The following is a 144,179-nucleotide window of genomic DNA, read 5'->3' as shown; positions in this document are numbered from 1 at the left end:
TGCCTGGGTGGCTCAGTCATTAAACATCTGCTTTCCACTCAGATCATGATCCTGGGGCCCTGGGATGGAGCCCCACATCAAACTCCTTTCTCAGTAGGAAGCCTGATGTTCCCTCTCCCACTCTCCCTCCTTGTGTTCCCTCTCTCGCTGTATCTCCCTCTGTCAAATAAATAAATAAAAAATTTTTAAAAACTCAATACACATCTTACTCTTCAGTAAAAACATATTGCAAAGTATAATTTAAAAAATTATATTCCATTCCCAATAACAACAGAAGTTTAAGGAACCCAGAAATAATTCTATCAAACAAGGTCCATGATTGGATTCAAAAATTACAATACTTTACTGAACAACAAAATACTTTAAAAATGTGGAAATAAACAGTGTTAATGGAGACTCACTGTTGTCATATTGTCAAGAGTGCTGGAACAGCTGTCTCTCCATACATAAAAGTATCATGAAAAATGCCTTAGAAAACAATATGTTTATGATATCAGGGTAGGAACTGATTTCTTAATCCAGGCACAAAATATACAATATATCAGAGAAAACATATAAGAAGGACAAAAGACAAGCCATGGACTGGAAGAGGTATATGCTGAACACACATCAATAAGGGATTAGTGCTCAGAACACAGACTAGTCCTACACACCACAAAGAAAAAGAGCAAAACCCCAGTAGGAAGTAATGGGAGAGAAAGCTTGAATCAGCAAATCATAGAAGGAGGAACTGGAATGGACAATAACCAAAATAAAAGATGTTCAACCAAATTAAAACAAAACTGAAATTTGCATTCTTCTTCATCTTGGAGCCAGTATAAATTCTGACAATCCCAAGTATTAGGGAAGAAATGGAAAAATCTGTATTATCATTTGGAGAATGGTTATCCCATATGTAGGAAATTCTTACACCTCTGGTTGATTTAGCAATTTCAATTCTTGACTAGACTCTAGAAAAACTCTAACACTTGTGTTCAAGAAGACATTCAGAGAATGTGTATTGTCATAGAAAAGCTTGCAAATGGATGTTATTTGTGCCATTTTCTTATTAATAAATTCTGTACAGCAGTTTTGAATGTATTTATGTAGAATGCTTTAAAAAACTAACATAACACAATAAAAAAAAAACCATAGTGTGATGTAAAAGGCAAGTTATTGGAAGACATGTGACATATTAACACAATGTATGTAAGTGTTTGTGTGTGTGTGTGTATGTAAATTTTATTGCATAAAATAATATACATGTATGTAGTAAAAGCATACATCCTGAACTGGAGTAAACTATCCATTCTAGAATAACAGCCTCTCTGGGGAAGAGTGGAACAGTTAAGATCTTGGATGGGAGCAAAGAGAGTTTTGAGTCTGTATTATTTATTTCTTTAAGAAATTTGGAGCAGGGCACCTGGGTGGCTCAGTGGGTTAAGCCACTGCCTTCGGCTCAGGTCATGATCTCAGGGTCCTGGGATCGAGTCCCGCATTGGGCTCTCTGCTCAGTGGGGAGCCTGCTTCCTCCTCTCTCTCTGCCTGCCTCTCTGCCTACTTGTGATCTTTCTCTGTCAAATAAAGAAATAAAATCGAAAAAAATTTGGAGCAGATATGACATAATGTTTATATTTGTTCATAATTTTGTTACGTCCATGTGATAAGTTTTTGTTATGTTATTCTCTTTGTCTTTTGATTTTTAACAACATTGTAATAAAAATTTAAACTTAACATACGGATTTCACAGGCTTGGTGATTACTGGGTCCAGAGTATGGCCATTGACTTTGGTACCCAAGTCCAATTTCACTGAAGGTGGAAGATTGAGAAAGTGTTGTATGTGAAGAAATTGAGAAAAAGTGAAAGTTTATTTATGATGGGAAGAGGGACCTTTGGGACAGTATATCATGCTGAGAGAGAAGATGCAATGGAAAAGAAGATTCAGATTAGAGAAAGCAAAGTACTAAGTGGAAGCAAGTAAGTTTTTGTTTTTTACACATTTGGCCTGTGTTATTTAATCATCCAGTACTACTCCTTCCATCTCATTTCTTTTGTGTACACCTGTTCTTTGACCCAATGGAGATCTCAAGCCCTTTGACCTCTATATTGCATCTCAGGTAGCCAGCTTTGCTCTGGCACTTTAATCCCTTCCCAACCCACGCCCCATGGTCATGCAAAAACAAAAAACAAAAACAAAACCTTCCCCCTAAGGCGATCTGTTCATCTGTTCACTTCCTTCTTCCTGGATGGTTGAGGCGTCTTGGACAAATCGTACAACATGGGGCTAGAATTTATAGTGCTCAATTCCATTTGGATCCTCAACAAGCTTTCCTCTCATTATTCATAGCAGTCCATCCAAACCTTTGACACTTCCCCAATTCACCATGCACCCAACATCAGCACTCTCCCAGATCTATATGTCACATCTTACTTCAATGAGAAACTTGAACCCATATGGGTACATTCCCTCACATTAACTCTTTGTGATAATAGGCTTGTGCATCTTTTGTTTAATGTAAATATATTATATTATATATTTGTTATATATATTATATTATATATTATAAATATTATATATTTTATATATTATATATTTGTTTATTTATATGTCCAAATACATCATATTTGGACATATAAATAAAGTGACTGGTCAATAGGGCAACATTTTGGAGTGACAATCTGGTACACAGAGACAACCACAGGGAGATAAAATTAGAAAGTGAAAGAATGTAAGAAAAACAGCACCAAAAAGGGTGAAATTAGTATAATCACTTCAGGAACTAAAGAAACAAGGAACCAAGGAGAGGGGTATTGAGCAGTCAGGGACTGAGGATGTAGAAGCACCAAGCAAGATGTTGGAGGTGATCATGAGGAGAGATGATTCTTGCAAAATCCCAGGAGGAAGAGGTGACAGTATCTTCTCCTCCCCAGAAGAGAAGCAGGACATGCAGCAACATGAATCCTAAAGGCAGTGACAGCCTTGAGTTTCCTGGAAAGACACCAGGTTTCTAGGCAATGCTGACCACTAATGACTCTTCCTAGAAGGGTTTGTGCTCTGAGAATTCCAGCCTATGATGGTGCTGAGGACAGTCTTTCAGGATACACAGGACAGAATGCCTCCCCTCTCTGGCATCAGTGGTAGCAGACAAAGCCAACAAAAGTCCTCTAAGTGCTTTGAGTATCCCTGATAGTTCAGGCCATCAGTGCTTTGACTGTGAAGTAACACAATTTTCTGAAGGGGCCTCTTTGCCAACACCTTTGAGTGTGGGAGTACAAGGTGGCTCTGTAGCTCTTCTAGGAGATGATGGACTCCTGCAAGTCCACACACACGCAAACACACACCCAGACACACACACTTTCAGGAGTCAGAAAAGGCTCAGACCTGGCAAAACCAACAGAAACTCTTCTTCCTGATCCTATTTTCATAGACAAAAGCCCGTAGGTAACCCTTGTCAGAGGGCAGGAATTCTTGCCTACCCTCCCCAACTTTCTCCCTTTTGTCTACCAAATCTTGAGAGTCTAATTCCAGAGCCAAAGTGTGAGTCCTACCTATCTGTGTGACTCTGGATAATTCAATTCACCATTTTTTCATCTGATAAAATGACAAAATAATTCTCCTTACCTCTGAGGGTTTTGTGAGTGTCAAAGGAGCTAAGACACACAGGTAGTGCAGTTGTTGGCTCTGTATCCTTTGATGTCACTGTCATAGACTCTTCAACATTTACAGGAGTTGGGTTCTTCACTGTGGAGACAGCTCAGATGCTGTCAGAAAGGGTCTTGAGCTAGTGGCCTTCACTCCTCTTCTTCTAGTCAGCATCTAGTGTTTGTTAGCCTTCATTTTGGGGCTGGTATGTTGGATTGTGAATCTTCTCTTCCTGGGGTGGAGAAGGGCTGGGGTGTCTTGTAAAGGGAAGCCCCTAGCTTCCCATGTATGGGCAAAAATGAAGCAGGAGCTGTTCTGGATGGAGCCTGAAGATGAGGACTCCAATTTCTTCTTCAAGGAAGAAGGATATATTATATCATCAAGAAAATTATGAATATTCACCAGGTTATAATGTTTTAAAAACTGACTCCCCAAGGTGTTCATTCAGGCCTAAATCCAAATAATCATTGAGACCTGTTGACACACTTTTATACTTGACTCCTGAGGGGACACAGTGCTCTCAAGGGTAATCTTTCTCATAGTTCTCTTCTAGAGAAAAGATAGGTAAGGTGGTATCAGGCAGAATGTGTCTCTATGACCCAAGACCTGGGCTGACTTATTCTAGCCCCTTTGTTGAAATATGGGCCCCTCTACTGCTCAACACAAACTTGAAACCACCCCTTGGGATACAAGGACTGTGCTACAGCTGGTCATTCTTGCAGACTACTCTGAAAACTTTGTGGTGTTAAGTGTGCGGGAAGAAAGAATTCTATTTCATCTTTCCTCTAGGATTTGACTTGAGGAGAATTAGTGTAGGTGCTATACCTTCTTTATCTAGCATGCTGATACATTTGTAGAGATGGATGGGACTTAGATGTTTATCTGGTCAGCTTCATGTATGTGTTACTTTTATAAAAGGTCTGCTTAATGGTAATTGTTCTATAACTTAGCACCCTCTGTGGCAGAGAGGTCACTTCCTTTCTTAGAAGGTTGTGGTGAAGACTGAGCTCTGGCCAGATATCTCTCTCTTACTGGCTGTAACTGACCCTGGACAGTTATTAAAAATAGTTTCTCACCTTTAAAATAAGAGCACCAATACTGTTAATACTACCCTACAATACTACTAATATGCTCATAAAGTTTCTGTGAGGATCAAATGAATTAATATCTTAAGTGTCTTTAGGAGAATCTAGCAGATAGAACTTAGGTAAGAGGCCCAATCAGTGTTAACTGTTATTTTATGAAGTCCTGATCTACTCCTGTAGTTGTTAGATGCCTCTCTAAAATCTTCCATCAGACTGTGCATATCTACTACAGATGTTAGTACAACACTGTTTCACCACACTTTGCTCTAGACATGTTTCAAGTCCTGCTATTCAGTGATCTGTTGTTACTGTCTTATGTTAAGATCATGCTCCAGTGTCCAAGACTTGGGTTTCCCAGACTCAGATACTATGACATGTCATGATATTTCTTCCTTGTAATCACCATTTTGATGTTGACTTGCTTTCCAGATTCTCTTGCTACTTCTACCTTTTTTTTTTTTTAAACTGGGAATCCACTAGAGGCAAGGGATTATGCAATGGTATTGGAGAGAACTATGAAGAAAATGATATTTAATACAAAATACTTGCAAATATTAACTGTGGACAGTGACTTTCATTAATTTACAAAAGAATCTGACTGTCTCCTCCCCACAAAGAGAAAAACCTCTGGATGGTGAGAGAAGGTAAATTGAGGTGTCTGTTGGCAAATCCAGGCTTGAGAAAATCTCTTCTCATTTAAACACTTTGTTTTAAAGGAATGATTTATGAAATGTATTTGCAGAGCAGGATAGAGAGCAACATCTTACATACCATAAAACACACACACACACACACTTATACCTGCAAACAGTGTAAGAAAGGAAACAAAATTTTTATGAATTAATTTTTTTCATGTTAACACATGAAAACATATAGTATAAGTCAGAAATAAATTTAGATGAAAATGAAACTGATATAGAAACAACAAACAGTAATGATTAAGAACAAAAGAAAATAAGATTTTAATTGACTTTATGTGGAATTGACATCAGACAAACATTAGTAATGTGGCGAACAGACTTCAGAAGTCTTTCCAGAAGATTAAAAAAAGGAGTTTAAAATAATAATGTAAATTAGCTGGAATTAAAATAAACACTTGAAATGAAAAAAAATGAGTTTAAAACAATAAAAAAGAGAAATATTGGGTGTTGAAAAGAATGTGGAATTCTGATTTAAGAACAATAGTTGTTCCAGAGGGAGGAAAACCCAACAAATAGGACCCAAGCAACAGTTAAAAGTTGCACCAAAATGTAATATTGTAGAGAACCAGAACCCAAAGTGAAATTCTAACCATACTCTGGAGAATATTAATGTAAATATCCCTAGGTGTATCCTAGTGATATATTTTTTTTTTGACAGGAGAAAAAAAATTTTTTTGAATGAAAATTTCAGTGCCAGGGAGTAACAGATTTCTTAAAAAGAAATAGAAATTCAAACCTGCTTCAGACTTCTCCCTACAACATACTGATGGCATAAATACTGAAGTATTATCAGAGTTTTAGGATAAATATTTCATAACTCAAAATTCTATACCCAGTTAGGTTATTCCTATTGTAAATATGTTTATGAGACTAAATGAATATATTGAAAATACTTTTTAAAAAATTACATTTTGTCAGCACAAATTTAATTATTGTGGGTAACCAGCATTTTAAATCTGCATAATTTTGCAAGACCATGAATTTGAATGCTGGGAATGAATAGAGGAAGCAAAACACATTCTGATTCTTGTGTTAAGTCATTGTTTTGTTCTTGACTTTATAAACAGAAAAATGAAGGTATAGGTATATACTACTTAAAGAGATATCTCCTAGCAGAATAAAAAAAAAGTAGAAGTCACTGTGTCAACTCAAATCAGCTGTGGTCTATATGATATTATAGAAAAAGATTCAGATTTTCATATTTTCAGTTTAAAAGAAGAAATCTCCCAGAGTTAGATACCTATTCTAACTTTATTTTTAATTACTTTATTTTTAAATTATATTCAGTTAGCCAACATATAGTACATCATTAATTTAGGTGTAGTGTTCAACAATTCATTAGTTGTATATAACACCCAGTGGTCATCCCAACACGTGCCCTTCTCAATATCCACTACCCAGTTACCTCACTCCCTAACACTCTCCCTTCTGTAACTCTCAGTTTGTTTCCTGGAGTAGAGTCTCTCATAGTTTGCCTCCCTCTCTGATTTCATCCCATTCAGTTTTCCCTCACTTCCCCTGTGGTCCTCTGCACTAATCCTTATGTTCCACATATGAGTGAAACCATATGGTAATTGTCTTTCTCTGCTTGACTTATTTCACTTAGCAACATGCCCTCCAGTTCCATCCATGTTGATGCAAATGATGGGTATTCATTCTTTCTGATGGCTGAGTAATATTTGTATATATGGACCACATCTTCTTTATCCATTCTTCTGTTGGAGGACATCTTGTCTCCTTCCACAGTTTGACTACTGTGGACATTTCCACTATGAACATTGAGATGCAGCTGTCCCCTCTTTTCACTACATCTGTGTCTTTGGGATAAATACATAAATACCTAGTAGTGCAATTGCTGGGTCCTAGGGTAGCCCTATTTTTAATGTCTTGAGGAATGTCCATACTGTTTTCCAGAGTGGTTACACTAGCTTGCATTTCTACCAACAGTGTAAGAGGGCTCCCCTTTTTCCACATCCTCTCCAATATTTGTTGTTTCCTGTCTTGTTAATTTTTGCCATTATAACTGGTGTAAGGTGGTATTTCATTGTGGTTTTGATTTGTATGTCCCTGATGGCTAGTGACATTGAGAACTTTTCCATGTGTCTGTTATAGCCATTTGTATGTCTTTTGGGGGGAAGTGTCTGTTCATGTCTTTTGCCCATTTCTTGACTGGGTTATTTGTTTTTTTAGGTGTTGAATTTGAGAAGATCTTTATAGATTCTGGATACCAGTCCTTTATCTGTAATGTCATTTAAAAATATCCTCTCCCATTCCATGGGTTGCCTCTTAATTTTGTTGACTGTTTCCTTTGCTGTGCAGAGGCTTTTTATCTTGATGAAGTCCCAAGAGTTTATTTTTGCTTTTCTCTCCCTTGCCTTTAGAGACATGTCTTGAAAGAAGTTACTGTGGCCAATGTTGAAGAGGTTACTGCCTATGTTCTCCTCTAGGATTTTGATGAATTCCTGTCTCACATTGAGGTCTGTCAACCATTTTGAGTTTGTGTATGGTGTAAGAGAATGGTCCAGTTTCATTCTTCTGCATGTGGCTTCCAATTTTCCCAGCACCATTTGTTGAAGAGACTGTCTTTTATCCCATTGGATGTTCTTTCCTGCTTTGTCTAAGATTAGTTGACCAGAGAGTTGAGGATCCATTTCTGGAGTCTCTATTCTGTTCTTTTGATCTATGTGTCTGTTTTTGTGCCAATACCATGCTGTCTTGATGATCACAGTTTTGTAGTATAGCTTGAAGTCAGGGATTTTGATGCCACCAGCTTTGGTTTTCTTTTTCAACTTTCCCCTGGTGACTCAGGGTCTTTCCAGGTTCCATATAAATTTTAGGATTGTTTATTCCAGCTCTGTGAAAAATGTCAGTGTATTTTGGTAGAGATTGCTTTGAAAGTATAGATTGCTCTGGGCAGCATAGACGTTTTAACAAAGTTTATTCTTCCAATCCATGAGCATGGAATGTTTTTCCACCTGTGTCTTCTTACATTTCTTTTGTAAGTATTCTGTACTTTCAAGAGTATAGATCCTTTAACCCTTTTGTTAACTTTATTCCTAGGTGTCTCATTTTTTTGGGGGGGGTGCTATTGTAAATGGGATTGACTTCTTTATTTCTCTTTCATCAGTTACATTGTTAGTGTATAGAAATGCAGCTGATTTCTCTTCATTGATTTTATATCTTGCCATGTTACTGAATTGCTGTATGAGTGCTAGTAACTTGGAGGAGGAGTCTTTTGAGTTTTCCACATAATGTATCATGTCGTCTGCAAAGAGAGAGAGTTTGACTTCTTTTTTGCGAATTTGAATGTTGTTATTTATTTCTTTTTGCTGTCTGATTGCTGAAGCAAGAACTTCTAGTACTATTTTGAGCAATAATGGTGAGAGTGGGTATCTCTGTCGTGTTCCTGACTCTTAGGAAAAAGCTCTCAGTTTTTCCCCATTGAGATTGATACTCACTGTGGACTTTTCATAGATGGCTTGATATTGAGGTATATTCCCTCTATCCCTACAACTTGGAGAGTTTTAATCAGGAAAGGATGTTGTATTTTGTCAAATGCTTTTTTCTGTAACAATTATGAGGATCTTATGGTTCTTGTCTCTTCTTTTATTAATATGCTCTATCATGTTGATTGATTTGTGAATGTTGAACTACCTTTGTATCCCAGGAATAAATCCCAGCTGGTCATGTGAATAATCCTTTTAATGTGCTGTTGGATCCTATTGGACAGGATCTTGTTGAGTATTTTGGTATTCATGTTCCTCATGGATATAGATCTGTAATTCTCCTTTTTGATGGGGTCTTCATCTGGTTTTGGGATCAGGGTAATGCTCACCTCATAGAACAAGTTGGGAAGTTTCCCTTCCATTTCTATTTTTTGAAATAGCTTCAGAAGAATAGGTATTATTTCATCTTTAAATGTTTGGTAGAATTCCCCTGGGAAGCCATCTGGCTGTGAACTCTTGTTTTGGGGGGAGGTTTTTGTTTTTGTTTTTTTTTTTTTTTTTTTTTAAATTACTGCTTCAATTTCCTTGCTGGTTATTGGTCTGTTCAGATTGTCTATTTCTTCCTGTTTCAGTTTTGGTAGTTTCCAGGAGTGCATCCATTTCTTCTAGATTGCTTAATTTATTGACATGTAGTTGCTGGTAATAATTTCTAATAATTGTTTCTATTTCGTTAGTGTTAGTTGTGACCTCTCCTCTTTCACTCATGATTTTATTAATTTGGGTCCTTTATCTTTTCTTTTGGATAGTCTGGCCAGTGGTTTATTGATCTTATTAATTCTTTCACAGGACAAGATTTTAGTTTCAGTGATCTGTTTTAATGTTCTTCTAGTTTCTGTTTCATTGATTTCTGCTCTAATCTTCAGTATTTCTCTTCCCCTGCTTGGTTTAGCCTGTATTTGATGTTCTTCCTCCAGGTCTTTTAGGTGTAAGGTTAGTTAGTGCATTTGGAATTTTTCTAATTTTTTGAGAAAGGCTTGGATGGCTATGTATTTCCTTTTTAGGACCAGGTTTGCAGTATCCCACAGGTTTTGCACTGATGTGTTTTCATTCTCATTAGTTTCAATGAGTTGTTTAAGTTCTTCTTTAATTTTCTGGTTGACCCAATCATTCTTTCACCGGATGCTCTTTAACGTCCAAGTGTTTGAGTTCCTTCCAAATTTCTTCTTGTAGTTGAGTTCCAGTTTCACAGTATTGTGATCTGAAAATATGAAGGAGAGGAGATAATCTCATTCTTTTGGTATTGGTTGAGACCTGATTTGTGACCCAGTGTGTGGTCTATTCTGGAGAAAGTTCCATATGAGCTTGAGAAGAATGAGTGTTCTGTTGTTTTAGGATGGAATGTTCTGTGTATATCTACGAAACCCATCTGGGCCAATGTGTCATTCAAAGCTCTTGTTTCTTCATTGATATTCTGCTTAGATGATCTGTCCATTGCTATGAGTGGAGTGTTGAGGTCTCCTACTATTAATGTATTACTACAAATATGTTTCTTTATTTTGAAACATACAAATATGTTTCTTTATTTCATTATTAATGGGTTTATATAATTGGCTGTTCCCAAGTTGGGGTCGTAGATAATCACAATTGTTAGTTCTTCTTGTTTGATAGACCATTTAAGTATGGTATAGTGTCCCTCTACATCTCTTTGGGTTAAAATCTAATTTGTCTGATAAAGGATTGCTACCCTAGCTTTCTTCTGAGGTCCATTATCATGATAAAATGTTCTCCATCCCCTCACTTTCAATCTGGTGGTATCTTTAGGTTCAAAATGAGTCTCTCGTAGACAGCATATGGACGGGTCCTGCTTTTTTATCCAATCTGAAACTCTTTCATGGGAGCATTCAGTCCATTTACATTCAGAGTAACTATTGAAAGATATGAATTTAATGCCATTGTATTGCCTGTAAAGTCCCTGTTTCTGTAAACTGTCTCTGTTACTTTCTGGTCTATATTACTTTTGGGGTCTCCCTTCAGTTACAGAATCCCCCTTCATATTTCTTTCAGGGCTGGCTTTGTGGTCACATATTCTTCCAGTTTCTGCCTGTCCTGAAATCTCTTTATCTCTCCCTCTGTTCAGAATGACAGCCTTGTTGGACAAAGTATTCTTGGCTGCATGTTCTTCTCATTTAGTACCCTGAATGTATCTTACCAGCCCTTTCGGGCTTGCCAGGTTTTTGTGGATAAGTCTGATGTTATTCTGATATTCCTCTCTTCATTTGTAAGAAGTCTCTTCCCCCTAGCTGCTCTCAGGATTGCTTTCTTGGCTGTAAGATTTACAAGCTTCACTGTCATATGTTGGGGCATTGATCTATTTTTATTAATTTTGGGAGGGGTCCTCTCTGCCTCTTGGACACGAATGCTTGTTTCCTTCCCCAGATTAAGGAAGTTCTCAGGTATGATTTGCTCAAATATACCTTCTGTCTTCTTTTTCTCTCCACCCCTTTGGGGATCCCAATAATTATGACATTGGAATGTTTCATGGCATCATTGATCTCTCTAAATCTATTTTCATAGGCTACTAACTGCCTATCCTTATTTTCTTCATCTTCCTTCATTTCTATCAGCTTATTTTCTAGATCACTTATTCTCTCTGCTGCCTCACTTATCCTGGCTGTTAGAGTATCCAGTTTGGACTGCATCTAATTCATAGCATTTTTAAGTTTGGCCTGATCAGATCTCATGTCTGCCCTTACAGATTCTTTATTGTCATTAAAGCTTTTCTCAAGCCTAGTTATTGACTTCATGATTGCTATCCCAAATACTATCTCTGACATCTTGTTTTTCATATCCATAAGTCTGTGGCAAAGGACATTCTCTCTGGTTCTTTTCTTTGTTGAGGCTTCCTTCTCCTAGTCATTCTGCCAAGAGGTGAACAGAGTCCAAAATATTAACCACAATCTAGGCTAGATGCACCCATGAAAGATGATAGAATTAATACAATAATACACTAATTTTTCTTTCCACCTTGCCTTCTCTCCTTTTTCCTTTCATTTTACATAATTTCAGATTGCAAGTTATTATAAAGCATATAACCCAGAAATAGTCAGATGGAAGAGATGTACAAGGCAAAGGAAGGGGACAGGGCATGGAGGATCCACACCCTCTCTAGGCACACCACTCTCCCCAAAACCTCCATCTCCGTATTTTCACCAACTGGGAAAGAAGTTTTCCCTATTTTAACTTTAAATGGAAAGGGAAAATGAGTTTTATTCCAAGGTTCTTATAACTGTCAAAGGAAGCATGTATTACATAGAGTTCCAGATATTAGGTGCAAGCTTGAAAAAAATGTAATTCAGGTAATTCTATAACTAATAATTGAAGCCATTGGTTTAACATGCATGATAGACCCTTGTGTGTTGAAGATTTCATTCTATAGGATATAAAAATCATCCTTGAACCCAAGTATCTTGAAAAAATTTCTTTTCAAGGACATTTTAATATTTAAGTGATAATGGAATAAGATACAGCTGAAAAATTTCACATAAGCTTTTATGTTAGAAAAGAGAATAAGATAGATATTTTGTGCATTTTCTCAGCTTAACATCTTATCATAGTTAAGTGAACCACACCTTTAACTAGATGTACAGCTCATAATTTTATCTGCCTTCAGCAGCTACAAAGAGCAACTATCTCTTTTTTTTAAAAGATTTTATTTATTTATTTGATAGACAGAAATCGCAAGTAGGCAGAGAGGCAGGCAGAGAGAGAGAGGAAGAGAAGCAGGCTTTCCGATGAGCAGAGAGCCCAATGCGGGCCTTGATCCCAGGACCCTGATCATGACCTGAGCAGAAGGCAGAGGCTTTAACCCACTGAGCCACCCAGGCACCCCAGCAACTATGTCTTATTTTTATTTCCTATATCATTTTTGTTAACAGGGAGGACTACATCTTTAATACTAAATCCAGGGTTTCATTAGATAACATTGGGTGGTATGTTGGATGGACAGTTTCCTTTGCTTCTCCAGATTATTCTCTTTTCTCCACCCTGCTCTGGGAATTGATCAGTATGAACTCACCAATGGGCTGCCTTATCTTCTGTCTTCTGGTTGGGTTTAGCCAGTAGAGAGATGCGGCAGAGATTAGAGGCAGGGAAAAGTGAGGTTGGAGAATTTATTCCTAAAAATACTGACTGGTAGCTGCTGCATCCTTATAAAAAAGTCACAGCTCCTCCAAGCAGCCATCTTTGCATGTCTTTGCACACCTCTGTCTCCATCTCTCTATCTCTCTGTGCTTTAATAACTACTTCCTCCCCTTCTCACTTCAGACCTGAGGTGTAAAGTCCTTCCTGATATCTCAAAACTGATTTCTGGATGATAAGTGTGTTTGTTGCCATTGAGCTGTCATTGCTTCTAGGTAGACAGAGCTAAGAAATGCATAACACATAATACATATGTGCATAACACATATACACACACCTCTCTAACTATCTGTAGTGTATCCATATCTATCTATCATCTATCATATATCTATCTACCATCCATCTATCATGTATCTTCTACCTATCATCTATCTAATATACCTATCATCTATCTTCCTATGTACCCATCATCTCAGAATCACAAGTTTACAAGCATACCTCCAGTCCTAGTTCAGCACACAGGGGTCATTCTAGCCCTTCCTCTTTCCATATTTGAAATTCCCTCCTGCAACAGTAAGAAACCTGGCTCTTATTATCCACAATTGTAGAATATACATAAAGTAGTTTCAGAATTGATAACTCATTCCACTGTAGAAAACATGAACAAGAAAAAAATATAACCTTTGCAGTTAAATGTAAAATCTGAGGGCACAAAGTCAAATACTATGTTGAAGACCTACTTGGCTTAGTTTTTCTCCTGCTTTTGATATGGTTTTAATATTCATTTGAAATGGGTTTATTTGTTTCTGCTTTCTTTCTGTTTGGGTTGGTTTTATCCTATTTTTTATTTCATATCTATACCTATAACTGTACTATATTTATATCTACTTCTATTTATATATACTTCTATGGGGTGTTTTATAATCTGGTAAAATTATTTGCACCCCACTCTGACTGTATTTGAAATAATTAACATAACTACACTGAAAGAGGACAGAAAAAGTAGTCTAAGTAATTCTTGGACACAGTATTTTGACTAAATATCCTCATACTAAATTAAAAAAGAGACTGTAAACACATATACTCTAGATATTTATTTAGTTTCCTTAGTGTCATGGGTTAGCATTTCTAAGGCAATTTCATGCATGTTCTAAGATTGAGCTTTTCTGTTTAGTGTTTCCCAGGGGGAGGGCAAGGAAAGCACTGGCTACAGGGATGCTGGTGGGGTGGGGCTGTGCTGGCTCTAGGCTCTGATCACATGTATACTCAGAGGACCAGCGCTGGACCCTCTCTGGGGGAGGGCAACTGCTGGTGATCCAGGAGGTGATGGTCATCAGGGATCTATGGTGGAGCAGTGAGAAGGTCCAGAGCTGAGTTTTCTGGAACCCACTGCTCCTGATAGCACTTAGTCCTCAGGGTCTTCTACTGTGTTCCAATATTTGTTCCTCTCTCATCCCTCCTCCAAGCTTATAGTGACCTTCTCATAAAAATTGAGGAAAAAAATCTGATAATGACCATGACTTCATACATTTTCTTCTGTCTCAAGGGATGATTTCCTCCATATAATGTATCCTAATTTTAGCAGAGGCCTTTTGTGAATTGATTAAAGTGTCTTTATTTATTTATTTATTTATTTATTTTGATAGATGTTGTGTCTCTCTAGTTCAGCCCAAGAGACAGGCAGTTAATAACTTTTCTTGGAGGAAATCCCAACACTGCTGGACCACATCTTTCCCCTTCCCAGAAACTGCTCCTGAGGGCATATAAAGGGTGTGGGACAATTACTGAGTTTCAACCTCCCTTGAGACCCCTGAAGCACTCATACTGAGGCTATCTAAGAAAGAAAGAAATAGCACAAGTCCCCTTATGACCCAGAGCTGAGAACCCTAGAATTACACCAGTGGTCCTGATATTATGACCAAACACACTCCTGTGTGCAGCCCTACTACAGCTGGGATGTAGGAAAGACTGGCTGCAGCACAGGCAGGCAACCTGGACATGAGCCTGTTTTTATGTTCTCTGCTCCACACAGTGACGGCCTCTGAGTTTTCATGTTAATTTCCAATGATGTAGAGGATGGAAGAAGAGGCAGTGGGTCATTGCTGATGGAGGCTGAGATGGACACAGGCAGGGAGGTAAGCTTCAGAGCTGGAATGGAACAAGCCCCAATGTATGTTTGAACAATGACAAACAGACCAAGTATGTCCTAGGTACAGTGAGAAGTGTGAGGATAAATAAAGCAGGCTCACCATCTCTAAAGGGTCGGAGTCAGGTAGGGAAGAATAGACCTAAATGTTTGATAATGAAAGCATAAGAAAATCTTGACACTTGCATTATTTGAGAGGAAGGATGACATTAAGTCTTTTCCACCAGAAGACAAGAGATTCCCAAGGAAGTTTATGAAAGTCACCAAATGAGGTGACAGAAAATAGGTGATGGGGGAGAGCAGACAACAGAGGATCCCTGCAGGCTAGTGCATTCACAAACAAGAACAGCAGGAGGGTTTAGGGCCAGCACTCCTGGGCAGGGAAGAGGGACTGGCAGGAGAAGTGTTTCCTTTCATGCACAAGAAAACTCCAGGGTGAATCTTTTAGGATGGTTGTGGATTTCAAACGCTAGCCCCCTTGGGGAGACTCAGAAAGTTGGGTATCATCAAAGAGAGAGTCTGTGTTCTGACTGAGAATTCCTTCCTATGGGACTGATCCTTGGCAGTAAATGGTCCCAGGTTGGGGTAGGAATAGAGAATTTCTACTCCTTTCCTCCTCTATATCAAGACAAGCCTATAGCTGATCATTGCTCCCAGTTGCAGACAATACAATGTTCTGGACTTTTAAAATATAGGTCAGTGGATAGAACCCCTCCCTCCACCTACACACGAATTCAGGGAAACTACCTTTTTGTTTCTCCTGACAATGTGGGCCTCAGTCTTCTGGAGGTAAAATGGAGGAACAGAATTACACATCTTCCAGTGAGTGCATTCACCCAGGCATTGTATATTTATGAACATCTCTTTAGTGCCAGGCATTATCTTAGGTGCTAGGGAATCAGAGAAAGAGAGTACACAGTGGCCCTGACTTCTTGATGCTTTCATTTTGGTGGGGAGGCTGGATTTAATGAGGTAAGGGTTGAAGTTATAGTGGTGTTAAAATGTGAGGAGTGGAGGTTAATACTGGAACATCCAGCAAGTGTTTCCCATCTCTTGCCAGCCAGTCTCTGCCACTTCCCATGCATTGAGAATACCATGCTTTCTCTTGCCGCAACTCAGATGTCTTCCTCTAGGAAGCCCTCCCTTACCAACAATGGTGAATTAAATATACCTTTGTCATGCTGTGTGGCATCCTACATGACCCTCTGTTACAACAGGTTGCAAGTGCATATTGAATTTCTAGCCTGCATCCATCCCTTTTTTGAGGCAATGAAGATACAGTTATGAATAAGGCAGACAAGGAAATTTCATGGAGGGGAAAAAAAGACCATGAAACAGTGAGCATATGAACAATATAATCTTAGCATGTAGAGTGTACTGTGAAATTACCGAGCATAACATGATGGAGAATACACAATGGAGTGTGAGAGTGGCTTTTTAAAATAAAGATGTCAAGAAAGGACTCCCTGGGGAAAAGAAATTTATGTGGAGAGGTAAAAGTTAAAAAGACTCAGTAATTAAATTGGAATTGTATTATATTTGTATTTCAATTTGGGAAGGATTAGAATTTTGAATGTTATTAAATTCTTCCCAGCTAAGAACATGGTATGTCTTTCCATTTTTGGTATCTTGATTGATTTTCTTTGATCCAAGTTTATAGTATTCTTCCTTATTTGTGGCACTTAGGCCTAAGTATCTCATGGATTTGTTGTTGTGCCTGTGAATTTTTTCTTATTTCTACTTCTGTCCTGTCTTTGCCAGAATGGAGAAAATCTATTGTATATATCTTCTTCTATCCTGCCTTCTTCATATCATCTTTTCTGAATCCTCAGGTGCTTATATCACCCTGGCTCTTACTTCACACTCAGTATTATTTGTGGACTGAATGAGTGCCTTATGGCAGAGCTCCTCTTTGAAGGGGGAGGAAGAAGCTTTGAGCTTACCTAAGAGATGAGAGGGAGCAACTTGGTGTGGTCAAAGGTAAGAACTGACATTTTAGATTTTGAGGGATTTGGGCTTGAGTCTTTTCTGCCACTTAAAAACTACCTGAACTAGACAACTTACTGATACTTAATTTTTCTGAACACCTATCTCCTTATCTGTAAATGGTGTTAACAGTTTCTACTTTGTAATGTGATGCGAAGGTTAAATAAGATAATAGGAAACTTTGGAACGTGCTCGACAGGGTAAGCTCTCAGTATGTGTTGATTACTATTTAAAATTATTTGATAAATGTTTATCTTTGAAGTTTAAACATTCCAGTATATGACAATTTATGGGTCATTTATCCTTCAATAATTATGTGGAGAATTTAGAGAGCCATTTAGATTTTCAAATTCAGGACTCTTTTCAATTTAATACAATTTGCATCAGACTCACATGTTTTATTTTGGGGGGAGGTTCTCACATTCTTGGATTGGATCTTGGTTCTCTGTTTCCTCTAACTATATTTCCTTTCTCATTATTTTTATCTCTGTCCCTTTCATTTTAATTTATTAAGAAAATCTCATTTGTATTTTCAAAACAAATGATCTTTTCTGCAGTTTCCTCATTAGTATTATTTGCAAGCCATGTAGATTATAAATTCACATATAAAAATTCACATTTTTCTGCTGAAGTATTTTAAATTATAGATATCATATTATATTCCTAAATAGTCACCATATATCTCTAAAAACCATTTCCCACATGACTTAAATAACATTTTCAGCCCAATTAACAGTCATTCCTTATTATTATCCATTCCTAGTTTATATGTAAATTTCTCCACTTATCCCCAAAAGTGTTCTTTCAGTTGGTTTGTCAAAATAAGAATTTGATTGTGGGCCATGCATTGTATCTGGTTGTTATGAATCTTGTTATAGATTTTTTGTCTTTAACAATTCATTTTTTTTCACAGGGTGATTGACTGAAGAGATTGCCCCAGTCTCCTCTTTCTCAAAGTCAAGTTCACTGACAGGGGCAGCAACATCACTTGGAGCTTGTTAGAAATGCAGGCCCTATGCCAAACCCACTAAAATGCAAATCTGCATTGACTTGCGTGTCCCTGGTGACTCATATGCACATACAAACTTAGGAAACATTCCTGTGGTGTTCCACCTTTAGGACTTAATGTGATTGTTTCCTCTAGGACTAGCTTGATCCTTGGGATCCGGTATTTCCATAACTGACAGTTATTGCTAGCAGTTTGATAACATTTAAGTTAAACATTTTTGGCTAAAACACATCACGTTATAGCTTATGCCGTATTTGACCAATGGTAAAATTCACCCCTGGATTTCTGAAATAATAACCTGGTTCCTCCATTGTAAAGTCTCTGTGTCCCACTTGTAACCAGGAAGGAGTCTATGTGGTGTTAATTTGGCATCATACAAATATTCAGCTCCCCATCAACCATTTCCTGAATGGCTTATCCTCTTTATCCTTACCTGAATCAATGCTTTACTCAGGGTTTTCAAGCACTCCTCAGATAAATCTAAACACTTCTTTTTAAGTGTTTTTCCCCCAGGTATTTTGTCTTTTTTTTGGTTGCTATTGTAAATGGGTTCTTCTCTTTCATGACATCTAACTGAATGTTGTTTTTATATGCAAATATGACTGATTTGTCTATGTTGATTCTACAACATGTTACTATTCTCAATAGTCTTGTGGTTTCTTTGTGGATTTTCTTGTGTTCTTCAGAAATCTCTTTTGGTACAATACTTGTCAGGTTTTAAAATCAGCATTATACCTTCTTTAGAAAAAGATTTTGGAAGTTTGACTTCTCTTTCTATATCCTGACTAGAAAAAGAGATTATCTACCATTTAAAGTTTTGATGGAATCTCTTATTAAACTAGATGATTTTGGCACTTCTTTAGGGAGCAGGTCTTTGACAGATATGCTAAATTGTGTTTTTGTTGTCAGTTGCTTTCCACCATCCCTGCAGGAGGATTACAGTTGACCCTTGAACAATGGGCTAGAGGAGCAGATCCCCCCCACACAAATGAGAAAAATCCATATATAACTTTTGACTCTCCCAAAAGTGTTGACCAGAAGCCTGACTCATAACATAAACACTCAATTAACACATATTTTGTATGTTATATGTATTATATGTTGTATTCTTACAATAAAATAAGCTAGAGAAAAGAAAATGTTATTAAGAATATCATAACGGGGGGCACCTGGATGGCTCAGTTGGTTGAGTGTCTGGCTCTTGATTTAGGCTCAGGTCATGGTCTCAGGGTGGTGAGATCGAGTCCTGCATGGGGCTCTGCATACAACGGAGATTAAGATTAAGATTCTCTCCCTCTTCTCCTCCCCCTGCTCTCTCTCTCTCTCTTTCAAAATAAATAAATAAATCTTAAACAAAAGAAGAAAAGAAAATCATAAGGAATACACATTTACAGTACTGTGCTATATAAAAAAAAATCTGTGTATTATTGGATTTGTGCAGTTCAAACCTGGGTTGTTCAAAGGTCAACTGTATACCTGCCCTGCTCCACTATTTGCCATGACACTTGCAACCACCTCCCTGTGGAAGGTTATAGTTATGTGTCCCCCTGATGTCTGGTTGGCCATGATACTTGTTTTAACAGTGAAGTTGAGTGGACATGATGTGTACCCATTCCAAGCAACAGCTGTAAATTTACCATTGCGCATTTTTATAATCTCTTGCTCTTTTCTCTTTTCTCTTAAGAATGGCATGTCACAAATAAAGGCTGTTTCTTCAGACTGGATCCCAGAATAAAGAAGATGCATGAGTCCATGCTAAGCAGAACTACGTACACCTTGCTGTTGACATGTAATGTAAGTGAGGAAATAAACCTTTGTTTTTTGTAAGCCATTGTGATTTGAGGATCGTTTCTACCACAGTACTACCAAGAGAAAAATGATTAGCACAACATTTATTTTTCTTTGTGGATGTGGCTTATCCTTTATCCATCTCTACCAGTGTTATTCTTGGTACCTTGTATTGTCCAAAGATTATTCATTTCACCTAGAACTACACATTTCTTTCCATTGACTCTAGCTAAGTAGTCTTTTGATTTTAGATAACTTTTTTTTTCAATTTATGTCCCTCTCATCATTTCTTTTTTTTTTTTTATTTTATTTATTTATTTGAGAGAGAATGAGTGAGAGAGAGCATGAGAGAGAAGATCAGAGGGAGAAGCAGACTCCCCAAAGAACTGGGAGCCCAATACGGGACTCGATCCCGGAAGTCCGGGATCATGACCTGAGCTGAAGGCAGTCGCTCAACCAACTGAGCCACCCAGGCGCCCCCTCTTGTCATTTCTTATTCTGTTTATTTGTGTTTCTCTCTTTGCTCCCACCTTTATTTTTGCTTGATTAGATTAGCAAATGATTTATCCATTACATTGGTTTTTTTTCAGTATATACAATTCATATACCATACAATACATCCAAAGTGTATGGTTCAATGGCTTTTATTATTTTCTATATTCACTGAATTTTGTTACAACCACCATAATAAGTTTGCAACATTTTAACTTAATTTAATTTATTTATATGACAGAGAGAGACACAGCGAGAGAGGGAACACAAACAGGGGGAGTGGGAGAGGGAGAAGTAGGCTTCCTGCTGAGCAGGGAGCCCTATGCAGAGCTCAATCCCAGAACCCTGGGATCATGACCCGAGCCGAAGGCAGATGCCCAACCATCTGAACCGCCCAGGTGTCCCAGTTTACAACATTTTTATCACCCCAAAAGGAACCCTATAATCATTAGCTATCACCCTCACTCATCTATCCCTCCAAGCCTTAGGCAGCCACTAATCTACTTTCTCTCTATATAGATTTACCTATTTGGGAAATTTCATATAAACTGAATTATATAATATGTTGTTCTCTATGTCTGGCTTCTTTCACTTAACATAATGTTTTCAAGGTCTGCTTATATGTATAATCATGTATATGTACTTTGTTTCTTTTTATTTCCAAATATTATTTCATTTTATGGATATGCTATATTTTATTTATCCATTCACAGGTTGATGAACATGTGGATTATTTTTAGTTTTTGTCTGCATGAATAATACTGCTATGAACATTTGTATACAAGTTTTTGTGTGGATATATGTTTTCATTTCTCTTAAGTATACCTAGGAGTGGAATTGCTGGATTATTCATATGGGTAATTCTATGTTTAGCCTTTTGAGAAACTGTCAGAATGTTTTCCAAAGACACAGAAACATTTTACATCCCCACTAGCAGCGTGTAAGGGTTCCAATTTCTCCCCATCCTCAATGGGGATGAGAAGTACTGTTTGAGTGTGCTTTGGTGTCAGTCATATCTCAGAAACTCTTGCCTAATCTAAAGTCATGAATATTTATGCGTATATTTTCTTCTAAGATTGCTATAGTTTTAACTCTTATAGTTAGGTCTTTGATCCATTTTGAGTTAATTTTGTATGATCTAAGGTAAGAATCCCATTCATTCTTTTGTAGATGGAGAGCCCATTGTCCCAGCACCATTTGCTGAAAAAGACCAAAGAATTGTTTCATTTTTACTTTATTTGTTTTCTGATTTTCAACTCTACTTTTGCTTTAATTTTTTCCAGTTCAGTTTATTTTTGTTACTCATTTTGTGTCAGATGCTTAACTCATCTATTATTTACTATTATTCATTTAGGTATTTAAGGCAATGAATTTTCCTTTAATTACTATGTTAGCAATATTCTGTAGACTCTGGTACATAAAATTACTATTATTATTTTCTGAATATCCTGAAATTTAGATTTTTATTTCTCCTTTGGACCTGAGAGTTACTTAATAGAGATATTTGAAACATTTCTTTCCAGATTGAAAGGCTATTTTTGTTTTTTGGCTTTGTTATTAATGTCTACTTCTACTGTAATTTGGTCAGAGATCATTAGTCGAATTATTACTGCTTTTGGGGATTTTTAAAAATTGTCTCTGTGGCCCTATGTATTTTTTTTGGTAATGTGCTCTACAGGAACTTGAAAGTAAGTATTTATTACTATTACTGGAACACAGTAATATATATTATACATACATATGTATGTATACATACATATGTATATATTCATACATATATTTATACACATATATTCACATACATATCTTATTATTTTTGTTTCATATTATCTATTCTTACTTTTTAAAGTGTTTTTAAAGATTTTTTTTTTTAAGTAAACTAACTCTACCTCCAACGTGTGGCTTGAACTCATAACCCTGAGATACTCACATGCTCTACTGACTGAGCCAGCCAGGCACCCCTATTCTTGTTCACTTTTAATCACTTGATCTGCCTTGGATGACAGAAGTTTATTTAAGCTGATTGTCTTTCTTACCAGACTAATAGCCCTGACCCTCTGTTCTCCTTATACCTGGAGGGACTTCTCTGATTGCTCAATTTTGGCCCTCAGCTTCTCTGTGCTCATCAGGAATCTGATCAGTTTCAGGAAAAACTTTGTTCAGTTCTTCCACATTATATGTTTTATGAAGGCAGGCTGTTCCCCTCTGGAGAGGCCCATGTTGTCCCACTGAGCCTGTGAAAGGGAAAATAGATTTAATTTTGGAGGAGTATTACAAAGCTCATTTAATGAATACAGCTAATATAAATTCTCCAACCTAGTCTTTTTCAGTAACAAAGGTGATTCTTTTTCTCCATCTGACTGACTGACTCTGTGACTAACCCTCAGTTGGCTCCACACATGGGAAATGAGCAGAATTTTCTTGTACTATTGAGCCTACTCAAGCTCTGATACCTCTTCCTGCTCAAATAGCTTTTGTGGTCCTTATAACATACAGAATAAAGTTTCAGTTTCTTTACTTTCCATGCCAAACACTCCCAAATTTAACTTTTAGTTCTCTTTCTGGCATTAACTCAGCCTACAATCCCTCCTCCACCTCACACTCAAAGCCCCTGTTCCCCATCTCTGAGCTCGTCTAGGGCTTTCTACTGCCTAGCTTTTATTCAAGAGTTTGCCTCAATGTGCTGCGCACATCCATCTGGCAAGATCCTGAACTATATTCCTTTGCTGCCACAGTCTACTTTGTCTCAGAAATGTGTGTGTGTGTGTGTATGTGTGCGTGTACATCCAACCAATTTTGGAGATTTTGGAGATTAGAGATGATGATTCCTTCTTTGTTGTTACAGATAACTGAAGAAGAGTTATCTGGACATATCTTTATTCAATAACTGATTGTTCAATTGATTTCTTGAGGAATGGATAATATGAAACGATCTTCAGAATACTGACTTTTGGTGGGGCACCTGGGTGGCTCAGTGGGTTAAAGCCTCTGCCTTCGGCTCAGGTCATGATCCCAGGGTCCTGGAATTGAGCCCTGCATTGGGCTCTCTGCTCAGCAGGGAGCCTGTTTCCCTTCCTCTCTCTCTCTGCCTGCCTGTCTGCCTACTTGTGTTCTCTGTCAAATAAATAAAATCTTAAAAAAAAAAAAAAGAATACTGACTTTTGGGCATGATGGGGTGGAACAGGTAGTCTGGGGTCTGAGAGAGTTTTGTTGTCAGCTGAATGCGTAGAGAACCATGAATCAAAATACCATGGGATTTTAACGTAGGTAGTTATGTCTGTCCCATTAGATTGAAAATTCTCAGGAGGTAAGGATTATCAGTGTCCTATCTATGTGGTACTCCACCAGGTCCAGAGCTCGTGCTTAGTCTCTGTTGAATGAATGAATGAATGAATGAGTAAATGAATGAATGAAAACTTCTTGACACCCCTGAGAATACAGCTGAAGAAATAGCAATTACAGCTAAAGAAATCTGGGATGGAAAAGAGTGTAGAGAAATAAACCAAGAAAGAAATCTTTAATTCTCTTGAATTGTATCTCTCACACTTCGTAGCCCATTAGTAAGTTTTAATAAAAATATACAGTGACATAGTATGTGATCAGTACAAGTACATTAAGGTTATTCTTTTTTCTCTAGAGTTCAGAGAATGGTACATTCATCAACCATCCAGAGTAAAGTATGTTTAGAGAGTTTTAATGGGTCTCACTGGAGGTGTCTTTCTCAGACTTCCGGGATCATGGCAGGAGGGAACCAGACCAGAATCTTTGAGTTCTTCCTCTGGGGACTCTCAGAGCGGCCAGAGCAGCAGCGCTTCCTCTTCCTGCTGTTCCTGTGGATGTATGTGGTCACTGTGGTTGGGAACCTGCTCATTGTCCTGACCATTAGTACTGATGCACGTCTCCACACACCTATGTACTTCTTCCTTGCCAGCCTGTCCTGTGCAGACATCCTCTTCACTTCCCAAGTGTGAAGCTCACTGTGCCCAAGGCCTTGGTGAACATCCAGACTCAGAGCAGGTCCATCTCCTACACAGGATGCCTGGTTCAGCTCTACTTCTTTTTGACTTTTGGGGACATGGACATCTTTCTCCTGGCCACAATGGCCTATGACTGCTATGTGACCATCTGCCACCCTCTCCACTACAAGATGGTCATGAGCCACCGGTGTTGCACCTTCCTGGTTACTGCCTGCTGGATCCTGACTAGTCTTGTTGCCATGACCCACACTTTCCTCATCTTCTGACTTTCTTTTTGTTCTAAGAAGATCATTCCTGACTTCTGTGATCTGGGACCCCTGATGAAGGTGTCTTGCTCTGACACTCAGGTCAATGAGTTTGTACTCCTCTTCTTGGGAGGAGCAGTCATTTTAATCCCCTTTGTGCTCATCCTGGTCTCTTATATCTACATTGTTTCAGCCATCCTCAGAGTCCCCTCTGCCCAGGGAAGGCGCAAGGCCTTCTCTACCTGTGGGTCACACCTTGCAGTTGTTGCCCTGTTCTTTGGGACAGTGATCAGGGCTTATCTGTGCCCCTCATCATCTTCCTCCAACTCCATAGAAGAGGACACAGCAGCTGCTGTCATGTACACAGTGGTAACTCCCCTGCTGAACCCCTTCATGTACAGCCTGTGGAACAAGGACATGAAATGTGCCCTGGTGAGATTTCTCAGGGGCAAATTCTTCTTTTCATGGGGTCAGTGACTTCTGTAGTGATACTGCAGGTGTCCTCCATCCCCTCCACAGAGGAGCTTCACAGAAATTTCTACCTCAGGTTTTTCACTTCTGACTCCCACATATGCCTTATCATCACTTCCTTCCCTGAATCCCCTCATGACTTTGATATTGTTGAGGAACATCAAGATTTTACATCATGTTTTAAAGTTAATATGTTAAGAGTTGCTTATTTACTTATTTATTTTACCTATGACTTTCCACAAGGAAAAATGCCTTTTGCAATGTTTTTAATTCTTGAAGTCTGTATAGGCTTTTATGCTAGTTCACCAACATTCAATTAGTGAGGTCATGGGGAGTAGGTTATTGATCAAAATATTAGCAAGTAAAGTCAATATTGGACAGCAAAGAGCTTACAACTTCGAGTATATGTGTGTGTGTGTGTGTGTGTGTGTACAGACACTTTATTTTTTCTTACAAAAATAAGTAATTATATATACATGTATGTATGTATATATATGTTTATATATATAAACACTTATTACTTCAAGGTTGTGAGTCAAAAATCTTTGTAACTGTTAAAGCTCTCAGCATTGTCAGTGAGCAGAATTTTGAACAGTTTATAATGAGAAGACAAAATAAATAAATTTAAATTAAATATTATGGCAACGCTTATGTAGCTGTTCTCTGAAATTCTTCCTTGTCTGCTTAAGTCTTGGCTGATTGTGAATGCTGCTTTTCATATCAGCAGTAAAGGAATCTTGTGTGTTCTAAAGGTTCTTTATGTTAAAACTTGTGGCCTCTAGACTCAACGAAGACCAAATCAAAGATAACCAAAGCTTATGATTTTTATTTCTGCTATGAAAAGTCAGAATTACATACCAAGACAGAGTGAACACAAAATCATTGCCCAAAGTTGAAGCTACAGAACAAATTCACTGCAGAGCTTTGTGAGGAAAGGGCTCTAGATTGGCGCCCAGGAGTCCCAGATCTTAAACTCAGTGCTTCTACTTATTTTGTCTGAGTCTAGTCTGATATTTTTCCTGCCTACCTAACTGGAACTTTGTGGGGGAAATGCCTATGGTTTGGCTATTATAATATAGAAACTCCAAATGATTATAGATTTTAAAAGCTGGACATTTATTTCTTCCTCATATACATGTAAGATGTTGGCTACAAAATCATCAAGGATTCAGGCTAATTCTCTCTTGGTTTTCTGCAACCCTCAAAGAATGATTCCATAGCCATTAAACTTCTGCCTTGGTCTTCATTTCAACCAATAGGAAGGGAGAAAGGGTCAACTGGAGGATCCAATGATTCCCACTGAGGAAAAAACCTGGAGAAGTGGCACTCACCTCTTCCATTTATATCCTATTGGCCAGAACTTGGTCGCTTGGCCTCAGCCAGCTGCAACTGGGCCTGGGAAATGTATTCTTTATACTTGGTGGCCATAATCTAATATTATATTAGCATGGACAAAGTACAAACCTTATATTAGGGGAAAACCAGACATCTCTGCTATAGTCAGGTGCCATGATGGCAATTAAAAGCCCTGCTAGCATGAAGAGCTCATGAAAACAGGAGAGTGTGTGGGCACTCAGTCACTCTCCAAATCTTCGAGGCTATTGGAATACAAGCTAAGGAGGTGTCTTCCTCCTAGTGACCACAGATATTGTCAGTGGAGTGGCAACAGCAGGAATGGCTGATAATAATTATGTGGAATCTGAGACATTCTTCTTTAGGATCACCCTGTCCCCTTCTCCTCCTCTAGGTGAGTACCTAGAGGACCAAGCTAGGGCCTGACCTTTGGATCTTCTGAAAACCTATTACCAAACAGGGTAATGATGTTCCTGGTGAACATAAGTTCACATGTGAAACTAACCTGACATCTGCAAGTACAAATAGAATAAATATAAATGAACAACATATACCACATGAATCTAAATTATTGGAAAAAACCTGATGAATATACTCAAGGATATTAGGGAGGATATTAAGAATATGAAACATAAAAAGAACAAATTGGAAGTATTAGTTAAGAAACATAATAGCTGAAGTTAATAATTCAACAGATGAGATAAATAGCAAATGGATACACGTAAAGAATGGATTAGTGAATCAGAATTAGAATACCAGGTTGTGTAACTCTCTTAAAGGCAGCAAGCAGTGAAGAATAGAAATATGGAAAAATAAGGGGGGTGGGGAGTTAGAGAGATAGAGAATATAAATAGAAGTGCCAACATTTAGAAAATAGGAGTCCTATAAAAAGAAAAAGTGGATGGAAGGAAATATTTCAAGGACTTCGTTTCATTCTTCTGAATGAAAGAGCCCATGAAGTTCCAAGCAAAGATAATTAAAAGTATCTCTAAATTCATTGTAGTGGAATTAAAGAACACCACAAAGAGAACATTTTTTTTTAAAGATTTTATTTATTTATTTGACAGAGAGAGAGATCACAAGTAGGCAGAGGGAGGCAGAGAGAGAGAGGGAAGCAGAGAGCCCAATGCAGGGCTCAATCCCAGGACCCTAAGATCATGGCCTGAGCCTAAGGCAGACGCTTAACCACCAAGTCATCCAGGCACCCCCAAGGAGAATATCTTAAGTTTCTAAAGAGAGAGAGAGGATTACAAAGGAACAATAAGAAGATTAAATTCAGGTGTGTCAATCACATACTGGATATAGGAAGATGAATAAAATTTGTAAAGTATTAAAGAAAATAAATATAAAAATTAATATCCATCCAAATATTTGCTTACATGTTTAAAAAACATCTGAAATAAAATTCTAAAATGCTAAACAGTGTCAACTCTCTGTAGTAGATGCTAGTAGGGGAATATAAGGACAGGAGAGCATGATAAATAACTTGTCTCTCTCGGGCAAAATAGAGAAGTATTTAAGAGATCCATGGATATAAATTAAAATCATGTTTTTTAAGTTAAGGGAAAACATCTTAGCTTTTAAAATAGATGTGTAACTTTCAAACCAATCTCAGGGAAAAAAAAAAAAGGCCTCTTAAATGGGAAACAGTGAGAAAAAATATCAGAAGAAAATACAGCAAATGGAAATGATTTAAGTTTGAGTTTCTTATTCATATTATATCAGCACCTAACAGGGAATTCCCATCTTTTTAATAAAAAATAAAGTATCAGTATATATGATGCTATGAAGGAAGTCTTAGTAAGGTGTTTTTTTTTTTAATTAAGATTTTATTGGGGCACCTGGGTGGCTCAGTGGGTTAAGCCTCTGCCTTCAGCCCAGGTCATGATCTCAGGGTCCTGGGATCGGGCTCTCTGCTCAGCTGGGAGCCTGCTTCTGTCTCTCTCTGCCTGATTCTCTGCCTTCTTGTGATCTCTCTCTCTCTGTGTCAAATAAATAAACAAAATCTTAATTTTTTAAAAGATTTTGTTTTTTTATTTGACAGGGAGACACAGTGAGAAAGGGAACACAAGCAGGGGGAGTGGGAGAGGGAGAAGCAGGCTTCCTGCCAAGTAGGGAGCCTGATGCAGGGCTTGATCCCAGGACTTTGGGATCACAACCTGAGCTGAAAACAGATGCTTAATTGACTGAACCCCCAGGCACTCCAATTCTCAGTAAGTTCTAAAAAAGAAATATGTGTGTGTTTTCCACATATGAACTATGATGCATGTAAATATGTTCTCTAATTGTAATGCTCTAAGGTTAGAAATTAATAATTAAAGAAAAGCTTTAAAATTACCAAATATCTAGAAATTTAAGAAGGTGTTACTAAATATGAAGCGAAGTATACTAAGTAAACTTTGGGTTCAAAAGAAAATTGTGAGAGAAATTATGGAATAATTGGAAACAATAAAGAAACAAAAAGAGAAACAAACTATAAATCAAAAGCAGTGATAAAAAATAGCTTTAGTTTTAAATAAACTTAACAGGAAAGAACTGCAGTTGGAACAAAGGATCTGAGTATTCAAATTAATAAAGTGGGAGACAGAGCAACAAGAGTAATCTTAAAGGAACAAAGAAAGGGAAGAAAGATAATGGCAGAAAACAGTAAAATAAAGAATTGCAAAGCAGCAGACATCCTCAGCAAAGTATTATCAAATAGAACTTAGCAAATTGAAAGTTTATATAAAAAGAATAATACATCATGACCAAGTAGTGTTTATTCTGAGAATGTAAGGCACATTCGACGTTTAAAATTCAAGAATTTCAGGGGCATGTGGGTGGCTCAGTTGGTTAGGTGTCTGCCTTCGGCTCAGGTCATGATCTCAAGGTCCTAGGATCGAGTCCCACCTCAGGCTCCTCGTTCAGCAGGGAGCCTCCTTCTTCCTCTGCCACTCCCCCTGCTTGTGCCCCCCTGACAAATAAATAAAAAATAAAATCTTTTAAAAATGTAATATAAAATTCATGAATTTAGTTCCCTGTATTATCACTGAAGAAGTGCACCAGGTTTGTATGTAAGATAATCCATGCGTTTTCACTCAGATCCGTAAGCTTCCCATTTCATTCATCTCCCATTCTATAATTTGGGGACTCCAGTTGTTGTTAAAATGCACTGAGCCTCACTTATTCCCAAGTAGGGTAGGTATACAACTCAATATCCTTCAAGGTGTTGGCCAGTATTAGCTGGAAAGTTTTAAGCAAAAGAGTAGTGAAACAAGATACAGTCCCCATTTACTGTAGATTGTCTTAAGGTTATAAATAAAGTTTGTCATCTCTACTCTCCGATACTCTTTCTAGATTCCTCTCACCTTTGCTACCAGTTTGGCAGGTCTGGGTTGATGCCTGGTAGAATATATGAGGCCTTCATGCCTGAAGGGTTTGAGCTCTTCCTTACTCTCCTCTTTTTGTGGTGGGTGACTGAAATTGCTCATTAGCATTCATTACTGTTCATAGAAGCACTAAGAAATACCCGAGTGAGACTCTAGGTTTAAGACATATTATTTCCTGCCCCCACGTGGAATAGCAAGCATAAGTCTTCATGCTAATCCTTGTCAATCATCCTAATTAGAAAAGTGACACCCATCTTTCCCTGTGTCCCTGCTGCACAAAATGTCAGAAGGCAATCACAGATTTTATTTAGTGGATCCTTCAAGGGAGTAAGGGTTTTATACTTTGTTCAAACTGGTAAAAGGACAAAGGACTAGTATCTAGAATGTATAAAGATTTCTCAAAAACTCAACAGTTAAAAAATTACAATTAGGGAATGAGCAAAAGATATAAACAGGTTTTTACTGAAGAGAATACACAGATGGCAAATAAGCACCTGAAAAGGTGTTCAACACAAGACACCATTAGGGAAAGGCCCATTGAACCACATTTGTCAGAATAGCTAAAATAAAGTGACAACACCAAATTCTGGTGAGGATGTTGGGAAACTGGATGACTCATACTTTGCTGGTGAGAATGTAAAATGTTACAGTCAGTCTGAAAAGTAGTTTGGCAGTTTCTTATAAAACTAAACACACAAGTACTCTACAACCCAGCAGTTGCATTCCTGGACATTTATACTAGAGAGATGAGAACTTATGTTTACTCAAAAACCTGGACACAAATGTTCATAGAAACTTTATTTTAGAACCAATAAAAGATTAATATCTAGCCAGTAAGAAGCTTCTTCCAAAGAAAGGTAGAAAGGAAGTCTAGAACAAAGGTGGGTGAAGTCTATGAGACGGAAATTTCATAAGGAGAAGCCCAAATTGTTAGCAAGATATAAAAAAATGTTAAACCTTACTGGTAAATCAGAGAAGTGATGAGATGATCTTTACATCAATCAAATTGCCAAACTATACCTGATGATGCCAAGTTCTGGTGAGAATATGAGAAAGGGAGAAGCATCATGTACTGTGATGAGAATATAAACTTGAAGAGATAATCAGAACAGTCTATCAGGACATGACAAATATTAAAATTAACTCTATATAGAAAAATTAAAATTAAATATATAGAGATATATTTTTTATATTTGGATATAGATACACTTTTTAAAAATTAAAATGAGCTATATATAGCAAAATTAAAATTAAATATATTTATATATTTAGATATATGTATATGTATGTGTAAAATTCTGCTAAGTACCAATAGATTGCTCTCTTGATTCCCTGGTTGTATTTATAAACATATATGTATATATACACACACATATCCATCTGTCCATCTGCCCATCCAACCACCCATTCATCTATGCATCTATCTATCATCTATCACCTATCATCTATCTATGTAGATCTTAGATAGATCATCTCTCCTATTACCTAGCAATCTCATTCCTGGGCATATTAGAGAATGTCTTTTTTTTTTTTAATGATTTTATTTATTTATTTGAGGGGAGGAGTGGGAGGGGGGAGGGCCAGAGGGAGAAGCAGACTCCCTGTTGAGTAGGGAGTCTCACCTGGGGCTCGATCCCAGGATCCTGAAATCATGACCTGAGCTAAAGGCAGACACTTAACTCACTGAGCCACCCAGCCCCTAGAGAATATATCTTTTTTAAAAAATTTTAATTTTATTTTTTCACTATTCCAAGATTCATTGTTTATGTACCACACCCAGTGCTCCATGCAATACATGCCCTCCATAATAGCCACCATCAGGCTCACCCAACCCCCCACACCCCTCCCCTCCAAAACCCTCAGTTTGTTTCTCAGAGAATATATCTTAAGTTCTATAGAGAAACATACACAAGGCTATTCATTACAGTGTTGTTTGTAGCAGTATGGAGTTAAGTGTTCATCACTTGGGCAAATGGATAAATAAAATCTGGCAGATACCTACAGTGGACTACTGTGTAAAAGAAGTATCACTCTAGCTATACATAGAGCCACATGAATAGATGTTCTCTGTCATTTTTACAAGTGTGATTACAAATACAAGGACTGGCACATGGAATAAAAATAATTTTGTATCTACTAAGTTTTATTAAATCTTAAAACGTTATCCTTGTATATGTGTGTGTATTTAAATAAAACATTACAGTTACAGCTGAGAGAACTCTTGAATTCCTAATTCCATTCCAGTTTCTCCTTCCCCAGAGGTAACACTATCATTAACTTTGGGTTTGTCATCCTTATGCATGTTTTTATAATTTTACTTGAAAGTTGTGTAACCACAAAAGGATTTAGCATGTTTTTTTTTAAAGATTTAATTTTTGACAAGGAGAGAGAGAGAGAGAGATCACAAGTAGGCAGAGAGGTAGGCAGAGAGAGAGGGGGAAGCAGGCTCCCCACTGAGCAGAGAGCCTGATGTGAGGCTACATCCCAGGACCCTGAGACCATGACCTGAGCCCAAGGCAGAGGCCCAACCCACTGAGCCACCCAGGTGCCCCTAGCATGTTTTTCATATTTCAAAATTTTATTTCAATGGTACCATCCAGTGTGTATTCTTAAACTTACTTTTTTCACTCAGATTATGTTCTTGAGATTTGACCATGTTGATACGCGTGCATACTCAATGTCATTATTTTTACCACTGTAATAGGTATATGCTACTATTTGTCTATTCTCCTGTTGAACATTTAGGTAATTTCTAGTTCTTCACCATTGTAAACAAAGTTGAAATAAACTTTCTTGTACATTTCTCTGTGGGTACATGAATGAAAGTTCTCTAGAATATGCTGATAAGAATGAATTGCTGGAAGGCAGGCCAGGTGCACTTTAAGTCTTACTAGTGTATGCTGTTGGTGCTTTTCACTGGTTAGGTCTTTACTACCCCCCAGCTGCTGTGAATGTTGGCTGTTAATGGCTTATGACTGCTCTTTCTCTAGCTGGAGAAGTTAGGCACTCTCTCTTTACTGCCCTGGGAAGTGGAGGGGCAGCCAGTGTCCAAGGGCTAACACTTGGTAGACAAAGATGGCTCCTTACCCTTGGATAGAATTGATTTGATGGATGCAATTCATGTTCTTGAGCTCCTTTCGAGACCAGGTTGAAGTTAAGATGCTGAGTCCCTACTTACCTCCATCTTCTTCTGAGGGTATGGTTTCAATAAACTGCTCTCATACTTCCCATGAGCCATTCTGCCTCCAGGGAACCTGACCCAAGATAACAATAATGTATTGCTAAAGACTCTCTAAAATGGTTGTATTGATTTATACAGTTAAGCTAAAGCTCAAAGGCTGAGAAAGAGAAAGCTATTCAAAGAGTTGAGGGAAGAGTGTCCAGGCAGAGGGAAAACAAAGGCAAAAACCCTGAGATGAAATAGCTGTGTGAATTCAAAGAACTGAGAGAAAACCAACATGGCTGAAGTTCTGGGAACATTAGGAAGAGAATTATAGTGGTTGGGGTTGCAGATATATGTAGGAGTGAGACTAGGTAGGGACTTATATTTTTATATCTATATCTATATCTATATATATATACATATGTATAATATATATTATATTACTTACTTTTTTCTTTTTTCTTAAAAATTTTATTTATGGGGCACCTGGGTGGCTCAGTGGGTTAAAGCCTTTGCCTTCGGCTCAGGTCATGATCCCAGGGTCCTGGGATCGAGCCCCACATCAGGCTTTCTGCTCAACAGGGAGCCTGCTTCCCCCTCCCTCTCTGCCTGCCTCTCTGCCTACTTGTGATCTCTGTCAAATAAATAAATAAAATCTTTAAAAAAAAATTTATTTATTTGAGAGACAGAGAGAGAGAGAATGGGGGGGAGGGCAGAGGGAAAGAAAGTCTCAGGCAGAATCCCTGCTGAGCATGGAGCCCAATGTGTGGCTTGATGCAAGTCTCGATGTAGGGCTCAATCCCAGGACTCTGGGATCATGACCTGAGCAGAAGTCAGACTCTTAACCGACTGAGCCACCCAGGCACCCCACATTTTTTCCTAATTGTAATAGGAAGTTCTTGAAATGAGTTAAGCAAGAAAGTGATAGGGGCCAAGTTAAGCGTTAAGCAAATTACTCTGGTGTATACAGAAAATGGATTGGAAAGAGATAGGAGTAGCAGGGAGTTGGTGTCTGCTGAACAAGGAAAATGAATCATAAAAATGAATCATAAAATGAATCATAAAAAATAGTGCAAAAATAAGAGACATGATGGGATCTATAGCACAATACTATTTACGTATATAAAATACACTGACATGTAAAGACGTACATGGGTTTACATGGGTATACTGAAGTGGTTGTCTATGTGGGGGAAGAGGGGAGTGAGTGGAGATTGGAGCCTATAAAAGTCAATAAAGCCAGAGACACACCTGGAAAGGAATAGTGGTGATAATGGGCTATGAACCGAGGGTCTAAAATTTACTCAACTCTGGACTCAAAGGAAACAAAAATCAAGACTACAGCAACCACACACTTCCCCACCACTCTTTTCAGTCTCCTTCTGAAGAGCCCTGTTTGGGATGTGAAAGAGCAAAGATGGTGCCCCTCTTTGCTTCAGAGAGTTGTAATAACTTGCTGTTCTGAGGTCTCCAGGACCAGGTTTCCAAGAGACATTCAAATAATCCAACCTTTTACTTACCATGTGGACTTCACTGGGTTGCGGAGACCTTCCCTCATGATTGACTTCAGCATTGGAGTCAGAACCTGAAGGCCAGAGGAAGCAGAAATTCCCTGGAGCCTCATTAGTGAGGAAACAGATGGAACCCTGAGGATTCTGGAGGGACGCTCCTGACGCAACCTTGCAGGTTCCTCATTCCCCTGGGGGCGTCCATGTAGCGGGTCCTGTCTCTGGGCTCCAACAGAATCCAGGCTGGGATGTCTTGTTATCTCCTCTTTGCACAAGTTTATATCCTAGTCCCAGGAGACTGAAAACCTAACTTCCACTAAGTGTGCTATAGCTCTGTGCCTCAGTGCCCAGGGCAGGGAGCAATGCCTACTAGGTATCAGCAAATGTCTGTGGATTAAAAGCAATTGCCTGAATGCTCGACTGAGGGCGAGGGTCTTGATGTTTTCCTTTAAGTGCTCGTGGAAGCGTACGGCATACTCTGCGGATGTATTTGTCCATTCGTGTTTAAAGAATTTGTTACAGTGGCTCCTTTGTTTCTCTGTGTAGCTTTGGGAGACTTAAAGTCCTGGAACCAGAAAGTGTGTTTCAGGAGGAGTGTATGTCCGTTTTACCCAATGGCGAGCTGCTCTGAGGGGCTTCAGAGACACCTTCTCAGACGCTGTTGAAGAAACTTCCAAACCTAAATTTGTGGAACAAGCTTCTGTGGGCCCTAGTAGTGTCTTAGTAATTAACATCTGAGCTGAGGGGTACAGAGGGAGCCAAATCTTGCTGGATGGAGCCTTAACCAAGTAATCTCCCAATAGGCAAAGACCAGTAATGTCCTCTAGCCCCACGTCTTGGGCTGGGCCCTGGGGATATTGATAAGAATGAATGATTCTTACCCAGAGAAGGCCTAGATCTTGGTCCAGTGGGAAACAAACACAAGTAAACATCACCTCTAATCCCATCACCCAGAGATGACTGCTTGTAACATATCGGTATATTTACTTCTAATATTTTTTGTGTGCATGTAGAGTTTTCCTTTTGTCATCTTATCGCATAAGAAATTTCCCATGCCCATAAACATGCTGCATAATATTTCACCTGTTATAACTGATGGGCATTTAAGCTCTTTTTATTTAAAAAAGTATAAATAGTATTGTGATGGATATCTTTTTTTATAAAGCTGATTTCATTTTGGATGATTTATTAGGACATGTATCCATAGCAGTAGAATTGTAGGGTCAAATTATATGTCTCTATGGCTCTAGGTATCTTGTATATTTATGCCATATCCAAATCCATGCCACCATCTAAGAGGTCTTATACCTAAACATCTTCTTGCCATCTCCTCTGCTCAGCTCTCAGAAGTTCAAACTCTTCCCTATGTTAATTCATTATGCTCCTTCCTCAGGTCCTCCAAGTCAGAAATAAGAGATCATCCTTGATTTTACCCTTTCTTATTCTTTTTTCTTTTCAGTGATCTATTTATTTTTTGAGAGAGACAGAAAGAGAGAGAGAGAGAGAGAGAGAGAGCAAGCAAATTGGGGGTTGGGGGGTGGGGAAGGACAGGCAGAAGCAGAGAGAGAAGTTCTCTGCTGAGCTGGAGCCTGATGTGGGCCTTGATCCCAGGAGCTTGGGATCATGACCTGAGCAGAAAGAAAGAGTGGGATGCTCAACGAACTGAGCCACCCAGGTGCCCAGAGTTTACGCTTTCTTATATCTCTAGGGCCCAGTCCGCTATTGAGCTTCATGATTTCATCTCCAAAGGTAGATAGATCATCTCTTCTCCTCTCTCTCCTACTCTCATCCCAGTGCAGTCCAGCTCCCCCTACTCACCTGGGCCACTGCTGTTCCTGTCTGTCTCTAAACTTTTATCCTCATGGCAGCCAGAGTTATCCATTCAACCTAAATCCAACCAGCCCACTCCACCAGCTGAAAATGCATTGCTGACTTCTTGTTGCAGTTAGACTAAAAGCAAGAATGACTCCCTGGTTTCATTTGCTCCTGTGTACCTCCCCACCCCCCAACCTATGCCACTCATGGATTTGCTGACAGAGCACTGGCTTTCTCTCAGTCCTTGAACACACATTTTCGTGCCTTTGCAGATGCTGTTCCCTCTCTCTGGAAAGCTCTTTCCCTGACTCCCTGAGGAGCTGGGACCCTCTCAGCCATCTGGTCTTGGCTTGAATGTCTCTCAGGGAGATGGTCCCTGACCAGCCAATCTGAGAAGGTGCCCATTCCTCCCCCAGTTATTCTCTATTTCAGATGACTGCTTCCTTGGGGCACTCATCGTTGTGATTGCTTTCTTCCCTGGATTCTGCTTTTAGAAGATCTCTCCTGTATTGGTCTGTAAGCTCCATGAGGGGAGGCACCTGTGTCCGTCCTGTTCACAGTGATTTCCCCAGCACCTAACCCAATGCCTGCCATCAATAAATAATACAGGAATAAAGCAAGAAGGAAGGAATTTAGAACCCCAGGCATGAGTGTAACTGAGGTTGTTTTTTGATGAGAGGTGGGGAGGGTGTCTGTGCTGCTCCCAGAAGGGGGTCCAGCTTGTAAAGACTGAGTGCGGGGACTTTGGCAGCAGGAGAAAGGTCAATTATACAAACTGACTCCCTGGGGTGGCTGGGTGGAGGCATCGAGACACCTGTGACCACCTCATAGTTTGACCAGTGGAGGGTTTGTTATTCTTAGATTTGAAAAGTGGGGAAACTGAGGCCTAGAACAATTCAATAAATTACCTGTGGCCCATTGAGTAGTGGAACCAGAAACAATCTGGATCATTCATCCTCTTCTCCAGCAGTGGGTCTGTGTGTCTGTCCCAGATGAGGACTGCAAATGGAGACATTTGTTTTACAACTACCCACTATGAGACTGGAAGCACTTTTCTTGAAATTTGTTTTAAGATAGTAAGCTCGCCATCAAAGAGGAGATACAAAGGCAAGACAAAGTGTTCTCTGGACAGGGATGTTAAAATTCCAGTTCCTCTATTTAGAGGATGTGGAGGGGGTAGATAGGCTTGTTTGAATCTGGAATCCTTTCATCTCTGAGTCAGTGGTGCTAGGAATTTGGTCAGAGAGAGGATAGGCTGAGGGGATCTGTGGCTTGGGACATCCAAATTCATCTTATCCACCTAAAATAGGGAGGGAGGGGGGCAACAGGGGAAATGATAAAATGAGAGAAGAGGGAAGGAAAATCTGGCTTACTCCTTGTAAACAAGACTCATTTCCCAAGATCTTTGTTCACTGGAGTGATTACCCATGTTTGTCAGAAGCAGCTGCCTTGGGATTGCTTCCCTGAATTAACAAATAGGTCTGAAAACAGTCCTGACTCAGCCACTTCCTTTCTGAACCCGGGGCTCAGGCAGCAGTTCTTGGGCCCCCCAGCCTCGAGGGCGTGCCCACAGACTTACAGTTTGTCTCTGCTAGGGGATCAAAGATCCAGGTACCAGCTCACCTGCTTTTCACCTTTACCCTGTTCCAGCCCCGAGTTCCACAGTCTTACTTAAGATCCTTATGTCCTGACTCTAAATTTTCGTTGAATGGAGGAGAGAAGTGGAGGCAACAGAACAGAGTGAGCTCTAAGAGCAGCACAGAGCAGTGAGTAGGGTTTGGACGTCATAGCCTCTCTCTTTCTTCCTTCCTTTTCTAATCTCTTCTCTCCTCCATTTTCTCAGTCACACAAACATACTCACGTTCTTTGAAAATTCTTCATATAATCTAACCCTCTAGTATTTTTTTAAAAGATTTTGTTTATTTATTTGGCAGAGAGAGACACCGCAAAAGAGGGAACACAAGCAGGGGGAGTGGGAGAGGGAGAAGCAAACTCCCCACTGAGCAGGGAGTCCGATGTGGGGCTTGATCCCAGGACTCTGGGTTCATGACCTGAGCTGACGGCAGATGCTTAACTGAGCCACCCAGGTGCCTCTAACCCTTTAGTATTTAAAGGTAAATAACAATCCCTCCAATCTTTCTGGCGCTCTCCAGTTTTCAAAGTGATTTCATGTGCTCTGTTGCACATGATTCTCAAACCAGCAAGAAAGGCTCCCCTGGTGGGATGAGCCTCCTCACAGTCCTGCAAACAGGGAGCAACACAGGAGGTACCAAAGGACACTTTTCCAACATCAAGTTTGGAACACTTTTCCATACCACCCTTATACTCTCTGCCTTCACTGCAGAAGGGTTTGTATCTCTAAGGGCATCTGACCACACAAGTGTTCAGAATCCACTGAGTCTTACAGACCCAGAACAGCATTTCTGCACAGCGAGAATCACCAGGTGACTTCTAAAAAGGACTTGGTCTTCAGTGCAGAGCCACTGAATCATCTCAAAGAAGGGGACCTGAACATCTTTTTTAAAAGCTGCATCACAGGTGATTCTGATGCACACTAAGATGTGGGGAACACTGGCCTTGAGGGCAAGGAAGCAGATGGGCCAATGTTCCTGAATGTCCTCTGGCTTTCCCCAGTCTTGTTACCTGTCTCTGACCCTTGTTCTGGTCGGGAGGAGTCCCAGAGGGCCCTGAGTCCAGGCACCAGGCACCCAGATGGCTGGGGAGGGTGCTGAGACACACCAAGTCCTTGCCACGCCTTCCCCGTTCCGCCTCCTCATAGTCACAACACAGGGCCCGGCATCACTAGCTCAAGCCAGGGAAAACCACACATTTTCTAGTTTATTGTGTAAGAGTAAACTGGAATTTTAATTAAGCAGTTATTATAAATATCTTTCCACATATAAATGAGAAAAATTTTAACATCACTTATGGTCTTCCTAATCTCTGATTTAACGGATTATGCAATTTTTTAGAACAGATTTATTTTTTAATTTAATTTAATTTTAAAAAAGATTTTATTTATTTATTTGACAGAGAGACATCACAAGTAGGCAGAGAGACAGGCAGAGAGAGAGAGAGGAGGAAGCAGGCTCCCTGCTGAGCAGAGAGCCTGATGTGGGACTCCATCCCAGGACCCTGAGATCATGACCTGAGCTGAAGGCAGAGGCTTAACCCACTGAGTCACCCAGGCACCCTAGAACCACTTTTTGAGATGTAAGTCAATACTATTAAAATTAACCCATTTAAAGTATACAACTCAGTGGTTTGAATATACTCACAGAATTGCACAACTGTCACCACAATCAAATTTTAGAACATTTTTGTGACTCTCAACAGAAGTCTTGGCCCATTAACAGTCACTTCCATTTTGCCCTTCCCACAGCTCCTGGCAACCACCAGTCGATTTAATGTCTCTATGGATTGCCTATTCTGTAATTTTTTAAGCAAAGTTTCTTTTTACTATTATTAACAAGGCTCTAATAAACATATATACATTTTTTACATTTTTCCTGGTAACATCTTTCTTAAGATAAATTTCTAGAACTAAAAATTGCTTAATCAAAAGCGTGTCCTTTTTTTGTTTGTTTGTTTCCAAAGTCACAAAATGACATTGTTGAGTGTACATTTTTCTCCTTTTTGGTCTGTGTGGAAAATACCCAGTAATGTGGAGAAAATATTTTTCAAGAGTAATTGTGTATGTGTTTGTGTGTATGCAAATGTACTTTAGAGCATACTTCTATGACTTTCAGGAAATATAAAATTAAATTTACAAAAAAATGGGAAAACCGAGTATAAACAGTCTGGTATTTGTGTCAGTGCCCAGCATGATCACAGTGATTTCTCACATAAAAGCAGGAAGTTCCCAAATCTCAAGTATCTTCAATAACTGCCAGTTTAATTTATGACCCGTGTCTTTCCTTCTTCAAGAGATAATTTTCTCTTGTGATTTAGCTCCAAAAAGTCCATTTTGCTATTTCCTTGAGGTATTGAGTTAATTTAAAAATTTCTTTCTCTTGATTTACCTGTAATGAAAGCTGTGAAAATTAAAACATGTTTCACAAATGAGATTGGCAAAGGATGAATGAGCCTAGGACACTCTGGCAATATGTATGAAAATGAAAAGTATGTGTCTTTTTTACCATAACTAAAAATATGTCCAAACTATATGTACAAAAGTATTCACTGGTATATTTTTGTAATGGGGAAAACGGGAAAAAAATCTAAATATCTATCAGTAGAATATTTATAAAAATATGTATAATATAATCATAAAATGCAATAGTATGCAACCATTAAAAAGGACAAAAATACTGATTTAGAGAATGTTCTCCAGGATGTTGTTGAGTGAATAAAAATGATTTAATGAAAAAACAAAACTGAAAGAATTCACCAAAATGTTAACAGAATGTGGGGTAGTTTTCACTTTTGTTTACATTTTTCTTGTATTGCTTGAATTTTTCATAATGAATTTTTTGTTGATATTTAATAGATTGCAATATAGTAAAAAGGTAATTTTATTTGGAAAAAATCCATGGAATATCTTTAAAAATTTATATTTAAAATAAATAAATCTTTAAAAAAATAAAAAATAAAAATAAAAATTTATATTTATATTTAAGCGTAGGGAAGACATTTCAACAAATTTCAAATAGAAGTTAACAATAAGTGAATACAAGTTTAAGATGGAAGTTAACACAGATGTCATTATAAAAAGGAAAAAGATTGGCTCATACAATAAGAAGATAGGGACCAATCTTACTTATAAATAAGAAAACTATGGTTTAATGTCAGTGAATAGGCACTAAAAAAGCATCAGATAAAAAATGTCACACCAATATCTGATTATTAAAATACTATCATAAAATAAAAATAAAAAGATAATTGCTAAATATATATATGTTTAGCTATACACACACACACACACACACACACACACACCCTTTTTTACTTAAAATCTTTTAAGGCTTCCTAATTGCACTTATAGAATAAAGTTTTAAAACCTTAACAAGATTGACTGCTCAGGACCCTGCCGACCTGCATGACCTCACATCTCACCCATACCCTTCTCATTCAGCCACACTGGTCCTTATTCATTACATAAACATGGCAAACCCTTCCTCAGGGCCTTTGCACACACATCTCTACCTGCAAAGCTCTTTGCTTAGGGCTTCATAAGACTGACTGCTTTTTGTCCTTCATGTCTCAACTAAAAAGACATTGAAATGTAGAAAATGGTGAGTTAAATCCAGTCTAGTTATATTCTCTCATTTTTAATTTTCAAAGTTTTCGTTCCACATAGGATAGATTTTCCAAAGGAAAGAAAGACACAATAAACTGTTTTAATCTTAAATACCTTAAAAATGTTGTTGGTCTAATGTTTTCCCCTAAATAGACAGTTATCCCAATACCATTTATTGAATAATGCAACCTTTCATATGCAACCCATCATTTTAAAGTACTACCCTAATAATCCACTCAGTCCTGCCTGATTTGGCTCTGCTTCTAAAGCTCTACCCTGCACTCGAGCACCATTACCACACTGGTTCAGAGTCCTTTATAGTTGGTAGACAAAGTGTCCCATTCTTACACTTTTTCAAGAATTTTCCTGGTTTATTTTCATATGAAATTTAGAATAGTCTTTGTTTCCCAAAAATCTTGTTATGATTTTGACTTCAACTACGCTAACTGAACTTCAGATTAATTTAGGAGAATATGCGCCTTTGCATTATTCCATCATTCTATTTAGAAATGAGTAAGTCTGTCCATTTATTATTAATTGGAAAAAAGGATAATTGGAAGGTCCTGGCAGATTCTTAACATCTTAATGCTTAGAATATTGTATTGATAATGTGAATAGAATTGTTTCACCTTGTATTTTCACCCCATGATTGTTTACATATATTTATTTATAGTAGTAATAGGCAATATGTATTGAGTGCCCACTACATGCCAGCTCTTTGTGTTAAGCACTTTATTGCTTAATTTTATCTTTGCCACCACTCACTTTTCACATGAAGAGAGCGAGTCTTGAGGAGCTCAGGTCACTGGCCTGAAGTTTCACAGCAAGTGGCGGAGCTCAAACACAGATACCAGTATCTAATAGCCCAGTCTGAATCATGGCGTTGTATGGCTTACTGGGAGCATTCTTGGTTTGGGGACTTCTCCTTGTGTGACTGACCACTTTACAAAGGCTGCTTTGTATTTCTAATGGCATTTCAGTTGATTGTCATAGGTTCCCCAGATAGAACATCCTATCAGCAAATAATAATTTTACCTTCTATTTTCCAATGTTTTTATTCTCTCCCTTTGTCCAACTGTATAATAGCCATTTCTTACAATACATACACTGGTTTTAGATATACTTTAGGAATCTATTTGATATCATCACATAGAGATCTTTAAACATTTCTCAGGTATTATAAGATGATAGAATTTTAAATAAGACATAGACATTATTCCTGTAATATTGAGTATGCCAGATTAGAAATTGCTGGAATGACAGAATTGCATAAGGATTTTCCATGTTATATGTTTGTGCCTATTATTAGTTTGTTGTTAACTTAAAATATTATATTTTTAATTTTTAGAGGAGCCTCCATACTGTTTTCCACAGTGGCTACACCAGTTTAAATTCTCACAAGTGTTCCCTTTTCTCTACATTCTTGTAAACATTTCTTGTTTCTTGTCTTTTTTTTAAAAAAAGATTTATTTATATATTTTAGAGAGAGAGAGTAAGCAGGAGGGGCAGAGAGAGAGGGAGAAAGAATCTGAAGCCAACTCCACATTGAGAAACAAACAAAAACCAAACAGACCCTTAAATGCAGAGAACAACCTGGTGGTTGCCAGAGGGGATGTGAGTGGGACCTAGATTAAGAAATATCAACTTCCATTTACATAATAAGCCACAGATATGAAAAGTACAGCATAGGGAATATAGCCAATAATATTGTAATAATATCGCATAGTGACAGATGGTGACGACATATACTGTGGTAAACATTGCAGAATGCACAGAATTGCCCAATCACTACCGTACACCTGAAACTACTACAACATTGTATATCAATTATACTTTGATAATAACATTTTTAAATTATAAAATTTAGTCAGGTATTTTAATGCTAGGAAAACAATTAATTTCGCTTACATGAATGTCTATGTTCAGTTGAGGACACTTAATAAACAAACATTTATTGGTGCCTATGTTGCAGACAGTTGGGGAAATGGATGGAGTCAACAATAGTGGAGTCTCTGAGTTTCTGCTCCTGGGGATCTCAGAGAGTCCTGAGCACCAGCGGGTCCTGTTCTGGATATTCCTGTCCATGTACCTGGTCACAGTGGTGGGAAATGTACTCATCATCCTGGCCATCAGCTTTGATCCCCGCCTGCACACTCCCATGTACTTCTTCCTGGCCAACATCTCCTTCACTGACCTCTTCTTTGTCACCAGTACAATCCCCAAGATGCTGGTGAGCCTCCAGTCTCAGAACAAAGCCATCTCCTATGTGGGGTGTCTGACACAGCTCTACTTCCTGGTCTCCTTGGTGGCCCTGGACAACCTCATCCTGGCCATAATGGCATATGACCGTTATGTAGCCATCTGCCACCCCCTCTACTACACCACGGTCATGAGCCCTGGGCTCTGTATTTTGCTCCTCACCTTGTGTTGGGCACTTTCTGTTTTCTATGGCCTCACCCACACCCTCCTCATGACCAGGGTAACATTCTGCAGTTCCCAGAGGATCCATTACATCTTCTGTGAGATGTATGTGCTGCTGAGGCTGGCATGTTCCAATATTGAAGTCAATCACATAGTGCTGATTGCCACAGGCTGCTTTATTTTCCTCACCCCCTTAGGGTTCATGATCATGTCCTATGTCCGAATTGTCAGAGCCATCCTCCAAATACCCTCAGCCACTGGGAAGTACAAAGCCTTCTCCACCTGTGCTTCCCATTTGGCTGTGGTCTCCCTCTTCTATGGGACACTTGGTATGGTATATCTGCAGCCCCTCCAAACCTACTCCATGAAGGACTCTGTAGCCACAGTGATGTATGCTGTGGTGACCCCCATGATGAACCCTTTCATCTACAGCCTGAGGAACAAGGACATACATGGGGCTCTGGGAAGACTCCTCCTAGGAAAAGCCTTCCAGAGGTTGACTTGAGATATTTTGGGTATCGAAGTAGAGACTGGGAATTTCCTCTACCATGTGCAAGGCATTATCCTATGGGAGACAAAAGAGTGATTAGGACATGTCTCCAGCTCAGAATGAGCTTACGTATCTGTGATGAAGAAAAGACACTTCCATGTAACCCAGTGTCCCCCAGACCTTGCTAGCCTTGGCAATGCCAACACTCATACTAGAATTTTACAGGATCATTCTTTCAACTTTCCTGATCACAGGACCACCATCCCAGCTTTTCAAAATATGCCAAGTAATGGCCTGGGGAGGAGGTGGTGTTCTCTACACACATCAATTCATCGTCCTGAGTTCTGGCCCTCTCTAAGGGGCCTGCTGCCTACAAGCTACCTGGAGAAGACAACTTGCCCTACTCCCATGGCAGGGGCACTGGGTGAGATTGCCCATTTCCAGCTCTGCTGGGCACGGCCCCCACTGCTTTCATGCTAACCCACATTCCCTCTGAACACAGTCCCTGCTATTCAGGCAAGACTTGTAGACAAGCTCTTCTCCTTTGCTCTGGGCTGGTTTTCATCTCTTGGGCTTCAGGGCAATACTACCATGCTTTTCTCCTGCTTTCCTTTTCCTTGTGGGAAGACCTTAACCCTGGGCAGCCCATCCTGTCCTTCATTACCGTGACTCCTCACTCCCTTGCCCTGTCTTTTCTGTTTGCTACCACTCCATCCTTCACTCAAAACACACCTCCCCAGCCTATTAACACATGCTCGTGAATAGGAGTGGCAGTGGAGGTAGTAGAAGGCAGGAGGTCACTGTGAGACTCAGTCTCTCCTTAGGTTCAACCAGCCATGTACAATGCAATGAAGAGAAACTGAATAGCAACTGATGAGAAGGTTAGTCACTGGGCTGTGGCATTTCCAAACAGGGAGCAGTCCTTTGCAGATTAATCCATGGAGCCAGACAAGAGTTTGACAGATGAAGAATTGAATTGATCTGAGGTTCAATTCAAGTAATTGATAAGGACTGAGTGCCTTTTAAGGGCCTCAAACTGGGTTACAGACCTGAATCAGAAGCTCACAATAGACAATGAAGAAGAGTATTTTGATGCAATGTCTGAAAGCTGTGGTTATGCTCTGGGCAGGAGGATTGGAGGGCACAAAGGAGGAAAGCCTAGCTTGGCTTGTTAGTGAGGGAGGATTCAGGGAAGGCTTCCTTAGGGTGGTGACAGCTGAGCTGAGTCTTACACAGCACCCTGCCACATGAAGAGTTACCCAGGAAAAGGGGCAGGGCAAAGTAAGGTCACTGCAAGAAAGGAGGGACACGGTGTGGAGGAGAGTCTTCCTATCTGCAGTAGCCAGCCAGCATTCTCGTCCCAGGCCTACCTATCCCTTGTGTGGTCATGGTCATCCCTGGCTAGGCCTTGTGTTCTCATCTGAACATTGAGTACAATAGCATCATGAATTGCTATTAGGTGATTATGTGAGCTAGTCATTGGCCCATAGTCAGTGTGGTTTTTACTGAGCAGGGACAGGTGGACAAAGAACAGGAAACAGCCTGATAGGTAAGGGGGATGTCCTGCCTGAGTATATACCTGGTGAGACAAGCAGCAGCCAGTGATGAAGCTGAAGGGGGAGGTGGGAGGGATCTCAAAAGGCCTCCAATGCCTTGTAGAGGAGCTCCAAATAGAGTCTGTGGACAGTGAGGTACCACGGGATGTTTATGAGTTTAAACTTCCATTGTTTTTAGTAAACCAACAATGTGCATTTCTTGCAGAAATATTAAAATAAAAATAACCCCCAAATACTCACCTGTATATCTGCTACCCAAAGACAACTCCGGTATAAATTCTAAAACACTGGGTATAAATTCTAAACTTTGATCTCTGCTCTCTCTCTCTATTTAAGAATGAATTCAAATTGTTTTTAAACTTGCCTTTTCGATTAATAATGCCTTTCTATGATAGCAAATATTCAGCCACATTACAACTTAATGCCTACACAGTATTTCAGTGTGCCATTTAATGAATACAGCAGAACTTATTTAACACACTTGTTCCATATTTTAGTTGCTTTCAGTTTTCCTACTGTTTGCAACATGGCAATAGTGTCTCCATATGTACATCTTTGATATTGTTTCCTTAGGGGAAATTGGTGAAATGGAATTACGGAACCAAATGTTTCCATTGTTCAGAGCCTTTGATACATTTCCTGAATCATGCTCCACAAAGCTCAGGATGACCTAGACTTTAATAAGAGGGGTCCCGAGATCCTGTTTCTGTATTGTTTGTGTTTATTAGCCTTGAGGGATGTGAGAAGGAGAAGAAGCTCTAGAACTTTTAAGTACAACAGGCAAAAGCAAAAGCAATTTTGTACTTCGTTAGCAACATTGTTCTACAAAGATGAAGGCAGGGTTTCTGGCGAGCTCAGATTCTGACCTGTCACTCTCCCCAAAGCTGTGCCCCTGAGAAAAAAAAAGCCTCCCCCTCTTCGGTCCACAAGAAGGCACTAGAAGGTGGGCCCTGGAGTTTATCACTCCCTTCGGGGTAGGGTGGTGTCCCTCAGGAGCCAAGTTCTGCTCCAGAGCAATCACTTCTTTCTCAACCATTCAGAAGGATGACATCTAGAACATGGGAGTATCTTCCTTGGACACATTTGGACACAGGAGGCGGAAGGAGGGGGAATGGTAGCTGGTGCCTCTGTTCTCTTTTTTGTCTTCTTCATCCCAATAAATATCTTTTATTTAAAATCCTGAGTGTTAAGGGGGCTTAATTTGGCCTTTTGAGCTGTGGCAGATTGTGGGAAACTGTTGTTACTATGGGACATTTAGGCATTTTCCCCATACCCAGTTAATAGTTGGGACGTAAGCTCTGATTACACAGTAGTCCCTCCTTAAGTGTGGTTTGGTTTATTGTAGTTTTGGTTATCTGTGGTCAACCACAGTCAGGAAGCAGACGGATCTCCTGACACATCCTCAGAATGTCAAAAGTGTCCTAAGACTACATCACAGAGCCTGTGTCATCCATCTCCTTCCATCTCCTCCCTCAGGCAGCCATTTTGTCATCCTCACACCATCACAAGAGAAGCTAAGATATTTTAAGAGAGAGAAAGAACACATTCACATTACAGTTCATTGTTATCATTGTTTTATTTTATTATTGTTGTTAATCTCTTACTGTACCTATTTCATAAGTTACACTTTATTCTAGCTATGTATGTGGAAAAAACATAGTATACATACATGACTCAGTACTACCCTACGGTTTTAGGCACATTGTTGATGAGAGTCGGCCTATTTCCTATTATGTGTTACTTCTAGAATGTAACATGTTGGAAGTACCAGTTGAAAACATGGAGTTTTCAACTCCTTCCCTCTGACAGGATTCTACCTCCACTTTTTGTCTCCATAAGCCTGCTAACGCTTGCCTCACAACTCAGCCTCTCAGCTGCACCTTCTGCTCCCAGCCTTTCAGCCCCTGTCTTGGAATCAACAAATGCCTTGTGGGGAAAGCAGAGCAGCTGTCAGCAGTGTCATTCTGGGGTTCCTTGTTTTCCTGCATTTTGCCCCCCCCCCCAAGTTCATCTGGTAGCTCTCTGAGGCCTCCCAGACTTCTGAAGGCAAAGATGTTTCTTTGCTTGACCAGGAGTGTTGACACAAAATGAACAAAACTTTTAAAATTTCTAAAAAAAAAAGGAAGAGAGTTTTAAATTTTATTTGAGGCCAAGCAAGGACAGCTGCCTGGGATACACAGTCTTTACAAAGAAGGGAGTGCTCTGGAGAAGGAATGTTTAATACAGGATCTTATATGTTTTTGTTACATCAAGAGTTACAAATCATCATGAGGAAGAGCATTTCAGAAAATTACAGGCTTTATCATATGCTTTTAGTATGAGCAAGATTACAGACTTCAGAGGTGTGGGAATAGAACGCCAGGGGGGATTTTTACTCTTAAATCTGAAATGTTTCTTTTAGGTTATTTGCTAATGAAGGAGATGTACAATGTGTGCTGAGGGCAGAAAGAGCTTTTGCCCTTTGAAGTGTGGTGAAGTCATTATGACCTTGGTAAAAGTGTATCTTCTCTGGGAGCCCAGGAGCAGGGCCCACAAACATTAACAGTTGAAAGTTTCCTTTATGAGGAGCACGTTTAGAGTGGCTCTTCTCAGCCAGTTCCAAAGGGAATTGAGTTCTAATAACTAAGGTATTCTATGCAGTGAGTTAACTTCTGCCCTGTGCATCTAGAATGTGCTGTGGAGCCTTGGGAGAATTGAGAACATCGTCATTCAGATAATTTTGTATAGTGCTTAATTCTGTCATGGAAACCCAGTTGTGAAAGGCTAGCATTGTCCCTGGATCGCAGGGTTCTTGTCTCACAGAGTTGAAGAATGAATCTCATGGACACAAGAGGGTGAAGTGAAGTGAAACTTTATTAAGTGAAAGTGAAAGCAGAAAGCAAAGAAGAAGCTCTCTAGAGTGAGAGGGGTCCCAAAAGAGCTGCCACTGAGGCTTCTAGTGGCAGTCTTTTATTGAGAACTGACTGGGAAGCTTGTGGCCTTGAGATTCTTGTGCCATCTTGGTTTGAGCAAGGACCATTGGTAACACCTCTAATGACTTAATTTTTGAGGTTTGGCCATTTTCTATGATTACACTGTAGCCACCAAAGAAAAATATTCCCTGACATCGGAGGCCTGGTGATCTGTTTCTTTATCTCTTGTTCGCTCTGGCTTATCGGATTCTGCCTGCCATGAATAGTTTCAGAGCCCAGCCAGGGGTCTCCTACCTCTCCCTGCCTATACCTTAACCCTTTCCTTACTCACTATGAAGAATTGTATTAAACTAGATTAGGCCCCGTGCCCACAGAGAACCATCATTCCCAGGAACAATCTGGATGCCAAATAGAAACTAATAGCTGTTAGAAAAGGGGAAATAGAAGTCGGAAAGACTGTAAGTGTTCACTACAAGCAATTATCAGGTAAAATACATTGTAGTCTTCTGGCTTCCTCTCTGACATCATTACTCTCATACTCAAAATAAGAAAGAAGATGAACAATCAAAACAACAACAACCTTTCTAGAGCTATCAAATAATTGAGGTCACATAAATGAGAATTTAACATTTGCTGTAGAAAACCATGAAGATTTTAGAGGCTGTTTGTTAGCACAGTGTAACCTAGACTTCTCTAATCTGATGGAGATGGAAAAAATCTTTTCCACTCAATGTGAGACATAAAATCATAAAATTATAAGGAAAGATTGTCAATCTGAAAATAAAGAACCACAGCAAGAAGCAAATGAGCATTGATTTAGGATCAAAGAATTGCATTTCTGAGAGCATGGAGTCTGGTAGACACCCAAGCAGTGCCCTGCTTATAGGATGAAACCAAGGGGCTTTTTATGAGGAAAAGGAAGGGGAAATTACATGAGCCAAAGAAGAAAAGTTTTCTGTGGGGAGGGAAAAGGGTGTCTTTTTAAACATGGAGAGGTGGGGATTTATTGGCACTGACACACTTGAAGGTCATGCTTCTTCATGTGTCATATGTGTAATTAGCATGTTAAATATCCACCCCTGGGCATGATTTTCAGTATTCTAATGAGAGAGAAAGTTGGGGAAAGATCAGCTCTGGCGTTGGTCTTGGCACAGACTAGTTTGGTCCCATCCATGCCAGTCTTTGTTGTTGAGTTCCTCCTTTGGTAGATATCCTGCTTCTGCATTCCTACAAGATATGCTATTCAAGGGGCATAGAGTTTCAGCTATCAAGGAATGCTGGATTTTGCAGTTAGGGCTGAGAGGACCAGAGTCCAGTCCCTGCTCTGTCTCACCAAGGTCTGGGGATCTTTGATGGGTAATAGATAAGATTAGTTGGGGCAGTGTCAAAGGCTCATAGGGTAGATGGAGTTGTGGAAATAGTGGTGATAATGTTCTCAAAAGGTTTTCTGGGTTCAGCCCTAAGAAAAAGTTCATCCAACCTATTGTAATAAAGGGTCATTTAATGTGAAGAGCTGTGGAGATGACCTTGTCCCAGTTCTTTATGGTGTAGGTAGGAACAAGCCCAGTCACAGAAAGGAAATTTCTAAGGTCTCAGAGCAGTGGTTATAGCCCACATTCCTGATTTTTACTCTTAAAAACTTTGCCCTTTGGGAGAAGCTCATTTTCTTTAACACTGAGGTATCTGGAGACTGAAAGATATCAGGAAAAAGACATACATAATTTCTGTACCTTAGACTGTATTGCCAGGCACTGTCCCCAAAGGCAGGGGGGCTGACAACTTGAGTGGACCAGTGGGGTTGTGGGGGATGAACTCTGAGCACAAACATCCACCCTCCTTTTCCCTTATCAGCTCAACTCTCTCTTCTCCCAGGTATGGTTTCCAGCCAGAGGAAATGGAAGAGAGCACCTAGACCACTTTTCGTTATTATACCTTCAGCAAAACTTACACTTTATTTTTTTTTCCTAGTTAGAAGGAAGCAGGGTTGGGGGTAGCCTGACAATAACATCAAAGGTGCTGTTACCACATGGCCACACGCTGATGGGAACTGATTCCATAGTATGAATTTTATTCTCATCTCTTATCATCACTCATTTTTCATTTTCTCCATACTCATCTTCAAGCTCAACATTCCTGAGGCATCTTGTTTGATAATTCTCAATTATCAAATTGATAACCTCAATTATCAATTTGATAATTACCAATTATCCCATCCTCTCTTGTCTCCTTTTCCTAATTTCTCATGTCCTTTCCCTAATTTCTATCCTTCCTTCTTACCCCTTCTGCTCACCATCGTCTCCCGTCCCTCCCTATATCCTTATATTATATCTTTGTTCCTCCACTCCCACTCCTGTCCTACCGCCCACTCTTCTGTGTTTTCTTCCCATTCTCACCTCAACCTGGCCTCAGTTCTATGTCTTCAAGAAGAGACAACAGGGAAGCCAAGGTCCAGGTGTAGCCATAGGACAGATTTAGGAATGATATAATGGAGGGATAGTGGAATTGCCAGATGAGGGTAAGTAGCCTTCCAAGAGAGGCTGAGGAAAAGATGCAAATCAGAAATGGATGAGCTGAAGGCTGAATAAACATCAGGATGAGAAAATTCTCTGGATTGGAGCTGTACTGATGTATTTATAAAGTTAGAAAGAGGCATTACTACCAGAAACCTCATGTATGGGGATTTTCAGAGCTAGGAGATTTGGGAGGAAAAAATAAGACTTTGAAGGAAAAGATTATATTTTACATTCCTCACCGAAAAAATCAAAAGACCTGGTTGGAGTATAAATGCTTATTCTTCCAAAAGCTTTATCATATATGTAAAAAAGAGGATTCATCCAATAACAAAGACATGGCAGGGGTGAAGATGGAACAGTCCTTTTTTGACATGAAGATATATCATGTATGCATTAATGCAGTTTTAATTTAGTGATCTGTTTCTCTCTGCAGACCTTGTGTGTCCACTAAACATCCTATTGGGTTCTTGTGTGGTAGCGAAGAGAAGGAATTGATTTTTTTTGGATGTGAAAGGTAAAGTGTAGAATAGAATAAACTTGGCACTGGGCCAATGGTTTAAAACGGTTTTCTGCATTCTGATCTAGGTGGAAACTTATGTCCCCACCAGAAAAAAAACTTCACCGTGATATTCCTGGTTACTTAGGTTAATGGGTTACATATTAGCCAAATAGCCCTTCCATGTAGGACATTGGTGTCCAGAGCTACCCAGCCCCCAAGGCTTCAACCTTACCCAGAAAATGAGCACAGCCATACACAAGGCAGCAACTTACCCAAGGCACTTGCTCATATCCTCCTATCTTTGTTTTTCTTTATAGCCCTTATTGATATGTGGTATTCCACATATGATGCTTATTTATGTATTTTGTCTCTCTTAATTAGAATGTGACTTGCATAAGGCCAGAGACTTCTATTTTGTTCACTAGTCCCCTAGGAGAGTGTCTGGATCATAGAAGCAATTTAATAAATATTTGCTGTATGAATCAGTTATGTGGGACTTCTTTGCTGGACAAATACATCACACAGTTCTTCAGGCAGTGAGAGATATGGTTTGGGACCATTTCCCCAGGTTATTGCCTTCATGAGAATTTTCCCTTAAACCAGAAAAGGCAAGAAGGAAGGGATGCTATCAACCTTTAGGTCAGTGACTGCCTCCCCCTAGTACTCGCCACAGGGCCCCCTGGACATCAGGATTTCTAAGGCTGTAGATAAGTGGGTTCAGCATGGGATCGATAACAGTGTTAAAGACCCCAACCCCTTTATCCTTGTCTGAAGACTCCTCAGAACCAAGACACATGTAGTTGAAGATACTAGTACCATAGAAGAGGCAAACCACAGTGAGGTGCGAGCCACATGTGGAAAAGGCCTTCTTCCTGCCTTCCACTGAACGGATTTGTAGGACTGCAGCTGCCACGTATGCGTAAGACACAGTGGTGAGGACTAAGGGGATTACAGCCATGAAGGCTGCTGCTACAAAGAGCAGCAGCTCATTGAGTTGGGTGCTGGAGCAGGAGAGCCTGGCTCAGAATACTTGGGAAAATGAATTAATATAAAAGCAGACTTCCTGGGGCACCTGGGTGGCTCAGCCTGTTAAGTGGCTGCTTTCGGCTCAGGTCATGATCCCAGGGTCCTGGGATGGAAGCCTGCATCGGGCTCCCTGCTCAGTGGGGAGCCTTTGCTTCTTCTTCTCCCACTCCCCCTGCTTGCATTCCCTCTCTCACTGTGTCTCTCTCTATCAAATAAATAAATAAAATCTTTTTTAAAAAAAGCAGACTTCCTCTTTAAATGTAATGAGATTAAGATGGACTTCTCCATTTCACTTTGAGGGATCAACCCAAACAATAAGCAGATTTCAAGATAGAAAAATTAATATTTCCAGAGAAACCAGAAAGCATTTGAAAACCCAGGTTTCAAAGCTTTTAGAGATATTGAAGATCAAACAAATATATAGCAAGACTCAGACCCATGATTGCAGATGCCAGGTAGTTCAGCCAAGCAGATTTCTCCAAGGTGAGGGACATACTCTGAAGTATAAGTTCAAAATCCCTACGTCAATAAATTGCTGATGTTCTTGGTGCCAACTAAGCCTTTACATTAGACTTTGAATAATTTAATTTAAATTTAATTTAAAGTTATTTATTCTTTTTAGAAAAGATTTTATTTATTTATTTATTTATTTATTTATTTATTTATTCGTCAGAGAGAGCAAGAGAGATCGTGCACAATTAGGGGGAGAGGCAGGCAGATCGAGGAGAAGGCTTCCTGCTGAGCAAGGAGCCCAATGCGGGACTCAATCCCCGAACCCTGGGATCATGACCTGAGCTGAAGGCAGATGCTTAACGACTGAGCCACCCAGGTGCCCCTAAAATTATTTATTCTTTTTATAGTATCTGTTGCTTGCTTCTGAAAACAAAACTGAAAGCATGACCTGTGGGTGGGCTGCAGCTGGGTGCAGCTGGGTTTGTGCATTTCACAGCCACCACTGTTTCACTTGTCCTTGACTCAGGCATAGTGTTTTGACCAACAGCTCTAAGGAGAGATCTTCAAATGAAGCAGGCACATATATAGAGAGCCAGACTGAGCCAAGTCTTACAGGATCTTATAATAAGATCCTGATGAAAAAAATATCAGTGTTTCTCTATGGCCCATGGAATAAGCAGAGCTAGAGCTTCCTAAGAGTATTGTTATTCCCTTGCAGAGAATACACCGGAATCAGAGGGAAGCAGTTGGAGTCTGGTGACTCTAACAGAAGGGAAAGGTTGATGGGCTCACATGGATGAAAACTTGGATGCAGTGATCTCTAAAATACCCTTAAAATTCTAGGACCATATGACTGGTGAGATGGAGGACCATTCTCAGGCATACTTATCATCGATGAAATTCGTTAAGTGCTTTGCAAATGGACAAATCAATGGGTGGATAGCGCTTTCTTTATATATACTATATTAAATAACAATTAATTACTCTCCATTTCCCTTTTTGGGTCTTTTTTAATCTAAGTATTAGATTGTGACCCTGTGATTTTCTGCCTCCTTGCTCCTACTGTTTTCTCTACCTGCAATGGCTTCCTTCCAACTCCACCCCCCATTATTTCAGGACTTGACTTAAGCTGTTTTCCTGAAAGTTCCCTGTATCAAAAGCATCTTTGTGTGTCTCTGTCTCTGAAGCTCTTACTAAACATTATTTCATGTAACTTATTACTGTTTATCTTCTTGCTAAGTCTTTTTCCTATGGAGCAAATCTCCCCTACTGCTCTGTAAGTGACATGAGGACCCAACACATGTTTCATTCACTTTACATAACAATACTTATCATAATGCTTGGCACATAGTAGGTACTCAATATTTATTACATAAATAAACTAATGGTTGCAGTGTTCATAGGATTGCAGAGAAAAAGAGCATCAGCATGACCTAGAGTTGTCATGGAAGACTTCCTGGACAAATTGGAACTCGGGCTAGACTTTTGTAAATTACCATGATTTACTTGGCGAGGGGTGGGGGTTGGGAAGGTGTGTAAAGGCAGATGCAGGGTGCAAGGTTGCTGCAGAGACTACTGCTTTCCTTGGTTTTATGGGACAAGCAGGTAATGTAGCTTAACACACACTAACATGTTTCTTTTCAGGGAACCCACTGAAAAGCATAAGGCCCTTAGAAGGGGCATACCCTACAGAGAAAGAAGTGGTAGCCAGGGACCGAAGAGCAACAAGGGACAGAAGAGCAACAAGGCAGCTGCCACCAACTCGCAAATGGTGAGAGATGCAACTTCCTTGAAATCAGTGGGATTCTGGAAGACCTCTGATCATCCAGAGACAGCCAGCGTGCCTAAGGGTCACCACGTTGCCCATCATGAGGACACGTCCTGCATCATGATTCTCAAAGGTTTGTTATGAGTTCCAGGTTCTCTCTACTGAGCAATTACAGCTCCCCATCCTGGAACTCCAAATAATCCCTCCATGTTCCCAGTGATGAAAAGGCTCAACAAGACCTGGGATTGAAGTGAAGGTTCTAGGCTTCCTGATACAGTGGGTTCTGGGCAGTGAACCAGACTCAGTGAATCGCTTCCTACTCTCTCCTATGAGTAAGAAAGAACAGGCTTCCAAGAAATGGGACCTCGGGCAAAAGAGCACAGAAAAGGAGCCAGGACCTTTGGGTTGTGTCTTCTGATCTTCTCTAAGAACATTTTCTTTCCCCAGGGGCTTCAGTTGCACCACATGAGAAGTCAGGTTTGAGCTAATGGCAGCAATGGAGGCTCCTCCTCTGTTTTGTAAGGGCAGGTTAGGACCCCTGAGCGTACTCACCTTGGCATGGGCATAGAAACCAGTGAGGCTCTTCAGAAAGGAAGATGAGGAGCTATGCAGACCTCTTTATCCACCAGAAAGCAAGTTAATGAGGGAAACAAGCTGACATTCTCTCTAAGGTAGGGCTATCTTCTTTACAGTGTGATCCCTCCCAGAATGGGGAAGACAGATGGGGAGAGAGGCAAGTTGTTTTGTAAACAACCCTTCCTGAATATAGCAACCATGCTTTACACGTTCTGGTATTTAGAATTTCTTTAAAAAAGAAGAGGAAAAAAAGGCTTTCTCTCTAGCCCTAGCTTTATAGGAGCTAGTTAGGGAAGGTGATAAAGATTACACTAAATGGTGGTGTCACTGAGGTTGACAGAACTTGTTCAAATCCTCAAAGCCACCCAGGAAGCTAGTGTAAGTGGGACTAGATATAGGTTTGCTAAGGGAGGAGTTCATTTCTCATTTGTCAACCCCAGGCAGAGCCTTTGAGCAGAGACAAGCTAATTTCCAGACTTGCCTTGGACCCGGGGATGAGGAGGAGACCCCAGAAGAAAGGCAAGAGGGAGAAGCTTTCTTCAAACCCAGTTTCCTAATGAGTCCTCAGGAATGTGGTGCTTTCTCCCTCAGGGCCTTGTTAGTTGGGAGCCCCTGGGACTGTATCTTGGCTATGTTTAATGATTCTGGATGTGGGGGTAGAAGAGCTAGGAGAACTCCCGTGGAGCTGCCTGCCAATACGACTGTCTAGGCCAGGCTCTGAGGGACTGAGAGCCCTGGTGAAGGCCACACAGAAGATGTGGGAAGGTTGAGGGGTGTGTTCCTCTGACTCCTATACTCACCACTACCTACTCAACACCCTTCTCCCAAGAGGGGGTGTTCTGTCTTCTCTCACCAGAGAACCAACCCTTCTACAGGAGGAAATGTACTGTAGACAGATGTGTTTTCTTGTTACTACTGGTTGACTTTGGACAAGCTGCTGTACCCCTTTGAGCCTCAGTTTCCTCATCTGTGAAATGAGTGTATCCTCTATCATAGAGCATTTTTTCAGATTAAATAAAGTAAGATTCACTAAAATGCTAGTACAAGTTTGGCAACACGTCACCATACCCACTGATAACATTTACAGGTGTTTGTTAGGTACATGGTAATATGCTAAGCACTTTATGAGCCTGGAGTCTCTACGAATCCTTATACTTCTAGGAAGCATGTTGTGGTAGACAATTCAGATGTCTGAGTCACATCTCCCTCAGCCTATCTTCTGATTTCAGCTGTGGTCGGGTCAGACAGTTCCCTGCAGGCTTCTGCTTGTGGCCGGCTGGCAGACGGTAGCCTCTTCCTTGGGATCCTCTGATGCCATGAATAATGGTGGTGGGGGTGGGGTGCTCACTAGGTGTGAGCATGTGTACTTAGAGTGCAAGGAACACCTTGATGATATGAAAGGGGAGCCAATGAATAAACACCCCAACACTCCTTCTTCAGACAATTTCAGGAAGCATTCCATATGCTCATGCTCAGTCAAGTCACTGCGGGATGTCCATAGCAGAGACTTTTGTGCTGAACCCCTCAGTCATGTCCGCTTCTTCCTTCTTTGTCTCCTCATAACCTCAGTCTTCCTCCCAGGGACCCCTGCTCCCTGAAATGACTTCCCAGATAGGCCATATAAGCATCTTGTCTCAAGCTCTGCTTTCGGGGGAGCACGACTAAGACAGCTGCTACTAGGAAGCATTGCCTGCGGATGGGATTCTGGAACTGGACCATTCAGCACTGTTTAGGGAAGTGGGGTTGGTGAAAACCATGATTTCATCACTGAGACTCAGCTGTGGTATGTTGGGATGAGGTACAGGTGAAAGGTGAACCCCTGGGTCATGTGCTGGCACTAGCATATTAATATGGCACTAGCATATTAATTATAAGAATTATATTATAGAATTAATTATAAGAATCGTGGAAGTTTTAAGAATTAAGGGTAGGGGCACCTGGGTGGCTCAGTCATTAAGCATCTGCCTTCAGCTCCGATCATGATCCCAGGGTCCTGGGATCCAGCCCATATCGGGTTCCCTGCTCAGCCGGGAGCTTGCTTCTCTCTCTCCTGCTCCCCCTGCTTCTGTTTCCTCTTTTGCTGTGTCTCTCTCTGTCAAATAAATTAAAAAATCCTAAAAAAAAAAAAAAAAAAAAGAAAGAAAGAAAGAAAAGAAAAGAATTAAGGGTAGTTTCTGTTAACTTTCCTAGATGCCTGAAGACACAATGATAGGCCCAGATCAGGCAAGGATCAATTTAGGATTTATTGTCAAAGCCAGAAAACTTCCCTGACAATGTCCCACAAGGCAGGCAGCACTGAAAATCAGCTCTTGTACCTAATTTAAGAGTCTCAGAACTACAAAGGGGCCGAATATGCAGCTTAAAGGGAGGAGTGCCTCCTGTGCTAAATCCAGGGCCCTGCTATGGAAGGAGTGAGACCCTGAGTCTTGGGATGGGGATATTTGAGAGGTTGAGCAGGAGAATTGTGAAACCCCAGTCTCTCTTGTAGCCACTTGGCAAAAGCATCCCTTTCTCTTTGTTGGTGGAAATCAACCTCCTTTGGTGTGGTGGCCACACAAAGACCTCCTAGGAAGCAGATGCCTTACGAGAAGACTCTTGTCCTCCTCAAGAACATTTCCCATGTCTTCTCTGTGCATACAGAATAACTGGGATTAGGTCTCAGGGTATTCTGAGAAAGGCAATCTCACCCATGATGCAAGAGAAATAAATAATTTGCTCACTGAAAAGAATCCCATCCCTGGCTGTGAGAAATTGAATAATGCCCTCTCCCCCTGCCATAGCCATATCCTAATCCCTGAAATCAACTTTATATGGAAAAATTAGGACCTTGTAAATGTGATTGCTGGAAGTCTTCATCTGGGGAGATGATCCTGTATCATTCACTGGGCCCTCTCCATCACCCCGAGAATGCTTACGAGAGAGAAGTTGAGGGATATTTGATTACAAAGGAGAAGGCAATGTGAAGATGAAAGCAGAGAGAGAGTGAGGGGACCACACGGCAAGGAAGGCCAGCCACCTCTGGAGGCTGGGGGGGACAAGGAATGCATTCTCCCCTGGAACCTCTGGAACAAACTTTCCTTGCTGACACTTGAAGGTAGCCTTGTATGGCTCATTTTGGACCTCTGGCCTCCAGAGCCATGACAGAATAAATTTCTGTTGTTTTAAGTCACTAAGTGTGTGGCAGTTAGTCACAGCAGCAATAGGAAGCTAACACATGTGCCAAATTACCCTGGCAGGAAATGGAAGTTCCTCTTTTTTATAGAGGAGCAATGTGGGAGTGGGTCATGGGGACCAAAGGAGTGGGTGGAATGTAAGTCTGAATAGGGAGAGTCAATTGAGAAGGAAGCACTTTTCATGATTCATGATTTAACATCCTGGCGAGGATGCCTGGAGTTGGTCCCAATAAACTGGAGACATATCCCTTTGAAACTGGATGTTGGTTACAGGGCTTCTTCAAGATCTATGGGTTGGCAGGCCTACCTTTGGGAATGTATCTTCCTCCAGGTCCTTGGGGGCACAAGTGTTCCCTGCCCATCACTTCGAGGTTACGGGATCACTTTAATCTATAGTTGGATGGAGGTCAGTGGGGCAATTTCTGGGGGCATAGATGAATGTGTCTTCTGGGGGGGGTCCCAAACAAGCAGGAGTATTCTTGGTCCATGACTACGAGGTTTAGGAGCCAAGTTATGGGCCTTTTCAGTGTCTTCAGTTGGACTGAGGTCAAAAGGTATGGATGAGCATGGGGTGTTTGTCCCTGGTGGGGCAGGACTGGCAGCTAAGAGGACTGGAGCTGGGTCATGGGCTGCTTCATTATCCACAGCCAGGGTCAAGGTTGGCAGGGCTATTAACTGGGGGCACCAGTGGGCATGACTTCTGCTGGGTCTCATGGCAGATGTTGCTGGTGACAGGACCAAGGCCAAATGGGGCTGAAACTGAGTCCACACAGGGACCAAGCTGCTTCTAGGTCTGTAACCAGACTACTGTTGGCACACTGCCACCTGGGGACAGGTCCTCCTTCTCAAAACAGCCCTCCCCATTCTTGGGTTCCACCAGGGTCTCACAGTCTCCTACCTAGAACCCCAAACTCCCACAACAGCATTTCTTGTCCAAAATATTGTCACTGTAGGGAGAATGTGAGTGGGGGACCTCCTCTTCTGCCATTTCTCTTGCTGCTATTTTGTGTGTGTGTGTATGTGTGTGTGTGTGTGTGTGTGTGTGTGTATCATATGTACTGTACAATCAAGCGTACATTTTATAAGATTGGGGCAATTTTTATCAGCTGGGGGAAAAGTTAGAATATACGCAAAAATAAATTCTTTGTATTTTAAATATGTGACTTAAATATAAATGTAAATATACTAGAAAAACATCACTGACAAATATTTATACAACATTTAGATGTTGTATACAAAGCATGACAAAGCAAAGAAGATAAACTTCATAAAAATGACAAACTTCATTTGGGCAGGAGAAGCCTAAGCAACATAGAAGACAAGTGGGAAATTGGGAATGTATTTGCAACATACACGGCAAGGAGATACTACCCTAAAACTGAAGTGTTTCCACCAATTGTTAATATAAACTACCTCCAAGGTGCAAAAACATGAACTGGCAATTTTGAAAGCATAAATACAAATAAGTAATAAATACATAAAAATCAATTGAGGGCACCTGGGTGGCTCAGTTGGTTAAGTGTCTGCCTTTGGCTGGGATCATGATCCAGGGTCCTGGGATTGAGTCCCACATCGGGCTCCCTGCTTAGTGGAAAGCCTGCTTCTCCCTGTGCCTGCCGCTCCCCCTGCTAGTGCTCTCTCTCTCTCAAGTAAATACATCAAATCTTTAAAAAAAAATCCATTGAATCATACTCATAAACAAAGAAATTCAAATATAATTTGAATTTAAATATATTTAAATGTATAGTTAGGTAGTTAATATATATTTAAATATATAATTAAATATAATGCAATATTTGATCTAATTATCAAACATTAAAAATTCTATATATAACAACCATTTACAGCAAGTGAGGTAAGTAGCATTCTCACAAACTGCCAATCAAGATGTAAAATGATTTTTGGCAAATAGGCAGAATATTTACCAATTTTTAACTTTTTAACTTTGCACTTCCATGTAAATGGATACACACACATACATACACAACTTTCATGAATTTAACCAGTGAAATAATTTCATTATATGGAAACATATACAAATTTATATTTATTTATAATAAACTATTATTATTACATATATAAATTTATATATATTTACCCCAGTATTATTAGAAATTGTGAAAAGATAGGAAAGAAATAAAATCAATAGGGATTTATTAAACAGATTATAGTTAACACATAAAATGGAATATTATGCAGCCTTTAAAATGGATAAAATTGATTTGTAGGTTGATATGTAAAAAATCATAACATATAATGCAGAGAGGGGAACAGCACATTGCAAAGGAGTACAGCGTTTCCACTTGCACGTGTGTGTGTTCATTTGTGTGGAAAGCTAAACACCAACTACTACCACTAGTTCTTGTTTTAAAAAATTGGATTACTGAGGGAATGGTACGGAAGAGTGACAATGACATTCTGTATTGTCTGAACTTTTACAACATGATGTATTACATGTATGATAAACTTTTAAAGTAGCAAAAGATTGGAATAAAAAAAAAACTAGGCAAATTCCAAAGGGAAGGTGAACTCCCAAATTTTTAAAGAAACCCTATGATCGTGGAGAGTAGACAAAGGGCCAGAAATCAGTGTCTTGGGTCATCATTTATGATGTTGAAGCAGTTGATCCATTTTATGCCAGTGATTACACTTGAAATCAGCCGTTGAGGTTTGAGATGAGTGTTCATATTGAAGAAAGGCCAGAGGCCCAGGGATTTTTAGAAGCAAATAAGCTCCTTTTTGCAGCAGTGCTAGATGTCGGTGGGTAGAAAAAGTGGTGGTGAAAGATGTGGTAACTCTTCAGGTAAACAGAGTGAGACAGACTATTCATTCTGGCTAGCAAAAGCAGAGGCATTACAAGTGGAAGAACGTTGATGGTTACCTTGTGCCTCTGTCAAGTAGTCCCAGACAAGGTAAAGAACTTACCCAAGGTCAAGAAAGTTGCCCAGGAGTGGAGGTGATGAAGTCAAGACCATGTTATAGATCTTCCTCAGAAGTTTTCTTGACCCTCCCAGGAAGCTCATTGTTTGTGTCCCTGAAGTTTATTTGGTGGCTAAGAAAGAATCAGGAAAGAGCTATTCTTTCCCCATGTCTTTTGATAGTCTTGGCAGGCATGACTCAAAAAGCAGAGAGTAAGTCAATAAGTTGGATGGTTAGAAACAAATTCTGATGACATTTTAGAGATGCAAGTAGATAAAATACCCAGCACTCCCTTTCACTCTTTTGCCATCTGGTAGGCCTCCTTAATATTCTAGGAGCACTTTCTATTCAGAAAAATGGAAAGTGAGTCCCTGAATAATTTTTAGCACTTTCAGTGAAACTTAATTTTTTTTTAAAGATTTATTTATTTATTTATTTATTTGACAGAGAGAGAGCTCACAAGTAGGAGAGAGAGGGGGAAGCAGGCTCCCTGCTGAGCAGAGAGCCCCATGCGATTTGGGGCTCGATCCCAGGACCCTGGAATCATGACCTGAGCCAAAGGCAGAGACTTAACCCACTGAGCCACCCAGGCACCCCCAATTTTTTTTTATCCTCCGTGGAGAGGGTAGGCTACAATGATGATGTCAGGGTTGTATAAATGGGTTACTGCTGGACATACAGAACAAGAAGCTGCCCTGTACAGAAGCCCACATCTTTCATCCCTGACTCACTGATTTTTTTTTTTTTTCAGATTCCATTCATTTGACAGAGAGAGATCACAAGCAGGCAGACAGGCAGGCAGAGAGAGAGAGAGGGAAGCAGTCTCCCCGCTGAGCAGAGAGCCCGATGCAGGACTCGATCCCAGGACCCCGAGACCACGACCCAAGCCGAAGGCAGTGGCTTAACCCACTGAGCCACCCAGGCACCCTCTGACTCACTGATTTTATTGTCCCCTTCCTTCCTCTCACCTTTTAACTGTCTCAAGGCATCTTATTTATCCTATTTCTCTCTCTTTCTCATATCCACTCTCTCTGTACCCCATTGGGTCCTCTCCAGTGCCTTGATCCTTTCTTCCCAGCCCATTTGCTTGCAATTCTCTCCTATTTCTTCCCAGTTCCCATCTTTCTTCTTTATTTCCCCACAAACTCTCCATCTGCATTCTTGTTCTGCTTCCCTCCTTCATGTCCTTTCTCTTCATCTTCATCTTACCTGATCCTTTCAATCCTTTCAATGCATGAAAACTCATGGAGAAGCCATGCCACGGAAGCAGCTCAAGGGATGTTTTAGAGAAACAAATCAGGAAACATCAGTGGCGTAGTAGAGATGCCCAGAATGGGCAATTCTTCTCAAAGAGAGGCTAGAAGGAAAATACAGGCAAATACAGACTGAACAAAAGCCTGGGGAGCACCATGCAACATGAGAGAATATTCTAGACTGTTCTCCTACTGAGAAAGGAAATTTTAGGGGAGATATCACCATATCTTTATTTACAGATATGGATTATCTCAGCTGGAAGGTTTGGGGACTGAAAGTGAGGAGTTAGAGAGGAAGTTCATATTGAGTAGTTGGGCAGTTTTTCATGTTTAAATAATATTTACATTACAAAAGATGATCTTTTCAAAAGATTTGAAGTACATCAGGAAAGTTAGATGGGGAACATTCATTTTATAAGATTTATCATATGTGTTAACTGAGTTTTAAAAATTTGCACACAGGGATGATGTTCTTCAGAGTTACCGGACAACACATAACAACCAATATGACTTCTCCTCTGTTCCCTCTATATTCCATGTTACCTTTGTGTGATTGGAAAAGATAGAGGTGGGTTTTGTTGTTGTTGTTGTTGTTGTTTTGCTTTGTAGGAACCTGATGGGAAAAATAAAATGATTCTGATCTCTAGGCCCATGTTTTATAACCAGACCACCCCTGAACTTGAGGGAATCATATGACCTACTAGTAGGAGGGGTGGGGAAGACTTTTATTGGATATTTTTGGGAACCCAGACTATAACCTTCCTGTGGGATATGATCCTGTAATAGTCAAAGCTCTGAGGTTCCACTTCTACACAGAAAAGGTAGCATGTGGCAACTGAAATTGTAATTTGTCAGAGGGGCTGCCCTTAGCAGAGCTTAACACACCTACTGTCTATAACTGGGGCATGGCCTCAGTTAACCATTATCCCTAACAAAAAAAACCTCATGTTTTGCTGGGAGGCAGAAGCAATTAAGGACCATTGGTCTTAGTTACTGGCTTTAGAGTATTTCTCTTTCAGTTCAGAAAGAGAAAATGAGGGAGTGGCATTCCAGAACTCAAGACCTTGTCAAGCTAGTGATGGCGTCCCCTTGAGCACCCGCCAGAGGGCACCCTGTACATCAGGGTTCCTGAGGCTGTAGATGATTGGATTCAGCATAAGGTTGATAACAGTGTTGAAGACCCCAACTCCTTTATCCTTGTCTGAAAGCTTGGCTGAACCCAGTCGCATGTAATTAAATATACCTGAACCATAGAATATGGCAACCACAGTTAGATGAGAGCCACATGTGGAGAAGGCTTTCTTCCTGCCCTCAGGCAGAGTGGATTCGTAGGACTGCAGCTGCCACATGGGCATAGGAGGTGATGATGAGAGCCAAGGGGGTACCTGCCATTATGAAACCCACAGCAACAAGCAGCAGCTCATTGAGTTGGGTGCTGGAGCAGGAGAGCTGAAAGAGCTGTGGGAGGTCACAATAGAAGTGATTGATCACATTGGGACCACAGAAGTTGAGTGTGGCTATGGCTACTGTGTGGGTCAGTGCACTGGTGAAGGCTAAAGCCCAGGACACAGCTACCAATATTCTCTGGACTGTCTGGTTCATTCAGGTGCTGTAGGTAAGGGGCTGGCAGATGGCCAGGAATTGATCATAGGCCATGGCTGTCAGCAGGAAGCAGTCTACCCCAACCAAGAGATGGAAGAAGAAAAGTTGTGTGAGGCAGGCTCCATAGGGAATTGTACGCTTGTTGGACAGGAGATGAGCCAACATCGAGGGAACAGTGACGGTGATGCACCCAACATCCAGCACTGATAGGTTCCCCAGAAAGAAGTACATGGGGGTGTGGAGTTTAGGCTCTATGAAGATGGCAGCCAGGATGCTGAGGTTGCCTCCAACTTTGACCAGGTAAGCAAAGAAGAAGACTACAAAGACAACTGGTTGTAGCCCTGGTGTCTCCACCAAACCCAGCAGGATGAACTCAGTAATGGCTGTTCTATTGGCCCTAAAGTTTGACTGCATTAGTTCCTGTAAGGAAACATCCAAGGAGAAGAAGAATCATTCCTCTCGATATATTGATTCAAAACAAACAAACAAACAAATGAAAAACAAACAAACAAAACAGACTCTGGAGGGCAGCAAAATTTGCCATCCCAAATGGCATGTAGATTATTTTAGGCTGATTACTTTTAAAAAACAGAAGTGTCAGGAAGAACCTTTGCCTTCCCCCCATATAACTTAAAGAATTTAGATAGAGGACTTGCTTCAAGAAGGGAGCTATCACCATTGATACAGTATCACTATGTATGGTAGACAGGGAGCATTATAGTGGCTTTCAGTCCACCATAGGATTAATTTGACAAAATAATGTAAGGCTGTAAAAGCTCTCAATATAACTATTCAGGAGGTAAAGCTAATTGGTATATATGCCTTTCCCAAATGCCCATGAATCATTCATCCCCCAAACAAAGAGCATATTTGGACACCAGGGTGGCTCAATGAGTTAAGCATCTGACTCTTGATTTCAGCTCAGGTCATGATTTCAAGGTCATGAGATTGAATCCCTTGTTGGGCTCTGCATTAAGCAAGGAGTCTGCTGGAGACTCTATCTCCCTTTCCCTTTGCCCCTTCCCCTTCTTGCGCTATCTCTCAAATAAATAGATACAATTTTTAAAAAGAGCATGTATAAACCTGAAATTCAGAAAATTCCAAAAGAATAAAGAATACAGGTAATAATACTTAATTGCAATCCAATTTAAGGAAAAAAGATTTTTTAAAAATAAATCCCAATGTTTTAAATAATCTGTAAGAAACAGTTGGTTCAGAGGTAATCAAAACTAAAACTAAACAACGTCAGAGGGGCACCTGGGTGGCTCAGTGGGTTAAGCCTCTGCCTTTGGCTCAGGTCATAATCCCAGGGTCCTGGGATCGAGCCCCACATCACGCTCTCTGCTCAGCGGGGAGCCTGCTTCCTCCTCTCTCTCTCTCTGCCTGCCTCTCTGCCTACTTGTGATCTCTGTCTGTCAAATAAATAAATAAAATCTTAAAAAAAAAAAGTCAGAGAGAGGTGAAAAGGAGATAGTGAAACCAGCACACATTAGAACATGTGGATTATCTCTAAATCAGTGTTCATAAGCAAAATTATAGCCCTAAGAAAATACAATAAAAATAAAAAATAAAGTGATTAAATAATCAGATCAAGACATTAGAAAAAGAACTATAAGAAATGGGGAGAGGCTGGTTATGAGGTACAAACTTTCAGCCATAAAAGCAATAAGAATGTGAGGATCTAAGGTATAATGAAGTGACTATAGTTGACTGTACACTGTACTGTATAACTGAAATTTTCTAAGAGAGTAGAACTTCCATGTTTCATACACAAAAGAAAAGGTAAATATGTGAGGTGATGGATGTGTTCACTTGATTGTGGGAGTCCTTTCACAATGTGAACATATGTGAAACCATTATTTTGTATACTTCAAATATAATCTTATTTGTCACTTATACCTCAATAAGGCTGAAAAATATAAAATAAAAAATTTTTTAAAAGATTATTTATCTATTTGTCACAGAGAGAGAGAGAGAGAGAGAGAGCACACACAGGCAGGCAGAGTGGCAGGCAGAGGCAGAGGGAGAAGAAGGCTCCCTGCTGAGTAAGGAGCCCGATGAGGGGCTCAATCCCAGGATCATAACCTGAGTCGAAGGCAGACACTTAGCTGACTGAGCCACGCAGGCATCCCAAAATTTTATGAACTTTTAAAAGAGGAGAAATGAAATGTCCATTACTAATGTAATACAGGTATTTAGCACATGATATAAGTGGCATGAATGGGAAAATATACTATTAGATAAGTGCTATAAGGGCAGTAGTATAGCTATCTGGGAAAAATTTAAGTTGTACAAATACCTTATATATTTTGCAAAAATAAATTCTAAACAGATCAAAAATTTAAATGTAAAAATTAAACTGGGAAGTTTTAGGGGGAAATGGAAGAACTTTAATAGTGCAAGGATGATTCAAAATAGAGAAAAAAATTTAAAATAACCAAAATTAATGATTCTGTTAAAATTCAAAAATTCTGGCAAATTAGCTATGCTGGACCTGCATTTCCCCAAATCTCATTCTCTACAGGTTAGGTTTGGCTATAAGAGAAATTTGTAGGATAGTTGTGAGACAGAAATGATAAGTTAAAAAAAGGCAGTTTGATATTGTATTTCAAAAATGACAAATGTGTTTTCTTTTTACTTGGAAATCCACTTCTGAGAATTTATCCAACAGATATACGGTTGCATATAAAAGGTGAAATATGCATGAGGTCATTTGTTGAAGCATGGTTTGAAAGAGCAAATGATTGCTAATAACCTGTGTTCACCACAAAAGGGCTGAGTAAATTAATTTGGTATAGCCTTACAAAGGAATACTATGCAGCTGTAGGGAACAGTTCTGTCTGTGCTGACTCAAAAGATATCAAAGCCTTATTATTAAATATAAATCACAACTGGTAGAAGGAATATAGTATTCTTTGGTTTGCTTTAAAAAGAAGGGAAAGAGCACACACACAGTTGCACACACATATGATATAAATCTTCTAGTTATGTAATGACTAGGTCATGAGAATAAAAGACACAGTATAAGGAATATAGTCAGGGATACCGTAGTAGCAATGCAATGAGACAGATGGTAGCTTCACATCTTTTTTAAAAGATTTTATTTATTTATTTTTTAATTTTTTTACTTTTTTTTCAAGAAATTTTTTTTACAAGATTTTATTCATTTATTTGAGAGAGAATGAGTGAGAGAGAGCATGAGAAAGGAGAAGGTCAGAGGGAGAAGCAGACTCCCCAAGGAGCTGGGAGCCGGATGCGGGACTTGATCCTGGAAGTCCGGGATCATGACCTGAGCCAAAGGCAGTCGCACAACCAACTGAGCCACCCAGGTGCCCAAGATTTTATTTATTTGAGAGAGAGAGAGACAGCACAAGCAGAGGGAGTGGCAGGCAGAGGGAGAAGCAGGCTCCCCACTGAGCAAGGATTGCAACACGGAACTCAATCCCAGAATCCTGGGATCATGACCTAAGCCAAAAGCAGACACTCAACCAACTGAGCCATTCAGGCCTCCCTGTAGCTACACTTCTGCTAAACATAGCATAATGTATAAACTTGTTAAATCCCTAAGTTGTACATGTGAAACTAATTTAACATTGTGTATCAACTATACTCAAATTAAAAAATAATAAGAAAATGTAAGTCTATTTAAATAATCAGATAGATGGTCATCTGGGCAAGAACAAGCGAGAAGAAGAAGGATGAATACAAACAATTAAGAATTAGGAATGGATATTGGGGTACTTGGGTAGTGCAGTTGGTTAAGCATCCAGCTGTTGGTTTTTGCTCAGGTCATAATCTTGGGGTCATGAGATCGATGCCTGCTTTGGACTTTGTGCTCAGTGCAGCCTGCTTAAGTTTCTCTTTCCCTTTCCCTCTTCTTCTCCCCCTTGCAAACTCTTACTCTCTCAAATAAATAAGTAAATCTTAAAAAAAGAATTAGAAAGAATGATAGCCAGAGGTACACAAAGAAAAAATTAAAATTTAAAAGAATACTCCCTATATTATTTAAATGGAAATTTTCAATAAAATAGATAAAATTATAGGAAAATATAAATTAAAATACATTCTAGAACAGTCTCAATACCCAAGTAAACCAGAAACAGGGAACAAAGCCAAGAAAATTGTCAAAGAAATAATTACCCTAGTAGCAATCTCTAGCCTCATAAAACTATTGAGAGAAGTTTAATTTAACTTCGATGAATAGAATATTCTCATGCTATGTAAACTTCCTGCAGCACCAGAAAGAAATTTAAGCTTCCCAGTGTCTTTGTAAAACAATTGTAGTTGACAATGTTACATAAGTTTCATATGTGCAGCATAGTGATTGGACAAGTCTATATATTATGCTCTGCTCACTGGAAGTGTAGGTCCCATCTGTCATCACACAATGCTATACAATACCATTGACTGTATTTTCTGTACCTTTCATCCTTGTGACTTACTCATTCCATAATTGGAAGCCTGTACATCCCACTCCCCTTTACCATTTTGCCCATTCTCCCAACCCCCATTCTCTCTGGCAACCACCAATTTGTTCTCCGTATTCATGGGCTCTTTGTTTTGTCTTGATTTTTAGATTCTACATGTAAGTAAAATCATATGGTATTTGTCTAACTTGTTTTATTTAACATCATACTCTCTAGGTCCTATAGACTTTTTATGAAGTTAGCATACATTTGATACTAAAAATATCACATTTTTGGAAGAAATATATGAAATATCACTAGAGAGTAACTTTGGTTGTGACTATAGAAGCAAAATGCCAAATATAACTGTAGGGAATTTTAAATACCAGAATATTTAAAAGCATCTATCATGATTGAGAGACCTCATAAAAAATTGAAGAAGATTTAATATAATTTAGAAGTATGTATATAATATATCATATCAAGTGCCTAAAAAGTACTTTTTACAGGTTACAATCCATTCTTGATTTAAAAGAAAAAACATCCATGTATAGCCATCTAAGAATAGAGGGATATTGCAGGGTCATTTCCAAACAAACAGGAGTAAGAGAGGGATCCCCACCGTTACGTCTGTTTTTATCATGGTCCTGTGAAATTAACATCTAGAAAGAGAAAAATCAGTTCATATATTGAAAAGGAAGACAAAGCAAGTTTTTTGATTGTCCATTAAAAAAATGAAGAATTATTAGAAAAAAGTAGCAACATAAAAATCAGATATACAAAAATCTATGCGTCCCTTATATACCATCAATATATATTGATGGGAAACATAATGCAAAAAAAAAATTAAAAAATGAAATTCTTATGACATGTTAAGTGACTCAAGCAGGTTGCAAACTGCACAATGTGGTATTATTTCAATATCAACACAAATACACACACTCATACTCTCGCACTCTCACACACAGAAACAAGACTGGAAAGAAATACCAAACTTTATTAGTGGTTCGAGTAATAAAATGGTTTTATCATCTTTCTTTTACTCGTCTCTACCTTCTGGTTTGTCTACAATGAATGCAGATTATTTTTATAATATTTGATGATGTATCATCTCCTGGGAATGATCATGAAATTTTTACAAGGTCCCCATCACCATGAACTAACTGCACAGAAGACAAACAGAAATCCCTTTCCCTGCAATATGTACAGTTTAGGTTGTCCCAATATTTTTGATACTGACAAAATTTCCTCAGGGCAGTCCCTGACAACAATTGCAGCTAACAGCTGTTAGGCTAATTTCCCTGGGTGAGGCACTATGCACAGTTCTAAGTGCTTTCTATTGTATTTCTGTTTCTATAGTCCTTTATTCCTCCCAACCCTCACTATGAGATGGATATCTTTTATAATCCAAATTTTATAGAAAGAACATGAGTCACATAAAGTGGTAGAGGCAGGATTTTAACTCAGATCACAAGCAGGCAGAGAGGCAGGCAGAGAGAGAGGGGGAAGCAGGCTCCCTGCCGAGCAGAGAGCCCAATGCAGGGCTTGATCCCAGGACCCTGAGACCATGACCTGAGCCAAAGGCAGAGGCTTAACCCACTGAGCCACCCTCAATCTCTGGTGATAGTCTCAGCTCTTCCACTCACGTGATATGTCATCCTGAGCATGTCTCTTATTTTTGCTTTTGAGACTTTGGTTGCTGCACCTGTAAAACCAGGAGGTTTGACTTGCTCAGTAACAAGTAAATTCCCTTCCATTGTACACAAGAACAGAGGAATGACCATGAGAACACTCACCTGTAACCACACGTAAGCCAGTGAAGTTGCATGGGAAGGGATGTAAGGTGGGGTGAGAATCTGCACAAGCTTGGTCAGCTATTCCAGGGGGTCAAGAGGAGGTATATATATGGAAATTAGATTTTTAAAAAAGAGATGGAGATCATCTCTGTCATGGGACTTCACCATAGGGCAATCCTCTTGTGTCCTTAAAATTGCCCAAGAGCAGGGAGGAGGAGGTAGGGAGAGCTAACTAAATAATACAAGTCCTAATAAATAGAGCAGCAGTAAAACAGTGGTGCCTCATACCTCCGAGGTGATTTAGAATTTCTCCAAATCTTTATCTCCATCCCCCATATTAATCTATAAGGATAAAAGGGGCAGTAATCCTAATAACTCCATTACACAGAAGGGGACATAAGGAGGATCTTTGCTTTCCCAAGGTCTTTCAGGGAATTCCATGGAGTCAGCACTGAATCTGGGTCCCCAGCCTAGGTCTTGATCTCCCAGATGTCTAGTCCAAACAGGATTTGGGGGCAGAAACAAGCTGACTCCTAAACTGGGGATGAGGAGGAAACCTGCCTTGGATCTGGGGATGAGGAAGAAACCCAAGAGAAGAGGCAAAAACTGGAGATGCCCTTTCCAACTTGAAATTCTTTTTTGTTTTTTTTAAAAGACTTTATTTATTTATTTGACAGAGATCACAAGTAGGCAAAGAGGCAGTTGTGGGGGTGGGATAGGGGGAGGGGGGAGCAGGCTCCCCACTGAGCAGAGAGCCAGATGCTGGGCTTGACCCCAGACCCTGAGATCACAACCCGAGCTGAAGGCAGAGGCCCAACACACTGAGCCACCCAGGCACCCCCCCCAACTTGAAATTCTTAATGAATCCCCAGGAACAAAATACTTTCCCCACTAGGGCCTTGTTAGTCAGGGCCACAAGCACTGTGTCTTGGGAGTCCCAAAATGATCCTGAGAGGGTTGGTTGAAGCACTGTGCTGTGCTGGGAGGGGCAAGGGGAACCCCTGGGAAGTTGTCCCCACCATGATTATCTGGGCCAGGCCCTTAGAAAACAAGAATTTAGTGATAGAGATGATGAGAGAGGAAATCAGAGAGGTTGTATAGTGTAACCCTTGGACTCTTATGTCTTCCTCATTAATAATTCACCTAAGCCCATGTGATAGCATACTCTCCAGGGAAGCCTCCTGGACCTTGTAGATGGATATACCTGCTCTTCCAGCTATTAGTAAGTACAAAACCCTTTGAACCCCAGTTTCCTTATTTGTGGAATGAGAGAAATATCCTCTTGAAAGATTATTGGGTGGATTAAATGAAATAACACATGTAGAGTTCCTAGTAGAAGACTACCAATATTATTAACATGACAATAATTGATAACATGTACATGACCCCACACTGTAAGATTTATATGTACCAAACCCCAATCAACCCTTACAACAATTCTGTGAAGTAGGTATCTTTACTACTCCCATTTTAGAGATGAATGACTGAGGTTCAGAATGACTCAGTAATTTGCCTAAGGGCATATACTTAAGGGTTTTGAGGAGTTGGGGTTCAGACTTCGTCTGATTCCAAGGTATATGATATCAATAATTATGCTATGTGATTGACTCTTCCACCCCTATCCAATTAACCCCTGTCCCCCAAACAATATACTTGTTTATGCCATTGTTTGTGACCAATATTGCTTCTAATATGCTATGGACTATGCTCCAGGATGAGCCTAAGGCATCCTACTCTCCGTAATAGCAACCTCTCATCACCCCAATAGCTTAGTCCACAGCACTGAGATTGACTTCCAGCTGCTGCCTCCAGCATAACCATCTTGCTCTCCAAATATCTGCTTATTTTCACTGCAAAGAATTATGACCTTGACTCAGTGCACTTATGCCTCAGGTCCTGAGTCAGAGTTCTCACCCAGCAACACCAGGATCAAACTGCTACTGCACGTTGCCACATAGGCCCAAGCCACCATTGCCCCCTTGTTATTTCTGGGCTAGCCACTGCAACATTTCCCTTCCCTCTCTGAGCCTGAGTCACTGTGAGCCCTAGAAACCCAAACCCTAGTTCTATGGGAGAGCTGCACATGTTCATAGGTCAGGCCTCAGCACCATCACCATAACAAGTGCACTTGATCCCAGGACCCTGACCCTGTGGCCACCATGACTTCTAGCCCACCAGACGGGGTGCCAAGAGGGATCCACTCAGCTACAGCTTACCCCCATGGGCAAATCGGAGAGCAGGAGAATGCCAGTAGACTTTACCACCAAGGACCCCAATAACGTTTGGGCCACTAAAGACTCCTGTGGTCCTTGCCAATGTTGAACTAAAAATCATTTGCATAACAAATGAAACCATTAATAAATTGAAAAGGCAACCTATGACATGGGAGAAAATATTTGCAAGCCCTATATTTGATAAGGGGTTAATATAAAAAATATATAAAGAACTCATTCAACACAATAAGTAAAACAAATAACCCAATTTTAAAAATGGGCAAAGGATCTGAGACATCCACATGGGCAACAGGAAACTTAAAAATGTGCTCAACATCACCAATCATCAGCACATTAAAACTATCATGAGCCATTACCTCACACCTGTCAGGATGGCCATTATCAAAAAGGAAAAAGATAGTAAGTGTTCATGAGATGTGGAGAAAAACCAAACCTTGTGCTCCCTTTGTGGCAGTGTAAATTGGTAGAGTCACTAATGGAAAACAGTATGGGATTTCCTCTAAAGATTAAAAATAGAACTACTGTATGATCCAGCAATCCAACTTCTGGCTATAGACATGAAGTAAACGAAATTACTATCTGAAAAGAATATCTGTACTTCCAAGTTCACTGCAGTGTTATTCACAGTCGCCAAGATATGGAAATGACTTAATATCCTTTGACAGATGAGTACATAAAGAAAATATGATATATAGGTAGATATTGATATACATGCACACACACACACATGCACACACACATAGTGCTAAAAAACACACAAATAGAACTCCTGACACTTCTTACAATGAGGATGGAGTTTGATAGCATTACGCTAAGTGAAATAAGCCAGAAAGAGAAAGACAAATTTAGTATGGTATCACGTTTACATGAAATCTTTTTTTTTTTAAGATTTTATTTATTTATTTGACAGAGATCACAAGTAGACAGAGAGGCAGGCGGGGGGGGGGGGGGGGAAGCAGGCTCTCCGCTGAGCAGAGAGCCTGATGCGGGGCTCGATCCCAGGACCCTGAGATCATGACCTGAGCTGAAGGCAGAGGCTTTAACCCACTGAGCCACCCAGGCACCCCTACATGAAATCTTAAAAGCAGAAAAAGCAAGCTTCATAGATACAGAGAGTAGAATGGTGGTTGCCAGGGACTGGCAAGTAGGCGGGCAACATGGGGAGAGTAGGACATAGGGCACAAGCTTTCAGTTATAAGATGAAATAAGTTCTGAGGATCTAATGTACAACATGGGGATTACAGTTGATAATTCAAGTATACTTGAAATTTGAGTAGATATTAAGCATTCTCACCACACATACACATACACATACACGAGTTAACTATGTGAAGTAGAGGGTGTGTTAATCATCTTGTTCTTGGTAATCATTTCATGTGTGTGTATACATATCATCATGTTGTACACTTTAATATATACAATTATATTTATCAATTATTCCATAATAAACTTGGGAAAAATTAATTCCCAGTGAAGAAGTACTAATGAATTGTATTGGTTAGCTCAAGCCTCCATAACAAAATAACCTAGACTGGGGTTAAAAAAAAGGATGGTTTAAATTAAACACAGAAATTTGTTTTTTCACAGTTCTGGAGGCTAGAAGTCCAAGGTCAGGTGCCAGCATGGTCAGGTTCTGGTGGGAGCTCTCTTCCTGGCTTGCAGGTGGCTGTCTTCCCACTGTGTCCTCACGTGGCATGTTTCTTCCACTCTTACAGGGTTAGGGCCACAGCCTAATTTAGCCTTAATTACTTCCTAAAATACCTCATTAATACTTCCTAATTAATCTCATTTAGCCGTAATTATTTCCTAAACACCCTATCCAATATATAGTCACACTGGGGGTTAGAGCTTCAACATAGGAATTTTGGTGGGACACAGTTTAGTTCACATCATGGACAATAAACATTTGAAAATATATTCAAACTTATGTGATGTCAAAGATACGCATATTGAAATAATAATTAGTTTTTTTCAACCATTACAATTTCAAAATTAGAAGAATTTATTTTAATAGTTACTGCTTACAAAGCTGTGGGGAGCAAGAAGTTTTACTTACCATTATAACAATAAAAGAGTGAATTTTTGCGTGGGATCAGGGGAAATATATATAAAACATAATTACATATTAATAATATATATTATATATTGTATATAACATATTTTATACTATACATATAATATAAAAATCTGTTTTATTTTTTCAACTCAGGAATCTTACTAATTAGAACTTATAGAAATGCTTGCAAGATAATAAAAAACACATCTTTGAAGAATATTATTTCTATTATTAATCATAATTATAGTCAATTAAGAAACAATATAAACTGGGGCACCTGGGTGGCTCAGTGGGTTAAACCTCTGCCTTCAGCTCAGGTCATGATCTCAGGGTCCTGGGATCGAGCCCCGCGTCGGGCTCTCTGCTCAGTGGGGAGCCTGCTTCCCCTTCTCTCTCTGCCTGCCTCTCTGCCTACTTGTGATCTCTCTCGCTCTGTCAAATAAATAAATAAATCTAAAAAAAAAAAAAGAAACAATATAAACTATCAAAAGAAATATGGTTTAGTAAATTATGGTTAACTCATAAATTAACACTAGGCAGTTATTAAAATAGATAAGGTAAGTTTTAAAAATATTTTGATAGAGAATAAAGTCTACCAAGTAATGTATAAACAAAAAAGACATGGCATAACATGCCCCTATAAATATGACATACACACATATATTTTTATATTGATACAAAAATATGTAAATGTATTTACATATGTATAAACAGCTAGATGGGAGGCACCAAATTCTTTTTTTTTTTTATTTGACAGAGAGAGAGAGATCACAAGTAGGCAGAGCAGCAGGCAGAGAGGGAGGGAAGCAGGCTCCCTGCTGAGCAGACAGCCTGATGTGGTGCTCGATCCCAGGATCCTGAGATCATGACCCGAGCTGAAGGCAGAGGCCCAACCCACTGAGCCACCCAGGTGCCTCCAAATTCTCTCTCTTTTTTTTGGTACCAAATTCTTAATAGCGGCTTCTTCTGGAAATTGAATTATGAAGGGCTTGGGTAGAGAGGGTGAAGATTTGACTTTCATTTTCTACTGGTAAAATTTTGTTTTGTTTTCATTTTTATAAACATAATTTCTAATGGGAAATTAAAATCAATGAATGGTGTTTCCATTTTAGGGAAAAAAAAAAAAAAAAAAAGAAGTCCCAAAGGAAGTGTAAACTCTTCACTGTTGAATACCCTAGAATCTTGCAATGTAGACAGAGTACTCAATGTCTCAAATTATACTGTACTAGGTCTAGAATCTTGTGTGGGACCCTGGTGTCAAAGCAAGTTGGAGAAGCTGTTTCAAGGAAACCCAGACAGGTGGATGTACTAACACTTGGTACCAAGCTGTGACTTTCCATATCCCAGTTTGGAGAGAATCTTTGATGGAGTCTTTTTGGGGTCTTCAGCAGAAAATAAACAAAGGTTCTGCCTATAGGACCATGAGTCTCCCAGCTTGCAGAGCTTCCTGGGTCCCACCTCCATCTGGAGTGGAAAGGGTATCTAGGACCAAAAGGCAACTAGCCAAGGATTCTGGTCAACAGAACCTGCACACATATTATTAGGTAGAGCCTCCCTGGGGAATAAGAAGTCTTACTTCCTAACAAAAGTCATTTTGCTCAAGGAGCTAGGAGAAAAGGAAAACGCTGTGGTTCTTCCCTCCACTCCTCATACAAGGGCTTGCTTCCCTGCGAGCACCTGCCGAAGAGCCCCCTGCACATCAGGGTTCCGGAGGGTGTAAATGAGTGGGTTCAGCATGGGGCTAATGACGGTGTTGAGGATGCCTGTCCCATAGAATATACCCACCACAGTGAGGTGGGAGCCACATGTAGAGAAAGCTTTCTTTCTGCCCTCAGCAGAGCAGATTCGTAGGACTGCAGCTGCCACATGGATATAGGAGGTGACAATGAGAATCACAGGTGCACCTGCCATGAGGATGCCCAGACTGAAGAGCAGCAGCTTGTTGAGCTGAGTGCTGGAGCAGGAGAGCTGAAAGAGCTGTGGGAGGTCACAATAGAAGTGATTGATCACATTGGGACCACAGAAGTTGAGTGTGGCTATGGCTGCTGTGTGGGTCAGTGCATTGGTGAAAGCTAAAAGACACAGCTACCAATATCCTTTGGACTGTCTGGCTCATTCAGGTGCTATAGGTAAGGGGCTGGCAGATGGCCAGGAATCGGTCATAGGCCATGGCTGTCAGTAAGAAGCAGTCCACACCAGCCAACTGATGAAAGAAGAAAAGCTGTGTGAGGTAGGCTCCATAGGGAATTGTATGCTTGTTGGACAGGAGATGAGCCAACATCGAGGGAACAGTGATGGTGATGCACCCAACATCCAGCACTGATAGGTTCCCCAGGAAGAAGTACATGGGGGTGTGGAGTTTAGGCTCTATGAAGATGGCAACCAGGATGCTGAGGTTGCCTCCACTGTGACCAGGTAGGCAAAGAAGAAAACTACAAAGACAACTGGTTGTAGCACTTGTGTCTCCACCAAGCCAAGCAGGATAAACTCAGTAACAGCTGTTCCATTGGTCCTGGATTCTAGGTCCATGGGTCTCTGAAAGAGATCAGTGTTCTCAACTTAGTTATTCAAGAAAAATATATCAACTCCCCCTCAAATGCCTAGCCCCAGGGTAAATTCCCAAGTGTCCCTAGTGAGTATTTTCCCTCTCCTTTGGCCATACCTAACTCATTATCCCTCTGTCTTCACCTCAATGTCCTCACCCAAGTTCCAGGTGAGTTACACTACTACTACCCTGGTACTCCCCCTTCTTGTGAAAGATATATAAATCCTGTCTTCCAGTGTTCCCTAGAATCAAGGAATGAGGTCCTCCCACCAACAACCTGTATGAAGAGATTTGGAGAAATATGATGCTGAAAGTAAAAGTGAATAGTTAGTAAATAGAAACAACAGAAGAATGTTATCATAAGTCCTTGTAAGCATATTGCAAAGGAATAAATATGTGGCAAATAAGTAAGAAAAATATCAAGATAAACAAAATTAAGAAGTGAAAGGCAGCAGGTCAAAAATAAATCAAATAACTTTGGTATACTATCTGCTCCTAAGTCTGAACAATCGATTCAAGAAGAGTCCCCAAACCAAATAAACCAACTACAACTGAAAAAATAAAAGGGGAAAAGGGATAGTCAATAATGTACTTGCTGGTGTAGGCTCTAGGCTCATATAATTCTTATACAAATTATTTTAAACTGTCAGTGTAAATATAGCTTTCATGTAATATAAACTTTCCTTAACTTAGGAAAAAAATTGTGATTTTTGCCTTCCAATTGATTTAAAAAATTTTAAACTTATTTTAATTTTTTCATATTATTAAATAATATTATTAATATTATAATATTTATTTTATATTATTTTTGAAAGCAAGATAGAGAGCACACTGTCCTTCACAGAGGAAGAGGGAGAGAGAGGGGCAGTGGGAGAGGAAAAGAGAGAATCCTAAACGTAGCATGGAGCCTGATGCAGGGCTCAATCCCTGGGATGGTGACCTGAGCCAAAATCAAGAGTAAGATGCTTAACCAACTGAGCCATCCAGGTGCCCCTCCAATTCACTTTGCAAAAAAAAGGAATTATTCTACACTACCCCCATTTGATAATATGTGTGCAAAAATCCTAAGTACAAAAAAATGAAGTCCATTATCTTTTTTAAAAACTAACATATAATGTATTATTTATTTCAAGGGTAAAGTTCTGTGATTCATCGGTCTTACACAATTCACAGTGCTCACCATAGCACATACCCTCCCCAATGTCCATCACCCACCCACCCATCCCTCCCACCCACCTCCACTCCAGCAACCCTCAGTTTGTTTCCAGGGATGTCCTCTATCACCACTGATGTTCAGCATAGGACTAGAAGTCCTAGCCTCAGCAATTAGACAACAAAAAGAGATAAAAGTCATCCGAATTGACAAAGAAGTCAAATTCTCACTCTATGCAGATGATATGATACTTTATGTGGAAAATCCAAAAGACTTCACCCCAAAACTGCTGGAACTTATACAGGAATTCAGTAAAGTGTCAGGATATAAAATCAATGCACAGAAATCAGTTGCATTTCTTTACACCAACAACAAGACAGAAGAAAGAGAAATTAAGGAGTCAATCCCATTTATGATTGCACCCAAAACCATAAGATACCTAGGAATAAACCTAAGCAAAGAGACAAAGAATCTGTACTCAGAAAACTATAGAATACTCATGAAAGAAAATGAGGAAGACACAAAGAAATGGAAGAATATTCCATGTTCATGGATTGGAAAAACAAATATTGTGAAAATCTCTATGCTACCTAGAACAATCTAGACATCAAATGCAATCCCTATTAAAATACCATCAACTTTTTTCAAAGAAATGGAACAAATAATCCTAAAATTTGTATGGAACCAGAAAAGACCCCAAATAGTGAGAGGAATGTTGAAAAAGAAAACCAAAGGTGGTGGCATCACAGTTCCAGACTTCAAGCTCTATTAAAAGCTATAATCATCAAGACAGTATGGTACTGGCACAAGAACAGATACATAGATCAATGCAACAGAATAGAGACTCCAGAAATGGACCCTCAACTCTATGGTTAACTAATCTTAGACAAAGCAAGAAAGAGTGTCCAGTGGGAAAAAGACAGTGTCTTCAATAAATGGTGTTGGGAAAACTGGACTGCCACATGCAGAAGAATGAAACTGGACCATTTCCTTACACCACACACAAAAATAGACTCAAAATGGATGAAAGACCTAAATGTGAAATAGGAATCCCTCAAAATCCTTGAGGGGAACACAGACAGCAACCTCTTCGACCTCAGCCACACCATCTTCTTCCTGGAAACATCGCCAAAGGCAAGGGAAGCAGGACAAAAATGAACTATTGGGACTTTACCAAGATCAAAAGCTTTTGCACAGCAAAGGAATCAGTCAACAAAACTAAAAGGCAACAGGCAGAATGGGAGAAGATATTTGCAAGTGACATAGCAGTATCCAAATCTAGTATCCAAAACCTATAAAGAACTTATCAAACTCAACACCCAAAGAACAAATAATCCAATCAAGAAATGGGCAGAAGACATGAACAGAAGTTTTCATGAACAGACATGCAAATGGCCAACAGATACATGAAAAAGTGCTCAACATCACTCACCATCAGGGAAATATACATCAAAACCACAATAAGATACCACCTCACACCAGTGAGAATGGCTAAAATTAACAAGTCAGGAAACCACAGGTGTTGGTGAGGATGTAGAGGGTCCTGCAGGTGTAGCAACAAGTGTTGGTGATCCTACACTGTTGGGAATGCAAGTTGGTGCAGCCACTCTGGAAAACAGTATGGAGGTTCCCCAAAAAGTTGAAAATAGAGCTACCCAACTATTACACAACTAGGTATTTATTTACCCCAAAGATACAAATGTTATGATCCAAAGGGGCACATGCACCCCAATGTTTATAGCAGCAATGTCCATGATAGCCAAACTATGGAAAGAACCCAGATGTCCATCAATAGATGAATGGATAAAGAAGATGTGGTATATATACACAAGGTAATATTATGCAGCCATCAAAAAGAATGAAATCTTGCCATTTGCAATTTGCAATGGCATGGATAGAACTAGAAGGTATTATGTTAAGTGAAATAAGTCAATAAGGGAAAGACAATTATCTTATGATCTCACTATATGTAGAATTTGAGAAATAAGGCACAGGATCATAGGGGAAGAGAGGAAAAAATGAAACAAGATGAAATCCATTATCTAATAGATTTAAATAGGAGAGGATGATTTAACATTTGTAAATCTATTAATATACTTAGTATATTTGTTGGCTTAAAATGGAGAAAGTTTTCTTAAGGATAGTTCATAAATGTCTACATACCTTCTTTTTTTTCATGGCAATTAATTTCTTTTTTAAAATTATGTTCAGTTAGTTGGGAAGAGTCAAGATGGCGGAGAAGTAGCAGGCTGAGATGACATCGGGTAGCAGGAGATCAGCTAGACAGCTTATCTAACCATTGTGAACACCTACAAATCCAACGGGAAATCGAAGAGAAGAAGAGCAACAATTCTAGAAACAGAGAATCGATCACTTTCTGAAAGGTAAGACCTGCGGAGAAGTGAATCCAAAGCGACGGGAAGATAGACCCCGGGGGGAGGGGCCGGCTCCTGGCAAGCGGTGGAGCAACAGGAGCACAAAATCGGGACTTTTAAAAGTCGGCTCCACTGAGAGACATCGCTCCAGAGGCTAAACCGGGGGGAAACCCAGGCGGGGTCAGCATAACCCCAGGTCCCGCGGGGTCACAGAAGGACTGGGGGTGTCTGAGTGCTGCAGAGCTCCCAGGTTTTAGAGCGGGGAAGCCGGCTACAGTGACAAAGCCGAGGAGTGAGCTCTAAGCCCGGGGTTACCTTGTGCCGGTCGCAGGCTGGGTGGGCTCCGAGCGCGGGCGGAGGCCACGGAGACAGAAGCAACCTGGCGCTTTTCTCCAGCTCCAGCAATTGACTGCTTTCCTCAAGGCGCGACTGCAGGCCAGGGAGGCGGGGCGGTTGGGCGCTTTGCTCTGAGAGCACACTGAGGAGCGGAACCCCAAGCTCTCAGCTCCTCCAGGCTGAGAGATTGGGAGGCCGCCATCTTCATTCCCGTCCTCCAGAACTCTACGGAAAGCGCTCAGGGAACAAAAGCTCCCGAAAGCAAACCGGAGCGGATTACTTAGCCCGGCCCCTGGCAAGGGCGGTGCAATTCTGCCTGAGGCAAAGACACTTGAGAATCACTAAAACAGGCCCCTCCCCCAGAAGATCAACAAGAAAACCATCCAAAACCAACTTCAGTCACCAAGAACAGCGGAATTCCACAGCAGGAGAAAGCAAATCTTATCTGGACAAAATGACAAGGCAGAAAAACTCACCTCAAAAAAAAAGAACAAGAGGCCGTACCGAAGGCTGGAGACCTAATCAATACGGACATTGGTAATATGACAGATCTAGAGTTCAGAATGACAATTCTCAAGGTTCTAGCCGGGCTCGAAAAAGGCATAGAAGATATTAGAGAAACACTCTCCGGAGAGATAAAAGCCCTTTCTGGAGAAATAAAAGAACTAAAATCTAACCAAGTTGAAATCAAAAAAGCTATTAATGAGGTGCAATCAAAAATGGAAGCTCTCACTGCTAGGATAAATGAGGCAGAAGAAAGAATTAGTGACATAGAAGACCAAATGACAGAGAATAAAGAAGCTGAGCAAAAGAGAGACAAACAAATACTGGACCACGAGGAGAGAATTCGAGAGATAAGCGACACCATAAGACGACACAACATTAGAATAATTGGGATTCCAGAAGAAGAAAGAGAGAGGGGAGCCAAAGGTGTATTGGAGACAATTATTGGAGAGAATTTCCCTAATATGGCAAAGGGAACAAACATCAAAATCCAGGAGATGCTAAGAACGCCCCTCAAAATTAATAAAAATAGGTCCACACCTCGTCACCTGATAGTAAAATTTACAAGTCTTAGCGACAAAGAGAAAATCCTGAAAGCAGCTTGGGAAAAGAAGTCTGTAACATACAAGGGTAAAAACATTAGATTGGCAGCGGACCTATCCACAGAGACCTGGAAGGCCAGAAAGAACTGGCATGATATATTCAGAGCACTAAATGAGAAAAACATGGAGCCAAGAATACTATATCCGGCTACGCTATCATTGAAAATAGAAGGAGAGATAAAGAGCTTCCAGGACAAACAAAAGCTGAAAGAATTTGCAAACACCAAACCAGCTCTACAGGAAATATTGAAAGGGGTCCTCTAAGCAAAGAGTGACCCTAAAAGGATCAGATCAGAAAGAAACAGAGACAATATATAGTAACAGTTACCTTACAGGCAATACAATGGCACTAAATTCATATCTCTCAATAGTTACCCTGAATGTTAATGGGCTCAATGCCCCAATCAAAAGACACAGGGTATCAGAATGAATAAAAAAACAAAACCCATCAATATGCTGCCTACAAGAAACTCATTTTAGACCCGAAGACACCTCCAGATTTAAAGTGAGGGGGTGGAAAACAATGTACCATGCTAATGGACATCAGAAGAAAGCTGGGGTGGCAATCCTTATATCAGATCAATTAGATTTTAAGCCAAAGACTATAATAAGAGATGAGGAAGGACATTATATCATACTCAAAGGGTCTGTCCAACAAGAAGACCTAACAATCTTAAATATCTATGCCCCTAACATGAGAGCAGCCAACTATATAAACCAATTAATAACAAAATCAAAGAAATACATTGACAGTAATACAATAATAGCAGGGGACTTTAACACTCCCCTCACTGAAATGGACAGATCATCTAAGCAAAAGATCAATAAGGAAATAAAGGCCTTAAATGACACACTGGACCAGATGGACATCACAGATATATTCAGAACATTTCATCCCAAAGCAACTGAATATACATTCTTCTCTAGTGCACATGGAACATTCTCCAGAATAGACCACATCCTGGGCCATAAATCAGGTCTCAATTGGTACCAAAAGATTGAGATCATTCCCTGCATCTTTTCAGACCACAATGCTCTGAAGCTAGAACTCAATCACAAGAGGAAATTTGGAAAGAATGCAAATACATGGAGACTAAACAGCATCCTTCTAAAAAATGAATGGGTCAACCAGGAAATTAAAGAAGAATTGAAAAAATTCATGGAAACAAATGATAATGAAAACACAACGGTTCAAAATCTGTGGGACACAACAAAGGCAGTCCTGAGAGGAAAATATATAGCGGTACAAGCCTTTCTCAAGAAACAAGAAAGGTCTCAAATACACAACCTAAGCCTACACCTAAAGGAGCTGGAGAGAGAACAACAAAGAAAGCCTAAACCCAGCAGGAGAAGAGAAATCATAAAGATCAGAGCAGAAATCAATGAAATAGAAACTAAAAAAACAATAGAACAAATCAACGAAACTAGGAGCTGGTTCTTTGAAAGAATTAATAAGATTGACAAACCCCTGGCCAGACTTATCAAAGAGAAAAGAGAAAGGACGCAAATAAATAAAATCATGAATGAAAGAGGAGAGATCACAATCAACACCAAAGAAATACAAACAATTATAAGAACATACTACGAGCAACTCTACGCCAACAAATTTGACAATCTGGAAGAAATGGATACATTCCTAGAGACATATAAACTACCACAACTGAACCAGGAAGAAATAGATAACCTGAACAGACCCGTAACCAGTAAGGAGATTGAAACAGTCATCAAAAATCTCCAAACAAACAAAAGTCCAGGGCCAGACGGCTTCCCAGGGGAATTCTACCAAACATTTAAAGAAGAATTAATTCCTATTCTCCTGAAACTGTTCCAAAAAATAGAAATGGAAGGAAAACTTCCAAACTCATTCTATGAGGCCAGCATCACCTTGATCCCAAAACCAGACAAGGATCCCACCAAAAAAGAGAATTACAGACCAATATCTTTGATGAACACAGATGCAAAAATTCTCACCAAAATACTGGCCAATAGGATCCAACAGTACATTAAAAGGATTATTCACCACGACCAAGTGGGATTTATTCCAGGGCTGCAAGGTTGATTCAACATCTGCAAATCCATCAATGTGATACAATACATTAATAAAAGAAAGAGTAAGGACCATATGATACTCTCAATAGATGCTGAAAAAGCATTTGACAAAGTGCAGCATCTCTTCCTGATTAAAACTCTTCAAAGTGTAGGGATAGAAGGCACATACCTCAATATTATCAAAGCCATCTATGAAAAACCCACCGCAAATATCATTCTCAATGGAGAAAAACTGAAAGCTTTTCCGCTAAGGTCAGGAACATGGCAGGGATGTCCGTTATCACCACTGCTGTTCAACATAGTACTAGAAGTCCTAGCCTCAGCAATCAGACAACAAAAAGAAATTAAAGGCATCCAAATTGGCAAAGAAGAAGTCAAACTCTCACTCTTTGCAGATGATATGATACTATATGTGGAAAACCAAAAGGCTCCACTCCAAAACTGCTAGAACTTATACAGGAATTCAGTAAAGTGTCAGGATATAAAGTCAATGCACAGAAATCAGTCGCATTTCTTTACACTAACGACAAGACAGAAGAAAGAGAAATTGAGTCAGTCCCATTTACAATTGTACCCAAAACCATAAGATACCTAGGAATAAATCTAACCAAAGAGGCAAAGAATCTATACTCAGAAAACTATAAAGTACTCATGAAAGAAATTGAGGAAGACACAAAGAAATGGAAAAATATTCCATGCTCATGGATTGGAAGAACAAATATTGTGAAAATGTCTATTCTACCTAAAGCAATCTACACATTTAATGCAATCCCTATCAAAATCCCATCCATTTTTTTAAAGAAATAGAACAAATAATCCTAAAATTTATATGGAACCAGAAAAGACCTCGAATAGCCAAAGGAATATTGAAAAAGAAAGCCAAAGTCGGTGGCATCACAATTCCAGACTTCAAGCTCTATTACAAAGCTGTCATCATCAAGACAGTATATACTGGTACTGGCACAAAAACAGACATACAGACCGATGGAACAGAATAGAGAGCCCAGAAAGAGACCCTCAACTCTATGGTCAACTAATCTTCGACAAAGCAGGAAAGAATATCCAATGGAAAAAAGACAGCCTCTTCAACAAATGGTGCTGGGAAAATTGGACAGCCACATGCAGAAAAATGAAATTGGACCATTTCCTTACACCACACATGAAAATAGACTCAAAATGGATGAAGGACCTCAATGTGAGAAAGGAATCTATCAAAATCCTTGAGGAGAATGCAGGCAGCAACCTCTTTGACCTCAACCGCAGCAACTTCTTCCTAGGAACATCACCAAAGGCAACAGAAGCAAGGGCAAAAATGAACTATTGGGATTTCATCAAGATCAAAAGCTTTTGCACAGCAAAGGAAACAGTGAACAAAACCAAAAGACAACTGACAGAATGGGAGAAGATATTTGCAAATGACATATCAGATAAAGGGCTAGTATCCAAAATCTATAAAGAGCTTATCAAACTCAATACCCAAAGAACAAATAATCCAGTCAAGAAATGGGCAGAGGACATGAACAGACATTTCTGCAAAGAAGACATCCAGATGGCCAACAGACACATGAAAAAATGCTCCACATCACTCGGTATCAGGGAAATACAAATCAAAACCACAATGAGATACCACCTCACACCAGTCAGAATGGCTAAAATTAACAAGTCAAGAAATGACAGATGCTGGCAAGGATGCGGAGAGAGGGGAACCCTCCTACACTGCTGGTGGTAATGCAAGCTGGTGCAACCACTCTGGAAAACAGTGTGGAGGTTCCTCAAAAAACTGAAAATAGAGCTACCCTACGACCCAGCAATTGCACTCCTGGGTATATATCCTAAAGATACAAACGTGGTGCTCCGAAGGGGCACGTGCACCCGAATGTTTATAGCAGCAATGTCCACAATAGCCAAACTGTGGAAAGAGCCTAGATGTCCATCAACAGATGAATGGATAAAGAAGAAGTGGTATATATACACAATGGAATACTATGCAGCCATCAAAAGACATGAAATCTTGCCATTTGCGACGACGTGGATGGAACTAGAGGGTATCATGCATAGCGAAATAAGTCAATCGGAGAAAGACAACTATCATATGATCTCTTTGATATGAGGAAGTGGAGATGCAAGGCGGCGGGGGGTTGGGGGGAGGTAGGAAAAGAAAAAATGAAAAGATGGGATTGGGACAGAGACAAACCATAAAAGACTCAATCTCAAGAAACAGACTGAGGGTTGTGGGGGGGGGGAGGGGGGATGGGAGAGGGTGGTGGGGGGAAATGGACATTGGGGAGGGTATGGGCTATGATGAGTGCTGTGAAATGTGTAAACCTAGCGATTCACAGACCTGTACCCCTAGGGATAAAAATACATTATATGTTTATTAAAATAAAAAAATTTAAAAAAAAGAAAAAAAATTATGTTCAGTTAGCCAACATATAGTACATCATTAGTTTTTGGTGTAGTGTTCGCTAGGTATTATATGCAACTAATCTACATGCATTTTTGAGAAAAAGGAATAAAGAAAAAAAACTTGCAATCACTTAAAATGGAAGTATACCACTTTATGTGGGAGGTCATATCCACTGCAAATCTGTATCATTCATAATGGTGAAGTAGTAGTGATATTTCTATCAAAATCAGGCACTGGAAAGCAATGGTCTTTGTTACTTCAAGTGTTTGTCATTACTCTAACAAGTTTTAGGCAAAGAGAAACAAAACGCTTAGATAATAGAAACAAGAAAGAAAAGAATAAATTGAATACAATTAAATTGAAAACTCAAGAAAGGAGAAAAAAACTGGGAATCTGAGAATTATTTAGGCAAAAAATTAGGTTAAAAAAAGATTAGGTAAAAAGTAATTAAGCACAAATCAATAGATTCCTTATGTGCCAACAACAATCAGCTATAAAACCCAAAAGTCCCAACAGTAAGGTGAAATCTTACAAAATGAAGAAAGAAGCAGGAAGTGAATTTATACCTGAATCATATATGTAGGCACCTAGAAAAAAGACCCCAAATAAACATCTCTCAGTTCCGCTGACTGGTAGGAATATGGAAGAATTTTAATTCCTTTTTTCCCCACTTTTCTTTGCTTTTAAGTGATCTACAAAGTCTCTGATTACTTCTATAATACTAAATATATTTTTTAATAGATTTAAATGATCTGTTTCCTCCAGATCACAGAGCTCTTTAAAGGCCAGCAATAGCAGCTCAAGGGCTCCTCCTCTCTGTCATGTTTCTAGATGGTTCAGGGAGCTGCTACCCAGCAGATTAAAGGTTGAGTATGGTATACCCACCCATCTTGATTTGCCTCACTGCTGCATGAAGTATTGAAATAACATTTGCTCCATTGTACTTCCTTTACAATTACAACCCACTTGTAATGAAACAGCCAACTTGCTTACCAGTTTCTGCCCACATTAATTTATGTGGCATCCATCAGTGGAAGTTCATGGCCTCTTTTATTCTTTATGTGCATGTTTTAGCAGAAAATGAATGTTTTAAGACTATATTTACCTTCTCCTTACTAAACTAATTCCTTTGACTTTTTTCTGTCTTTTGATGGACCTTTTAAAACATAGTAACTTGGTAACAGTGGTACCTGGAAATGTGTAGAGATTTTTAAAATTATAATTAAACACATCATAGATAAATATAAAAGCCGTGATTTCTACAACTGTATTCTGATATAGGAATTATGAAGATAAGTTCCTAAATACCAGGAAATACTTTAAAATTCAAGACACAATGTCACTTTTCCATCAGTAATGTAGATCCTGAGTCATGGTGGGAGCCCCACATCCAGATTAATATTCGGCTGGAACCCACTGGTAGAAATTACCATTCTGGTACTCATTAAATATTTTGACAATAATCCTCAACCACACCGTGTCCTCAACAGTGCACGAAGCTGTATCCAGTATACTCTGTATACAGCGTCTCTGAGTCAAAGAAGTACCAAGTTGGCTGACATCTTGTAGAGTATCTACTTCTTCATTATATTAAAGAGGAAATGATGGCAGAGCATTGTGGGGCTGGAGTTGTTGGGATTAGAGTGAATACTGAATATACTTATAAACTTTTTTTTTTTTTTTTTAGTTTTAAAAAAGTAACTCATCCTGGGCCAGGCCACTCACTGTATGCTTGCTACACCAAATAACTGAGGCTATCAGAGAAAGGATTTGTATGAGGACACAAGAAATTTGTCCACTGGTTTGACCAGCCCAAATGGGCTGCTTCCAACCAAGCCCCCAATGGGCATTTCTTGACACTTACTGAGGGATGAAAGAATCCATGTCTCCAGGGCTGCTCTGGATGCACTCTTCTTTTTATTTATTTATTTTTAATATTGTACTTCTTTATTTGAGAGAGAGCAGAAACAAAAACAGGGGATGCACAGTGGGGAGGGCAGGCTCCCCACTGAGGAGGGAGCCCAATGTGGGGGTCAATCCCAGGACCCTGAGATCATGACCTGAGCAGAAGGCAGACACTTAGCCAACTGAGCCACCCAGGTACCCTTGGGTACATGGTTCTGAGAAACGTATTCTCTAGCCCAGCTGTGCCTTGTGGCCCTTACGCTTTCAGGCTCACACACCTGTGGTAAGTAGCTCACTGACAAGCAGGCTCTGTGGTCATGGTTACAGTCAGCACCTGCCTCACTTCATTCTGCATCCTACTAACCACAGAGTTCATTCTGGAGCTCTCCTCCCTCACCTATCTTATGAGGATCTTTTCTCTGGTATGTCTTCCTGATTCAGATTTTCTGAATCTCTCACCAAATGTAACAGAACGTCAGGTCTCTCATGAGTGCAGGTTTGTGAGGGCCCTTCTCAGTCACCAACAGTCTGCCTCCCAGCCCTCTGCTTTCCATTTCACCCAAAGATAGCGCGTTTTGCCCAGAGGAAAACAGCCTGCTTTCCACGCCTCTTCAATGCTGTATCTTATGGTCTTCCTCTAGCTGATGGCAGGTCACCATTGGTCCCAACCCCAGCCTCACCTCTGTCATCACCCATTATTTCTATTCTCTCAAAATAAGAACTTGGTTCCTTCTCATGTTGAGAGTTTTCCTGATAATTATAGGTAGTATGTAAAAACAATGACAAATATAGGAAAGTTACCAGAGTTTAGAATATCTTGCAACATCCTTGTCACACATGTCCTCTTGCCCTGTCTGAACAGTCCTTGTGATGAGGGAGCAGGAGGCTGACTGAGGACAAAGCAAAAGCTGGCACCTTACACCCCCTCTCCAGCCGCTCCCCTTGGTAATATGTGTAGCATTCCTCAGGCACCCCTGACTGCCATAAATGAGAAACAAATAGTTAACTTGCAGAGATCACAATCCTGCAAGACAGGAATCTCCCAACTATCTTGATGTTAATGGCTTGCCAAAAGACAACATTGATCAAGCCTCTGGTATCCCAGCACCTTGTGGGCCCTCTTTAGCATATGAAAGCTCCGTTGAAACCTCCCTTTCCCTCACCTTCCCCCAACCGCAGGGTACATAACCTGCCATCCCTCACAACCCAGGGCAGCAGCTCTTCCTGCCCACGGGTCCTGTCCCCGTGCTTTAATAAACCACCATTTTGCACCAAAGATGTCTCAAGAATTCTTTCTTGGTCATCGGCTCCGGACCTCAGCCCACCGAACCTCACCTAGGTTCTAGAACTTCATCACTTGGAAACCACCCTAATGGACTCTCACTCTCTTTTTCCATCTCAGGCTCTCTTGACCCCTTTAGATCCTGCAGAAATCCTCTTTTCTATACAGGTTCATTTTATATGTGCCATTAAGGCAGAGCAGCTCCTGCAGACATGCAAGGATAGTTGGTGAAAACCTGAATGCCAGAATCCAAATTAGATCTCTATATTGATGGCTGTCAGTTTTAGGGGATGCTATAAAGAAAATTGCATGTGCGTGAGAAATTTGATGCAGTGTCTTCTAAGTGATGTGGTTTTGGAATATTGGTGAGGTTCAGTGGGGTGAGATTGGGAGCCGATAACCAAGAAAGAATTCTTGAGATGTCTTTGGTGCAAAATATGCAGTTCATTAAAGCCAGGGGACAGGACCAAGGGCAGAAAGAGCTGCTGCCCCAGCGTTGTGAGGGGTGGCTGATTATAAACTATGGGGTTGGAGGTAAGGAAAAGGTAGATTTCAAAAGGATTTTCATATGTTAAAGAAGACTCACAGGAGACCTGAGGCCTTGCCTTTGTCAAGTTAAGGTTGTTTTTCCTGTAGCAAGGCATTAACATGAAGATAGTTGGGAGCTTTCTGGAGGAACATTACACTTTGCCTGCTTCAAGTATCTGTCAGTGGGCTGCAGTTTATAAGGACTTTTCATTGTATTTACATTCCCTTCTGGAAGCTAGACCATTGCTAGAAATGCTTTGTCCTTGTAAACTGCTAAGGCTCCTGTAAGCTGAGGGAGACTTAAGTCCAGCAGGACAGTGATTTCCATAAGTTAACTATTTGTTTTTCCTTTTAGGGCAGCCAGGAGCGCCTGAGGAATGCACCTGTATCACTTGGTGGGGGGTGGTGTTGTGGGGTGTCCGCTTCTGCCTGTCCTTAGCTAGCCTTCTACTCTCTCATCACTAAGGTATTTTGGAAACTCAGAAATCCATGATTCCTGTTGAGTCACACTGTGGGTCTAATTATAGGCCTAGACTCATTCTGTGATTGTGTGATTTAATGTGATTTAATGTCAAAAGGAGCAAAACAGCTCTCCACACATATTACATAGTTGAAGAATAATTAAACTGCCTCCCAATTGTTCCCTTGAATTTACTTGAACTTGTGTTATAAGGCATCACATTCTTTGATCTCCTTCTTCCCTATGTTTGCTCAAACTGTTTATTTTCACTGGAATGTCCTCTTGCTAACTCCAAGTGCTCAAATTCTTTACCACTCCACTAAAATATTTCTGTTCTGTTAGTTTTCTTGATTCCCCACCTGAAGCTCCTCAGCTAATCTCATGCAGCACTTTAACTGCATACTTCAAAGAACTTCTCTCTGTGACCTTCTTGCATAGTAATTTTTCTCTAGAAACTCCACCACTTCTCTGCCTACAGTAAGTGGCTTCAGGACAGACTATGCTTGATTCAGCTTCGCATTCTCAATGCCCATCATTGCACTTGCATACTACTGGTGCACAATATTTCTGAAATAAATAAATAAATAAATAAATAAATAAATAAATAAATAAATAAATTTGGAAACTATGACCAAAAGACCAAAACTTTTTGGTGAAATGGGGCATGAGAGTGGGTTGTAGTAGTTGGGAAAGATTTTTCTGGATAAGCTGCAATTTATGCAAGACCAGGAACAATTAACAGAATTGGAAAGAAGTGTAAGTGTGAGTAAAAGGCATAGAACTATTGCTGTGAGAATCTCTGCTCCCTTTAGGTGGGTCATTGGGAACAGTTAAGATAGAAGTTAAAATAATTGCTTCACTGACATAATGTCTTTTCTTGAAAACAGCTCCAAAAACTTTGGGAATCAGGGGTGGGGGGTAGAGCCTATGAATAAATTAGTCCAGGCAAGAAGGGTACACCCTGCAGAAATGTCATATAACCCTCACTCTGTAGAGGTGAAACATCACCCCCCAAGATTTTATGACTGTAACAGCACTCCAGCCAATCTTAAGGGTTAACTTGCTCCTAGATAACACACTCCTTACTTGCTGACCTAAGGCCCTTGAATTGTAACAGAACTAATTTACTTTCTGTGAGATTTGCCAAGAACTGGCCTTGAGGAAAGAAGAACCAGAACTTTCCTAGGCCACAGAAACCAGCAAGTCTCTTTGAAGCTGCCTCAGTTTTCTGATTAGCTTAACAATTTTATTAGCCAAATATTTTCTTTTTTGGGTCACACAAATGATTTTACTAAACTCCTTTTATGTGTTTCTAGACCTGGCCTTCCTTTGTAGAAAGAACACAGGACTCCTGCACATCACAAAACAAGAACCCAGTCCCCTCACACAGCCCCCAAGCACTGAGATAACATTTGTAGCTGGTTCACTATGGAGTCTGCATGTGGTCAAGAAATCCTGCAGGCCAACTGTACTGCCTTTGCCAATTAACTATCCTAAATCCCTTTAAAAACTGCTGAGCCAGGCAGAAACCTGGGAATTGGCCTTTGGACAAGTGTCTGCCTTCTCATGTGACTGGCCTCCTGAGTAAAGCTCAAATGGCTTTCCAAGCAAAACTGGTCTTTTGAATCTTTCATGTTACCGATTTGGCTTCAGTAACATGATGACTACTGATCTATGCATCTAGGAATCCATCTTAAACAATGGTCACCTCAACTGAAAAGGTCCTCCTAGATAACCATTCTTGGGTGAGCCCCAAGCTATCCTCACTGGGTGTTCATTGCTCCCTGCTCTGATATTCCAGCTAACAGTTTTATGCACCTGATGATGAAGATAAACTCTGACCATCTGATGTAGGGGTCTAGCCAAAGGTTACTTCCTAAGGAATGGGTCCAACAGGAGACTGAATAAAATGAATGCCCTCATACTCCAATAAACACAGAAGGTAGGCTTTGTCCAAGAATGACAAGGTGTTGGCAAAATGCCTTGGCATAGGAGGGTGTCAACCCTTTCCCCTCACTTGATGTGTTACCCCAAATAAGACACTGAAACCTTTGTGAAATAGGAGGGTTGGTAACAACTTAAGTATCTTACCTATTATCAGAGAGCAGAAAGAGGACCCTAGAGAATATTCACCTTGTTGCAGGTACAGAAGCTGGAAAAGTTTCTGATGAAGGGAGTGAAGAGGGTGCAGTGCTATGCAGGCCCCAGCCTGGGAGAGTGTGGAAGGGGCCATATATAAGAAAATGAGTGAAAGAGAGATGAGATCATCTCTGTTGTGGGACTGTATCCACTACAGTGCTATCCCTGTAGACCTCAAAAATTAGTACTCCTAGGTAGGAGTGGGGCTTTGGGGAGCCACAGATGAATAAATAACCCAAGGCTTTAATGAACCCAATAATGATGCTTCACAACTCTGATGCTTTTGATTTTCTCAAAAAGGCTTGATATCTAACTCATTACTCCACCTCTCATGTTGTTCCATGAGGGTGTTAGTAATTCCATTTATCTCAGAGGGCAGTGAAGTCCAGAAAGCTTATCTATCTATTCTTTTTCTTTCTTATTTTAAAAGTTTTTATTTAAATTCTGATTAGTTAATATACAATGCAGTATTAATTTCAGGTGTACAATATTCTGATTCAACACTTGTATACAATGCCCAGTGCTCAACACAACAAATGCACTCCTTAATCTCTATCACCTATTTAACCTATCCTCCCACCCATCTCCCCTTTAGTAACCATCTGTTATCTATAGTTAAGTCTTTGCCTCTCTCTTCCCACCCCCCCACTCATTTGTTTTGTTTCTTAAATTCCATAGATGAGTAAAATCATAAATTTTGTTTTTCACTGCCTGACTTATTTCACTTAATATAATATTCTCTAGCTCCGCATCATTGCATTCTTTTTTATTCTTTTTTATGGCTGAGTAATATTCATATATATGTATATATATAATATACATCTAATATACATCATATTGTATTATGTATAATATACATCTCATATATATATATATATATATATAGCCATTCTGACAAGTGTCAGTTGATATCTCATTGTAGTTTTGATTTATATTTCCCTCATGATCTCTAATGTTGAGCAACTTTTCATGTGTCTGTTGGCCATCTGTATGTCTTCTTCGGAAAAATGTCTATTCGTTGGCTAAAATTAACAAGTCAGGAAACAACAGGTGTTGGTAAGGATGCAGAGAAAGAGAAACCCTCTTACACTGTTGGTGGAAATGCAAACTGGTGTAGTCATTCTGGAAAACAGTATGGAGGTTCCTCAAAAAATTAAAAATAGAGCTACCCTATGACCCAGCAATTGCACTGCTAGTTATTTATCCAAAGGATGCAAGCATGGGGATTCAAAGGGGCACATGCACACCAATGTTTATAGCAGCGATGTCCACAATAGCCAAAATATGGGAAAAGCCCAGAAGCCCACTGACAGATGAATGGATAAAGATAGATATGTTGAGTGTGTGTGTGTGTGTGTGTGTGTGTGTACACGTGTGTACCTATACACAATGGCATATTACTCAGCCATCCAAAAGAATGAAATCTTGCCATTTGCAATGACGTGAATGGAACTAGAGGGCATTATGCTTAGTGAAACAAGTCAATCAAAGACAAATACCAAATGATTTCACTCATATGTAGAATTTAAGAAACAAAACAGATGAACATAGGAGAAAGGAAGGAAAAATAAAATAAGATGAAAACAGAGATGGAGGCAAACCATAAGAGATGCTTAATTCTAGGAAACAAAATGATGGTTGCTGGAGGGGAATTGTGTAGGGGGAAGAAATAATTAGATGATAAGGATTATCGTCTAATTATCATAGGACACTTAATATGCAAAGAACACTGGGTGTTGTATGCAACTGATGAATTACTAAGTTCCACACCTGTAGCTAATAATACAGTATGTGTTACCTAATTGAATTTGTTTTAAAAAGTCTATTCATGTCTTCTGCTCATTTTTAATTGGATTATTCATGTTTTGAGTGTTGTGTTTCATAAGTTCTTTATATATTTTGGATACTAACCTTTATCAGATATGTTATTTGCAAATATCTTCCCATTCTGTAGGTTGCCTTATAGTTTTGTTGATTATTTCCTTTGCTTATTCCTGAGTTGCAAGTGTAGTTCAATATTCACAAATCAAGCAACATGATATACCACATTAATAAAAGAAAGGATAAAAACCATATGATCATTTCAACAGATGCACAAAAAACATTTGATAAAGTACAAATCCCTTTATGATGAAAACCTCAACAAAGTAGGTTTAGAGGGCTCCGTGTAATAAAGGCTGTCCACAAGAAAACCATAGCTGATATCATCCTAAAAGGGGAAAAACTGAGAGCTTTTCCGTTATGGTCAGGAACAAGACAGGGATGCCCACCACTTCTATAAAATCAACACATAGCAATCTGTTTTATGTTTATAAACCAATGATGAAGCAGCAGAAAGAAAAATTAAGGAATCAATCCCATTTACAATTGCACCAAAAACTGTAATAATATACTTAGGAATAAGCCTAACCAAAGAAGTGAAAGTCCTGTACCCTGAAAACTATAGTACACTGATAAAAGAAATTGAAAAGGACACATAGAAATGGAAAGACATTCCATGCTCATGGATCAGAAGAACAAACATTGTTAAAATGTCTATAATACCCAAAGCAATCTATACATTTATGGCATTCCCTATCAAAATACCAACAGCATTTTTCACAGAGCTAGAGCAAATAATCCTAAAATTTGTAAGGAATCAAAAAGACCCCAAGTAGCAAAAGCAACTTGGAAAAAGAAAAGCAAAGCTGGAGGCATCACAATTCTGGACTTCAAGTTATACTACAAAGCTGTAATGATCAAGACAGTATGGTACTGGCACAAAAATAGACACATTGATCAATGGAACAGAATAGAAAAACCCAGAAATGAATTCACAACTCCATGGTCAATTAATCTTTGACAAAGCAAAGAAGATCCAATGGGAAAAGGACAGTTTTTCAACAAATGGTGTTGGGAAAACTGGACAGCAACATGCAATAGAATGAAACTGGACCACTTTCTTACACCATACACCCTATGTTTTTTGATTGGAGCATTCAGCCCATTAACATTCAAAGTAATTATGGGTAGATATGTATTTATTGCCATTTACTACTTGTTTTGTAATTGTTTCCAGAAATTTTCTCTGATCCTTTCATCTCTGTCACTTTTGGGCTCTCCGTTCCACTCAGAGTCCCCTTTAATATTTCTTGCAGGGCTGGTTTATGATAATGAACTCCTTTAGTTTTTGTTTGTCCGGGAAACTATCTCTCTTATGCTGAATGATAGCCTTGCTGGATAAAGCATTCTTGGCTACATGTTTTTTCTATTCAGCAGTTTGAATATATCGTGCCACTCCCTTCTGTTGTGAAATCTCCTGCTGGCCTTATGGGTTTTCCCCTGTAAGTTAAGGACTGCTTTTGTCTTGTTGCTTTTATAAATTTTTTTCTTTATCATGATATTTCACAAATTTAATTGCAATATGTATTGGCCTGCTTTTGTTGACATTTGTGGGAGTTTATGTGCCTCCTGGATCTGGATGTCTGTTTCCTTCCCCAGATTACAGAAGTTTTCTGTTCTTATTTCTTCTAATAAAATTTCAGTCCCCTTTTCTCTCTCTTGTACTTCTGGGACTCCTATAATACAAATATTACTACATTTGATGGAGCCACTGAATTCCCTAAGTCTATTTTTGTGTCCCATAATTCTTCTTTCATTCAGCTGCATTATTTTCCATTATTTTGTCTTCTAGGTCACTAATTTGTTCCTCTGCTTCTTTTAGTCTGCTGTTCATTGCATCAAACCTTTTTTTTCAATCTCATTTATTGCACTCTTTATTCCTGGCTGATTCTTTTTCTACTCTTTAATCTGTGGTCAGGGTTTCACTGAGGTCTTCTATTCTTTTCTCAAGCCCAGTGAGTATCCTTATGATTCTTACTTTAAATTCTCCATCAGGCATGTTACTTACCTCTCTTTTGCTTAGATCTCTGACCTTACCTTGTTCTTTCATATGGGATAAAGTCCTCTGTCTTGCCACTTTGTTTCTGCCTTCTCCTCTGTATTAGAAAAGTCACCCAAACATCTCCTGCTCCTGAAAGTAATGGTCTTTTGAAGAAGCGGTCATGTAGTTCCCTGGTCCTGGTGCTTTGGGGAGTGTCTTTTGATGAGGGAACAGAAGGCTGGCTGAGGACAAAGCAAAAGCTGATACCCTCCAACCTTCCCCCACTCCCACTCCTGGGTGGGATATATGTGACATTCTTTAGGAATCTCCCACCCATCTTAATGTTAATACCTCGCTAGAGGGAAAAATGACCTTGACAATGGCAAAGTCTAGGTTTTCTTTAGCATATGAAAGTTCTATTAACATCTCCTTTTTCCTTACTTCCCCCACCCCCATGATACATAACCTGCCACCCCTCACATCCCAGGGGCAGAAGCTCTTTCTGCCCACAGGTCCTGTCCCGTGCTTTAATAAACCACTATTTTGCACCAAAGATGTCTCAAGAATTCTTTCTTGGTCATTGGCTCCTGACCTCACCCCACCAAACCTCACCCCACTGAACCTCACTTATATTCTAAAACTTCATTATCTCCCATGTGTGCTGTGTGTGTTCTGATTGTAAGGACCTATTTTATATTTTTATTTTAGCAAGAGGCTTCCATTGAAGTTAAACAATAACTTTGCTGTTTAACCCTTAAACTGTCCCTGCTCCCCTTCCTCCAGGGGACTTAAAAACAAGTCCCGGAAACCAGTTCCAGGTAACAAAGCCCAGGTACAAGGGTGGATCAGGCCAGGTGGAGACATCGGATCAGTGGGGGCGCATACTGTCTCCTAGCTACCAAGGTGATGGGCTAGTTTCCATGGCTACTGTGGGGTGAATTGTAATTCAATTAGCCACCTGCTTGTGGCCAGGCCCAACCACATGGCCTTTGCTCTATAAAAGTTAGTCTGGAAAGCAGGGAGGGGTCGTCCTCTCTGTAGGGGCCTCCACCACCGATCTGTTTGACGGTCGGTCTGATTCTTGATGCTTGGCGTGAAATAAAGCTTTGCTTGACCTTGGCTTTGTATCAGTCTCACTCCTTTAATTACGGACCCATTATTGGGGTACCCATTTTGGGGGGGACCTAACACTGATGTTATGTTGTGGCTGTTCTGTACTTCAGGCCAGTAATCTGCAGAGATTTGCCTGTAGTGGCAGTGTTTGGTCCCTGGCCTGAAAATGGCAACTTTTAATTAGGTGTGCTCTGGTCTGCTTGTGAAATGAGACCTAACAAGACTTCTACCAGAATTGATGCCTTGCAGAACTCTCTGGGCAGGAGACATGCTGGGGGGCAGGGGCTTCTGCTGGTCTTCTGGAGGAGGATCTTGCCATGCTGGGACTGAGGCAGGCATGACTGAGAAGGGCAGGCAAGTACCACAAGAATGCAGGGGAGTGGTGTTTGGTATTTGCAAGTTAGGCAGCCAGTATGGGCGCTCTGCTGCTTCCTGAAGGTGGCTCTGTGTTTATGCTCTTCAGATCACTGTTTCCATGCTGTTTGCCCCTGAGTTGTTTCCTTGCCTTCTCTCCAGGAATAGCCTACTGCTCTCTGGGCTCTACCCCAGCCAAGTCCACTGACCTTTAAAGCTTCAGACTTTAAGCCCCCAGTGATTATAAGAGCTCATGAGATGTAGCCCCTCTCCTTTTCCAAGCCAGTGGTTTTGGGGAAACGTTCTCCTTACGTATCCTTCTGTGTGCTCCTTTCTCTCACTCTTCTCTATGATCATGGCTCCCTCCCCTCTGGAGCATCCATGATCTCTTTCTCCCCTAAACCATGTCTCTGCACTTCCTACCTTTGATGTGGTCTCTTCCCTCCCTTCAGTTGTGGAATTTGTTCTGTTAGTTTTCAGGTCAATTTCTGGATTATTTAGGATGATTTGTTAATTATCTAGTTGTGTTCACGGGATGAGGGGAGCCTAGGGTCAACCTACTCCACTACCATCTTCCTCTCCAATCTCTAGAATGTGTATTTGTTTTTTCAATGTCACCAATGAAACTGTGGTGGAGCTGGGACTTAACCAGAGTCCAGCCTGAGTGCCCTGCTTTCCCAGATTCCTGGTCCAGAACAGAGCTCTGAGCAGAGAGCAGCCAACTCCCAGACTTGACTCGGCCTGGGGATAAGAGGAGGCACAATGAAGGGGGGGAAAAGGAAGAAGCCTTCTGCAAACTCCATTTCCTAATAAGTCCTCAGGAATGAAATGCTGTCCATCTTAAGGGCACTGGGATTGCATTATGGGGGTACTGTTATGCCCGAGTTTTTGTGTCTGAGAGACCACCAAGGAGCCAAGCCCCGATGCAATCACATGAGGGTTTATTTGACAAGCTTACACTTGAGCCAAGTATACCTGGCACAGCGGAGGAGGGACTCAGACCTTGAACCAGATTACAGTCAGAATTTTTAAAGGCAGAGTAGGGGTGGACTCGGTGGTGGGTGAGGACAAAAGGGATTAGGGATGGCGTAAGTCTCTAAGGAATTTTGGAAGCAAGGTGCTCCAGGACCTTGTGGGGCTAGCTATTGTTGGGAGAAAGGTTATTTATTACCAATAATAAAATCTTCTTGTGAGACCCTTTAGATGTATATTAGTGGGCCATATACTTGGGAATGATTCTCGACACTATCTTGGAGGTTTAGAGATAAAGCAATTGTTAAAGTAGACTTACAGGATCCTGGTCGGACCTGTTGGGGTAGGGAGTTGGTCAGGTTAGGATTGTCCTTAGCAAAATCTCAAGGTGAGGGCAGTTAAGTTCCCAGGGGAGAGCCACTCTGTCTGTTTCAAGGACTTGTCAGTAGGTGAGGAATTTTAATGATTTTCTTCTGCCTCTGTTTCCCATATCAGCTAAGCTTGAGGTGGGATGGCCTTAATTTTCTCAGCCTCCACAGGTACCATAATGATTCTGGAAGTGGCAGTAGAACTGAGTTGTGTTAGGAAGAACCATGGGGTCCCAAGGTCTCCCACTCTTGCTTTTAGGTCAGATCCTTAGAAACCAAGGATCCAAGTGATAAGATTAACAAACAGAAAATGTGGAGAGGTTGTTTAGCCCTCCCTCAGGGCCCTACTGCCTGTTCAAGTAGTGACTGCCCATCATAATGGAGCCCTTGCTAGCTAAAAACTGCTACTCACAGTATGACTCTCTGTTTCAAAAAGCTGCACCTGACTGCCCTAAAAGGTATCAGAGCATATGTTAAAGGTGTTGTAATTAAGACTACATCCTCCCTGAACAAAATTAGAGAAATGGACCAAAAGGGTGAATTAGGGAGCCTGAAAATAATATGTAGAAATTTGATATGTGACACAGGCAGCCTACAGAGCAGTAGGAAAAAGACAGACCTTCCAGTAAACAGTGTATCTATAGAGAAAAAAAGAGAACATGATGTCTTTCTTCCTCCACACAGAAAAATCAGCTTCAGGTGCATGAGGAACTTACATTGTAGAGTCAAATTGTAAAGTCTTAAGAATAGTTTATGGGATATCTTCATGATCCTCTAGGAGCTCAGTCATTCTTAAAGAAGTCCAAAAAACATTGATCATTAAAAAAAGACTAAGATTTGCCTACATTAAAATTTTAAACCTCTACTCATCATAGGACAACAATTTTTAAGTGAAAAGACAGCTACAAATTAGAAGAGATTTGTAGCACATAGAGTTACTCTGAAGAATCCAAGACATATCGAGAACTTCTACAACTAGTACAAAAATAAAAGGGACACAAGAGATAATAGACAAAAGTTAGGATTTCACAGGAAACACAAATGGCCAATGAAATTAGGAAAGGAATCTCAGTCCTATTTGTCATCTAGCAAATGCAAATGAGAAGCACACTGGAGACACCATTTCATACTCACTACATTGGCCCAAATGAATAAGTGAGATAATAGCCAGTTTTGATGAAAATATAGCACAACAGGGGTGCCTGGGTGACTCAGTGGGTTAAAGCCTCTGCCTTCGGCTCAGGTCATGATCCCAGGGTCCTGGGATCGAGCCCCGCGTCGGGCTCTCTGCTCCGCGGGGAGCCTGCATCCTCCTCTCTCTCTGCTTGCCTCTCTGCCTACTTGTGATCTCTGTTTGTCAAATAAATAAATAAAATCTTTTTTAAAAATATAGCACAACAAAAATTCTTATACACTGCTGTTAAGATTATAAAATGGTACAATCATTTTGGAAAATAATTTTATTTTATCCTTTAAATCTGAAAATACACAAATTCCATTCCTAATTGGAGACCCTAGAGAAATTCTTGCATTTGTGCACCAGGAGATGAGTACAAGAGTGTTCACAGAAGCAAAATGCCTTCAAACAAAAAACAAATGAATTGTGGTACTGTCACATCACACAGTGCTATACATCCATAAAAAAAGAAATGAGCAACAGTTTTTGGCACTCACTATCAGAGAACCACACAAACACATTGAGTGAAATAAGCAAGTCAAAGGAAGAATAACTATTGAGTGATCTCATTTACATAAAGACTAAGTATGTTAAAAACTTAATATTTTGCTTAGAGAATCATATGTATGTAATAAAAGGATTTTAAGTGGATTTTTTTTTTTTCAGAATAATGTTACCTGAGTAAGGAGATAAAGGATTAGGATTAAGGAGGGACACACAGGAGTCTTCAAAGGCAATGGAATGTTCTATTTCATAAATTGTGTAGTAGGTAGGATATTCACTTTATTGCTTTATTATTCTTTTTTTAAAAGTCAGTTTTGTTGCAGTATGACTTACAAACAGTAAGATTTACCTTTCATAGGTTTCTATGAGTTTTGACCAGTGAATACAGTTGTATACATCACCACCACCAAGATATAGAATATTTCTATCACTCCAAAAATCCCCTCATGTCCCTTTGTAGTCAATCCTATTTTCCCTCTCCATCCCCCTAGAAATCACTGATGTGTCTCCATCACCATAGTTGCCTTTTTTTAGAATGTCATATAAAGGTAATCATACAACCTTTTGCTTTTTTTTTATTTTTTTGCATAAAAAAGAGCTGGAAACAAATGTTGAACTCATGTTACTGATATGCATGCTGAATTATTTAGGGAGAGGTGTACTGATGCCTATAATTTTATTTGAAATGCATCAAAGAGTAAGATGAAATGATAGATGGAAAGAGGGAAGGACAGATGGATAAATATGTGATAAAACAAGTACAGTAAAATTATAATGGTAAAATTGAGATGATGGGGACATGGGTGTTCACTGTATAACTATTTGAACTTTATGTTTGAAAAATGTTAGGGGGAAACAGTCTATTATTGAATAGAGGGCTTGGTAAAATACCTTCTTATCAAATATGTCGGTCTTCATAACCTTTGAAACAATTTCTAGGAATCTGATCTAAATGTAGTAGAACCATGTGTATGAAGAGAAATTTTAAATGCAGTAATTTAAATACCTACCAATAAAGGAATAATCAAGAAAGCTTTTTATTTATTACCTCTTTATTGAAACTCTCTCTTCCTTGGATCCAGTGTGAGTCTGGAGGTGAAGCAAGGGAAAATGGCACAAGAAGGTGAGCTTACTTTGATATTCAACCCCTTGGCTTTGGACTTGGGCATAGCAACTCTCTCTGCCCTCTTCCAGGAGGTTCTGCTATCCCTCGTGCAAGTTGACCACAGCAGGCCTCCTGGAACCTTAGTTCTTAGGTGAAATAACTCATTCTCAAGCTGAGAAGACCACTGCATAGGCAATATTGTCATACTATTGTTTTATTTATGAAACACATTAAAAATAAAACTAATGGGTAAAGTATTATTAATCAAATAAAAAATTAAAAACAGATTTTAAAAAAATTTAAAAATATTTTATTTATTTGAGAGAGAGAGAGAAAGAGAGAGAGTGCACAAGTAGAGCAGCAGGCAGAGAGAGAGAGAGGACCAGACTCCCCTCTGAGCAGGGAGCTTGATGTGGGGCTTGATCCCAGGATCCTGAGATCATGACCTGAGCCAAAGGCAAACACAACCAACTGAGCCAATCAGGCACCCTTAAAAACAGATTTTGTAGACTTTTTCAGCTTTGTGGCAAACTGAAGTCTGGAGATTGTAATAAGGTTATTCTATTGAGTAAACACGATTTCACTATTATCCTAAAATGATGCAACTGTCATCAGTAGCAGCTGTACCAGCATCATCATTAAGTCCCAAAAGAAATTAAATGGTCTAAACACTCAAGCAAATTTGCTTCCTTTCCACTGGGTGATCTTTATTACATGAGGGTTTTGAATCGCCATATGTTTACATAATTAGTGTTCTTTTCTTTTCCTTCATAGTTAACGGAATTGAAAAACCTATGCTAACAAATAAGTCAATAGGTCTTGAAGCCAGTTAAAACTCTCAAAACAAAGATATAAGCAGGAAATATGAACAATATTGGTGGGGGATATGAAGAATACATGTTTCCCCTGCCCCTTATATAAAAGATAAATAGTTCTGTAATTTGTACTTTTTCATAAAGTAACAAGGAATCTAGTCTTGAGACTGTAGAGTATCAATGGATGAGAAAAAGATCTTTGCACAAACTGGAGGTAGAAACTATTTAGAACACAGGACAAACATCAGAGAGAAACAGATTTGGTTGCATTATTATTTATAAAAGTGGAAAGTTGGAAACTAAATATCCAGTGGTTAGGTAGATTTTGGCAAATGCAAATGATAGTATATTAGAAAGTCATTATAAAAATTAATTAAATGGGGGAGGAGTCAAGATGGCGGAGAAGTAGCAGGCTGAGACGACATCAGGTAGCAGGAGATCAGCTAGATGGCTTATCTAACCATTGTGAACACCTACAAATCCAACGGGAAATCTAAGAGAAGAAGAGCAACAATTCTAGAAACAGAAAATCGATCACTTTCTGAAAGGTAGGACCTGCGGAGAAGTGAATCCAAAGTGACGGGAAGATAGACTGCAGAGGAGGGGCAGGCTCCCGGCAAGCAACGGAGCACAAAATCAGGACTTTTAAAAGTCTGCTCCACTGAGGGACATCGCTCCAGACGCTAAACCGGGGGGAAGCCCACACGGGGTCAGCGTAACCCCAGGTCCCACGGGGTCACAGAAGGACCGGGGGTGTCTGAGTGTCACAGAGCTCGCAGGTATTAGAGCAGGGAAGCCGACTATAGCGACAAAGCCGAGGAGTGAGCTTTCAGCTCAGGGTTACCTTGAACCAGTTCACTGGCTGGGTGAACTCAGAGCACGGCTAGAGGCCAGGGAGACAGAGTGACTGAGCGCTTTTCTCCAAGTGCGCAGCTGGAGGCCAGGGAGATGGAAGTGACCGAGAGCTATTCTCCAAGCATGAGTGATTGAGTGCTTTTCTGCAAGCGCGACCAGAGGCCAGGGAGACGGGGGCAGTTGGGCGCTTTTCTCTGAGGGCGCACTGAGGAGCGGGACCCCAGCTCTCGGCTCCTCCAGGCCAGAGATTAAGAGGCCACCATTTTCATTCCAGAGTCCTCCGGAACTCTATGGAAAGCGCTCAGGGAACAAAAGCTCCTGAAAGCAAACATGAGCGGATTACTTAGCTCAGGCCCGGGTAAGGGCGGTGCAATTCTGCCCGGGGCAAAGACACTTGAGAATCACTAAAACAGGCCCCTCCCCCAGAAGATCAACAAGAAACCCAGCCAAGACCAGCTTCACTCACCAAGGAGAACAGCGGAATTCCAGAGGAGGAGAAAGCAAATCTTATCTGGACAAAATGACAAGGCAGAAAAACTCACCACAAAAAAAAAGAACAAGAGGCAGTACCGAAGGCTGGGGACCTAATCAATACGGACATTGGTAATATGACAGATCTAGAGTTCAGAATGACGATTCTCAAGGTTCTAGCTGGGCTCAAAAAAGGCATAGAAGGTATTAGAGGAACCCTCTCCAGAAAAATAAAAGCCCTTTCTGGAGAAATAAAAGAACTAAAATCTAACCAAGTTGAAATTTAAAAAGCTATTAATGAGGTGCAATCAAAAATGGAAGCTCTCACTGCTAGGATAAATGAGGCAGAAGAAAGAATTAGTGACATAGAAGACCAAATGACAGAGAATAAAGAAGCTGAGCAAAAGAGAGACAAATACTGGACCACGAGGAGAGAATTCGAGAGATAAGTGACACCATAAGATGACACAACATTAGAATAATTGGGATTCCAGAAGAAGAAAGAGAGAGGGGAGCCAAAGGTATATAGGAATTATTGTAGAGAATTTCCCTAATATGGCAAAGGGAACAAACATCAAAATCCAGGATATGCTAAGAACGCCCCTTCAATATCAATAAAAATAGGTCCACACCTCGTCACTTGATAGTAAAATTTACAACTCTGAGCGACAAAGAGAAAATCCTGAAAGCAGCCTGGGAAAAGAAGTCTGTAACATACAAGGGTAAAAACATTAGATCAGCAGCAGACTTATCCACAGAGACCTGGCAGGCCAGAAAGAACTGGCATGATATATTCAGAGCACTAAACGAGAAAAACATGCAGCCAAGAATACTATATCCGGCTAGGCTATCATTGAAAATAGAAGGAGAGGTAAAAAGCTTTCAGGACAAACAAAAACTAAAAGAATTTGCAAACACCAAACCAGCTCTACAGGAAATATTGAAAGGGGTCCTCTAAGCAACGAAAGACCCTAAAAGTAGTAGATCAGAAAGAAACATAGACAATATACAGTAACAGTCACCTTACAGGCAATACAATGGCACTAAATTCATATCTCTCAATAGTTACCCGGAGTGTTAATGGGCTCAATGCCCCAATCAAAAGACACAGGGTATCAGAATGGATTAAAAAACAAAACCCATCAATATGCTGCCTACAAGAAACTCATTTTAGACCCGAAGACACCTCCAGATTTAAAGTGAGGGGGTGGAAAACAATGTACCATGCTAATGGACATCAGAAGAAAGCTGGGGTGGCAATTCTTATATCAGATCCATTAGATTTTAAGCCAAAGACTATAATAAGAGACGAGGAAGGACACTATATCGTACTCAAAGGGTCTGTCCAACAAGAAAACCTAACAATCTTAAATATCTATGCCCCTAACATGAGAGCAGCCAACTATATAAACCAATTAATAACAAAATCAAAGAAATACATTGACAATAACACAATAATAGTAGGGGACTTTAACACTTCCCTCACTGAAATGGACAGATCATCTAAGCAAAAGATCAATAAGGAAATAAAGGCCTTAAATGACACACTGGACCAGATGGACATCACAGATATAGTCAGAACGTTCCATCCCAAAATAACAGAATACACATTCTTCTCTAGTGCACATGGAATATTCTCTGGAATAGACCACATCCTGGGTCATAAATCAGGTCTCAACCAGTATCAAAAGATTGGGATCATTCCCTGCATATTTTCAGATGACAATGCCCTGAAGCTAGAACTCAATCACAAGAGGAAATTTGGAAAGAACGCAAATACATGGAGACTAAACAGCATCCTTCTAAAAAATGAATGGGTCAACCAGGAAATTAAAGAAGAATTGAAAAAATTCATGGAAACAAATGATAATGAAAACACAACGGTTCAAAATCTGTGGGACACAACAAAGGCAGTCCTGAGAGGAAAATATATAGCGGTACAAGCCTTTCTCAAGAAACAAGAAAGGTCTCAAATACACAACCTAACCCTACACCTAAAGAAGCTGGAGAAAGAACAACAAAGAAAGCCTAAACCCAGCAGGGGAAGAGAAATCATAAAGATCAGAGCAGAAATCAATGAAATAGAAACCAATAGAACCATAGAACAAATCAACGAAACTAGGAGCTGGTTCTTTCAAAGAATTAATAAGATTGACAAACCCCTGGCCAGACTTATCAAAAAGAAAAGAGAAAGGACCCAAATAAATAAAATTATGAATGAATGAGGAGAGATCACAACCAACACCAAAGAAATACAAACAATTATAAGAACATACTATGAGCAACTCTACGCCAACAAATTCGACAATCTGGAAGAAATGGATACATTCCTAGAGACATATAAACTACCACAACTGAACCAGGAAGAAATAGATAACCTGAACAGACCCATAACCAGTAAGGAGATTGAAACAGTCATCAAAAATCTCCAAACAAACAAAAGTCCAGGGCCAGACAGCTTCCCAGGGGAATTTTACCAAACATTTAAAGAAGAATTAATTCCTATTCTCCTGAAACTGTTCCAAAAACTAGAAATGGAAGGAAAACTTTCAAACTCATTTTATGAAGCCAGCATCACCTTTATCCCAAAACCAGACGAGGGTCCCATCAAAAAAGAGAATTACAGACCAATATCCTTGATGAACACAGATGTGAAAATTCTCACCAAAACACTAGCCAATAGGATCCAACAGTACATTAAAAGGATTATTCACCACGACCAAGTGGGATTTATTCCAGGGCTGCAAGGTTGGTTCAACATCCGCAAATCCATCAATGTGATACAATACATTAATAAAAGAAAGAGTAAGGACCATATGATACTCTCAATAGATGCTGAAAAAGCATTTGACAAAGTGCAGCATCCCTTCCTGATTAAAACTCTTCAAAGTGTAGGGATAGAAGGCACATACCTCAATATTATCAAAGCCATCTATGAAAAACCCACCGCAAATATCATTCTCAATGGAGAAAAACTGAAAGCTTTTCCGCTAAGGTCAGGAACATGGCAGGGATGTCCGTTATCACCACTGCTGTTCAACATAGTACTAGAAGTCCTAGCCTCAGCAATCAGACAACAAAAAGAAATTAAGGGCATCCAAATCAGCAAAGAAGAAATCAAACTATCACTCTTTGTAGATGATATGCTACTATATGTGGAAAATCCAAAAGGCTCCACTCCAAACCTGCTAGAACTTATACAGGAATTCAGTGAAGTGTCAGGATATAAAATCAATGCACAGAAATCAGTTGCATTTCTTTGCACTAACAACAAGATAGAAGAAAGAGAAATTAAGGAGTCAATCCCATTTACAATTACACCCAAAACCATAAGATACCTAGGAATAAACCTAACTAAAGAGGCAAAGAATCTATACTCAGAAAACTATAAAGTACTCATGAAAGAAATTGAGGAAGACACAAATGGAAAAAAGTTCCATGCTCATGGATTGGAAGAACAAATATTGTGAAAATGTCTATTCTACCTAAAGCAATCTACACATTTAATGCAATCCCTATCAAAATCCCATCCATTTTTTTCAAAGAAATGGAACAAATAATCCTAAAGTTTATATGGAACCAGAAAAGACCTCGAATAGCCAAAGGAATATTGAAAAAGAAAGCCAAAGTTGGTGGCATCACAATTCCAGACTTCAAGCTCTATTACAAAGCTGTCATCATCAAGACAGTATGGTACTGGCACAAAAACGGACACATAGATCAATGGAACAGAATAGAGAGCTCAGAAATGGACCCTCAACTCTATGGTCAACTAATGTTCGGCAAAGCAGGAAAGAATGTCCAGTGGAAAAAAGACAGTCTCTTCAACAAATGGTGTTGGGAAAATTGGACAGCCACATGCAGAAAAATGAAATAGGACCATTTCCTTACACCACACATGAAAATAGACTCAAAATAGATGAAGGACCTCAATGTGAGAAAGGAATCCATCAAAATCCTTGAGGAGAACACAGGCAGCAACCTCTTCGACCTCAGCCGCAGCAACTTCTTCCTAGGAACATCACCAAAGGCAAGGGAAGCAAGGGCAAAAATGAACTGTTGGGATTTCATCAAGATCAAAAGCTTTTGCACAGCAAAGGAAACAGTTAACAAAACCAAAAGACAACTGACAGAATGGAAGAAGATATTTGCAAATGACATATCAGATAAAAGGCTAGTGTCCAAAATCTATAAAGAGCTTATCAAACTCAACACCCAAAGAACACATAATCCAATTAAGAAGTGGGCAGAGGGCATGAACGGACATTTCTGCAAAGAAGACATCCAGATGGCCAACAGACACATGAAAAAATGCTCCACATTACTCGGCATCAGGGAAATACGAATCAAAACCACAATGAGATACCATCTCACACCAGTCAGGATGGCTAAAATTAACAAATCAAGAAATGACAGATGCTGGCGAGGATGCAGAGAAAGGGGAACCCTCCTACACTGTTGGTGAGAATGCAAGCTGGTGCAACCACTCTGGAAAACAGTGTGGAGGTTCCTCAAAAAACCGAAGATAGAGCTACCTTATGACCCAGCAATTGCACTACTGGGTATTTACCCTAAAGATGCAAATGCAGTGATCTGAAGGGGCACATGCACCCGGATGTTTATAGTAGCAATGTCCACAATAGCCAAACTATGGAAAGAACCTAGATGTCCATCAACAGATGAATGGATAAAGAAGTGGTATATATATACAATGGAATACTATGCAGTCATCACAAGAAATGAAACCTTGCCATTTTTGACGACGTGGATGGAAATAGAGGGTATTATGCTTAGTGAAATAAGTCAATCGGAGAAAGACAACTATCATATGATCTCCCTGATATGAGGAAGTGGAGATGCAATGTGGGGGGTTTGGGGGGTAGGAAAAGAAAAAATGAAAGAAGATGGGATTGAGAGGGAGACAAACCATAAAAGACTCAATCTCAAAAAACAAACTGAGGGTTTCTGGGGGGAGGGAGGACGGGGGAGGGTGTGTGCTATGATGAGTGCTGTGAAATGTGTAAACCTGGCAATTCACAGACCTGTACCCCTGGGGCTAAAAATACATTATATATTTATTAAAAATTAAAAAATAATAATAAATGATTAAAAATTAATTAAATGAAGCTCAAAATACAGATAATTTTTTAAAAGCTGAAAAACAAATAATCCAGTCACAAAATGGGCAGAAGACATGAACAGACACTTCAACAAAGAAGACATACAAGTGGTTAACAGACACATGAAAAGAAGTTCAACATCACTAGCCATCAGGGAGATACAGTTCAAAACCACAATGAGATACCATTACACCAGCTAGAATGGCCAAAATGAACAAGACAGGAAAAAATAAGTGTTCGCAAGGATGTAGAGAAAGGGGAACCCTTTTACACTGTTGATGGGAATGCAAGCTGGTACAACCACACTGGAAAACAGTATGGAGGTGCAATAATGGGTTCCCTTTAGGCTCTGTAACCTGCAGTTTCCCTTCCATGGACAGCTGTCAACAGAGATCCTAAGTTATCCTAATGCCCTGCCTATTCTTCCTTGACTTATGACAGCCTTGAACCACTACAAAGCTGCTCAACTGACCCTGCAAAGAGTTTCTCCCAGACTTGTTAATTAAATCCATGGGTAAATTACTAAATTTTACACCTGAAACTAATTTTGCCATATATGTTAACTAACTATAATTTAAATTAAAAATTGACATTAATAAAGAAAACCAGTGGGAAAGCTTTCTTACTGAACAGGAATTGTTAATAATTAAGTTGTACTTGATGCCTAAAGCCACTTTCAGGAGTTAGCAAAAGTAGGGCAGTATTGGTCTAAAAGATATCCCAAATCTTTATCTTTCCTTATGATATTGGGGACCTTAAGGTTGGAAAACATTTTGGATCAGGGTGCTACAGGATCTGGATTATCTGGAAGCAGGAAAATGGCAAGTCATTCATTTGAGACTAGAAGAGATGCCGAGTTTGAGAATGGTTAATGTGAGCTATGATGGGAGATGTGACGTGACCTTGTGAGATAAAGGAGGCCCAGGGATGCTGCTCCAGGGATAAGATAGGAGCAAATCCTGCCCAGGCTCCACCCTCCTCTCAGCCCCAGGCTGCAGGCAAGGCTAGGAAGTCACAAGTCACTGCTCTTCCCCTCACAAGAAGATGGGCTGGACTAAACCAGAAACTCAAAGTCCCAACTCCATCCCCAACACTGTATGTGATCCTTGCCACACTTTACGGCTTCCTGAAATTCATTTTAACTCCAAAAAATGTTGATAACAGGGCAGACACATAGTGCATAAATTAATGAAGGGAAAGATATCACTAAAATGGAGTGTGGAAGTCAGAATGGGGGCTCTCACTCTGTACCACTCTGCCTCAATTGTTTGAAAATCTGTCAATTACAGACCTTAACAGAAGAATTCTCAAGGGAAAAGAATCATCAATTTCAGGTCCCAAAAGAGAAAGATGTGCATTTCATCTCTGACAAGAAATAGACCACCCCAGCAACTCACCCAGTGAGAAACCAACATCACCCTTAACTCTTGCTTTTCTCCTAGGGACAACTCCTCCCAACTTCCTCCTTCTCATAAAGTAACATTCCTCTCTTTGTTTGTTGGGTGAGCCTATGGTTTTTTTGCCATAGCTTGCTTATTCCAAACATCAATTATCTGCTATTCCTGAATAAACCAATTTTTGCTGGTGAAAATAACTGACTTTTATTTGTAAGGTCAACAGTAGTAGGTGCTAAAAAACTTTTTTTGTTAAATAAATGAATGACTTTTGCCATACCCATGAAGGTTGTACTTGGAAACATGTTGAGGAAGAACAAAACGTTTTAATGGTTCTAGAGGTTGTATGTCATATAACATCATATGGCTTTGGCTCCCCCTGGAAGGTGCTAATTTCTGAGGCTTCGAGGGGTAACAATGGAGTGGAAAAAATTCCCAATGTGAAAATGATGTCAGCTGAATTGTCCTTCTCTGTCCTTTATACGCCACTGTCTTTGTGAGGGCCTCTGGGCTGGCTGACTCTCCCTCCTCGGTCCAGAGGTGCCTGTCCCCCTGACTGGGTGAGTGCTATCCCAAGACCCCTCACTGCACTCTCAACTAGTTTCCATACCAAAAATTGGCTTCTCTCTTTCTCCAAAATGTCAAGTGGGACTTGGGTGTTTGAAAGTGAGGGCTTAGAGAAAAAGCATCAATGATGATTAAGGTGTCCAGCCTTGTTACCGGGAGGATGGCAAAGCTGTTACCAAAATGTTGAAGTCAAGAGTGGATTAAGAAAGGACACCAATTCAGATCTGGAGAGACTGACTTGAGGTGATACTCTGGACAAGTTGTTCATGTGAACTTGACATTATTCTTGTGAACTTGACATTATTCTCAAATGAATCATCAGCAAATGCCTTCCTCTGCTCATGCCTTTTGCCCTGGAGATCCAACTCCAGAGTTTTCCTGCTCAGGATGACTTAAACATCCATCCTTCAGTCAGAGGTTGAGACAAATCACCGTGCATTTTATTAGGGTGACCACTCTGGGGAAAGGCAAGCATTATCCAGCTGATCATGTGGCTGGGCCAGTCATGGCACCATAACAGACTTTGTCCTTATCTGGTCATCAGGTCCATGATAGTATGTGTGTTGGATGATGTGAAACTAGAGCCAGGAGACAGAAAGGCCAGAAGCTAAGTGATGGTGGAATTTGAAGCAGAGGGAACTCAGAGGCTAGGTATCTGCTTGTTTTTCTTGATGAGAGAGCTCAACTAGGTATCCATGCTACTACCTGGGAGCTTAAGCCTACAAATTCTCACCCCGCTCAAAAATTATTTTTTCTTTCTTTATTTTTTTTTACATTGTTCTTACTCAGTTAAAGGTCAGTACTTTGGAGCCCAAATTTCCCAAATTCTATATGGAGAAATGCAATATAATCTCATGGTTTAGAAAATCTACAAGGCTGGTAGCCACCAACTGTGGAGTTGGAAATGTCCTCAATGACATATTCTCATTTCATTTCATTGTTTTCATTTCACTTTTTCTGATGAGTCCAGACCCAGGTTCAGCTTCACAAGTTAATCTCTTAATCTCTGGGCAATAACAAGCATCTCACTACAGTCATTACACATGATGACCTGTGTATGTGGAGATCGTGGGGACACAGGTTGGGGGAACATGCCTTTCTATCCAGTTCCCCTCAAGCCTCTATTTCATCCCGTGGGATCTCTCATACCCAAATTATGGCCATGCCACCATCTGCAGGCAAAGAGCTTTCTTCTCGAAACTTTGGTCTCAAGAAAGTCATCTTTCTCTTTAACTTTCAAAGATTACATTTGTTCCTCATTTATGTCCATTCATCTAGTTCTGTTTGAGTCTGTCCAATGCTACTGTTCTTACCCATTAAGTGTCAAGTTTATCAAGTTTCTTCCATTATGTAACAATCTTTAATTTTCTGTTAAATCTTGTGTTCCTGCATCCTGTCCATCTCCTGGATGTTGCTGCACTTGGTGGTTGCCATCAGGCTCTCATTCTCCTTTGACCACCATCAGCACCTCCTAGTTTTGCCTAGTTCTACTGCTAGTCGAAGAAAGCCCTGGATCTGGGGGTTTCAGGAGATGATTCCATAGTCACTGAGTTTGTGTTACTGGGCCTAACATAGACTCCAGCTCTACAGCCCGTCCTTGTCATCATCTTCCTTCTCACTTATGTAGCTACTGACTGTCTGGGGCAACATCAGCATCCTGGCTGCCAGCCTCGCTGAACCCAAATTCCACAACCCCATGTACTTCTTTCTGCGGAACATGTCCCTGCTGGATGTCGGGTGCATTTGTGCCACTGTCCCTGCCATGCTGAGGTGCTGCATGTCCAAAAACAGAAGCATTCCCTACATGGCCTGCCTCTCCCAGCTTTTCTGCTTCCACCCCCTGGCAGGAGTGGACTGCTTCCTGCTGACAGTCATGGCCTCTGACCTCTACCTGGCCATCTGCCAGCCCCTCACCTACAGCACCCACATGAGCTGGGGAATCCAGCATGCGCTGGCTTGTGGGCATGTCATGTGTCCTTTCCTTCACCAATGCACTGACCCAAAGTGTTGCCTATCCACTCTTAACTTCTGTGACACCCCGCATGTGATCAATCACTTCTATTGTGACCTCCCACAGCTCTTCTGACTCTCCTGCTCCAGTATCCAACTCAACAAGCTGCTGCTTTTTGTAGCAGCAGCCTTCATGGGTGTCCCCTTGGTCTTCATCACTGGGTCCTATGCACACGTGGCAGTGGCAGCCCTAGGAATCAGCTCTGCTGAGGGCAGAAAGAGAGCTTTCTCCACATGTGGCTTCCATCTCAGCATGGTGGGCATATTCTATGGGACAGGTGTCTTCAGCTACATGAGGCTGGGCTCAGTGGAGGCCTCAGACAAGGACAAAGGGATCGGCGTTCTCACTGCTGTCATCAGCACCATGCTGAACCTACTCATCTACAGCCTCCGGAACCTCGATGTGCAGGGGGCCCTGCAGTGGGTTTTCACAGGCAAACAGTCTTCAGAGTGAGATCCCTCCTCTGGCCTTAATGAATGTCATGGTTCTTTATCTTTGCAGCTTCCAAAAGCTATTGTGATGAGTGCAAATGGGAAATGAATATGACGAAATGGGGTTAGAGACTGGCTTAGGAAGGAGAGCACAATAAAGATGACAATAGCTATCACTTATGATATATGACAGGCCTTGTTCTAAGTGACTGACATCTACTAACTCATTTAATCCTCATAACAACCTTACAAGGTAGATACAGATTTACAAATTACAGATTAAGAAACTGAACCTCAGAGAGGTTAAGTAATTTGCCAAAAGTCACACAGCTAATGAACATCAGAGCTGGGATTTGAACCCAGGCAGGCTAAATCTTTACTGCATCTTATTTCAAGGAGGAAGGATATCTGTAAGGGGTGTGTGTGTGGGGGGGGGTGGGAATGGATAACAAAAAGAATTTTAAAAAAAAAGGAAAATCAGGGATGCCTGGGTGGCTCAGTCATTTAAGTGTCTGCCTTCAGCTTGGGTCATGGTCCCAGGGTCCTGGGAGCCTGCTTCTCCCTCTGCCTGCCACTTCCCCTGCTTGTACTCTCTCTCTCTCTCTGACAAATAAATAATTTTTTTTAAAAAAGGGAGAGAAAGAGAGAGAGAGAAAAGGAAAATCAGTTCTATAGGGGAAAAGCTATTTTTTTTAAGATTTTATTTATTTATTTGACAGATAGAGATCACAAGTATGCAGAGAGGCAGGCAGAGACAGAGAGGAGGAAGCAGGCTCCCTGCTGAGCAAAGAGCCCGATGTGGGGCTCGATCCCAGGACTCTGAGATCATGACCCGAGCCGAAGGCAGAGGCTTAACCCACTGAGCCACACAGGTGCCCCGGGAAAAAGCTATTTAAATAAAACAGTAATAGCAATTAAGAAATTTTTGTTCCTTTGACAAATTTATAGTTTGTTCCAGAGCAGCTGGTAGAGGCCGAAGGAATTGCTGGAAAGTAAATTTCAACAAAAAATTAACAAAAAGAAAACAATTTTTAAAAAATCAAGTCTGAGGGAATAGGCCCTGTTTAGAAATATCAGAGAGGTGAGGTAGAATATTTTCATATTCATTTCAACAATACAAAAATTATGTGTAATGGAGAAAGAAGTTCAGCTCATTCGGAAAAATCTTCCTGGCTGAATGGAATCTTCATCATCTCTGATATAAACCTGAAACCAAGCCTTTCTCTCTGTATTGCTTTAAGGGGGAATGCACTTCATTTATTCAATTTACACCTTTAAACAGCTTTTTCCATAATACAATAAAAACATGTGATTATTAAAAAAATTAGAAAGTTCAAAAAGAACAAAATTAAATTTACCCTTAAGTTTGACATTTGGAGATAATCATAATGGACATTAAACATATGATTGTTTAAAAAATTTTCATACTTAATATATATTTGCCAAAGTAGACTTATTCTATACTTAATGTCTATAATCTGCTTTTTTTCAGAATAATGTAAAGGAACATCTTTCCATGATAATAAATACAGATCTTCCTCATCTTTTTCTACGGTTGCATAGTATTCCTTTGAATTAGTGTTTTGTACTCTTTGGGTAAATACCTGGTATTGTGATTGCTGGATCCTAGGATAGTTCTATTTTTAAATTGTTGAGGACCTTCCATACTGTTTTCCACAGTGGCTGCACCAGTTTGCATTTGCACCAACAGTGCAAGAGGGTTCTTTTTTCTCCACATCCTCGCCAACACCTGTTGTTTCTTGTGTTGTTGATTTTAGCCATTCTGACAGGCGTGAGGTGATATCTCATTGTAGTTTTGATTTGTACTTCCCTGATGGTAAGTGATGATAAGCATCTTTTCATGTGTTTGTTGGCTATCTGGGTGTCTTCTTTGGAGAAATGTCTGTTCATGTCATCTGCCATTTTTAAGTTGGATTATTTGTTTTTTGGGTATTGAGTTTTGTAAGTTTTTTATGTATTTTGGATACTAACCCTTTATCTGATATGTCATTTGCAAATATCTTTTCCCATTCTGTACATTGATTTTAGTTTTGTTCATTGTTTCCTTTGCTGTGCAGAAGCTTTTTATTTTGATGCTTTATTTTAGTTTATTTTGCTTTTTCCCCCTAGCCTCAGGAGATATATCTAGTAAGAAGTTCCTATGGCCGATGTCAAAGAGGTTGTTGCCTGTGCTCTCTTCTAGTATTTTTATGGTTTCAGGCTTCACATTTATGTCTTTAATCCATTTTAAATTTATATTTGTGTATGGCATAAGACAGTGGTCCAGTTTCATTTTGTTGCCTGTTGCTGTTCAGTTTTTCCAATACCATTTGTTGAAAAGACTGTGTTTTCCCATCAGTTATTCTTCCCGGCTTTGTCAAAGATTAATTGGCCATATACTTTTGACTCTATTTCTGGTTTTTCTGTTTTGTTCCATTGATCTATGTCTCTATTTTTGTGCCAGTGCCATGCTCTTTTGATTACTATAGCTTCGAAATAGAACTTCAAGTCCAGAAATGTGATGCTTCCCGCTTTGCTTTTCTTTTTCAAGTTTCCATTGGCTATTCAGAGTCTTTCGTGGTTCCATACAAATTTTAGAATTGTTCGTTCTCATTCTATGAAAAATGCTGTTGGTATTTTGATAGGGATTGCATTAAATGTGTGATTGATAGGTATTGCATTAAATGTGTAGGTTGCTTTTAACAATGTTCTTCTGATCCATGAGTATGAAACATCTTTCCATTTTTAAAAATATCTTCTCTAATTTCTTTTATTAGTATTTTATAGTTTTCCAGGAACAAAACTTTCACCTCTTTAGTTAGGTTTATTCCTAGATATCTTATTATTTTTGGCACAGTTGTAAATGGGACTGATTCCTTAATTTTTCTTTCTGCTGTTTCATTATTGGTATATAGAAATAAAACATTGATTTTATATCTTGTGATTTTACTGGATTTGGCTATCAGTTCTAGCAATTTTTTGATGGAGTCTTCTGGGTTCTCTATACAGAGTATCATGTCATCAGCAAATGGTGACTTTTACCTCTTCCTTGCCAATTTGGATGCTTTTTATTTCTTTTTGTTGTCTGATTGCTGTGGCTAGGACTTCCAATACTATGTTGAATAGAAATGGTGAGAGTGGACATCCTTGTCTTGTGTCTTGTTCCTGACCTTAAGGGAAAAGCTTTTAGTTTTCCCCCATTGAGGATGATGTTAGTCTTGCATTTTTCATATATGGCTTTTACGATATTGAGATATGTTCCCTCTAAACCTACTTTGTTGAGTTTTTTTTTTTTTTAAATCATGAATGGATGTTGTACTTTGTCAAACATTTTTCTGCATCTATTGAAATGATTATATGGTCTTATCCTTTCTCTTATTGATGTGATCATTCATGTTGATTGTTTACAACTATTGAACCCAGGAATAAATCCCACTTGATTGTGGTGAATGATTTTTTAATGCATTGTTGGATTCAGTGTGTTAGTATTTTGTTGAGGATTTTCACATCTATGTTTATCAGGGATATTGGCCTGTACTTATCTTTTTTAGTTTTGTCTTTACCTGGTTTTGGTATCAGAATAATACTGGCTCCATAGCATTTTTTGGAATATTTGAGAAGAATATTCTTTTCAATTTTTTTGGAATCATTTGAGAGGAATAGCTATTAACTCTTCTTTAAAGGTTTGGTAGAATTTGCCTGTGAAGCCATCTTGCCCTGGACTTTTGTTTGTTGGGAGTTTTTTGATTACTGATTTAATTTATTTGCTGGTTATCAGTCTGTTCAAATTCTCTATTTCTTTCTGTTTTGGTAGTTTATATGTTTCTTGGAATTTGTTCATTTCTTCCAGGTTGTTCAATTTATTGGCATGTAGCTTTTCATATTATTTTCTTGTAATTGTTTGTATCCTGTAGTGTTGGTTATTTCTCCTCTCTCATTTATGATTTTATTTGAGTGCTTTCTCTTTTTATTTTGTTTTTATTTTTAAAAAAGTTTTTATTTATTTATTTGACAAAGAGAGTGAGAGAAGCAGTAGAGGAAGAGAAGGGAGTGAAGCAGACTCCCTGCTGAGCAGGGAGCTTGATGTAGGACTTGATCCTAGGACCCCGGGAACATGATCTGAGCCAAAGGCAGACACTTAACTGACTGGGTCACCCAGGCACCCCTTTTTTCTTTTTGTATTGATAAGTCTGGCTAGAGATTTGTCAATTTTGTTGATTTTTTCAAGAACTAGCTCCTGGTTTCATTGATCTGTTCTATTTTTATTTTTTAGTTTCTACATCATTTATTTCTAATCTTTATTAGTTCCTTCCTTCTGCTGGCTTAAGGTTCCATTTGTTGTTCTTTTTCTAGCTTTTTTAGGTGTAAGGTTATATTATTTGAGATTTTTCTTGTTTTTGTGATAGATCTGAATTGCTCTATATTTTCTTCTTAGAACTCCTTGTCCTGCATCCCAAAGATTTTGGACTATTTTCATTTTCATTTGTTTCTATGTACGTTTTAAAATTTCTTCTTTTGATTTCCTGGTTGACCTGTTCATTGCTTAGGAACATGTTATTTAACCTCCATGTATTTGTGATTTTTTCTTATGGTTGACTTCTAGTTTCATAACATGTGGTCAGAAAGGATGCATGATATGACTTCAGTCTTCTTCAATTTGTTGACACTGGTTTTGTGGGTTAACATGTGATCTAGTCTAGAGAATGTTCCATGTGCACTTGAAAAGAAAGTGGTTCTAGTGCTTTAGGATGAATATATCTGTTAGTCCGTCTGATGCAGCGTGTCAGCCAAAGCCATTATTTTCTTCTTTATTTTCTGTTTAAGTGATCTGTTCATTGACATAAGTGGGGTGTTAAGATCTCCTGCTATTATTGTATTATTATCAATGAGTTTCTTTATGTTCATTATTAACTGTTTTGTGTATTTGTGTGCTTCTATGTTGGGTACATAAATATTTACAATTTTTATCTTCCTTTTGGATTGTGCTCTTCATATAATGTCCTTCTTTGTCTCTTGTTATAGTCTTTGTTCCAAAGTCATTTTGTTTGAAAAAAGTATGTTATTCTGGCCTTTTTTTTTTTTTTAATATCCATTCACATGATAGATCATTCTCTATCCCCTCACTTTCAATCTTTAGGTCAAAAATGAGTCTCTTATAAGCAGCATTTAGATAAGTCTTCATTCTTTTACCAATTCTGTCACCCTTTGTCTTTTGATTGGGAGCATTTATTCTGTTTACATTCAAAGTAATTATTGATAGTTATGTATCTAGTGCCATTTTATTACTTGTTTTGTGGTTGTTTCTGAAGATTTTCTGTGATCCTTTCTTGTCTCTGTCTTTCATGTTTTGCTGATTTTCTTTAGTGATATATTTGGTTTTCTTTCTCTTTATTCTTTGCATGTTTATTGGTGGCTTTTGATATATGGTTGCATTAGGTTTGTATATAACCTCTTCCGCATGCAACAGTATATATTAAGTTGATGTTCATTTAAATTTGAACCATTCTTTTCATTCTTTTCTCCTCTCCTCTCCATGTTTTACGTATATGTTATTACATTTTATATACTTTGTTGTGAGTTACTTGACTAATTTTTTTACAGAAATATTAATTTTTACTGCTCTTGTGTTTCCTACTTTAATACTATCATTTTTGGTCTCTCTTTCCCACTCAAAGATTCCCCTTTAATATTTATCCCAGGGCTGGCTTAGTCATGAACTGTTTTAGTTTTTGCTTGTATGGGTAACTATATCTCTTCTTCTATTCTGAATGATAGCTTTGTTGGATAGAATATTCTTGGCTGCAGCTTTTTCCCATTCGCAGTGTGTGTGTGTGTGTGTGTGTGTGTGTGTACACATTTAGTTTTATTGTACCAAACATCTCACACACTTTTAATGTCTTTTATTTTTTTATTATTTTTAATTTTTTTAGTTACTTAATTTTTTTATAAACATATAATATATTATTAGCCCCAGGGGTACAGGTCTGTGAATCGCCAGGTTTACACACTTCACAGCACTCAACATAGCACATACCCTTCCCAATGTCCATATCCCCACCACCCTCTCCCTCCCCCCCTCCCCCAGCCCCCCTCAGTTTGTATTGTGACATTAAGAGTCTCTTATGGTTTGTCTCCATTCTGATCCCATCTTGTTTCATTTATTCTTTTCCTACCCCCCAAACTCCCCACGTTGCATCTCCACTTCCTCATATCAGGGAGATCATTTGATAGTTGTCTTTCTCGATTGACTTATTTCGCTAAGCATAATACCCTCTAGTTCCATCCACATCGTCGCAAATGGCAAGATTTCATTTCTTTTGATGACTGCATAGTATTCCATTGTATATATATACCACTTCTTCTTTCTCCATTCATCTGTTGATGGACATCTAGGTTCTTTCCATAGTTTGGCTATTGTGGATATTGCTGCTATAAACATCTGGGTGCACGTGCCCCTTCAGATCACTGCATTTGTATCTTTAGGGTAAATACCCAGTAGTGCAATTACTGGGTCATAAGGTAGCTCTATCTTCAACTTTTTGAGGAATGTCCATGCTGTTTTCCAGAGTGGTTGCACCAGCTTGCATTCTCACCAACAGTGTAGGAGGGTTCCCCTTTCTCTGCATCCTCGCCAGCATCTGTCATTTCTTGACTTGTTAATTTTAGCCATCCTGACTGGTGTGAGGTGGTATCTCATTGTGGTTTTGATTTGTATTTCCCTGATGCCGAGTAATATGGAGCACTTTTTCATGTGTCTGTTGGCCATCTGGATGTCTTCTTTGCAGAAATGTCTGTTCATGTCCTCTGCCCATTTCTTGACTGGATTATTTGTTCTTTGGGTATTGAGTTTGATAAGCTCTTTATAGATTTTGGACACTAGCCCTTTATCTGATATGTCGTTTGCAAATATCTTCTTCCATTCTGTCAGTTGTCTTTTGGTTTTGTTAACTGTTTCCTTTGCTGTGCAAAAGCTTTTCATCTTGGTGAAGTCCCAATACTTCATTTTTGCCCTTGCTTCCCTTGCCTTTGATGATGTTCCTAGGAAGAAGTTGCTGCGGCTGAGGTCGAAGAGGTTGCTGCCTGTGTTCTCCTCAAGGATTTTGATGGATTCCTTTCTCACATTGAGGTCCTTCATCTGTTTTGAGTCTATTTTCATGTGTGGTGTAAGGAAATGGTCCTATTTCATTTTTCTGCATGTGGCTGTCCAATTTTCCCAACACCATTTGTTGAAGAGACTGTCTTTTTTCCACTGGACATTCTTTCCTGCTTTGTCGAACATTAGTTGACCATAGAGTTGAGGGTCCATTTCTGAGCTCTCTATTCTGTTCCATTGATCTATGTGTCCGTTTTTGTGCCAGTACCATACTGTCTTGATGATGACTGCTTTGTAATAGAGCTTGAAGTCTGGAATTGTGATGCCACCAACTTTGGCTTTCTTTTTCAATATTCCTTTGGCTATTCGAGGTCTTTTCTGGTTCCATATAAACTTTAGGATTATTTGTTCCATTTCTTTGAAAAAAATGGATGGGATTTTGATAGGGATTGCATTAAATGTGTAGATTGCTTTAGGTAGAATAGACATTTTCACAATATTTGTTCTTCCAATCCATGAGCATGGAACTTTTTTCCATTTCTTTGTGTCTTCCTCAATTCTTTCATGAGTATTTTATACTTTTCTGAGTACAGATTCTTTGCCCCTTTGGTTAGGTTTATTCCTAGGTATCTTATGGTTTTGGGTGCAATTGTAAATGGGATTGACTCCTTAATTTCTCTTTCTTCTGTCTTGTTGTTGGTGTAAAGAAATGCAACTGATTTCTGTGCATTGATTTTATATCCTGACACTTCACTGAATTCCTGTATAAGTTCTAGCAGGTTTGGAGTGGAGTTTTTTGGGTTTTCCACATATAGCATCATATCATCTGCAAAGAGTGAGAGTTTGACTTCTTCTTTGCCAATTTGGATGCCTTTAATTTCTTTTTGTTGTCTGATTGCTGAGGCTAGGACTTCTAGTACTATGTTGAACAGCAGTGGTGATAACGGACATCCCTGCTGTGTTCCTGACCTTAGCGGAAAAGCTTTCAGTTTTTCTCCATTGAGAATGATATTTGCGGTGGGTTTTTCATAGATGGCTTTGATAATATTGAGGTATGTGCCTTCTATCCCTACACTTTGAAGAGTTTTAATCAGGAAGGGATGCTGCACTTTGTCAAATGCTTTTTCAGCATCTATTGAGAGTATCATATGGTCCTTACTCTTTCTTTTATTAATGTATTGTATCACATTGATGGATTTGCAGATGTTGAACCAACCTTGCAGCCCTGGAATAAATCCCACTTGGTCGTGGTGAATAATCCTTTTAATGTACTGTTGGATCCTATTGGCTAGTGTTTTGGTGAGAATTTTCACATCTGTGTTCATCAAGGATATTGGTCTGTAATTCTCTTTTTTGATGGGACCCTCGTCTGGTTTTGGGATAAAGGTGATGCTGGCCTCATAGAATGAGTATGGAAGTTTTCCTTCCATTTCTATTTTTTGGAACAGTTTCAGGAGAATAGGAATTAATTCTTCTTTAAATGTTTGATAGAATTCCCCTGGGAAGCTGTCTGGCCCTGGACTTTTGTTTGTTTGGAGATTTTTGATGACTGTTTCAATCTCTTTACTGATTATGTTCCGATTTTCTGTTTCTTACCAGTTCACTTTTGGTAGTTTATATGTCTCTAGGAATGCATCCATTTCTTCCAGATTGTCAAATTTGCTGCATATACTTGCTCATAGTATGTTCTTATAATTGTTTGTATTTCTTTGGTGTTGGTTGTGATCTCTCCTCTTTCATTCATGATTTTATTTACTTGGGTTCTTTCTCTTTTCTTTTTGATAAGTCTGGTCAGGGTTTTATCAATCTAATTAATTCTTTCAAAGAACCATCTCCTAGTTTTGTTGATTTGTTCTATGGTTCTATTGGTTTCTATTTCATTGATTTCTGCTCTGATCTTTATGATTTCTCTTCTCCTGCTGGGTTTAGGCTTTCTTTGTTGTTCTTTCTCCAGCTCCTTTAGGTGTAGGGTTAGGTTGTGTTTTTGAGACCTTTCTTGTTTCTTGAGAAAGGCTTGTACCGCTATATATTTTCCTCTCAGGACTGCCTTTGCTGTGTCCCACAGATTTTGAACCGTTGTGTTTTCATTATCATTTGTTTCCATGAATTTTTTCAATTCTTCTTTAATTTCCTGGTTGACCCATTCATTCTTTAGAAGGATGCTGTTTAGTCTCCATGTATTTGCGTTCTTTCCAAATTTCCTCTTGTGATTGAGTTCTAGCTTCAGGGCATTGTCATCTGAAAATATGCAGGGAATGATCCCAAACTTTTGATACTGGTTGAGACTTGATTTATGACCCAGGATGTGATCTATTCTGGAGAATGTTCCATGTGCACTAGGGAAGAATGTGTATTCTGTTATTTTGGGATGGAATGTTCTGAATATATCTGTGATGTCCATCTGGTCCAGTGTGTCATTTAAGGCCTTTATTTCCTTGTTGATCTTTTGCTTAGCTGATCTGTCCATTTCAGTGAGGGGAGTTTTATAGTCCCCTACTATTATTGTATTATTGTCGATGTATTTCTTTGACTTTTTTATTAATTATTTTATGTAGTTGGCTGCTCTCATGTTAGGGACATAGATATTTAAAATTGTTAGGTCTTCTTCTTGGGCAGACCCTTTGAGTATGATATAGTGTCCTTCCTCATCTCTTATAGTCTTTGGCTTAGAATCTAATTGATCTGATATAAGGATTGCCACCCCAGCTTTCTTTTGATGTCCATTGGCATGGTACATTGTTTTCAACCCCCTCACTTTAAATCTGGAGGTGTCTTTGGGTCTAAAATGAGTTTCTTATAGACAGCATATTGATGGGTTTTGTTTTTTTATCCATTCTGATACCCTGTGCCTTTTGATTGGGGCATTTAACCCATTTACATTCCGGGTAACTATTGAGAGATATGAATTTAGTGCCATTGTATTGCCCGTAAGGTGACTGTTACTGTATATTGTCTCTGTTCCTTTCTGATCTACTACTTTTAGGGTCTCTTTGCTTAGAGGACCCTCTTCAATATTTCCTGTAGAGCTGGTTAGGTGTTTGCAAATTCTTTCAGTTTTTGTTTGTCCTGAAAGCTTTTTATCTCTCCTTCTATTTTCAGTGATAGCCTAGATGGATATAGTATTCTTGGCTGCATGTTTTAATGTCTTTTAAACTGAGCATCATCTTTCCTTTCCAGTGAAAGAAAAAATAAATTTAAAAATAAACAGGAACTGGGAACCTGGGTGGCTCAGTGGGTTAAAGCCTCTGCTTTCGGCTCGGGTCATGATCCCAGGGTCCTGGGATCGAGTCCCGCATAGGGCTCTCTGCTCAGTGGGGAGCCTGCTTCCTCTTCTCTCGCTGCCTGCCTCTCTGCCTACTTGTGATCTCTGTCTGTCAAATAAATAAATAAAATCTTTTAAAAAAAATAAACAGGAACAAAATTACAATAGAGAATGTCAATGCCAAATAAGATCCTATAGGTTCTGCTGATTCTCCCATCAAATGGCAGGGCTCATGTCATCATTGGGAGGGAATTTTATTTAAAAATTACCTTCTTAAATGCAAGGATGTTCATTAAACATCACAAGTAAACATGCCAAAGGAAAAGTCATATCGTCAAAATGCCTACTTAACCACCCAGACATCTCAAACCCACCCTTTGGTGATGTTCTATAACCTCATTTTTTAAAGTTTTTTTTTTCTTTTAAACAAGAGTAATTAGACAGATACATGTTGGTAAATGCCAACTGTCCGTTATCACATAGAGACACAGTATAATAATCTCTAAGCCCAATGTACAGAGAAAAGATGAAAAGCTAGAATTCTATGTACTACTATATTGGGGCCTAGAACTCTAACAGCTGGAGAGCTGTCAGCATAGTTAAGGAAGCAGAATAATTTTCTTTTTTCCCACAGAGCATGGTGGTGTAGATTCCATAAAGATTTGTTGAGACAGGAAGGAATAAAAATTAATTTGGAAAAGAAAGGGGTAGAGATTCTTTTCCCACTGTATTCTGCTCAAAGGTATTCCTCTCTCCCATAAGTTGAGAGCCATGGTATAAAGGAAGAGTGAAAAGACTTCAAAATAGGGCAATGAACATAAGAATGGGAGGGGAAAAGACTGAAACTTGCCTCCAGGGACTGGAGAAAATGAAAAAGTAAGGTTGGAATCCATCAGTGTTCCTTTAGTCATCTTCTCTTCATCTTCCTCTCCTTCCTTTCCCTCATCCTCATCTTCATCTCTTCACCTTCATGCTCACCTCCTTCTTCATTGATATCTTCCAATCCTTTTTCTCCATCATCTTCTTCATCATCATCTTCTCCTTCACCTTCTTCATCCATATTGGGAACTAAGTAGTACTGTAATGGATTTGGCTAAATATCATCTTTGATGATCTCTCCTAACTCATCTGTACCTGCATCAGAATGGTCAGTAAATCAGACGAAGAATATCTCTGGTTCTTTATGCTCTTTCTTCTAGTTTTATTCTGCATTTTACTTGAACATTTCATCAACCCCTCTCCAGATTTCTATTTGATTTCAGTGGACTTTGAAGACAGATCATCATTGTCATTCAGATGACATTCGTTGGAGAGAACTTTACTTTCAAAGGAAGAGTATCCATCAAATTAAAATCTATTCTGTAACCTGATTTAATATCTTCAAATTCTGTCACTTCAACTTTTGTCAAATAATGCAGCACCTCTTTATCCTCCTCCCCAGGCAGTGTAGACACTAGTAGATAATTGACAAATGTTACCCCCAAATTTGGCATTTTAGGCAATCAATTACAACTCCTGAAGGAATCATTGGTGGAGTTTGTTATATCACTGTTCTACCTTCAAAAATCTCCTCACTGGCTTATTCATTAAGTCTGTCTATTTCATCTTGTACTTCATCTATATGTTAAATTGCTTCTTGCTGTTTTTTTCTCCCTCTGGCAAGTGCTCAGATGTTGATATCTCCTTTGGCTTGGGGGCAAGAGGCAATCTTGGTTTCTTTGTTTGGGGCAGGAGTGAACAATGGCATTTGGGGGCCATGCTGTGAGGATAGTCCACAAAATAAGGGCAGATGCATGTATGGAAGAAGTTCTGATTACTCTCCAACTCAGCATTTGGAATGTATCATACCACTCTCTTCTGGCTTGCAAGGTTTCTATTGAAAAATCTCCTACTAGATTTATGGGTTTTCCCTACCAAGTCAATGACTTCTTTTGTCTTGCTGCTTTCAAGATTTTTTTCTTTATCACTATATTTTGTGAATTTATTTACAATATATCTTGGTGTTGGCCTGCTTTTGTTGATTTTGATGGGAGTTCTCTATACCTTCTGGATCTGGGTATCTGTTTCCCCATATTAGGGAAATTTTAAACTATTATTTATTCAAATAAATTTTCTGTGCCCTTTACTCTGTTCCTCTTCTGGGACTCCTATAATACAATATTATTATGTTTGATGGAGTCACTGAGTTCCCTAGATCTATTTAATTGTATATAATTTCTTCTTCTGTCTTTTGTTCAGCTTGACTACTTTCTATTACTCTGTCTTCTAGGTCACTAATTTGTGCCTCTGCTTCTTTCATTCTGCCATTCCAATCATTCACGCATGTTTCTCATTTCATTTATTGATCCCTTTATCTTTGCCATGTTATTCCTTATCTCTGTGCTGAAGGTTTAACTCATGTCTCCCACTCCTTTCTCAAGTCCAGTGGTTGTTGCTTTAAGTTTTCTCTCAAGCATGTTACTTGTATCTATTTCACTTAGATCTCTGGCTGTGGCTTTGTCCTATTCTTTCATTTGGGATAAATTTCTCTGTATCCTCATTTTGCTTGCCTCTCTGTGTCTGCTTCTGTGTGTTAAAGTCAGCTGTGTCTTCTGTTCTTTAAATTAGTGACTTTACGAAGAAGAGGACCTGGAGTACCCTGCAGTGCCACATCCCTCGTTCACCAGAACCTGGCACTTATCAACACAAAATTAACAAATTTACAATTCAAGCCCAAGTGAGGACAACTCCCTGGGATAAACAATCCTCACAAAGAAGAGTGTTCTGGAAAGAATGTTTATTACAGGGTTATATAGGGTTTGTTTGTTTGTTTGGTTTTTTTTTGTTTTTTTTTTTTGTTACATCAAGAGTTACAAATCATCATGATGAAGGACATTTCAGAAAACTACAAGCTTTATCTTGTGCTTTTAGTACATGCAAGGTTGCAGTTTGGGAGGTATGGGAATGGAACTTCAGGAGATTTTTACTCTTATCTTTAGTATAAAATATTTCTTTTGGGTTATTTGCTAATAACTAGATATACAATGTATGCTTAGGGCAGAAATATTATCCATGCTCTGAAGTTTGGTGAAGTTATTGTGACCTTGGTAAAAATATATCTTCCCTAGGAGCCCAGGAGCAGGACCCATGAACATTGAAAGTTGAAAACTTCCTTTATCATTTCCCTCTTTTGGTCAATAATCTTTCCTCAGAAAACATTGATGATCAACCCATTTTATATCCGTTGGTGCCAGAGTGACTGGCTTGTCTGCCCTAGGTCCATCAAGTCCCCCATTGCTAAGTGTGAAAATATATACATAAATATAAATATAAATAAATACATAAATATAAATATAGGAACTTAGGTTTCCTCATTCAGGGGAATTTATTATACCATAAATGGTGGGAATCTTAAAAGTGATATATGTTTTCTAATAAGTCCAATTGGTTAGCAAATATGGTATGTGTGCTTGGCTTAGATGGTCTAGTTTAACATTTCATATAATATTTATAACAAAGATATGTGGACAATAAAAGAATTCCAATAATTACAATTTGAAGGCACCAATGTGATATTAGAATAGACCCAGAAGAAAAAAATCCAATGAATTCTTTATATTTATCTTGGTAAAAGGGTAGGGCATTTATGATTATTTATGAAGAAAAATGGAACATGTGCACTGAACAAACATAACATTTATTCCCATGTTTCTTCGGAGTTGAGACTTAATATCAGAAGGAGGCAAAATTCAGTTCCTGACACCAGGAGGTTTTCTTACAATAAGGGAAGGGGCTATGGGCTTGCTCTAAGAGCTGGAGTCTTAGACTTGTTGACTTACCGAAAGAATGCAGGCCTTACTTGTTCATAGACTGGAAACATATCAATTGACCTTTAGTCCAGGCTTCTGCAAAGACAGCTAGTGAGCTGGTTAGTGGGGTCTGAAAAGACACAATTGCTGATTAGGGGAAAACAGTTGTATGAAAAACTAGTTTAAAATTTTTTGTTAATTTTAACTTCATTAACCCTGTGGGGCATGGTTTCAGTTCCCTGAGTTATGATCATTCCTCACTCTTGAAGAATTGAAATGATGATCACTTTGGCTACTTCTTAATGCCCTCAGGTGAAGTTGGTTTTGGTTCAAAGACAGTTTTTGCAAATCTTCACTGTAATGTGCCATGTGACAGGCTAAGCAGAAGTTTTAATTTAAAGGTCATAGCAGCAAGAGAAATAGAAGCAACCTATGTTGCTAAGTCAGACATGCTAAGTTTTTTCCTGTTGTAATTTCCCATTGTCAATCCTTCATTCTATGTCTGTGGAACATGGATTTATCTTCTGTAACTCCATTAAGCTGAATTAAGGCACAGTAGGGGCTTTGGATTGGAAGGATTTGACATGGTATAGGATGCAACTTTTGGCCCCCAATGAAGGGGAACTATCAGAGATAGTTCTTATCTGAGAACCTGGATATTTTCCTACATAGTTTGGTACTACATGACATCAATAATTTCATCACCAAATACATTTTTTTTTAATTTTATTTATTTGTTTAACAGGCAGAGATCACAAGTAGGCAGAGAGGCAGGCAGAGAGAGATGGGGGGAAGCAGACTCCTGCTGAGCAGAGAGCCCGACGCGGGGCTCGATCCCAGAACCCTGAGATCATGACCTGAGCCGAAGACAGAGGCTTTAACCCACTGAGCCACCCAGGCGCCCCAATCACCAAATACATTTTAAGGAAAAGTAACAATGTAATTAAACCCATCATCCCCTCTAAAATTGATCTCATATCAATGAGCATCCAAGAGGATAGATCAGTAAACCAGTCCCAGCAACCTTGGGAAGGGAGGTGTTGTGGTCAGGGGCTTCTTATAGCCAAAAGGCTTGCTGCCTGATTTTATCTGTATGGATTTTTATTTCCCAGACGAAGTGAATGTAAGTGTTGTTAGCAAGTGGTGTTAGTCATCATATAGATTCTACCTTACTTAGCAAGCAACCAGGTGATCAAGAAGACATTTTTTTATGGAAACAAAAGAAAAACAAATTGTAATTATTGGAATTCTTTTACTGTCCATATATCTTTGTTATAAATATTATATCGAATGTAAAACTAGACAATCTAAGCCAAGCACACACACTACTTTTGCTCATTAGTTGTTTTTGTTTTTGGTTTAAGGAAACAAAAGAGCAAATTATAAATCCAGTGTCTGAGTCCCTGATGCTACCAGTGAGATTTTTAGATGTCAGACTTGAAGCATCCTCAGATGTAGTGGGAGCAGGCAGTGGCAATATGATGGAATTTTTGGTTTGTAGCTCAAATGTCTCTGGTAATCCTTTTGAGTGGCCTGTAGAGTAACAGGCACAGTGATTGTCTATATATGAGCTATTGTGGCACTCTTTCTGAAGTTTACCTCAAGTTGTCTAGCTTTAGTCTGTAGGGCTGGAAAGGCAGCTGGAAACTCCATAAGCAAGGTATCAGGGTAAAATTTCCATTGGCTCCACAAAGTCAGCCTTAGTTCCTTAAACCTGTCAGGTCATATCTGAATCTATGCATGTTTCTCTCAAATATGACATTCCAGTCAAAGCCTTGGTAATATAACCATATTTCCAATGGTGTTCTGTTTCAAGGAGAACAGATTTTATTGAACTTACATAAGTAATTATAATTGCCATGAAAGAAAGAATACTCATGTAGTGTTTTGAATTCTAGAGGGTTCAGGTAGGGAGAAAAGATAAATACTTCAATTTGTTCATAAAGGAATATTTTATCAAATTTTTGTAAGTCACAGATACCTTAAGAGAAAAAAATTTCCTTAAATCTGGAAGAGCAAACATTAGAGGACCAGCAATATTTTTAAACAAGAGTCATAAAAACTATAATCATCTTCCTTAATTCATTTAGTCCCATGTTATTAATTTGTTTTGGTTGAACATACTTTCCCCATTAGTTTTAGAAATCCTTACTCAATTCAGTTTTATGATCCCAAGGGTATCAGAAACCTGTATTTGTCAAAATTCCTTTTCATGAATCTCCTTGAAGCTACTACAAGATGCAAGAGCATCAGAACAATAACTGTAAATGACAAAAGACTTAAAAATGGACATGGTTTGATGAGACTCTGATGAGAGTTCATTATAATGTAGTTGACCAGGAAATTTGGGTGTTTTTTGTAACACTTAGTATTTTAATAATTAGAATTTCTAGTGATGAATTGTACCAGGGTATATTAAAACCTTAGCAATTTTATATGGTTTTGGAACAGTTTTTTAACATTTACCCACAAAGATAACCTAAGAAATTTTATCATCATTTGTTTATCAATGCATTTCATGTGAGTTAACATACCAAATAAATAAGCCTAATTAGATAAAAATACTTCATTTAGGATTTGAATTTCTGGGAGAAGTTTGTTTTAAAAACCCTTAGCATGTTTTAAAGCACATGCCTATATATGATCTTAGGTTATTATGAAACTTTATATATTATTACTGTTTAACCATAGTGGCTGTGAGAGATTTTACAGAAGGTTTTATAGTTGTTAGCAAAACTTAGCTCCTTTAATATTGAAGGATTTAGTTCTTTTAAGTAATCAAAGACCTGTTAAAAACAAATAGAGAAACCCTTGTTTTTCTGGGCAAATGAGGGGAAAACCTTGTTTATAATTTCTTATCAAGAGCAAACCAATAATCCAAGAAATCCTAGTCTTTTTCTTTTCTTTTAAGATTTTATTCATTTATTTGGCAGAGGGAGAGATAGTGAGAGCAGGAAGAGAAGCAGGAGGAGTGGGAGAGGGAGAAGCAGGCTTCCTGCTGAGCAGGGAGCCTGGCATTTTTATTTTTTTAACAGAGATAAAAGCGAAATTTTAATTTTATATCAGTATATTTTTGAAACTCATTTATTCCAATCTTAGTCCACACATAAAACTCTTCACAAATGTTTTACAATTTTTTTAAAAATTCAAATTCTGTCCTAAAATTTCCCTCTCTAAATAACCAGTCTGATGTCAGGACAAAATTATTTTCTTTCCATCAAAAGAATGTCTTTTCATTCCTTACACCTTTCTTACATAGCTCTTACTTCCCTACCTACAGAGTTGCTTTTTTAAAAAAATCATTTTCCAGCAGTCCTAATCACATTTATCAGAATTTTAATTCTTAGAAACACCATTTCCTGTGAAAACTAATTAGTAACAAATTGTGAATTATTACACCAGATTTTTTTTTTAGAATGGCAAATTTATGAGTATGTTTCATGATTTCTACAAATGTCTTTTTTTCATGGTACAATCTTTCAGTAATGCACAAAGCATGTATACCAACTGATTCATGCATTTTTATTTTCAGCAACAAGAAGCTAAAAGCAGACAAACCTATGTGCAGTAATTAATGTTTTAGATCTCATTTGGGAAAGTCTCAGATATCCAATGAATTTAACCTAATTTCTGATTTAACTTATAAAAACTTCAAAGTTTTGTTATTAATGATTTGGGGAAGTTATTTAAAAGTTTATCTGTAAATCTTTTTATTTATTTGACCTACTTATTTTTAATGATTACCCATGAAAACGTCATGAAACAGACAAACTAACCATGATTTTAAGTCCCCTCTGCTGACAAATTGCAACAGAGATAACATGACCTTAGCTAATCAATTCAAGTAGAATAGAAGTTGATAGTCTCTATTATATTTGATGTTGAATATATGAAGACATGTTAAATTAGCTTTAATATTGAATATGTTATATCTGTTTCCGTTAAAAAGTCCATCAGTTTGTTCCCTACCAGTCAATTTTATTTGGGGCTCCTGTGGGGAATCTGAAGTGAGTGGAGTGGCTTAGGTCTAGGGGAACCCTTGGGCTCTTGCATGTTGATTTGAGAGGTGCCTGAATTCAAGCCTCATGAGGAGGTGGTCCAATAGCTTGGGGTGCTTTTTGTTCCTTGATAGCGAGGGTAGGAGGAACAGTAGCTGATGGCAATAGAGGCACTGAGGGCGAACTGTGTGAACAGCCCAGGGGGTGTGGGATAGGAATAGTAAGAGGCAGAGGCAAAGGCAGCAGGGTGCCACCAGCAAAGCCAGAGGCAGATTTAAAGTTTTGGACTAACTTTTAAAAAAAAAATCTCCATCTCCTCTTGCTTGCCATTCAGCCCTCTAGAAGAGGTAGAGGAGGAGATAGTAGGTTGGGCTTAAGTTCTGGTGCTTGTCTTGGAGTGTGAATTTAGGATTTCTAGTGTCTGCCTACTTTCCTGCTCCTCTTCCTCATTGTTGGGAAATGGATCACATGTCTTACATTTTGCTTGTCTTTATCTCTTTGAATGATCAAGCAGGTCCCTTCCCAGGATACATCTTTATTATGGAATAATATTGAAGTCTGAATGTTGGGAATTTTATCCCAGATCATGTGAACTTGAAAAACATTTGGGTTGTTTTTATCCTTTTGAGTTTTAGAATGCTCAATTTTTACAAACCCTTGCCTTTAAACCAATTAAATAAAATTCTTATACAAATTAATTTTAGCAACACCCAACCATAGGTAGAAAAAATAAACTCACGTTTGTAATACATATGGACACATATACAAAAGCAGGATGAAAACTAAATTGAATCTGTGTTTCATTAATATTTGCAGAGAGGACAATAAAGACCAAATTTCTAAATATTCCCCTTTTATTAAAGCAAGTCTAATTGTAAGACAGCATTATAATTTATAGATCCATTTATTAGTTGTTTCCCATTTCCAATTAGAACACAACCAGTTTTCTGCAAAGACCCCAAAATCTGCAGCAACAGACAAACCCAAGGAAGCCAGAGTACTGTTATATCTAGAGCAGCGAGTTATGCAGATGGACACCACATTTAGTAGGCCAAATTCAGGGGCACCTGGATGGCTCAGTGGGTTAAAGCCTTGCCTTCAGCTCAGGTCATGATCTCAGGGTACTGGGATAGATCCCCACATTGGGCTCTCTGTTCAGCAGGGAGCCTGCTTCCTCCCTCTCTCTCTGCCTGCCTCTCTGCCTACTTGTGATCTCTGTCTGACAAATAAATAAATAAAAATTTTTTTAAAAGTAGGCCAAATTCAGGAGTCTTTACTAAGAAGCTGGTGGCTGTGAGTGAGCTCATGCACTCCAAAGTCTCACAGCCCCAAATGAGCTCAGGGGTAGACTTATAAAGGCATAAATCACATCCTGTTGCCAGTTTTAAAAATTGCCAAGCACAGTACAGAAGCAAAAATGCTGGGTTAAGCAGATATTTAGGGTAAGGGTGCATTTCCTGAAATTGTTATATCTGGAGTATTTTGCGTTTTTTTTTTTGTTGTTGTTGTTAAGGTTGCAATAACACAGGTATAGTAACATGACTATGTTACGAAATGCCCACTTTTTATAAAAATGTCATGACTTATACTAAGTCCATCTCCTAGGTGTCTCAGTACTGCTGTGATCATTGGTTCATCCCCAAAAGCCAGGGGCTTCGCTGACTGACCCAAATGGCTTCCTAGTTTCTGGTTACTTAGACTTAGAGCTGGCTTTCTCTAATTGTGGCTACAAGAAACTAATTCAGACATGTCAAAGAACCCCCTTTGGGCCATCCAAGACTCAGGTTATTCTTAAATGTTCCCATTTCAGTAAGCACTTGCACACATGGGCTTATATGTACTATACATGTGGCCTCCCGGAGGTTCCTGGGGATGATTGTTAGGTTCCCCTTCTTTTGAAGCACAATTCCCCATTTCTTTTACTTTCACTTTTATTTTTAGAATAAGGCTTGAACAAGATCTAAGGTTATTAAGTGTGGTCGGTCACGAGAATGCTGCTTGTGATTGTCACTTCTAATGACTAGGTAAGCTCTCTTAAGTGAGGTCTATGACCACTGGGGGCACTCAGAGCACTGAATGATCAACCTCTATGTGTGTGTTCCCTGAGGAGTCAACCATTAATTACCTTATGAGATGGGAAATTCCTATGGGACCGGTATACATCTTGAGGAATACCCTTTGACACTTCTGCTAGGCTTTCAGTCACCACAAAGCACCATTTGGACAGAAGGAGCAAGCGCTCCTTCTCTTCAGAGTTGAGTGACACAGTTGTTCCAGTTTCTAGCCAGAAAATTTATTCAAGCCTTATATCAATAACATCAATTAGAATAATGCCCAGTTAAAATAACCAACCCATTCACTCCCCTGTTCTAGGTTATTCCCACCTGGAGAACATTACCAGTAATGTTTAACAGCTCACAAAAAGTTATGACCATCAACTCAAATTGAGGAGGTCCAGTTATCAGGAGAACTCACCTGATACATCTGTGAAGTGCTGAGAAATCAGAGGGTCATGACGGGTCCGTGCTGGTACCAAGTTCCAGGTGAGCTCCGAGCATTTTCAGGCAAGTTGCTCTGATGGCCTGACAACTGTGCTGATAACTGTTGATGCAAAATGAACAAACCTTTTACAATTTCTACAAAAAAAGTGAGAGTTTTATTCAAGCCCAAGAGAGGACAGCAGCCCAGGATACACAATCTTCATAAAGAAGGGAGTGCTCTGGAGAAGGAATGTTTAATACAGGATCATATATGCTTTTATTACATCAAGAGTTACAAGTCATCACCAGGAAGGACATTTCAGAAAATTATAGACTTTGTCTTACATTTTCAGTACGTGCAAGTTTGCAGGTTTGGGAGTATGGGAACAGAACTCCAGGGGATTTTTACTCCTATCTTGAGCCTGAAATGTTTCTTTTAGGTTATGTGCTAATGAAACAGATGTACAACATGTGCTCAGGACAGAAAGGACTTTTGTGCTTTGAAGTGTGGTGACGTCACTGTGACCTTGATAAAAGTGTATCTTCCCTGGGAGTCCAGGAGCAGGGTCCACAAATATTAGAACTTGAAAATGTCCTTTGTCACACTTCAAGGAGAGGATCCTATGTGTGTTGCTTGTGCCCTGCTGTCGCCTCTGAGTCACTTTCCCTTCAGGGCAGTCGTCCATGATGTGGGAAATAAAGGCAGAAGAGAAATTATTAAATTCCCTTACTACCTACAGCCCATTGACAAGTCCTTGAAACAGGCAGAATGACAGTCCTCTAGGGACTTAACTGCTTTGATGTTGACACTTTGCTAAGGGCAAAAGACAATCTGGACCCTCCCCCCTGCCCCGCCACCACCACCAGGATCACGTAAGCCTACTTTAACACATAAAAATTGTTTTGGAAACTTCCTTTATCTCTAAACCCCCCAAGATATGTTTTGGCAATCCCCCAAGCATATGGCCTAACCATTACACATCTTAAGGGTCTCATGACTAAGGTTTTATTAGATGGTAATAAACAACATTTTCCCAACAATAGCTAGCCATCTCAAGGTTCTGGAAACCTTGCTTCCAGAATTCCTTAAGAGACTTACACTATCCCTAACTCCCTCCCAAGTTGAAAGTATATAATGGGCCACTCCTCATGACCCCAGTGCAACTCTTTCTGCCCACAGGTCCTATCCCCGTGCTTTTTAATAAAACCACTTTTTGCACCAAAGACATCTCAAGAGTTCTTTCTTGGCCATCAGCTCTGACCCTTAATGTCTTTCCTACCTCAGTCCACACTAATTCTGCCTGTTGTGGCTGTGCTTGCTCTCTGTGGGGTTAGTGGGACCCAGGCAGGCCCCGGGGAACTTTGGAGCAAGGCTGCGGTGTAAGCAAAATTTGCGTTGAGCCACTAGTCCTTTGCCAGATCCCCCAAAGTCTGACACAGGTTGGGTGATGCGTGGGGGAGGGGGGAGGGTGGGCAGGGGGTTGAGGCTGGGCTTGGCTGTGCGCTTGGTGGCCCAGCAAGGTACATGAGTGCAGCTTTAACAAAATTTGCCCTAAGTGCTGGGCTGAGGCGAGTGGGCTTGGAGTGGTCCAGTCCTTAGGAGAACCTGCAGGTCTGGTACAGACCTGGCAGGTTAGGTAGCAAGTCTCAGTGCAGCCCCGCCTCCTGCAGAAGACCTTAGGTTTATGTTGGGGAGAGGGGCAGGGGGGAGATGGGGGGAGGGGAGTTGAGGGCGGCGGGAATGGTACCTGCCAGTAGCCTCACTTGTGGAGAAGTTCCCAAACATGCTCCAAAGTCAGTATGAACCGATCTGTCTCCTGTTTGCCCCAGCATGTGTAAACTGCTATTTTTTATGTTCTCTCTCCATGCAGGCTGCTGTCTCTCTAAGGGTCCCCCTTCCTCCACCCAGCTATCACTGGCTCTCACAGTCAGCTGACTTTTAAAGCTCCAGGCTCCAAGTCCTACTACTTATACAAACTCACAGAATTCAGCCTCTCTGGTCTTTAAAAGCCAAACGTTATGAGGAATAGTCTTCCCGTGTGAACTCCCTGGTGTGAGGAACCATTTCTCTGCTCTCTCCATGCACGCAGCTCTTTCCCACCTGCCAAAAGCCTCCCTCTATCTTTCTGCCCTTCCTAGCCTTTCAGATTCAGCTTCTTCTCTGTATTCATTTGTGGAGTTTGTTCTGCCAGTCTTCAGATCACTCTCTGGTTTATGGACTTGGGTGTGGATGATATCTAGTTGTAAACTTGGGAGAGCGTGAGCTCAGAGTACTACTCTGTCATCTTCACAGCCTTGACTTTATTAGAGATTTTTTTTTTTTTGACAAAAATTAAGATCATGTGAAGCAGAAAGTTGAATTTCCTTTCCAGGAGGCTGATGGAAGTTAGAGTGATTTAGGAGGGCAAGAAGGCAAGTCCCACAGATAAGGGGAGTGAATGTTTCTGCTACACTGAGAACCACCACTGGCAAGAGATTCTACATGAATATTCTGAGAATTAGGGACATATGAACTTAAAAGAAGTGATAGAAAGGAGTTATCTTTCTGTCTTTTAGAGTTCACCAGCTAACAGATCCCTAGCTCTTTCAGACCACAGAAGTGTCATTTACAATATTTAAAAATAAAAATCACCATATGTCCTGTGGTTTCCCATTCTTCTTATAAAATGAAACCTGTCAGCAGTGGGTCCACATTCTCATTTGTTAGCACTCATCTAGGGGTCAGTTTCCATGGCCCTCTTTGGAGAAAGCGAGTGAGTAGTTTGCTAGTCTTTTGCCTGACCTCATCATCTGCCTGGCCCTTGTAGGCATTTGAGTTTGTTATCTCTGATCTAGACATTTGATGGTCTAGTTTGGGGGACACATGGCAATATTGAAGGTTTTATCTGTAATGTATGTTTGTTTCTTAGAATTTCTTGGTTCTGTCTGAAACCTTAGAATACAGGTAACTTCTATCAACACTATCAACACATAACATGTTCTTGAGTGATACCAATGGGATGAATCTGTCTTGTTTGAGTAATACCAATGGGATGATCTGTCTTGTTTCAAGGAAGATGGTCACAATAGTTGGCATTATCTAGGGAGAGAAAAGAGGCATAGACCTGTCACCCAATGAGATCTGATACTAAACTGAAGCTCGCATATTTTCATAAAAGCCTAATTCTACTAAATGATTGATTCAAAAAGCATTCATCGAGCACCTAAAATGTAACAGGAGTAATACTAAGTATTGAGATGCAGAGAAGAGTAAAACGAAACTCTGGTTTCAAGATGAATCCTTGATAGTAAAGGGACCCAAAAGACCAAAGTTACAGAAACACAAAGGGTTGTAGTTGCTGTATTAGATGGCTTCCATGCACAGTGAGGACAAAAAGAAAAGTCTTTTGTGACAGGACAGTGAGGGTTTTGAGAAAGAGCATCCTGGAAGAGATGCAGCTTGGATCATGTGTTTAAAGATGATTGAGCATTTGCCAAACTGATTAGGATCTTTCCAGGCAGAGTGTGACCTCTACCAGGACCCGTGAGAGGAATCAGGAGTAGGAGGTTGTTGCAGTGGGATTTCAGAGGGAACAGCAAATTGGGAAATGGGGATCACAGATGAAGTTGGGGAAGTTCAGCTAAAATTGGAAGGAAGGAAGTACTAAGGTGGGCAATGGGAAAACAGAAGACTAGAGGGGCTTTGGGTTTTGTTTTGGTTTTGTTTGAAGATGAGAAGAGTTGCATGTTTTAGATGTTGGTATGCAAACACCAACAAAAAGGAAGAAGGTTAAGGTGCCCACAAAAAGGAGATAGTTGATGGAGTGAGATACAAAAGAATGTGAGAAAATGAGTTATAGCAGAAATGAGTGATTTTCTATATAATAACATATTTATTAAGAGAATGTTCTCATTTAATTACTCAATAAAAGAGACAGAATATTATAATTAAGTACTGATAATAATAATTTCTTTTGTTAACAAATTATTTCATTAATAATTGATTAGATTGCTGACAATGTCTACTCATGGTACTGCTTTAAAACCTGCCCTCAAGGAACTGAAAATACACAGAAAATTATAATAAAATATATTAATTTATGCACAGCTTATTATGAAACCCAGAGATTTAACAATCACTTACCCACAGACCCTTCAAACACTGAAACCAGGCCTGATTATCTTGCAATATTTATAAGGTTTAAATTAATGAATGTTTATAAAAGTTTTTTCATTTATTCCTGCATCCAACAAATTTTTACTGAAGTCCTACTAAATAGCCTAGTAAATGTCTATGCTGGACAGTAGGGCACAGAGAGAAAGAAGAACCCAGTCTGTTGTGGCAAAGTGCTGGAATGATGTTAGTTACTAATATGCAATCATTTTTATGCATTTTCATTTGGGATTTCTGACATTATTGTCAGAGGCATTAATTTCTTCTTTGATGCTACTAGCATGAGAACTGCAAGAATTCTGGGGGGTTAAGCATAGACAAATACCACTTAATATAGTAATAATAATTCATTACATGCAAGTAGTACTTCCCAATTAACACAAACGAGACATTCCTGTATGGCCTACAGTATAGGCAACATTACTATTCTTCATTATACAGTTGAAAAACCTGAAATACAATAGGACATCATTGCTCATTCAAGATCACAGTGTTAGAACAAATCCTAGAACTTGAAATCTGGAAGATTCCAGATGAGTAGACTATTTTAAATAATTTTGAATGAAGTTGCGTAGAGACATTACAACTATTTGCAACACATTCTACTAAGATATAATATCATGCTCTTCTTTAATAAAATTAGAAGCATCTATTTCAAACTTAGAACCAAACAATATGCTTAATAGCAAAACTCTAGAAGTATGTCCTCTGAACTCAAGCTTCTTCTTTATAGTGATGGAAATTTACATAACTAAATTGTGATTTCAGTAGTTTGGAAAATTTTGCTAATTTAATAAGGCACCCCAAATTATCTTATTCATTTGAATTATTTTATCTGCTCTGATGACTCCTTGTTTCCAAGCTTCAGATGCACATATTCTTCAGTCTAAGGGACCTTTCCACATGCAATGCAAACCAAACATATAAGTGGTTAAGCTCATCTTCTCACCAGCCTTGCTATTCTTTTGTTATTACCTCATTTGTATACCATCCTCTGGCCTCCTAAGACTTAGAACTAGAGGTTATCAATTCTTTCCTTGACCCTTTCCTTTTAGCATCCTAGACTGTCCCATTCAGCACGCATCTGTGAGCCAGTAAAAGTGAGCTGGAATGCATTCACATATAATTGGAGTTCTGACACCCACTCTTTTTCATTCCCTTTTTTCTCTGAGATTACATTTCTACATATCTTTAAATTTTCTCACTCTGAAATTGGCCTTTCTCCTGACTCTGGCACCTGAAACTGGTGCCTAGACTTGGTCTCTAGTCTTAGAACCTCAATTTTCCTCTGTAACTTTCCATACCCTGACCACTCTCTATTCTAGGTCAGACCTTGAGATCCCCAACTTTGGCCTCTTGCTTCATCTTGCTGTCCAGGCCTTTGTCCAGGAGGCCCACACAGAATTTTTCATTGCTCTGTAGGGTACATTTTACAGTCCTTACACTGGGCTGTGAGAACTACATTGTTCCACATGAGTCAGGGATCTCAAGTCATCACAAACTGACCAGAATCACCGAATGCTTCAGAACCAGTTCTGAAAAGACCCCAGGGAAAAGGAGGTTTGGACCAGGCCTAGATTTAGCATGTCCATTTATGAACCTGGCAAAAGACAGTGTTGTATGCATAAGAAATACATCTGGCCACCATCTTCCCTCTGATCATCACATAGGAACCTTCACTGGATGTACTACCCATAGTCCCTGATACCCTCCAACTGGAAACTTATTAGCATATCATCTCTCAGAGCAGTCAAACCCTATAGTCATGTATTAGCATAACCACCATTTCTATTAATTCCATGCAGCTTTCATTTTACCTACCTTCTTGGCATGTGTTCATCCTGCATAAAACTCATATCCAGGTAAATCATCTATAGGAAATGTCTAAATGGGAGGCAGGAGAGTTTCTTACACTGTAGAAGTATCACTTAAGGCCTGTGATCCTGATATGATAACTTTAGTTATCACCCAAACAGGATGAGTGTAAAGAAAAAATACCTAGACACACTGTGATCAGACTGCTGAACACCAAAGATAGTATTGAAAGCAGTCAGAGAAAACAGAAACATCACATATGGAAGACCAAAGGTAAGAATGAGAACAGACGTCTTAGAGGGTATACAGGCTGGAAGCAAATAGAGCAGGAGCTATAAAGTATTGAAAGAAAAAAAGCTGTCAACTCAGAGACATTAACCAGCAGAAGTATCTTTCAAAAATAAAGGTGAAAAAAGGATTTTCTCAGAGAAAAAATTAAGCAGAAAAGAATTTATCACCAGCAGATTTACACCATAAGGAATGTTAATGTTTTTGAGGCAGGAGTATAATACCAGATTCAGGTATTCAGGAATGTAAATTGGTCCATCACTCTGAAATCAATCAATTTTATTCACCATGTCTGCTGACTAAACATGAAAAACCATATGCTCTGTCAGAAAAATCATGTGCCAAACTCAACATTCATTCATGGTGGAAACTCATATGAAACTAGGAATAGAAGATAACTTTATCAGCTTGATAAAGGATATCTGCAAAGGGCTTAGAGATAACATCAGATTTAGTGGAGAAAGGCTGAATGTGTTCCCCCCTAAGACCAAGGACAAGGGAAGGAAGTTGGCACTCAGAGCTACTATTTAACACTATTTTGGAACTTCTAGCTAGTACAACAAGGCAAGACAAAATTAAAAGTCCTACAGATTGGGGACACCTGGGTGGCTCAGTGGGTTAAGCCTCTGCCTTCAGCTCAGGTCGTGATCTCAGGGTCCTGGGATCGAGCCCCGCGTCGCGCTCTCTGCTCATCAGGGAGCCTGCTTCCTGCCTCTCTGCCTACTTGTGGTCTCTGTCTGTCAGATAAATAAATAAAATCTTTAAAAAAAAAAAAAAAGTCCTACAGATTGGACAGAGGATAAAGATATCCTCTTTGTTGAAAATCCCAATCTACCAAAATCTATTAGAACTAATAAATGAGTTTGGTGAAGTAAAAGTACAAAGGTCAATACAGAATATACAATACAGAGTGTGTAAAAATTGGTTGTATTTCAAATATATTAGCAAAAAAATTGAAAGTTGATATTAAAACAATACCACTTACAATATCATTAAAAACATGAAATAGGAATAAATCAGCCATTCGAATGTCTTCTTTGGAGAAGTGTCTGTTCATGTTCTCTGCCCATTTTTTGACTTGATTATTTGTTTTTTTGGGTACTGAGTTTGAGAAGTTCTTTTTAAATCTTGGATACCAGCCCTTTCTCTGCAGTGTCATTTGCAAATATCTTCCATTCCCTGGGTTGCCTCCTTGTTTTGTTGACTGTTTCCTTTGCTATGCAGAAGATTTTTTCTTGATGAAATCCTGAGAGTTCATTTTTGCTTTTGTTTCCCTTGCCTTTGGAGGTGTGTGTTGAAAGAAGTTGCTGTGGCTGATGTTGAAGAGATTACTGCCGATGATGACCTCTTCTAGAATTTTGATGGATTCTTGTCTCACATCGAGGCCTTTCATTCATTTAGAGTTTATCTTTGTGTAGGGTGTAAGCAAATGGCTGAGTTCCATTTTAACGATGTTTATTCTTCCAATCCATGAGCATGGAATTTTTTCCCATCTTTTTGTGTCTTCTTCAATTTCTTTTATGTTTTCTGTAGTTTCTAGCATATAGATCCTTTACCTCTTTGTTTATCTTATGGTCTTTGGTGCTATTGTAAATGGAATCAGTTCCCTAATTTCTCTTTCTACAGTTACATTGTTAGTGTATAGGAAAGCAACTGATTTCCGTGCATTGATTTTGTATCCTGCCACATTACTGAATTACTATATGAGTTCTAATATTTTGGGGTGGAGCTTTTTGGATTTTCCATGTAAAGTATCATGTCATCTGTGAAGAGAAAGAGTTTGACTTCTTCTATGTCAGTTTGAATACATTTTATTTCTTTTTGTTGTCTGATTGCTGAAGCTATCTAGTACATAGACTTCTAGTACTATGTTGAATAATAGTGGTGAGAGTGGACATCCTTGTCGTTATTCCTGATCTTATGGGAAAACTCACTGAGAATGATAGAATGACAACAATTAACAAGGTAGGAAACCACAAATGTTGGATAAGGTGCAGAGAAAGGAGAACCCTCTTACACTGTTGGTGGAAATGCAAGTTGGTATAGCCACTTTGGAAAACAGTATAGAGGTTCCTCAAATAGTTAAAAATAGAGCTATCTTATGCCCCAGAAATTGCACTACTGGGTATTTAACCAAAAGACACAGATGTGGTGAAAAGAAGGGGCACACACACCCCAAATGTTCATAGCAGCAATGTCCACAATAGCTAAACTGTGGAAGGAACAGAGATGGCCTTCAACAGATGAATGGATAAAGAAGATGTGGTCCATATATACAATGGAATATTACTCAGCCATCAGAAAGGATGAATACCCATCATTTGCATCAACTTGGATGGAACTGGGGGGATGATGCTAAGTTTAATAAGTCAAGCAGAGAAAGACAATTTTCATATCATATCATATCATATCATATCATATCATATACTTATATGTGGAACATAAGGAATAGCATGGAGGACTTTAGGAGAAGGAAGGGAAAAATGGAGGAGGGTGGAATTGGAGGGGGAGATGAACCATGACAGACACCAGGAAACAGACTGAGGGTTTCAGAGAGGAGGAGTGGGGAGAGATGGGTTGGCCTGGTGATGGATATTAAGGAGGGCATGTATTGCAATGAACACTGGGTGTTATATGCAAACAATGAATCATGGAACACTACATCAAATAATAATGAAGTACTGTATGGTGAC

The 144,179-nt window shown here is 39.5% G+C and overlaps 1 protein-coding gene and 5 pseudogenes across 6 annotated transcripts; 3 read left to right on the top strand and 3 right to left on the bottom strand.

Moving 5' to 3' along the window:
- The first annotated feature begins 24,144 nt into the window (after positions 1-24,144).
- On the top strand, positions 24,145-25,112 carry LOC308356843 (olfactory receptor 1P1-like; annotated as a pseudogene). Its single transcript has one exon. The product of its transcript is annotated as an olfactory receptor 1P1-like (transcript).
- An 18,403-nt stretch (positions 25,113-43,515) lies between these two features.
- LOC308356838 (olfactory receptor 1D2-like) lies at positions 43,516-44,478 on the top strand (the record flags this gene model as incomplete). The annotated part of the gene is made up of 1 exon (XM_080826136.1): positions 43,516-44,478. One exon carries the CDS (start codon positions 43,516-43,518, stop codon positions 44,476-44,478), a length of 963 nt encoding a protein of 320 aa, XP_080682262.1.
- Positions 44,479-64,178: 19,700 nt separating this feature from the next.
- Positions 64,179-65,127, bottom strand: LOC308356835 (olfactory receptor 3A1-like; annotated as a pseudogene). Its single transcript has one exon. The product of its transcript is annotated as an olfactory receptor 3A1-like (transcript).
- Positions 65,128-76,852: 11,725 nt separating this feature from the next.
- LOC308357139 (olfactory receptor 3A2-like) lies at positions 76,853-77,734 on the bottom strand (annotated as a pseudogene). Its single transcript has one exon. The product of its transcript is annotated as an olfactory receptor 3A2-like (transcript).
- Positions 77,735-77,897: 163 nt separating this feature from the next.
- On the top strand, positions 77,898-114,631 carry LOC308357138 (olfactory receptor 3A3-like; annotated as a pseudogene). The gene is made up of 2 exons: positions 77,898-77,918; positions 113,795-114,631. The product of its transcript is annotated as an olfactory receptor 3A3-like (transcript).
- Positions 114,632-115,760: 1,129 nt separating this feature from the next.
- Positions 115,761-126,585, bottom strand: LOC308357137 (protein SET-like; annotated as a pseudogene). Its single transcript has 2 exons — positions 125,815-126,585; positions 115,761-115,843 (listed from the first exon to the last, which is right to left on the bottom strand). The product of its transcript is annotated as a protein SET-like (transcript).
- Positions 126,586-144,179: the final 17,594 nt, after the last annotated feature.

Source organism: Martes martes, assembly GCF_963455335.1.
Source record: "Martes martes genome assembly, chromosome: 16".
In the NCBI taxonomy this organism is placed as follows: Eukaryota; Metazoa; Chordata; class Mammalia; order Carnivora; family Mustelidae; genus Martes; species Martes martes.
The sequence above is the reverse complement of the archived record's forward strand: the minus strand, read 5'-3'. Positions and strand labels throughout refer to the sequence as shown.